Genomic DNA, 144,179 nt, shown 5'->3' with positions numbered 1-144,179 from the left:
GGCTGATGAGCTTTACTACCCAACACGACTGAGATTTTTCAGCTCAACCTTTTTTTAATAGGTTACCTCCCACGTGGAAGCTTTTGACATTTTACCATCCAAACTGTTCTCCTGGAGAAGGGATTAGGACCATAAAGTTTGTAGAGATATAAACCTCACTCAATAACAGTATTTTGGGTAAAATTTTGTTTTTAGATCAATGTTCTATGAGGTTGTGCCAAGGCCTTAGGAGGGAGCTGACCGAATGGGTATCTCTGTGCCGGCACCGCCCACCTTGGTGCTCCTTTGCCTTTGTTCATGAGTAAATGACTTTTCTTTGCTGAGATAAACTTGGGTTTCTTTGTTTTGCAGGTGGAGACTCAGATGACCTGTTTTGTCCACACCTGCTCACTTTGTCTGATGATCCCTGCAAGACGGGCCTGGTTTCTTCAGTGTTTGCAGCTAAAACAATGGCTCACACTCAGGCCTCACCGACTGGTAGCGCCTTTACCTGGTGGATTGGATATGGCTGTGGGGTGACCCAGCCAGTGTGGCTCAGCAGCTGACCCGTGCACCAAGAGGTCCCCAGTTCGGTTCCCGGTCAGGGCACATGCCAGGTTGTGGGCCCAATCCCCAGTGGGGGGCATGCAGGAGGCGGCCAATCGATGTTCGCTCTCATCAATATTTCTGTCTCTCTCTCCCTCTCCCTTCCTCTCTCTCTAAAATAAATCAAGAAAAATTTTTTTTTTTTTTAAATTTGGCTACAGGGTGAGATTTACTTATTCTAATTGCTGATTCTGAATTAGGCACAAATACATTTTAAATGAGAACTGCAATACTATATATCGAGAGAGATCTCTGTGGTAAAGCTATAGCAAGTTTTCAAAATAAAATTTTGTTCATAGTTTTTATCTGAAAAATACTTCACAGTCTAAACAGCTTTTCTGAAGACTTAGAAAACCTCCTGCCCTTTTGGTCCACAAGAGTAAAATCCCCCGTGTGCAGACTGAATTCATTTAGAGGTGGTGAGCCGGGGTGCCCCCGGTGCTATAACTAATGCAACCCGCCGTGGACACTCTCCTATCAACAGTCAGTGAGTCCGGAGATCCCAGTGTCATTGCATCTCATATGAAGGCACAGTGGTGTGAAGTGGTTAAACAGCCACTTCTGAAGAGTTAAGCACTTGCCCAGGTAAGTGAAATGCCTTTGGCTTCTGAGAGCCAGGCTGCAGGCCGCATGCAGTTCAGTGTGCCTTCTGCCCCGCACTGTGCGCAGACTACAACCACATGAGACCATTTTGTGTCTAACGGTGATTTGGGTTCAGATTGTAATCTGTCCATGTGCAGATTGACTTTTCTTTCTACCCTCCAAACACCTAGGAACCGTCCACATCAATGTTCTATGTACTCCCAACCCTCCTTTTCCAACCTGTACCTTCTATTCTAATTTGATTACATGTCCTTGGCCCTATGGCCATTTGTGTTTAATGATAGGTTTTCCACAAACTACATCAGGCTTTTGCAGAACGCAGTAGAGTGCACATGCAAACATGCATGCTCATCCCTGCGCCCGGCTGTGCCGACCAGAGCAGCCGACGAAGCACATAGTGTGTTTTGAGTGGGTTGTCTGGAACTCAACTAACCTGACCTGTTTCTATACCCCCCCTTGTAAGGCAGATAAGAATGCTTTCAGCCCTTTTCAGTAGGTTTGATTATTCTGTCTTTGTTAGATCTCTACTGTTGGGTTGATCATAAGTTGCTGTGTTTATTTTTATAACTTGTTCTGCAAAGGGTGGAGCTCATGGACCATTGCAAGGTCTCGGAGGCTCTGAGTCATATTGCTGAAGGCGGACCTTTTGAGCTAGACTATTTATCTGAGGGTACAAGATGCTGTTAGTTACCACAGGGTGAGCTAAACATCAGTGAAAAACAGTCTGTGTTTACTGAACTACAGAACCAGGAGAAAGACAGGATGGGCACTGCTGGAAAAGTAAGCAGAACTCTTCTGTATCCTCATGATCTTGATCTAATAATGTGGGTTGATTTTTAGAACTTTGAATACCTAAAAGTAATTGACTACTTGGGGTTGTTTCTTGAGGAATTAAATGCCTGGGAAAGAGACACTGGGGAGGGTGTATCAGCCTGCTAATGAAAACAAGATAAAACAGTATATGGAAGGGTTTTTTGGTAAGACATCGATGGAAAATGGAGAAATGGTTTATACTGTTTATATTGTGCTTTACACTGACATTACTAATAACTTAATTTCAGGATAGTTAGGCATTTGCTCTGGGCAGCAAAATGTTTCCATAAAGAGAATTTTCAGTCTCATTTAAATGTGTTGCATTCTGTTCTCGGTCAATGGGAGATCAGGGATGGTTCCCAGCTGTTGGGAGAAGATTTTCCTGCTGTTAACTATGGGAAATGTTAATTCTGGAAAGCAAAGTAGACAACAAGGCATCAGGCTTTGAAGATTTTTCTAAGGATGTAGTTTTCATCAAAATATAAGTTTAAAAACAAGAATACACTGTAGTAAACTATGTTCAGTCTGTAACTTTAGAAACAGCTTTGGCATTTTTTCCATTTGCAAATTGGTCAGTATAGTTCCTTGCTTTGAATGGTAGTCGGTTGTTTAGAGTGTTGGGTGCTTTTGTTTTATTTGTCCATTTTGGATTTTATTTAAACAACTTGGCCTTTAGCCTACTGTGAGGTTTGAAGTCTGGGCAATGTGCGGAGGCCATATGCTGTGAGAACTAGAAATCTTTGTCCCTGGGATTGGACAGAAGTAGAATGAAAGCATTCTAGTTTGAGTCAGGAACCCAGCAAAACTACATTAGTGGGGGAATTAATTTTGCACTATAGAGGCTAGCAACTCTAATGAATTTTATGGTGGGAAGGTAGTTTTAAAATCTGTAACTCCATCCAACCAACAGGTGCTCAGTTCTAGTTATACTGCCTCTATAAAGTAGCTATGTAGCCGTTATTAGAACATTTCCAGTGCTGAGGAACTCAGTAGGCTCAAGGTGGCAGTTTCTAATTATAATTAGTAATACAGTGTGTAATTTAAGATATAGTATAAAAGCTGTGAAATGTTGATAGAGATGGTTATGTACTAGTGTGGTTTGCATAGGGTTATATGCACATCCCCTGTTACCCCAGTGTGTCAGTGCAGCTCATCAGAGCAGGGGCTCCCCGTACATTGAGGATTACTTTTTCCCCTTTTATACTGAATATTTAGTTTGCTAGGGCTGCCATAGCAGAGCACCACAGACCGGGTGGCTTAAACGGCAGAAATTTATTTTCTCAGTTCTGCCTGCTGGAAGTCTGAGATCAAGGTGTCAGCCAGGTTGTTTCCTCTGAGGGCCTCTCCCTTGTCTTGTAAATGACCAGCTTTCTGTATTTACATGGTCTTTTTTCTGCACATGTCTGTGTCCCTATGTAGACACCAGTCAGATTGGATTAAGGCCCACCCTAATAACCTCATTTTAACTTAATTACCTATTAAAAGACTCTTTCCAAGTACAGAGATATTCCAAGGTTCTGGGGGTCAGGACTTCAACCTATGAATGTTGGGCAACACAGTCCAAGCTATAATAATAATCATCCTAGAAAATTAGAATAATAGGGAAACAGGATAAAAAATCAACCATAGTCTTACATCCTAAAGACTACCATTGACTTCATTTTTTAAAAAAGTTGTTTTTATTGATTTTTAGAGTCAGAGGAATGAAGTAAGAGAGAGAGAGAGAGAGAGAGAGAGAGAGAGAGAGAGAAACATCAATGTGAGAAGGAAACATGGATCGGCCTCCTCCTTCAGTCCCCCTGCTGGGGATGGAGCCCGAAACCTGGGCTTGTGCCCTGACCAGGAATCAGATCAGCAACCACTCAGTGCACAGGGCGATGCCAACCCACTGAGCCACTCCGGCCAGGCCAACTTCGTTTTTGTTTGTACGTTCTTCCTCACATTTTCACCCATATTTTAGTTGTACTCACACTATTTGTAAATATTTTATCCTATTTTCCTACTTAAATTTGTAAACATGTTTTGAATTTCTAACTCTAACTTCTAGATTTATCACAATTTATTTAATAAGTTTTTCATTATTGCCTACATATTGGTTTACACATATTGGTTACTTAGTCCTCGTTATAAGTAGTTCTGTAATAATCTCTAATATATATTATATTTTTCTGAGTTTACCATTTAAAAAAATTTTTTTTCCTTTTTCATTTCCAGATAGAGTGGGAGGGAGAGAGAGAGAGTGAGCGTGTGAGAGAGAAGCACTGATAAGAGAGGGACATATCAATTTGCTGCCTCCCGCAGGACTCTGACTAGGGCCGGGGATGAACCACAGCCAAGGCACATGCCCTTGACCAGAATCGAACCCGAGACTCTTTAGTCCATGGGCCGATGCTCTAACCGCTGAGCCAAACCAGCCAGGTCTGAGTTCACCATTTTAAGGTAGATTTTAAAAATGAAATTATAGGGTGAAAGGTCACGGTATTCCTTTTATAAAACTCTAAATAGCTCTTTAATTCGTAAGTGAAACTGATATTGGTAAACTCCAAAAGCTGAACTTTATAGAACAATTAAAGAATGAAGCACTCTGTCAGTGAAATGAGGTGACCATTGTCATTGTCTTGTACTTGGCTGGATGCTTGATATATCAGCAATTCTAATGTTTCTTTCTTTCTTCAACTACAGTCTACCTTCAGCATTATTCCATTGGTTTTGAGTGTACAGAACAGTGGCCAATCACATGCCTTATAACGTGTTCCCCTCCCCCCAACACCGCCAGCCCCCACCTGGCACCGCACAGTCATCCAGCATTACTGACGATATTCCCTATGCTGTACTAGACCGCCCTCTGATTGTTTTGTAAATACCGATCTGCACTTCTTAATCCCTTCACCTCTTTCATCCAGTTTTCCAATACCCCCCCCCCCCCCCGTGCCCCGCTTTGGCATCCACCAGTCTGCTCTCTGTCTAAGGTCAATATACTCTTAAGTAGGGTACAATGTTTTGGTTATGCAAGGTGAATGAGTTCTGGAGATGTAATGTACAGCCTGGTGATGAGAGTTAACAATATTCCATTGAATACTTGAGATTTTCTAAAAGGATAGATTTTAAATCTTCTCAGCACACACATGCACACACACATGCACACCACACACACCCTTGTAACTATGTAGAGATGATGGATGGGTTATTTAGCTTGATTGTGGTAATACATATGACATCAAATTATAGTCCTGAAATAGATTTAATTTTTATATGTAAAAGAAACATCAATAAAGTTGCCCCAAAATAAAATGTGACCATCTATAAGGAAAGTAATTCTTAAGTATCCTGATGTGTGCTATAAATTATTTACCAACGGTCCTGACATACATGAATTGTTCATTTTGCCACCCATTTTAGCATACTGTGTGTTCTCATCAAATAAAAGTTATTATAGACTTAAAATAGAATTATATTTCTTTTTTTTTTTTTAATTCTCACCCGAGGATATTTTTTCATTTATCTTCAGATAGAGTGGGAGGGGGAAGGAGAAGGAGAGAGAAAAACATTGATGTGAGAGAGACATAACCACTGGTTGCCTCCTGAATGACCCTACCAGGGCCGGGAACCGAACCGCAACTGAGGTATGTGTCCTTGACTGGAATTGAACTCACAACTCTTTCGTCTGCAGTCAGACGCTCCAACTACTGAGCCAAACCAGCCAAGGCTCATTATTTTTATTGACAAAAAAAAAACCCAAATACCTTTTTATAACTGAGGAAAGAAAATACTACACAATATATTTATTAACTTGAATTTTCCTCCTTACGTCCTTTGCATGTCTCTCAGTGTGAGTATGGTATGGCAGGAGTAATAGGATTGGAAGTCTCCATGCTTTCCTTAGAAATCTGATTAAGCGCTGTGTGTATCAAAAATGTTTACTTCTGTCATGTTTCGCTTTAAGCATTGAAGACTCAATGACATGCAAAAACTAGGCTAAGGTGCAAAAAAGGAATACAAAGATGCAGAGTCCCAGATTGAGTCATCCAGGAACTCATTCTCTATCTATACTTCATGATGTTTGTGGTTCCCGTCATTTCTACCTTGCTCATTGTCTAACTTCTTCCCCATTGCTACATGATTAAATAGTACTTAAATACTAGCTTAAATTCTTGCAGAAAAATCAGCAGCATTTTCCATTTCATAAATTTGCCCTTGTGGATAAGTGATACAAAGATGACAGTTTGTTCATTTGAAATGTAGTACAAGAATCTAATTGAGGCCTGGCCGGTTTGGCTCAGTGGTCAAAGCATTGGCCTGCAGACCAGAGAGTCCCAGGTTCCGTTCCCACTAAGGGCATGTATCTCGGTTGCAGTTTGTCCCCGCCCTGGTTGGGGTTGTTGGTCATATGGGTGGCAACCAGTCGATGTGTCTCTCTCACATCGATGTTTCTCTCTCTCTTTTCCCCACTTTCTCCCTTCTGCTCTCTCTGAAGATAAATGCAAAAAAAATGTCCTCGGGTGAGGATTAAAAAAAAGAATCTAATTGAGTGAAATATTATGTGACTGCAAGCAAAAAAAAAAAAAGCAAAAGGCTGGAAAGTCTGTAGCTCGGATCTAGTCTAACCCTGCTTCTCATATGACCATGGATCAATCATTTGGGCTACACTTCTCATATATCAAACATGGGTTCACACAACATGATCTCCAAGGATTACAATTCTAGTTTTCAATGAAAATTATCCTGGGCAAATTAGAATGTTATATAAAATCTTCTGTCCATATTTTTATTATTTGGGGCATCTCTATATGTATAGATATAATTATGATCCATTATAATTCTCACTAAATTTTTAGGTTATTAAATGCAAAGCAGCTGTGTTATGGGGGCCGAATGAACCCTTTTCCATTGAGGAAATAGAAGTCGCCCCACCAAAGGCTAAAGAAGTTCGCATCAAGGTAATGAGCCTTAGAGTGCATAAACCTACAATGTTATCACACCTGTTGAGTATATCATTGTCTGAGGTTAGAGTCTTAAATAAGATGTTTCTCAAATGTTGTCTATTAATTCTCTTACTGGTTCTTGTTTATTGTTAAGGATCTTGTCATACTAGATATGAAATTACTGGCAATTATTCATTAAAACAACACTACTAATCTGCTCTATTAAAAATTTTAGTTGTTGAATTTTTATTGACATGATTTTGACTTTAAAAAATGGTTAGTAGTCATGACTAATGACTTATGTTTTTAAAGTGTAATTATTTATTTTATTTTATATTTTATATAATTTTTATTGATTTTTAGATAGAGAGGAAGGGAGAGGGAGAAAGAGATAGAAACATCAATGAGAGAGAAATATTGATCAGCTGCCTCCTGCTTGATCCCTACTGGGGATCGAACCCAAAACCCGGGCATGTGCCCTGATGGGGAATCAAACTGGTGACCTTTTGGTGCATGGGATGACGCTCAGTCCACTAAGCCACACCGGCCAGGCAATTAATGCCTTCTTTAAAATCCCTTGGAAGTCAGATAGTATTGAGATTACTTTTTTCAAAGAATGAGAAACTCATCTGTTCCTGGAGAAATGACAGCTTCTTGTGGTGTTTTCCTCACTCCTTTGGACACAGCCTAACCACTGGTTCAGACACTAGGTTGTTGAGTAGGTGCTGCTGCCAGTCTTTCTGTGACCTTCTCCTGTTACCTGTGCATGTCGTACAGTAAGATTTTCTTCCACACTTATCTTCATGCATGACATTCCTTTTACCTTTTATTCAGAGAGACCTAAGAGAGCCTGGCTCTAAAAATCTACTTTGGTGCTGGCCAGATGGTAACATCTGCATCCTTCACAAGAGCACCAATTTATGATTAACAGACACTGAGATTCAGGGCAGTGCCAGAGGCAGCGATGTTGTAAATCCTTTGATGAGAGGGATCATGTCCCATGGTTGGTGTTAGGCTCAGAATCTTCTATGAGTCAACACTATTGTATTAGGCAACTGCACTGAGTAAGCAATTATAATCTTTTCAAGAGCAAGTTAAATGTCCTCCCAGCTGTGAAGTGACCATTGTGCTGACTGGTGCAACATTCTTGTCTTTGAGCACAGATTTTGGCCACAGGAATCTGTCGCTCAGATGACCATGTGATTAAAGGAGTCATGGTGTCTAAGTTTCCCGTGATTTTGGGACATGAAGCCACTGGGATTGTGGAGAGCACTGGAGAAGGAGTCACCACAGTGAAACCAGGTGTGCAGAGGTCAAGTCACAAGTTTGAGATAAGAAGGATGTGATTATCCTATCAAAGGAAACAGCACAGCTAGGGGTTATTAGAGAGACCCTTCCCACCATTTAGAAGGATAAAAGAATACCAGGAGAATGGATGATGCAGAGTGGCGCTCAATTTGGCAGTCTCGACCTTTAGCAAGCAAATCTTAGGCTGCTTATAAACTTTAGAATACTTTTAAGAAATTCTTGCATGGGACATGGGCTCAATTCACATTTGTTTACTTCATATTTTAATGTTAATGACCAACATCTTATATCATGATGTCTTCCCTCTAGGTGACAAAGTCATCCCTCTCTTTCTGTCTCAGTGTAGAGAATGCAATGCTTGCCTCAACCCAAATGGAAACTTATGCATTAAGACCGAGTAGGTTTTGGTCATTTTTGCTCTTGTACCATTTGAATTGTTCCTGTAGTGATTTTTAATTGAATTAGCTGATGTGTATTTGATGTGTCAAATAGCATTACTGGTCGCGGAGTACTGGATGATGGCACTACCAGATTTTCATGCAAGGGCAAACCAGTCTACAACTTCATGAACACCAGTACGTTTACTGAGTACACAGTGGTGGACGAGTTTTCCGTTGCTAAGATTGATGCCACAGCTCCTGCTGAGAAAGTCTGTTTAATCGGATGTGGGTTTTCCACAGGATATGGGGCTGCTATTAAAACTGGCAAGGTAAGAAGCCAGGTGGGCTAGTTTCTTCCTTTGTTAATTTTTAATGATTTTCTTGGAATCCTAAAGAGTTTTGAAAACATTTCTTATGCAAGCTGTTTCTATACAATGCCAAACCAACTGCAGGAAAAAAAAATGAAAAATTCCGATTAGACATTTTACTTTTAAATAAGTGAAAATAAAATTTCTAGATTTAATTTTGTTTCCAATACTTTTCCTTCAGGTTTCTTTCTAAATTTTAAAATTTAGATTCTAGAACTAGTTTTCTTTTCTTCCACAAATGGGTATCGGCGCTGATTTGCTGGTGTGCCAGGGCTGTCACAGTGAGCTCCACTGACTGGGTGGCCTAAACAGACACGTAGGTCTCACATTCTGGAGACGAGAATCGAGGTGGGGCAGGACTGGGTTTCTCTGAGGGCTGTGAGGGAAGGGTCCGTTCCAGGCAGCTCTCCTTGGCTGCCTTCTCGCTCTGTCCCTTCCTGTCGTCTTCCAGCTCTGCCAGTCTTTGTGTCCAAATTCCCCTTTTTAATAAGGACACCAGTCATTGCATCAGGGCCCACGCCAATCACCGTATTGTAGCTTGGTTACCTCTGCAGAGACCCTCTCTCCAAATAAGGTCACACTCTGAGGTACCAGGGTTAAGACTTCAATGTGTGAGTTTGGAGGGAACACACTTAAATCCATAATAGCTGTGTATATTATGAAAACATGAATTTTTTTTTTTTTTAGAACAAATCCAGTTTATGGGTTTTTTTGGTTTTTTTTTGTATATAAATGAGTTTTTAGGAATGCTTATTTGGAATAAATTTATGTTACTTTTTTTTTTAAATCCTCACCTGAGGATATTTTTCCATTTATCTTCAGATAGAGTGTGGTGGGGGGGCAGGGGAGAGACATTGACTGGCCACCTACTGCAACCGAGGTATGTGTCCTTGACTGGAATCAAGCCCGAGACCCATTGGTCTGCGGGCTGACGCTCTAACCACCAAGCTAAACTGAACAGGGTAAAAATTTATATTATTTTTAATGAGTCCAAGAAGTAAGTAGAATAACATGTAACTTATAATAGGACTGCCATTCCAGAAGCAATCCAAGTCACCCCACACTGTGGTTTCTCATCAACTTCAGTCTTTAGAAAAACTGTATATGTTAGTTGAGTCCAAATTTATAACTCAAATTCCTCCAAATTCTTTTCCATTTGGATGCCTCACAGGTATTTCAGATTGAATAAGTATAAAGCCGAATTCTTAATTTTCTTACTCACTGCCCCTCAAACATATTTTGCCCACTCCAATTTTCTTCATTCCTTATCACCCCCTTAGATGAAATCCAACAGCAAGTCTTGCTAACTTTACGTACAGGGTATATATTAAATGTCTCCATTTTTTTCAATGAATTATCATCATTATATGTTGACTGGACAGATGCTATGACCTCCCGTCTGTTGTCTTTATTACTCTCCCTGACCAACTCTAGGACTTCTCCATTTTTAAGCCAAAGTAATTTTGTAAAACAAATTAGCTACATTACTTTTTTGGCCAAAAATCCTTCAGTAGTTCTCATACTTGGACCAATCTCATCTCACCTACTGTGGTGCAGCTACACTTGCCCCTTTGAGCATCCTGACGCCTGCAGAGCTGCTCCGGCATGAGGGCGGGTACCGTTTTGATGTCTGGGACACTCATCTCCCGAGCCCCCGTGTGGTTGGCTCCTTAGCATCACTCTCAGTATGAAACCACCTGCATGCTCAGAGCAGTTCTTGTTTTTCTGTCTTTTCCATCTGATAGAAACTTCTTCCATTATTCATGGGAATGATTGCTTTATGAATAATAGTGTGTGTCCCAAAAATCAAAGTCTCGTTATGTCTTTAGTTTTACTTATTAGACAATAAACTCCAGGGAGTTAGATTTGTCCCAGACGTTGGTTCCAGACAAGTCTGAGGCCTGTAAATGCATAACATTGGCATGACAATCAGGGCATATTGTGGTTACTACTTGCTGTTAGATTTCTTTGAAAAATCTTGGAGATGGAACATGTTTTCCCAAGGATCTCCTTGAGGTTTTCCTTAAGAATTTTTCTGAATAATTTTCTCAAGATAAAGGTGAAAAGAGAGACATTGGATATAGTTTTCCATTAGCACTTACAACTGTTTTATAGTACTTCACATATTAGTACCACATTATTAATTGGATAATATACAATTAACCAAGACATTGTCTACTTGTAGTTATATTTTTTTTCCTAGAAGCTATATCTTCAGGAAAATCACCTGAAGGAACAAATGTTCTTGCCTTTGCCTATTTGAAAATAGGTCAAACGTACAATACAATATGTGTTGGGAATCTTCCACACCCCTTTTGTTTGATGATTCACTAAAAGAATTTACATAACTCAAAACAGTTATCATACTCACAGCTTTAGGTTATTACAGGATATAGGTTAAAACCAGGAAAGAAAAAGGCACATAGAGCAGAGTCTAGTAAAGACCAGGTGCAAACTTCCAGTTGTCTTCTCTCGGTGCTGTCCCACGGGCAGAGCTGAATTCTCCCAGGAACAGTCTGTGACAACACCAGTTTGTCAGCCAGGGAAGTTCACCCCAGTCCTGGCGTCAGGGTTTCCATCAGGAACGTGGCTCACAGCACGCACATGACTGACAGCCTCTCAGACCTCAGCACCACCAGAGGCCACGCGATGACCCTGAGCCCCAGGCATTCCAGAGCAGGCGTTCACCGTCAGCCAGTGTCAGCACGCACTGTCTGGCATGGCACCGGCTCTCAAGTACAAAGACATTCACATCAAGCGGGATAGTCCAAAGATTTAAAGGTTATTTCCCAGAAGCCGATCAAGGGCCAGTCCTAAAGACCCCCTGGAAGGTGAGACACAGGTTTTTATTAAAGAACATTAAGGGGATCAGAACAGTGAAGAAAAACAATAGCAAAACGTAGAACCTTAGGATGTTTTAAATTAATAAAATATTTTAAAATGAAATATTTAACACTTTCATTTTAAACTGTGGTTTTCCTTCCACAGGAATGATGCAGACCATTTACTATAGATGTTAATCTCCAGTTCCCATTCCTTAGAACAGGAAAGTTGGAAAAGTGACAGAAGTTGTTGATTTTGTTGTTGTTGTTTTTGTTGGGTTTTGGGGCGGGGTGTAATGGAACAATCTAAAGTTACCAAAGATGGGGGCCAGGATCCACCTAAAAGCGCAGAGGTAGGATGACAAGGGGGGTCAAGAAACCAGACCCAGCGGTAAGAGTTTATTGCTCCAGTTCCTTAATGATCAGAAAGATCGTACTTCAGGGCCACCAGAGTCTCAAGCTTACTAGAGATTTGATAAGAAAAGCTGAACAAGTTCCCAGCAAACAAAACTAGAATCAAGCTTCTGTACCTAAACCTAGAACCTGAAATTCAACCATCAACAAAAAATTCCATCTTAAATCTAGACAATTAGGTTAGCAGATGAGCTGGAAGAAAAGACAGAGAATGCCTGGTTTGGTTGCTGGTGTAAAATTGTAAAATGTTGCCCATCAAGGAGTCCATCAATGAAGTTTGCTGAATGGAAGAATGAATGCCTGAATGACATGTGCGGACATGATTGCACTGATTTCAAAGCTCCACATTCAGGAACAAAACTGAGGGATTAGAATTCTATAGCTGAAATTAAAACTTGTGGAGAGTGGGTACAACACCTCTGCAGTTCTCTATAAATCTCTGCCTATAGTTGCAAATATTTAAAAATACATGCACACATATATACACAGAAACTACTTCTTTAGGTAATATCTGCCAAAAATAGAAGGTCTAAAAAAGTGGGGGTGGCATGGAGAGAGAAAGAGGGAGAGAGAAGGGAGGGAGGAGGGAGGGAGGGAGGGAGGGAGGAAGGCAGGAAGGCAGGAAGGCAGGAAGGCAGGAAGGCAGGAAGGCAGGAAGGCAGGAAGGCAGGAAGGCAGGAAGGAAGGAACTATCACAATGAATGCTGTACCCATTATGTGGGTTTCTCTGTGTTTGGGTCTTCCCATGACCTAATGATTAGGGCTCTTCGAGCAGGAAAATTACTTTTGGCTAGAACCTCCTGTAATATAGCATAGTACAGGGTAAAAATGTATAAGTGACTTAACTATATTTCTTTCTTGCAGCTATACACAGATCATCTTTTGATGACTTTTGATGAAAAACAAATTTATTTAAAAATGACTCAGAGTTATGGTTATTAAGTAAGTGCTGGTGAGACCAAAATCTCAGATTTAAGCATACCTTTGTGGAGAAGAGATAATAAAGATCTAGGGCTTATTTAATCCTGCTATGAGGTTATAAGGCGGCAAAAACTCCCATAACAAAGGCCTTTTCTATAATGTACCCTTTTATAAAAGATTTTTATTTATTTGGCAAATACTGTTTTTGTTCCTTTTCTGTTCTCAGACCTTCCCTTGCTGGTCCTCTTTGTGGCATTATCATCAGAATAAGTGATCCGATCCTAACATCCTCTGAATTTTGTGTTTCTCATATTGGAAATACTTTATAGGTTTAACTTTTTTTATCCTACCTCTAACATTTTCAGGAACTTTTCTCTCCACAGGTCACCCCAGGCTCCACTTGTGCTGTCTTTGGCCTGGGAGGAGTTGGCCTTTCGGTCATCATGGGCTGCAAGTCAGCTGGTGCACACAGGATCATTGGAATTGACCTCAACAAAGACAAATTTGCGAAGGCCATGGCTGTAGGAGCCACCGACTGCATCAGCCCCAAGGACTTTACCAAGCCCATCAATGAGGTGCTGTCAGAAATGACAGGCAACACTGTGGGCTACAGTTTCGAAGTTATTGGGCGTCTTGAAACGATGGTAAGAGCCAAGATTATGAAAGCAACGCAATACACAAGTTATTTGATCATGCAAAGTAAAACTAATTTTCCATACCTTTATTAACAAATAACTGTGGAAATACTTGTTAGGTAAAAACTGGTAACTACAAGACAATTTTGCTTAAAAAGTCAAAAGCTTATGAGCAGGTCTTAGTGACCAAAGTTAAATATCACATCACACTACTCTCATGTAACTGGAGTGCAAGATACTCAATTATCTAAATAAATTTTTGTGTTCGCTTTCTCGTTTCTATGTAAATTTACTGGAAAGGTGATCCCATCTGTTATACGTTAGCAAGCTAAACAGCACAAAATGACTCCCTGAGGAGAGATGAGGAGATCCAGAGGGAAAATGGACTAGTCCAAGTTTGGCAGTCTCTTCCCTCAAGTCCACGATGTATCCAACTTCTCACTCTGTACACCTGAGATTCATTTTCTCTTACCTGAGTTCCCTTAGAATGAGAGCCTTCAGCTTTCTCAGACAGGGCTGCATCGTGACAGCCAGCAGCTCCAGCCCTCCAGGTGGAAGCAGGTGCAGAGCTTCTGGGTCAGGAAGCCCCAGCCTGGGCTAGATACGGAGGCTCGGAAATAGGAGACAAAGCCAATCTTGCTCATGGTTGACTAGTAGATTCAATTCACTTTAAAATTGTTGGTAATTTAGGAATAATTAGTCTTTAATTTACTATTGTTATCACGTTCTTTTCCTGGGGTCACTTAGGGTTATTCCAAAGCAACAAATATCATTCCAGGCTGTTTGCTTACAGAGCCAACATGGAATATTGGACATGTTGTTAGGGCCTGTTAATTTCCAGATGATATATTTATGAACATTGATCTCTGAAAAATGCCAACATCTATTGCTGCAATCTAGCATCTATTAAAAAAACTGTTAATGAAACCTGGATGGGTGAATGACCAGAAGATGTGGTTAGTCTCAGAGATGTCACACAAAAAAGTCTTCTTTATCTCACATTTCAGTATTTTATAATTTTCCCACTAAAATTGAAAAATAAGTTAATTGATTTAGTATAGTTCATTGAATTTAGTTTAGTTCAAATGACTTGCCAAGGCTTATCTGAAATGGTGATATTGGTCTGAAAATATCACCGGAATTTCCCCCTGCATTTGATCATGGCTCACTGAAAATGCCATGAACACCGAACACAACAATTTCTGCCTCAAAGGCCACATGTATGAAAAAGTAAATTAAGACTAGAGTTGGGTTGAGAATGTTTAAACACAAACAGAAAACCAAAGGCATGTGAGCCTAATTTAGCATCATGACTTGGAAACTTGAACTAACTGGTAGAACTGAGAGTATGTAGGCCACTTATGAGCCCATAAGATACTATGAGACCTGAGAAACAAATAGCCTTCTTCATTTTAAACCTAGATTGATGCTCTCGCATCCTGCCATTTGAATTATGGGACCAGCGTCGTGGTAGGTGCTCCTCCATCAGCCAAGATGCTCACCTACAACCCTATGCTGCTCTTCACTGGACGCACATGGAAGGGATGCATTTTTGGAGGTAAGGACAGCAGAGCCTCTGGCTTGGAAGGGCTGGCGTGAACTCTGTTGCTCTGATGAGTTAGAGAAGCCTGTTGTCATCATATCTCCCTTTAAGGTTTTTGTTCCAAGGATGGGTATAAAGTGACGTAGCATGAGACTGTGACCACAGTGATACAAAGGTGATTGCCCACTCCTCACCTTGATTTAAGGCAGATGTTGGTGGGCATGTTTTTAATATTAGCATTTACAACTCAAGTTTCTCAAAAGCCTGATTGAGAAACACCAGCAATCTCTCTATGGGAATGATTGTATTGGGCAGAAAGTGCTGATTATATCTATCATTTTCAGTATGTGCAAGAACATGTATGAAAAGTAGAATTTATTCAATTCACAATAACATCAGCAAAAAAAAAAAATCTGGACACAAAATCAAAATAAACAAACAAAAAGTGATTATTGCATTTTATAGAGACAATTGAGACTCACACCAGAATGACTGACACAGACAATGGTCAATTCTCAGTCCCAGTCTTATGTGAACTATTGTCAGGATTTGATACAGCTGATGGCTCCCTTTTTCTAAAACACTCTGTTCACCTGGCTTCTAGGTATTACTTGGTTGTGTGTTATTCTTGTTCTGCTTCTTCTTCTCCTCAATGGTCACTCCTTCCAGGAATCTCTGCTGGATCCTCCAACTTTGATGTGTCCCAGGGCTCAGTCCTCAGACCTTGTCCTTATTTATATGTACCTCCAAGGTAATCTCCTCTGGTCTCATGGCTTTAAGTTTATATCTTCAGACTAGACCTCCACCTGAGCTACAGACTTATATACCCAATTGCCTACCTGACATATCTTACCTGCCTCAAATCTCTACCCTAGCCCCAACCTACTCTTCCCACAGTCTTCCCAACTCAGCCATCTCTGTACATGATGGCTCCATCATTCCTGTTGATCAATCCCCAAACCTTGGATCACACTCTTTCTCTCATGCAACGAATATTTCAGCAAATCCTGTTGGCTCCATCTTCAAAGTATATATGTCTAGGATCTGACTGTTTCTCACCAGCACCATAACTTGTCCAAGCTATAATCATCTCCTTCCTGCATTGCAGTAGCTTCTTAGCGGGTCTGCCTGCTCTTGCCCTTGGCCCTGTCTAGAACATTCCCCACAGAGCAACCAGACTGTGACTGTTAAAATGGAAGTCAGATCAGATCACGCCCCTCTCAAAATCCTCTTACGGCTTTTTTTCTCGCTCAGAATAAAATCCCCAAACATGCAATGGCTAGAAGGACCCATGTGATCTGGCCCCCTGACCCCAGCTGCCACTCTCCTATTCTCACTCTGAGGCAGCCACACTGGCCTCCTTGCTGTTCTCACCAGCCAACACTCCACCTCAACGCCTTGGCATTTACTCTGCTTCTCCCTGAAATGTTCTTTCCCAAGATTCCTGCCTAGCTTATTTCTTTGTGTTTCTGTCTGAACGTCACCTTATCAGGCAGGCCTTCCCTGAGCATTATAAGATAGCATTCCCTCCCATCCCCCACCTGTCTGTTCCCCTGGCACTGCCTATGGCCCTCACCCGATTTTTCTTCTCGGGCTCTCACTGGATGACGTCCTCTGCATTTGTGCATTTATTATAGTCTCTGCAGTAAAATAAGAGGGTTCCCACGCTTCCTGCTAGCAGGGACCTGATATGATTTGTTTTGCTCTTTCCCAGCCTGGTACCTGGTACTAGTGTATACCCAAGAGATATTTACTGAATAAGTGAATTTTACTTCTAAGATTCCGGAATAACCTGTAATCTCCCTACACTGCACAAAAGTCAAAGTGAGGAGGTTCAACTTACATCTCTTATTGTTTGTTCGTCAGTTCAAGTGGTATTTCTTGTAAGGAGCCAGCCCTCAAGCACTGCCTTTGTACCAAGAAGCCTCTCATTTTTGTGGCCCAAATGATGTGGAAAGAGAATAAGCGTTGGCCTCGCACTGGGCGTTGTCTGGGTCACAGGCGACCTTGATAAGAGTTGAACAGCACGGAGCTGAGTGGGCTTAAGAGAGAATGGTGGACAGGGAGTGAAACTGGAGATAATGAATTGGAGAGGAGTTTTTCTGTAAAGAAGCTTTTCTGTAAAAGGAACAGAGACATGAGGCAGCTAGAAGGAGATGTGGGGTCATGAAAGGTTTTGTGTAGGGTTTTTTGGCCTTTGGAAGAATAGCTTATTTGTGTGCAGAAAGAATAGTTCAATATGGGCAAAAGGCAAAAAGGTAGAGGAGACAAGACAAGATGCAAATATAATAAAATATAAAAATTATTTAGTAAAGTCTAAAGAGAAAATATGTGCTTATTTACAGGTTGGAAAAGCAGAGATGAAGTTCCAAAACTAGTGACTGATTTCCTGGCAAAGAAATTTGACCTAGACCAGTTGATAACTCATGTTTTACCTTTTAAAAACATCCAAGAAGGATTTGAACTTCTCTATTCAGGGAAAAGGTAATTGTTTTTTTGTTTTGTTTTTATGGTGATCTTGTCTCCATTCTGCAGGCTACTTTTAAAATTTAATATTTATAAATATACTTATTTCTTTCATATTTTATTTCTGAATTTTTAAACTAGCAAGATTGATATAGCTGAGTACTTTTTCATAGACTTAGTATATTATTGTCCTGTATTAACCAATTTTTAAAAATCCTCTGGGCCTTGGTTTTTCTACACTGGATTGATTTCGTCTTGGCTATTTTTATTCTATCATAGAGATGCTAGCTTCCTCAAGTAATGCCCCAACGTTTTCTTGCTTCACACTTTTCAGTGGGATTTTTCAAATGTGGTTTCTTTGGATACTTGCCAGTCAGAAATGACTATAACAATTATCAGCTGAACAAACTAAGACTGTGAAAAACAAATATCAGGCCAGATCCTGTAGGGGAAGCACCAGGATGGAAACTCAATGTGAAGCTTGTGAATTCACCATGCCCTGAATTCCTCTGACAGAATTGGCAGACTCCAGGCAAACATAGGTGTTCTTTTTAAAATCATTACCCGAGGGTATGTTTTCATAGATTTGGGAGAGAAGGAGAGGGAGAAACATCAATGAAAGATAAACATCAATTCGTTACCTCCCATACCTACTCCAACTTGTATATCAAACCTATAACCTAGGTATGTGCCCTGACTGGGAATTGAACCTGAAACCTTTTGGTCTACAGGACGATGCTCCAATCAACTGAGCCACCTGGTCAGAGCCAAACATGGCCATTCTTGTCACTCTTCTTGTTGCTTCTGAGGGTTGGGCAAAGGTAGAGGTAGAATACAAAAAATTCACGCAAGTGTCAACTATGATGTCTGCTCATGGATGTTTAGAACAGCAATCAGAGAGCCTGTCTACAGATAAAATGTAATTTCACTCACTGGGGCTGTAAATATTTACTGAACACCTACTATGTTCCAAGGATTTGGGTTTCATTAGCAAAAGGAACAAACTGTACATTACCTGAGACCTGGATTCTCACTGTTTTCCCCTGAGTGCTTTTTCAATGTTGTCTCGTGTCTCTACATCTGGTCTAGACTACCAGGTCATTGTATTAGGAACATACATTCAAACTGTTTTTAAAGCAAGAAAACAATGGGTTAAACTGTCAGAATAAACTTCACTCAGTTAAGCAAAACAAACAGCTTAATGTGGCCAGTTTGAAACATAAATACTAAACTTTATGTTGTCCAAAGAAACATAAATTTTGTTCTCAGGAATTTTGCTTCACTATCACCTTAATGCAGTGATTTCCAAATTGACCTTTATAAACCTAAGCTCTTCATTTCCATTTACTTCCTACATGGCTCCACTTGAGTATCCCACTTGCATCAATTTGGCCCCAAATAATTCTTCCACTAATACCTTTTATCTCAGCAAATAGTGTCGTGTGTCTGCTTTTACAGACCAGCAGCCAGAGCATCACGTTTGACTTCTTCACTCTTGCCCACCACATGCAAACTGATGCTGAGCCCCGAGGATGTGACTGCCCAGGTCTCCTCCAGCTCGCTGCCCTCTCAGTGCCCAGAGCATCACCCAGCTCAGTCCAATCATCTCTCCACTGGACACATTAACACAGTAGCATGGAAACAGGTCTCCTGTCTTCTGCATTTACCACAGTGGTCAGCCCTTCACGAAGCTGCTAAAACTGAAGATGCCCAAACTGTCAATGCCTTCGCGTGGTTTTGAAAGCCTTTTTACTCTTCAGTTGCTCATGTATCCAATCATTTCCCAGGCGTCCAGTCTAAGCACCATGGATTAGCTTTCCTGCTCACCCTCCCTAGCCTTTTTCATGCTTTCTCTTCAGCCATAAAGTTCCTTTCCCAGGTCAGCCTGCTGCTGCTGTGTGAAGAGCTCAAGACCCAGCTGACACCCTTATCAGAGATCCTCGGGAAAGAAATTCCACTGGTGTGGACTTCAGGCCCAGAAGGATTTCCAACAACAGAATTTACCTGAAGTTTCCTAGAACAGACAGGGAGAATAATTGCTTAAATTGTTCTTGTTTGGACAGTATGGGCACAAATCACTAAAAATGATCATTTTACATTCCAGCATTCGGACTGTCCTGACGTTGTGAGATGCTCAGGGGCCAGAGGTCTGTGATGCAAGATGGTCCTTTCCACGTGTCCCTCCGCTGAGGTCCTGGGTCTGCTTCATACACACAGGCGCAAGTTGGGGGCTCGGTGAAGATATATCATCTTTATGAAATAAATATGTAGAGTCTGATGAGCACCTGGGAATTAACAGGGGGCTTGGGTCAACAATATTAACACTTTAAATTTACATTTCCAAGGCTGTAATTATATATTTTGAAAAAGTATACTTTGTTATAAATGAACTTGGATTTTGTTTTAAAATCAGTTATCACATGGTATAAATTGATTAGATTAGAAAAGAACGAGGGACGTTCTTTAATGATTAACTTTAAGAATCATCATTATATAACCAGATGAATCTGATATAGCATAACTATTTGCCTGCCTATATTAATATGTCAAAAAACACCTTTTATAATACTACTTAAATATCAAAAAGCAGCTAGAATCAAATTGCAATATATATTTTAATGTTAGTTTCAATAAAGTAGAATTATAAATGTGTTAGTGCCTGTTTACTTAGCAATGACTCCTTTTGACAAAAATGTTTTCAGTTAGGTACAACTGCACTGGCTATTTATCTGTATATAACATTTAAAATTCTTAAAATTTAAGTATTTTAGCCCTGGCCGGTCTGGCTCAGTGGTTGGAGCGTCGGCCTGTGGTCCAGAGAGACCTGGGTTCGGTTCCTGCTAAGGGCACGTACCTCAGTTGCAGTTTGTCCCCGGCCATGGTTGGTCATGCAGGTGGCAGCCACTTGATGTGTCCCTTTAATGTCGCTGTTTCTCTCTCTCTTCCTCTCTCTCCCTCCCACTCTATCTGAACAAAAAATGGGAAAAAAAATTGTCCTCGGGTAGGAATAAAAAAAAAAAATTAAGTATTTTGTTTGAAGAGGACAGTTTCATTTTATAATGAACTCTTATTGGCTATGGATAAACTATAAAAGCACCTGAAAACTTATGAAATACTTTATAATAAAAACAACGTATAGCAGAAATTGGGGATTATGATATAACGACGTAATATAGCTTGGGCAGTCCTGCCTTGGTGGATTGCAAAATGTCCAGGTAACTATGGGCCATTTTGGACAATACATATTGCCCAATGACATGTGGCTTTAAGACGATTAATACAGTTATTTTTCTTTTGCCAGTTTGTTGACCTAGATTTAATCTAGGATTACTTATTTTTTTAAAAAGTTCAAATACCTGAAAAGTATATGGAACTCCTTTGTAAAGAACCTTCACTATCAGCTACGTTTAGCTGTGGCCATCTTCAAAGCACTTATAAGTTGTCACAGTTTATAAATAGATACATATCATGCATATATAAAACTCCACTAAGCATCACTGAGACGCATTTCCCTTCTCCATTAGCAGTGTGCATAGTTCGGACCCTAGGTTCTAATTAATGACAGAAAACTGCACCATGAGAAAACATTATTAACGAGAAAAATATGTAAAGTGAATTAATGTTTTTGGCTCTTATCTTAAATTTCAAAAAGAATATTAAGAAAGATATCTAAAATGCTATCAAATATAGTTATACCAAAAGAAATAAATCCAAGAAGGAATAAATGTTTATGTTCTCAGATCGAGTTTGTGAAATAAACGCAACTTTATGCCTAGAGCTTCCTATAAATCCTGTTTTTATAAATGTTTCACGTTACAGTTTTATATATTGATTGTGAAACTTTGTGGAATCATTTCTCACTTCTGGGCTTGTCATGGCCAAATAGTGACCAGAAAGGACTGCAACCGTCTTGCCAGGGAAACCTGCCTGTGAACAGTTTTCCAAATCATCTGAAAACGCTGGTTCCATGGAGAGATCAAGAAATTGATAACTTTTGTGTATTTTTTACTTCTGGTACATGAAGCCATGAAGCAATGTCAAATTGAGTTCTTGGGTGTTAAATTAAAGGATAAATGAGCAAGAAATAGATAGAGGAATGTTAAATGAACTAACCAGCATCTTGTTTAAAAATAATCTAGAATTTATTGACTTAAATGATGTGTGAAGGGCATTGATTCATTTGGCATTTTTTCCCATTTCCACCGTGAACCAAGCTCTGAGTTAGGTAAGCACGGAGCTCACGGTGGTGGATAAAACCAACACAGTCTCTGTCCTCACAGAGCAGGTAGTGATCTAAGAGACCCGTGTATGAGACAGTAAACAAACAGAAATATAGATCACTTCACTTTGTGATGTGTTAAAGAGGGCGAGGACCGAGATATTGTTAGAAAAAGGAGAAGAAAGGGGAGGAGTTGGTCACTTTCTCTGAGGTGCCTTGGAAGGCCACTCTGAGAAGGTCAGTTCAAGGTCACAGCTGAAGGATGAGCTGGAGCAGACCAGTGAAGACAGGGCCAAAATTCTCCCTGGTGGAGGAACCATGTGCCCAAAGGCCAGTCATTTGGAAAAGCTGGCCACCTCCTACTGGGAACTGTAAGAAGGCCAGCACGTTTGCCTCGAAATGTGAATAAAATTGTTTAGATTCATGAAGGTGAGAAATGCTAATTTCTCATGAACTTCTTTGTATATTTATTTCCCTCAGTAGTCAGCTTCCTCAGACACTTGTCGGTAAAAACATGTTTTAGTTATCACAAGACTGGTATGAAATAATTTTTGCCCAGAGGAAGAAAACCCTGTAGAGCTTGCCCAGGAATGTGCTTCCCCGGGATCTCAGCCCAGTCTGCAGACGTTCCTTCCACCAGCACCCCCTGTCTTCTCTCTCACTCCTCTTTACATCTGAGATATTTATATTCCTCTGTACAAATTACCTAACGGAGGCCTCATAAACCAGTTGATAGTGTTTACCTTCTTTGTGCACAGATATTTGCTCAGCATTTTGTTCCTCATGGACTTGGATTCCTTTCACAAAGGAAAGTGAAAATCACCTTTCCCCCAGGCAAACAGACTTAGGTTACATCGTGCTTTTCACTCTCTGCTGACCTTGCCAGTCACCCCAAGGGCCGCAAAGAAGTGGCTGATGCCTCCTGGAAACGTCAACCCGTTCTCCCTGTGAAGTTTCATATCAGGACTGTGCTCCAGGCTCTTTCTTAAAACAGTGTCACGTACAACATTATGTGTCCAGTGGACACAATGCAGATTTAATGATTGAATCAAGAGGATTGCATATTTCTGGCTTTGTCAGGTGTCCAGCACACAAAATACATCATCATATTAGCCGAAGAATGGATGGAGGCAGCTCGACATGTTCTCGGGAACTTCTCCTTCGGCTAGTCCAACATTTCATTTCAAATTTCATTAATGTTTTTCTACTGTGAATGAACAGGACCTTCACTTAAAATTCCAGTCAACATTTTAATGAAAAATAATGTTTCCTTGAATTTGTAATTGCACATTTGGATAAAACAATGTTTTAACGTTGCCAGGGCTTGATACATTTCAAAGCAAGTTCTGGCAAAGAATCATACGCTTACATAACTATTCGGCATGCCCCATTTTAGTACTATTCATTCAACAAAGCTTTTTGTTAAACAAAGTTTGCTACTAAAATAAAAGAAAAAAGAAAGGGCAAACCATGCCCTGCAAACATCAGTCTCTGCGTGTGGATCACCACTCAGTCCCAGCCTGACAGGTGGCCTGTCCAAAGGGCTGTGGGAAGCTCTCAGCACCTGATGTCTGAGGCCCCCTCTAGCCGTAACTTTCTACGGCTCTAAGTAGAATAGAGGATCTTGAGATGTTCATAAACTTGGTTTCTCTTTACTTTGGGAAAGAAGACTGAGGAGCATCTCCCTAGGAATGAAAAGTGCTCAAGCATTATCATTATTTCTGCCAAATTGGAGCCCCTTGCTAGAGTTGTTATTCTGGCAAATGAGAATCATAGAAATACGCTCTCGCCGGAAGCCACTGAGATCCCGGGAAGCACTTGGCTGAATTCAAGACACACTCTCAAGTCCGTCAGCTTGATCAAGGACCGACTCAGAGAGGGAGGGAGGGCCTGGCCCTGGGACCTGAGCTCTGCACTGTCAGGGGGCCTATGTGCTCCTTGGCTGCTTCTAGGGCCTGGGATGGCAGCATACTCATCTGGTTTTGGTCGGTTCTCCGTAAGAAACTTTAAAAAAGTATCATTTTAAGATCTGTTGTTGTTTTAAAAGCCAATTGTCCCATATTCTGAGGTTTATGTTACTGAAGATATATTAAGTCTCATCTATTCCCTCCCGTTGCTTTATTAAGTAATGAAACCATGGGAAATATCTCATTTTATTTAAATTATTTTCTCTAATTGTAGAATGCATAAAATGGAGAAACTGAGTTGTGTCCCAAAACTGAAGGTTTATTTCAGAGGCTCCGTCAGCTCCTGGTTACCAGACTGATTTTCATAGAGGCAGCCAGGCATGGTCCTTTGACGTCAATGCATTAAGCAATGCTTGTAGAAATAGCAAGAGACCCCAGAAACACCAATCACTGTCTGATGTCTCCCCACCTCACTTAGGAGACCACCAATATGAGGTCTCTCTGCCTATAACCAAAAATATTTTTCTCCTTTCAAAATTTACACAATAGAAATATCCCAGAGTCCATGCCCACTACTTTGCTCTCAGCATAGTTTGGCATTTTGACCAGAACACATAGAGATTAGCTCTCCAACTTTTGGAAATAACCACCTGGGTGCTCCATGGGTAACTCAAACTAACAGGACCAAACGAAACCCTTCATTGCCTGCAAAGTCGGTCTGCCTCCTGGGTTCTTCGTTTTTGTTTGTGGTCCCACCATCGACTCAAACTGGGAAGCTGAGCATCATGCTGGGTTCCTCTGCCTGCACCCTTCTCCACATCTAGTGAATCATCAAGACCTCTTGGTTTTACCTCTTAAACATGGATCGATGAATTCTCTCTCCGTCTTCCCTGCTAGCATGGTCTCCCCTGGTCTGTTCCCTCATCTCCTGCCCAAATTCTGGAAAATCCATCTAGCACACACCCCTGCCTATTGTACAGTGCCTTTGGACTGGCTCGCCCAAATCCTTAAATGCCGCCCACAGGAATGCCCAAACGGAGCACTCTATTCCTGTTATCTGAAATGCAGAAAAGACTTTCGAGAGCAAAGTAGAAAGCAGCACCAACTTCTGGTCCCCGTGCCTCACGTCAGGCCCCAGAGCAGGGGACCTCGGATCCTGGCATGGACAGGATGTGCTGGGTGGACAGGGAACGCCCTGTGCACGGTGGACCAGCTCTGCCTGGGCCCCTGCTCGGGTGGCAGTCAGAGACAGAGGCCACCCCCGGAAAGGATGGACGCATGCCAAGCACAGGTGCAGTCTGGCCAGGGCTCAGGTCATACTGATGTTGTCTCCTCCTTTCCGTCAGAGCAGGAACTCTTTCTTCCTGTCCCCATCCCCTTAAGAAGAAGGGGATTTGTCATTCACTGGCTTATTTCCCCTGAAAAACCAGACAGAGAGTTCAGGATCTAAATACCATGGGCTTTGTTTCATCTTTCATGGGAGACAAGCTTGGATCATGACATTCTTCTATTTAGATTTACTGAGGTTTTAAATTTAAGTTGACTCATTATTCACCAAAAAGATAATCTGTGTGACTAACTTAATTTCTCCAATTCTTTGGAGAATTGCCAGTACATAAGGAGAACTTTCTTATTACCTTCTTCCAAGGTAATTACAACAGAACTTTGGGGAATTCTATGTCCCCTGCTCTTGTCCTATTTCCCTCAGACTCACCTCCTCCACAGTCCCCAGCTGAGGCATCTTGAAGGCTAATGTGATCATGTCATTCCACTTAAAACCACTCGAAGGCACCACTTTGTCTCCAGGGTGTGACCATGAATGAAAGGCCCTCTGTTTCGGGCCAGCTGACCTCCTATCGCGCCTGCGCTCCCCACCATGCTCCGGCAACACTACAATGCTGCGTTCCCCCTGCACCCACCATGCTCGGGCAACAACACAATGCTGCGCTCCCCCTGCACCCACCATGCTCGGGCAACACCACAATGCTGGGTTCCCCCTGCACCCACCATGCTCGGGCAACACCACAATGCTGCGTTCCCCCTGCACCCACCATGCTCGGGCTACACTACAATGCTGCGTTCCCCCTGCACCCACCATGCTCGGGCTACACTACAATGCTGCGTTCCCCCTGCACCCACCATGCTCGGGCTACACTACAATGCTGCGTTCCCCCTGCACCCACCATGCTCGGGCTACACTACAATGCTGCGTTCCCCCTGCACCCACCATGCTCGGGCTACACTACAATGCTGCGTTCCCCCTGCACCCACCATGCTTGGGCTACACTACAATGCTGCGTTCCCCCTGCACCCACCATGCTCAGACAACACTACAATGCTGCGTTCCCCCCGCACCCACCATGCTCGGGTCTCTTTTCCTCTGTGCCGTCTCTCTTGCTATCCTCTTCCTAGAATACTCTCCCATCATGGCCCCTTTTCTTAGCAAATTCCTGCTCACCCATCAGGACTTAGTTTCGTCTTATTTCCCAGAAGATCACTCGTCTGATCTCAGTGCCCGCTCTCTCTCCGTGCCCTGGTTTCCCTCTGTCATCATGAGCAGCCCTTAGACTGTAGTTTTCTGCATCTGTGCTTGTTTCTTCGTGAGTCTGGTCATCTACCTCCACCTGCTGGCAGAGAGGCTACTGAGAGTGGACGTCCATAGTGAGCGTTTCTGAAATAAATGCACTAATGAAGACGGTGCCTTGTCAGGACTTGCAAAGAGACTGCAGGTGGCAGTATCTAGCTAGGCCCAAAATTTATGAGTCAGTTCATAGTTATGGCAGGAGAATCAGAAATCACTGCTCCCAGTGCCTTGGGACACTTTCCCAACTGCCTTGTTTGTTTTCTTTCCCAGTAGAGTTGAGGAAAACGAGCCACAGCTGAAATTTTTTGCTTGAGGGAGGCAGACACCTAACGCTGCAATGCGGGGCCAGCTGTGCAACTCACAGGACTTACAGCACCTCTTCTGTGGGGAAGGACCCAGGGCTGCGTTAGGAGCAAGAGGAAACGTGGAGGAAAAGTTCAGTATGTAAATCAGCTCCCAGCTGGCAAACCACTTCATAGACCCAGAGAGTATAGGAGGGGGTGCTTATAGCCCCACTCTGACTCCAGGTCTTCCTGATTCTGTGTAATCGACACATACTTGTTTTTAATCCCACTGAATTGATCTCATCCTCCATGTTCATTTCAGTTCTCCAATTCCCCCTCACAGGTCCTTGCCTGTAATAGTTCTAAATAAATAAATGTAGGCTGGAAGAGTGGTTTAGTTCAGTGACCCCTAAATGTTTGCGTTGCTGGTTGCTTTAATTTTCATTTTATATTCTTCCCGTGTTCCTTAGGTTGGTGAACTTCTAACCCAGTAACCCAGAACCTGGACTTTTCATCACAGTTCTGCTCACCCCGAGTAGTCACAGCTTCTCAACCCGTCTGGAGAACAACTTGAGGGCAGCACCCAATGAGGCACCCAATGAGGATCTCGGGGATCCTACCCGAGAACAGTAGACTTAAGCAAATTCGAGTCCTTTTTTAGAGGGTGATAAAGGGAGAGAGAGAGAGAAATACCGATGTGAGAGAGACGCATCAATCGGCTTCCTCCTGCACACCCCGTACTGGGGATTGAACCCGAAATCCAGGCTTGTGCCCTGACTGGGAATCGGACTGGGACCTCACAGTCCATGGGATGATGCTCAATCCACTGAGCCACACCGCCTGGGCACAAATAGAGTTTAATTGAAGTAAATTAATTAAAAGCTTTTTAGAGGTGTCAGCAGTTCAGCCACCCCAGTAAGGAGTGAGGAAGTAGCATAGTGGAAACTCTGATTGCCCGTAGGTCTGAAGGTCAAGGGCACGGGAGAGTTATCAGAGTCCAGCAGGATCTAGAGCCAGAGCAGAGGGGCTGCCTGGGGAGCAGCGGCCACAGGCAGAAGAGCAGTGACTGCCGTGTGAGGGAGGGCAGCGAGGAGGACAGGAACCCGCACGCTGACCTCCCTCTCGTGCTGCCCTCTGATCTGCTGCTGACCTCCTTGACTCCACCCAGCCAGAAGCCAGAAGCCAGGAGCCACGTGTTCTGGCTGGGGCTCAGCCCCGCGGGCACAGAGCAGGGCGGAGAATGGATACGAGGGCAGGCGGAGTATCACCAGCACAGGGCAGGGGCCTCACTCCCAGTCTCCTCCCCAGAACCTAGCAGTGCTTTCTGCCTGGGTTTCCATATTTGTAAACAAATGACTCCCTTTGGAGTACAGTTGGCCCTTGAACAACAGGAGACTGAACTGCTCGGGTCCACTTACATGCACATTAGTTTCAATTGATCCAGGCAGCTGAAACCGCCTTCTCCATGGGTCAACTCCACCTTTGTGAATCCCTGTATGTTGAGGGCTGATGTGAATGTTCTACTTGAGCAATGTCACTTCCCCTAACCCTCGAGTTTCTCAAGAGACTTGCATCCCTATGTTCTTCCCAGCACTATTAACAATCGCCAAGACATGGAAACAACCTAAGTGTCCATGGATAGATGAATGGATATGGAAGGGTCAGATTTGTATTTATAGACAAACGAGGCTAATTCAAAAGTGACTGAGAATTTCTGGTAAAGTGTTTCATCAATCAAAGACTTGTTGACTTGGCTATAGGTCTTCTTTTTATTACCTGTGTATTTTTCACCATTTCCCCTTCCATTATTTCTAACACCTCATGAAGTTCAAGTTGTGAGATAATGTGTCTAATAAACATAATTTTAAGGAAATTGTTATTAATCAAAGCTACACATTGTCACCCAGCTTCTGATGGCAGCATAAAATACTATGGTTACAACAAGAAATTTATACAGCCTAACCCAAAGAAAAAGTAATTTGACATGTTAGCCCTCCTCTGCAGTCTTAGCCAGAAAAAACACATGCTTGTTCAATATCCAGGTATGTCTTTGTCCCTGTTACTTGTGTCTCAAAGCTTCAGGACTCTCTAATCAAGAATCAATATAATGAGTCTTGAGATTTGATGACCTGGTGTTCTGTAGTGGAATTAAAGTCAACGTGAAATTTACCACTGACTTTGTGACCACATCTCCTTTGGTATGAATGTACTATGTATTCATATGTGAGCTCATTTTTTCAGATCAATAGGATAATGCACTGCTTCAGAGGAGATCAGTGTCTTGTCCTAGGACAAGAAGATCTGTTTTCTCTGCATAGTAACCTACCCATCTGTGGAAACGCGTGGTCTCTGAACGGGCATCTGGACACACAGCTTCTCAAACCCCCACCATCGGTTGCTGAGCTGGATTCCTCTTCTCATTTCTTGCAGGTTTTTTTTGTTTTGTTTTGTTTTGTTTTCTGAGAGATGGGAATAAAACACCTTGTTCTTTGAAAACAAAGGTTGGAATTTTATGTACTTATGGCAACACTTTGAGTACCTGCTCAGGATAACTCTTTTATGTAAGATACTTTTCAGATTCTGGGAAGACGTGAAAACTGCATTCAGTTATCAGAGTTCTACGGCGTCCCCAGCTCAGTGTTAGGTAACGTACAGAATTTGCAGTCTCTCTCAGATACTGTGTGGCTGCTTTCTCTGTTGAACTTTGCAGCCACAGTCCACTTTTAGGGAGAGTTAAGAACATTAGTATTTTCATCACTAACCATTAACTGTCAGTGGTTAATGTTTATATAATTAACTTAGCTTCCACCTATCCAAAGTTCAGAAATATTGTAGAAATCACCAGGACACATTTTCACAAGTATTCCCAAAGTGAGGCTCAAAGCCTGCAGCCAGAGATCCCTTGAAAGACGGTCCTTCCCCGAGGCTGGTGGGCACTAGGCAGGATGTGGGATTTAAGAAAACCTGTGGTCAGCTTCCTTACAGCCGTGTGGAACAGGGGTCACGTTAAATTTCAGGAGTAGTGAGAGGCGTGTCCAGAGTGGCCGCAGTGGTGTGGACTGACATGCACTGGTCTCAGGAGAGCCAACGGGTCCCTTTGTCTTGGTCACGGTGGGAGAGCAGTACCAGCTCAGTGCACCTGGATGTAGGTGCCTCAGGTCCTTTTAGGCTTCAGCTGCTGACCACTCGGCAGAAAGGGCTGTGGTAGAAATCTCCACGGGGCCTTTTTGTTTTTGTGTGTGGACTTTGTACAACAAAAGAGCTGGCTTCCTTTTCCTGGCTTGGTACATGGGTTTGTCTAAGTAAGGAAAAGTTTCTTGGGGTGGAGGAGGCAAAACCCTTCTGAGAACACGGTAGCAAGCGGGAGACATGCACACTCTGTGAGCGTGAACAACAACTTCTAATGTCATCTTAGCTTTTGGGTGCGATGGCTTGGATGTTCCTGTATGACAATGGGGAGATAGAGGGACCACCACCCGGTGTGTGTGGTGGCGATTATCTCAGTATTTCCTCAACACCAGGTAAATACATCCCTGGGAGGGGACGCAGGAGAAGAGGGGAGAACCTGGTGCTTTCGGTCTCCCGGGAACTCAGTGAGAGTGATTCCCACCATTTTTAGTGCACGAGGCCTAGTGCAATATGCTCACTGCTCCAGCTTATTTTACCTGCTCACTGCCCACCAGATGTCCAGTTGCTCTACTAGTAAGGGCAGGGCAAGTCCTAAAGGGCTCATGAGTCTCTTTATTTATATGCTTGGGACATAGCCCATGGAGTACACATCTCTAAAGATGTGCGAATAAACATTTTGGAGTGTCCCTGCCCAGTCCGTCTGTGAGGTGTTCCTAGTCCCATCCCACACATCTGAAACCACATGGCCTGGAGAATACATCCTGAGGGGAGAGGTTTCTGGTCTGACAGGTCATCTCCTCCCACCCCCACAACTTTTCTCCCTGGAGTAATAAAGTAGAGGGATTTAGAACCTTCTAAATCATAGAAAAATATACCAGGAGACCTCATATTCCCCTGCCCTTGGCTGCCAGGCCCAGTGTCCCCTCACCAGAGGTCCTGGCGTCTCCCTGACAAAGGCCTGGGAAGACCAGCGTGGGGAGCTACCCTGGCGACTCAGTGCAGCTCCTGTTCCACCTGCAGGTTCGAGCCCTCAGGACTGGCCTGTGACCTCCCGGGCCCATTTCAGAGCGATGGTCTGGAGTGTAGTCTCTGTCTGAATTCCCATCAGCTCAGGTTTGAGGCTTCTGTGCATAGAATGGGTAAGAAAGGCAGTAGTCATCCATTGGGGTCTACTCTTTGGAGGGTCCAAAAAGAAAAGAGGAAAGGTCCAAGTGGTCATTTTCCTTAAGGGTGACACTCAGGGTCCTGTCTGTAACCCCATACCCTGTCTCTCTGCCCGGGTGATGGGGGGACACCTACAGTTAGGGAGGACAGTCAGGCCTCAGTGGACTCTGAATCCTCATGGTCAGATCAGGCAGCGGTTCTACCGAAAGGCTGACGAGAACCACAGAGACGTCATGAGGAGCTGTGAGAAGGACGGTAGGATGGAGGTGTTTCCTTCCTTAGCTCTCCACAAGCAGAGCCCTGTGGGCTTCACATCCTCTCCAGTAACACCGTGGCCTCGATTGGATCACCTGCAGCTGAGCCACCAGTGCCGAACTGTCCTCGTAGCCATCGTGTGAGCTCCATCAAAGCCTTCCCGGCGCTGTGAGAGGGAGGATGGAGGACAGCAGTGACCCTGACGGGGATGCCTGCGTGCATGAGACTGTCCTCGCTGTTGGGTCACGCATGAAATTCTCTTTGTGAACCTGAGTTACGTTAAAAGAAAATCTCTTTGTCACTCTTTTCCTCTCATCACTCCCAAGTCACCTTCCACTCCTCCTGTGCCTCCTCTGTGGCAACGTTTACATGCAACACATAGAACTCTTCAATTTCTATATGACAAGGCTAAGGGATTCCCCAGATTTCTTAATCTGAAAATAAATTAAACTCAGCAAAAGTCAAATGCACAGATATTTATTTTACTTTTTTAAACATGTTTTTATTGATTTTTTTAGGGAGCGGAGAAGTGAAAGAGAGATAGAAACATTGATGTGAGAGAGACAGATCCGCCGGCTGCGTCCTGCATGCCCCCTACGGAGGATCAAGCCCACATCCTTGGCATGTGCCCTGACCGGGAATCAGACTGGATCCTCTCGGTCCATGGGACATTGCTCAATCCACTGAACCACCCTGGCCGGGCTTGAATGCACAGATTTTTATGGGAAGGAAAACTGAACTGACATATGAGGCAAGCAGAAGGCAGATACTTAAAAAAAAAAAAAAAAAAACACTCACATGAGAGAATTATAGGCTGTGGGAGCTGGAAATGGCCTTACGTTTCTTCAAATTCAATCTCCTTATTTCATAGGGAAGGAGAGTGGAGAATAAAGATGCACAGCTGGTTGGTTCAAAGATAGGAGCAGAGAGAGCGACCACGAGCTTTCTTCCTGGTGTCGTTTCTTCTGCTCCTCCAGTGGGACGCCTACATCCCAGCAGCAGGGGTGTCTTTCCATCATGAAGCTTTAGCGCGGAAGGAACTGTTTTCTGCTGTCAGCTGTCTTCTCCACCTTCATCCCCGCCTCTTCCTCTGCAGAGTAAAGGCCACAGTTCCATCAGTGAATGACTCCTTCACTCTGACCAGGCCGAGCAGGAGCAAAGACAGCAAAACGTCCCAGTACTGCCTTTGGAGTCCAGCAAAGACTGTCCTATGAGGACTTGAATGAAATATACATTTAGAAATAAACAAAATATTGCTGAATTTTAATTTATTATAGGTTAAAAATTTTTTTTTTACCCTCAAGCACTGTAATGCTTTTGTAGCTATAAGGGAATGAAAATCCTGTTTTTTATTTTTTTCAGTAATTATGTAACCTCACTGAGTCTGAGTTCCCTCACTTATGAAATGTGGTGATACTACCTGTGCGGGCTGTTGAAGGTCATGGCTGCGCCGCAGAGCAGGTTCTGTGTGGCGGAGATGGTCCCAGCCTGTCACAGCTCCGCCTGGGCTTCCTCCCTCTCCGCGGCCCCCCGTCTCCCCTCCGCCTCCTCTCTGCACGGCCACAGCTCCCTGATGCTCACAGCCCCTCCAGCTTCTCTTGGAAGGTTCCCGTGAACATTTGCTTCTCCTTCCTCTGCGTTTCCACAACATTGGGGTCAGGGTTGTCCCAGTCTCCAACGCCCTCATGGGTTTAAGTTTCCTAACTCATCTCGTACACCACACATGCTCTCCATTCTCAACCCAGAAACAGAAAGATCCTGTTAATTTTTTTTTTATCCTCACCCGAGGACATTTTTTCATTTTTTTGTTCAGATAGAGTGAGAGGTAGAGAGAAGAAGAGAGAAAGAGAAACATCGACGTGAAAGGGACACATCGAGTGGCTGCCACCCGCATAACCAACCAGGGCCGGGGACAAACTGCAACCGAGGTACATGCCGTTAGAGGGAACCGAACCCGGGTCTCTCTGGACCACAGGCTGACGCTATAACCTCTGAGCCAAACTGGTCAGGGCTCCTGTTGATTTTTTAGGGAGAGAAGAAGTGAGAGGGAGATAGAAACATCCGTGTGAGCGAGACACATAAATCAGCTGCCTCCTATACGCCCCCTACTGGGGACCGGGTCCAAAACCTGGGCATATGTCAGATCAGGTCATGCCTCTGCTCAGGACCTTCCTGTGGTTTTCAGTCTCAATTCGAATAAAAGCTGAAATCTTCTCAAAATGGCCTCAGCGTTCGAATGATGTCACCACTCATTGCTTCTCTGACCACCCCTGTTCATTCCCGTCTTGTCCACTGTGACTCATTCACACGCGTGTCTCACGGATCCTTGAGCCTTCCAAGTAGACTCTCACCCCTACCGCGCCCTTGGCCTGGAAGGACCTTCCCTCAGACAGCTTGAGTCTGTCTCCCTTTGCCCAGTCTGTGCGAAATGGAATATTCTGAAGGAGGCCTTCCCGAACCACCTTGTTAGAATTGTCTGCACATCTTCTCCCGGGAAATTTTATGTCCCCAGCTTTATTTCATCCTCAGCATGTATCACTAACTTACTGTGGAACTGACTGACGTATTGGTTTCTTCTCTGTGAGCCTTCCCTGCATGTAAGCCACATGGGAGACTATTCCCAGAGCAGTGCCCGGTATGGACTGTGCACGTTATTCGTTCATCCAGAATGAACTTGTGGGAAACAGGGTGGCGTGATTAGAAAACTGGGTTTGGACTTCAAATTCCCATTCTGTCACTAACTGTTTGACTGTTGGAACAGTCAGTGACTTCAACTCTCTCAGCTTCAATTTCCCCCTAGGTGAGAGAGGAATATGATAATGATCTACCAAGATGGTGAAGTTTTGGAACAAAAAGTTTCAAAACTATTTTGCATGAGATAAAATTTTATTCAAACTTAAAAAAACCTATTTATTTAAATAAACAAAAATTAATTTGCAAAATAGACAAACTCATTGGAGGGGAGGAATTTTGAGTTCCATTATTTCTACAAAGTTAAGAATGAGCCCTGGCCGGTTTGGCTCAGCGGTTAGAGCATCGGCCTGCGGTCCAGAGAGACCCAGGTTCGGTTCCCGCCAAGGGCACATACCTCGGTTGCAGTTTGTCCCTGGCCCTGGTCGGTCGTGTGGGTGGCAGCCACTCGATGTGTTCCTTTCACATCAATGTTTCTCTCGCTCTCTCTGTTCCTCTCTCTCCCCCCCACTCTACCTGAACAAAAAATGGAATAATGTCCTCGGGTGAGGATAAAAAAAAAAAAGTTAAGAACGATTTCATGAGATCTACAGACTGATCCCTTCTATTCATCTACCCACCTCCTACACATACACCTTCGGTGTCCATCCACTGTCAATTAGTTCTGCCGCAAGGGAAAGCTGTACATTTGGTTTAGCCAACCCAACGATCAGACAGACGCCATAGCTCGGGTTGCAGGAGTCCCAAGCAGCAATCTGAAATGAGGGTAATCAACATAAGTGCATTCCATACCTAAGTAGCAATTACCATCAGAGGTGGAAGAAATTGTGGAGTTCCTAGATTTATTTTGAACCTCTTCCTGTGCAGATGCGACTTCAACTTCAGCTTCAACACTGCCACCGATGGGATCTCATTAGAGAACCAATGGAGTTTAGTGATAAGAAGCACAGACTGCTATCTGTGTGACCTTTAGGTTAAGTTACTTAACCTCCATATACCTCAACTTCGTTGTTTGTAAAAAGAAAAATAATACCACCTACTTCATAGAGTTATGAGAATTAAGTGATTTATCATTCTTCAAACATTTAGAAAACTATCTGGCAAATAGTAAGTACCATGTGTTTATTAAATAAAACTACCCACTGCTTCAAAAGCAATACACTATGCATTCTTTGCCTGACCGTCTCACTGTCTGTGTAGCTCACTTCTATCAGAACAACGCAAAACAAATATGTTCATATCTGTGTGTGAAGCCTCATTCTTTTAAACAAATCAATTTTCTAAGGATGTATAGTGTATTTCTTCATATCTATTTTGCTTTCTTTTCTGGTTCTCAACCCTGCTGTCTTCCCCTCTTTCCTTCATTTTGCCTTATTTTCCTCTTTCCTCTTATCTATATTACTACCTCTGCTTCCTGCATTCTTTGACCAAGTACATTAGATACACACAGAAATATACTGAATGTCTACATTCCCTCCGCTGAACTGTAAGATTCAAGAGAGTGGTGCGCATTTTAAAAAAAATATGCTTTTATTGATTTTTTAGAGAGAGAGGAAGGGAGAGAGAGAAACATTGATGTGAGAGAAAAGTATCAATCGGCTGCCTCCTGCATGCTCCCTACTGGGGTTTGAGCCCACAATCCAGGCATATACTCTGACCAGGAATCCAACTGGGACCTCTCAGTCCGTGGGATGCTTAATCCATTGAGCCACACCAGCCAGGCAGAATGGTGCCTATTTTATTTACCCTTGTATTCCTAGAATTTAACACACTTGTGCATAAAAGCTCATTTTTCAAATGAATGAATGGTTCTGATATAGGACACATATAAATATCATATGTAAATTAAATAATGTGTAAAATTCAATAGAAACACATATACAAAGAAAGAACTAGGAATAAAGAAAAGGGGATACTGGGATTGTGGCCCTTTGAATGTTTAAACTTTGTGTACTATAATGACATATCTTTAAGTATATGTGGCATTTATTTTTTTAATAAATTTTTTAAAATTGAATTTGTTGTGGTTATACTGGCTAATAAAATTATATAGGTTTCAAGTGTACAATTCTATAATAATCATCTGTATATTGTACTGTGTGTTCACCATCCTAAGTCTAGTCTCCTTCTGTCACCATTTATCTCTCCTTTACCCTCTTCTACCTGCTCCACCCCCTTTTCCCTGTGGTTATCACCATACTTTTGTCTGTGTCTATGAGTTAGTTTTTTCTTAATCCCTTCACCTATTTCACCCAGCCCCCACCAGTATCACTCCCCTCTGACAGCCGCCAGTCTGTCTTCTGTATCAGTGAGTCTGTTTCTATTTTGTTTATCAAAATAAATGTTTTAGAGTGAATTGATGTTCTATTTTTAGATTTGGGGTTCACAAGTCCAAAACTTTTACTTATCTACATGAGGATATTTAAGGTGTTAAACATCTACTCATTGTGCCTCAAGCCTACATACCACGGTATCTACAAGTCCAATGGCCTCAAAGGCAAAGTCAACACCAACAGCCATCATTTCCTTGACCAACTGCTGGACTGGCTTCGTGAGGTTGGAGGGTTGAGATAATCAGTGACCCCTAAGGCTCTTTCCCAGGGAAATGTTTCCTCATTGGTATCAGCTCCAATGATTCTAGAAGCACCAGAGGCTCTGCAGCCCATGGCAACGGCTGAGCCAATCCCTCCAAGTCCAAAGACCACACAGATAGAACCAGGGGTGACCTACACATTCACAAGACATGTTTGTATTATAAATGAAAACTGGACATGTGTAACTAAGAAAACAAACAAATAAACACGACCAGTGAAACTTTTGGAACACCAACTGAAACATTTGAACTGATTTGGCCTAGCTTTAATGTTTTCTAGGCAAAACACTATGACACATACTAACACACAGGTATCTTCCTCACGTTGGCCGAGTTAACAGCAGCCCCATAGCCTGCAGGAAACTCACAGCTCATGAGACAAACTTTATCCAGAGGAGCAGCAGCGTCAATTTTTGCCACTGCGATCTCAGGCACAGCAGTGTATTCAGTGAAGGTGCTGGTGCGGAAAGAGTGATAAATCCTTTTTCCTTTGCAGGTAAATCTCCTGGTCCCATCCAGCATTAATCCAGAAGAAGGTATAACACTAATCCGCAGTGACACAGATGCAGGTACAGGTGCTGGCACGAACACGGGGTGGTAAAGAGAAAAGTGAGCACCTTTAGCTACAGGTCAATGCTTGTACAATATAAACAATTCAGTAAAAGAGTGAGCGGTAAATCTACTAAGTCTTGTCTCTCACAGAAGTTTCCGTTGAGGTGCAAACAGGAACTGCATTCTCTACACTGTGGAACAATGAGTGTGAGGACTTGATCACATTTTTTTCTTTCTCTCTGTAGGAGATGATTAGTTTAAAATATTGTTGGAACAGAAATACAATAGTATGTTTACAAAAATTTCATTGGATGACTTGAAAACTTGTTGTGGACAGAGTACAGCAGCCAGTATAACATTTCCCATGGTTGTTTCACAAGAGAAACCATCTAACCTGGTTTCAGAAATTCCATTATCTTTTTGGGCAAATAATGGAAATTTGAAGATATTCCTTTCTGGATAGAGATACAAGTGGGCTTCCCTCTACTCTGGAAATAGAATAATAAAATCAAGAATGAACCTTAAAGATGTTGCCTAGTTTAATCCTTTTGTTATCCATTTGAGGGATGTAAGTCCCACAGTAGTTGTCACCTGCCTAGATAGCAGCAGAACTCTTCACTGAGTTCCACTGACCCTCATTCATGCTATTCATCTATAGTTCATCAACGACAATGCTACACTATCACATATATGAACTCAAATGCCCCAGATTATTACATCCACTCTCACTAATATGTTTTTATTAGGAGGCCTCTGCATAGTCTCCCCACACAGACCCATAGCACACAGATCTCTGACATGTTTTCTTTAGTGAGGCTAAGTTCCAAGATATGCTAACTTCAGAGAATAAAAGGAATCCCTCTTCCTCCATAGAAGACTTCTTCTGGAGCACTTTCTATAGAGAGTGGCTTTTAAGTTGCAGAGTTGTAGGAAGGATACTGATTACATTTGGATCCAGTCACTAACTAATCTTCCTGGGCCCTAGGGTGACAGACTAGGTAGGGTTTGGTAAGAAAATTAACACAGTCAACACAGACTCACAAATGCCTGACAGAGGTCTACAATGTTGTTCCTACACTGGTCCTCAGAGACTTTTATAATGCAGAAACTACTCCCCTTTGGCTTCTTGTAGGAATATACCCTAAGAAGCCTAAAATGCCAATCAGGAAGAATATATGTACCCCCATGTTCGTAGCAGCACTATTTACAATAGCTAAGATCTGGAAACAGCACAAGTGTCCATCAGTAGACGAATGGATACAAAAGCAGTGGTACATATACACAATGGAGTACTATGCAGCTGTAAGAAATAAAAATCTCTTATCCTTTGAGACTACATGGAGGGACCTGGAAAGTATCATCCTAAGTGAAACAAGCCAAACAGAGAAAGACAAGTATCATATGATCTCACTTATTTGTGGAATATAATGAATATAACAATCTGAAGAACAGGGTAGTCCCAGAGAATTGGAAGTAGGGTACAGACTGATAATCCCCAGAAGAGGGGGTGGGAGGGAGAGGTAAACTACAGAACTTACATGCATGTGTGCATGACCAGTGGACACGGACAACAAAGCTGGGGCGAGGAAGGAGGGGGAGGAGGGTATCATTCGGGGGAAAAAGGAGAAACATCTGTAACAAAAATTAATTAATTAATTAATTAAATTTTTTTAAAAAAAAAAGATCTCTTGTAAGTTTAGATAAGACACATTTACCTTCATGGGCCCAAAGCACTGGATCTCAAATTCAGAAGTTCTGCTCTCATCCTTTCTCTTCAAATGCCCATCATTTTCAAGAAAACTTCCACTGGAATTTTTCTATCTGAAGAGTAGTTAAGAGTATATATCCCTCTTATTTGCATTATGTTCTTGGAGATGTAAAGACCATGACTTTCTACTTTTTTCCTCTTACTATGACTAATGTCAGATGCATGGTAGACATCCATACTTGTTTGCTAAATGAACACCCTGATAACAGTTTTGTGAATGTTCTGACCATGAACTTTCCTAACTCTACTTGTGTGCTTGGCTACAAGCTGTGAGGTATCTTAATCTGTGTGACTGCTTTTATTCACTCTGATTATTTCAGACATGCTGAGATCCCTTTTGATCGGTCTGGGGAAGAGCATATACTTGTTTTCTTTGATTCTTTGAAATATCACTATCATCCTATTAATGAAAGTTCAAATTGTATGTTCTACTTGTTTAGAACATTTACTCATTTGTCAAACCCATTCAATGTATTCTATCCCTGGGACAGGCATGGTACTAAGCATTTGGGGGACACAGACCATATATATATTCCCTGATCTGAAGAGCTTTTTAATTGATTTAGAAGTACACTGGTCCTATATCAACTCTCATTTGGCTATGAATATATACTTGGCCCAGTCACTGCCCCTGGACTGCTAGAGATGACAGCAGAGAAACTGTGTGGCTCTTGGAATGACTAGATATATTTAATATCATGATATATGATTAGTTAGAAGAATTTAGACGTAAAGCAATTTATTTCTTCTGGAAATATATTAATACATCATAAGTTTCTTCTCTGTGTAAGGATAGCTCTTTGGCAGGCAGTTTATGGAAAGGCTTTTGTGGCCCATTACCCACCTGGTGTTACTGAGCTCGCTCCTTTGCCAATACTCTCCACAACACCGGCTCCTTCATGGCCTGGGGCTAAAGGAAAATTCATGGGGTGTAATTTTTTCAGAACATGATCATCAGTACCACAGATCCCTGTAGATTTTAGCTGCATAAAAATAAAGTGACAAAAGATCAATAGGTTTGATTTTTTTCTCTTTCTTTTATCTGAGACTGATTATTAAGGGTTTCTGGGGAAGGGGGGGGGTGTTGCATGAATGATCTCTTTGATATCTATAATAACTCTTAGAGAAACACAGGGAAGATCTTATCACCTCAAACCTAGACATCAGGAAAGGGAATTCAAAGACTTAGAATAACTTGCCCAGAGTCATGTGGTGTGTGTTCAGGTATGGAAATAAACTGAGTTTTTTTTAAAACCTAGTCAGTACACCCCATATCATAAAACAGTTTTGAAATATAAGCACCATCTTTGAAGTGAAAAACTAAAAGCTTTTCCATTAAGATCAGAAACAAGGCAAGGATGTCCACTCTTGCTACTCGTATTCGTTATAGTACTAGAAGTCCTAGCCTGAATAAGCGGTTGGAACATCGGCCTGCGGACCAGAGAGTCCTGCATTTGGTTCCCGCTAGGGGCACGTACCAAAAGAAAAAGAGGCATCCAAATTTGGAACAGAAAAGTAAAATGGTGACTATTTGCAAATGACATGAGTATAAATAGAGAAAACCCTAAAGATTACACCAAATGAGTATCAGAAACAAAAAAATATAGTAACATTGCAAGACACAAAATCAAGGTACAAAAATCCACTGCATTCCTATATATTAACAAAAAAAAAAAAAAATCAGTAAAAGAAATAAAGTAAACAATTTCATTTACAGTTGTAGCCAAAAAGGTAAAATACCTAGGAATAAACTTAACAAAGAAAACGAAGGACCCATACACTGAAAACTATAAGACATTGTTGAAAGAAATCGAGGAAGACACACAAAAAAGGAAAGATATTCTGTGTTCATGGATTGGAAGAATTAACATAGTTAAAATGACCATATTGTCTAAAGCAGTTTACAGACTTAATGCAATCCCCATCAAAGTCCCAGTGAAATTTTTCACAGAAATAGAACAAAAAATTCTTAAATCTGTATGGAATCACAAAAAATCCCCAAAAGCCAAAACAATCCTAAGTAAAAGAGAACAAAGTCAGAGGTATCACATTCACTGACTTCAAATTATACTACAAAGCTACAATAATCAAAACACTATGGCGTTGGGGGAGGAGGGGCACAGACACAGAACAATGGAACAGAATTAAATGCCCATAAATAAACCCACATATATAGACAATTGATATAGACAATTCATTTTTGACAAAGGGGTTGGAAACATACAATGGAGAAAGAAATGCCTCTTCAATAAAGAACACTGGGAAAACTAGAAAGTCACATGTAAAAGAATGAAACTAGACTGCTATCTGATACCATACACAAAAATTAACACAATAGATTAAAGACTTGGATATAAAACCTGAAACAATAAAATACCTAGAGGAAAACATGGATACTACACTTATGGATCTTGGTCTCACAGAGTCTTTTATGAACTTGACCTCCAAAATAAGAACAGTGACACCAAAAGTAAATGAAAGGGACTACATCAAATTTAAAAGCTTCTGCACAACAAAAGAAACCATCAACAAAACAAAAAGGCAACCAACCAAATGGAAGAAGATATTTGCAAACAATACCTCCAATAATAATATCCACAATATATAAACTCATACAACTCAATCACAAAAAAACAACGATCCAGTTAATAAGTGGGTACCGAACCTGAACAGACACTTTTCCCAAGAAGACATACAGATGGCCCACAGATAAATATTGCTATCATCCTATCATTGTGGAAATGCAAATAAAAAACACAATGAGATACCACCTCACACCTGTTAGAGAAGCTACTCTCAATAAGATAAGAAATAAAAGTGTTGGTGTGAATGGAGAGAAAGAGGAACCCTCTTAAATTGTTTGTGGGAATGTAAATAGGTGCAGCCTTTATGGCAAACAGTATGAGTTCCTCAATAAAATAAGAGTAGAGCTACCATATGACCCCAACAATCCCTTTTCTAAGTATCTTCCTGAAAATTTTGGAAAACTTATTTGTAAAAATATATGTGCCCCTATGTTCACTGCAGCTTTATTCACAATAGCAGACATGGAAACAACTTAAGTGTCCCTTGATGGATGACTGGATAAAAAAGACATGTTACTGTATACAACGAAATGCTACTTAAACAAAGATGAAATATTGCCATTTGGGACAACATGGATGGATCTTGAGAGTATCGTGCTAAGTAAAATAAGTCAGATAGAAAAGGACAAGAACCATATGATTTCACTCATATGTGGGATACAAAACAGAGAGCAACAAATGAACAAGCAAAACGAACAAACTCATAGACACAGACACAGTATAGTAGTTACCAGAAAGAAAGGGAGGTGGGGGTGGGGAATAAAGAGAGGAAAGGAGGGTCAAATATATAGTGTGGAAGGAGACCTGACTTTGAGTGGTAAGCACACAATGCAATATACAGATGATATATTATAGAATTGTACAACTGGAACTTATATAATGTTATTAACTAATGTTACCCCAAATTTTAACTGACATGAAGAAGTTTTAAAACTTCTTTGTTAATGGTCTAGGTGTTCTTATCTGTGAATAGAGTCAGCCCAAATACACTGATCATAAAAATGAGACATTTCATGTACTACAGCTTCTATATTACTGCTCCACCTGGAGTATGGCCAGAAAAACATGCCCAAGCATACTGACTAGTTTTCCAGTATCTGTAGTGGGAAAGGCAGCATTTATAGCTGGAACATTGGGAACAACTGTGGTATATGATTGTGACAAATGGGTGAGAAGCAATGCTCACAAGAAATATGCTGTAATTTTGGCTTTCACAGTGCTAAAATAGCTTCAAGAATCAAGGCTAAAAGTATTACCTTAGGCATGCAGTTGGCTAGAATCTCCTTATTAATTTTATTCTACATATTAAAAAATGCAATTATTTGTGGGAAGCTGTCCTTATCATAAACTGCGGGTGGGATAGTCTGTCCTTATGGGTACATCCAGTCCTCAACCTTGATTTTTAAAAATATATTTATTTATCTTTTTTTTTAATCCTCACCCAAGGACATGCTTAGAGAGAGGAAGGGAAAGAGAGAGAGAGAAACATTGATGTGAGAGAAACATCAATGGGTTGCCTTCGTGCCCCAACTGGGGATCAAACCAGCAACCCAGGAATATGCCCTGACTGGGAATTGAACCAGCAAGCTCCGGTGTACAGAATGACAGTCAACCAACTGAGTCACTCTGGCTGGGCCTCAGCCTTGATTTCTTCCAGGGCTCGGAGCGATATTGCTCAGGTCCTTGCTGTTATAACTTTCACCTTGATAAGCTATTCTAGATTTATTATTTAGGGTACAGCCTTTGTAGTTAAGGAGCATATCAATGTAAGAACTGAAAACATTGGCTAATTATCTAGTAAATATTTCAATGATGACAATCTAGTACATAATTAGCATTCAGTCCTCATATGAATGAAATATATGATATAACTTCTCAGTAGTGGTCAATTACTAAACTCCTACCTTTGTGTACATTCTAACTACCTTTCTTCCCCTCCCCTTCTCCCCCGCACAAATCATCTCTCATTTATCATAATAACAGACAGAGTTGATAATTTATTTAGTGTTAGTTATACATCTCTGTTTTGTCTTTCATTGCTCAACTATCTTTTTCTAGTTTCCTCCTTCCCTCCTCTTTTTCCTTCTGGCATCCTTTGAATTCCCTTCCTCCCTTTACTCTGTTACTCTTCTAACCACCCTCCTATACCTTCTCCTTTGATCAGTTCTGGACTAGAAGCACATAGCTTTAAGTGTTTGTTATATTCATTGAATCAAGTGTTAAATTTCCTGGTCTTAAATTAGAAGATAGGTGAATTTAATGTTTAATAAGACTCTAAGCAAAAATACTCTTAATTTTGCTTATTTAGTGATTTCATAAAATTTGAGATATACTGATTAAGAGGTTGATTTGAGAGTGGTAAGGGGTCTTTGACAGGTCAGTTTTCTCCAGTCCCTGGTCTAAGCTCTGTTCAATAATTGTTAGCTCTTCCAAATTACTTTGAAGACCATCATGATGTGCCAGGTGCTCATTCCTAGAAATTGACATTTATACCTGTGCACTTTTTCAGAGAAATTCTGACATTTTCATAATGTGTGAACACAAAACAATAAAGATAAAAATATAAGTCTGTTAGTCACTAAATATTCATTTGTTGATATCAACTTGTATCATAAAAATATGGGGAGATGCATTCTTTGTTCCTTTTCCCCAAAATGAAAAGTACATAAAACTTAAAACACCTTCTAGATCACACTGTGAAGTATATTGGCCAATAATATTATATAATTTAAGTAAAAATTGTAATACTTACAAAATAATTATATTGGGTGAGTGAACTGACAATATTTTACAATTATTAAAAAATCTCAAACATTTATTGACTGCATTCATTTATCTTAATTTTTAAATCTTTGTTTACTAAGTGAACAGACTAAAAATGCAAATTATAGATTTATATAATAAAACAGGATTTCCTTACATTTACCTTCAAAGACAAGGGTTAAAACAATTAAATTTACCTTAGTAGGAACTTCCCAGCTTTTGGTGGCTCAACTTGAACTTCCTCAACTGAAAGAGGAGAATTTGTTTTCCAGGCAGTGGCTGCCTGGCATGTAATTTTCTGTTGACACAAGGACAATAAAATGACATGATTAGCAATAACATTTAACTTTTTTTTAATGCTTACCTGAGAATATTTTTCCTTTTTTTTTTTTTTTCCAGAAAGAGTAGGAGGGAGAAAGGAAGAGAGAGCGAGAGAAACATCGATGCAAGTAAGACACATAGACACATTGCCTCCCACACGACCCCAACCAGGGCCAGGGCCAGGGACTGAACCGCAACCAAGGTACATGCCCTTGACTGGAATCGAACCAGCAACTCCTTGGTCCTTGGGCCAATGCTCCAAACGCTGAGCCAAACCAGCCAGGGCCTAACTTTTATTCTGATCATATAAATGACACTACGTGTTATAATTTATAAAAATGTAAAAAATAAAATAAAGACAGAGGAAAAAGATCATTGCAATTTCAGCGTCAAGCTGTTCAAATTTTGGTATATTTCCTTCTATATGACATTAAGATCATGTCATATAAGCAATTCTTTATTCTGCTTTTTTGCTAATAACAGCATCATGTATTGAACATTTACCATTCACTTGTTCATAAGTATTTTCTCAAGACTTTAAAATGCTTTGAAATCATAATTTTAAGTGGCTCCTTTTATTTCATCATGTGAATGTGTCCTAATTTGCTTAATCAGTAACTACCAAGACATGCAATTATTTACACTGCTTTGAGTTTCATAAAGAATATTGTGAATAACTTAATTTATGATTTTGACTTGCCTGGCTTTCTTAAGTAAGAATTATTTAAGAAAGGGTAGAGACATCATTAGGACTAAATTGATTTCTAAATCTCTTTACAGAAAGGTTGAGCTATATGGCACAGTCCATAGAAGCATAAAATAATATCTATAGCCTTTGTTCCACCCTCATTAGCATTGACAGTAGTCATTATAAATACAATATTGGACAGGCAGAAAGAGCTAGTTATTTCCTTTAATTAGTAGTTTTTTAATGTTAATGACGTTCAATGTTTTTTATGTTTATATTAATTGTACATATTTCTCTCTTTTGTGGAGTATTTGGTCATATAGTTTAGTTAAGGATCTACTGACATCTTGCCATTTTTTAAAAATTATTTGACCTCATGTATGGAGTCACCAGTTATCTGTCAACTTGCCACATGATTTTCCCCTGTTGACTTTTGACCTGTAATTTTGTATGCAGTTATATGCATGCACACACATACACATCTTTAAATTTTGGTTTATAGCCCAGCCAGTGTGGCTCAGTGGTTGAGTGTTGAGCCATGCACCAAGAGGTCACTGGTTTGATTCCCAGTCAGGGCACATGCACAGGTTGTGGGCCAAATTCCCAGTGGGGGGCATGCAAGAAGCGGCCAGTCAATGTTCTCTCTCATCGATGTTTCTATCTCTCTGTCTCCCTCTCCCTTTGTAAAAAATCAATAAAGAAAAAAAATTAAATTTTGATTTATAAAAAGATCTTTATCTTTGTTGTTTATTCCATTTCTATATTTTGAAAATTCTCTCCACATAGAGCCCAAATAAATATTTCTTATCCTCTTTCTAGATTTTTATAGTTTGATTTTAAAATATTTCTTTTAAATTCAACTAAAAATTATTTTGTGGTGTGAAGTTATGGAGTTTAAATGAATTGTCCTTGCGTGAACTCTTGATTATTTCTTTTGTTTCTGCTTAAATTAGCAAATTTACTATATATGTTTATATTTACAAGTTTATTTTTGGAAGCTGCTTCTATTCTGTTTATCTTTCTCTCTATTCTTGTACCAGGACCTCAATGACTTGAATACTGAAAATTTTGATACAACTTAGTACCATGTACTAGTGCCCTTCATAATTTTATGTATGCTCTATTTGCAACTTTACTGCACTAAGAATTGTAAGATATACTGAACTGAGTAAATCTGTCCTTCAAGAATTTAGATACTAAAGAAGAGATAATAAATGCCTTATAATACAAAAAAAGGGACAAATGCCACAAGAAAATATTTCTTTCTGGGGATAGAATAATTCTGCTTTCACCTATCAAACTCAAATGAGAATATGTACTTTATGAAAAAATTTTCTTAATTTCAAATATGATACATACTCAAGGCAGAACAATTAGAAAACTCACTTCCAGTCAAGATAGCAGAGTAGATAAGTGCTGTGCTCACTTCTTCCCAAGACCACAACTCAATTATAGAACAACCACTCCTGAGAACCACTAGAAGATTAGTTGAACAGAACTCCTGTAACTAAGGATATAAAGAAGAAACCATGTTGAGATGAATTGGAAGGGCAGAAATGTAAATGGGGCTGGTCCCAACACACGTATGGTGGTTTGGAATAGTGGATATTTGACTGCAGAGGACCCCCCCCCCCCCACACACACACACACACAAACGAGAAGTGTAGACCCTGTGAAAAAAGATACCTGCAAGAAGGGCTAACTGGGCTCAAATTTTTAAAAATACAAACAAAATAAAACAGAACTATCAGCTATTTCTACACAAGGGCCCCTCAAGCAAACTGCACTTCAGAGAGAAGCCCGCACCGAACTGCCTGCTGCACTGTCTGCCATTGCAGCCAGCCCTTATAAGGAGCTCCTGGAGTCCTATTTCAACCAGTAGGACTGAGGCTTCCCCATCCGATCAGAGCTGCGCAGCTATGTCCCCATCAGCTTCTTCACCGACCAATTAGAGCAGCTCCATTCTGACCAATCAGGATAGTGTTTTTTGGACCAATCAAACTTTGAGGATTGGCAGTCCTCATTTGCATAAAGATGAACGAATCAGGAACCAGGGCTGGGGACTTTTGTCTACATAACTCAGTTCCCTTCCAGCTCTGGGAATAGGCTTTCCCTTTCTACTGGAGAATATTTCCACTGGAACAGTCCAGCACAGGGAGACCGGTGCAGAGCAGAACAGGACTGTTTAGCAAAAGAGGGGCCTTGCCCCACGGCTGTCTCATCCAGGGCCTCCTAACAACCATGCTGTTTTCACAGCTGTGCTGTATCACAGTTGAGCTATTTGCACTGAATAAAGTTTTCTTCTTCACCACATCACAAACTGGGGATTCCCACTGGTGTTGAATTGATTCCAACAACCGTCGGCTGACAGAAGCAAAAGGTCCCAGTTCCATACCAGGCTCCCTAGCTCAGAGCACCAGTGACAGGAAGAGGAGTCCCCACCATATCTGGCTGTGACAGTCAGTGGGGATTCTATCTGGGTGAGACCCACAGGACTCCAGCACAGACTCACTCTCTGTGGAGTATTTGCCCTAAGCTCCAGCGAAGAGACAGTAGCTCAGAAAATGCCAGGGACATATGAGGAGGAACTGAATTGTCTGGCTCAGGGTGAGAACTGGAGGGGCAGCCCTCTCTGGGACAGAAGTGCTGACAGGTGCTTTTGTTCCTTTGTTGAACTTTCCTCACACACAGCCACAGGTGCTGTGTGATTCCCTGAGACCCTGCCCCACCCAACTTGTGCATCCAGCCCAAACTTTTTTCAGCAAATATTCTAAATAAGTGGACAGCTCAGCCCATGCTGCAGACTTTCCCAAAATGTCACAAAGATTCACAAACCCCAAGCAAGCAGTAGCCGGCCTTGGTGAGCCCTGTACTTCTTGCTAAGTGACCCAAGCCTGGCACTAGTGGCAGCCAACCTTGGTTCACAGCATAGCCACTCCCAGGTACTCCCAGGTCCAGCACAGGCAATGACCAATGCAGATCACTTTGTAGCTCCAGACATAGGTAGCATCTGATCTTGGACTGTACTGGAGCCCCTCCCAAGAGGGTGACCACTGGCCTCTGACTACCTTGGAGGATCAGCTGTGCAGGGGCCACCACACAGAGCAAGACTTACTTCAGCAGGGCTCTGGTACCCACTAAGTGCACTCACTGAGTGTGTCACTTTTGGAGGTGGTTGCGTGGTGGTGTTTCAATATAATCTGAAGCTGTCTACTGGGTGTGCTGGCTCTGGGGCAAGGTAAGTCGCTGCCTGTGTTCTATCTGGGACCACCTGGCATAAGCTACAAAGTGATCTGCAGATGGCTGCTCCTTGTGCTGGACTTGGAGGTGCCCAGGCAAAGCCAAGTTGTGAACCAAGGCTGGTTGCTTCTAGTGCCAGGCCTGGGGGCACTTAATGAGAACTATGGGGTTTGCTGAGACCAGATGCTGCTTGTCTGAGAGATTTCAGGGAACTCTGAAGAGGATCCAAGACAGGCCAATCCTATGGTAACGCCTTTGGAAACAGCTTGGATGGGCCCAAAAGTTGAGTAGGGCAAGGCCTTGGAATCACCAGGGCAGGGCAAACAGTATGAGCCAGGTTGCTGGAGTCCCATGGGGGAAGGGCTCACCAAAGGAACAAAGGCTTTCGACAGTGTCTATCTGAGAGAAAGTTGCCTCTCCAGCTCTTGTTTTGAGGCCAAACAGCTCAGTTCTGCCCTGTATGTCTCTGGTGCCTTTCAAGTTGCCTCCCCTCTGAGTCTAGAGGGAGGAAGTCCAAGTAAGTCTATGTGCGAGCCCTCTAAGAGGAGCTGCCTGGGACTCTAGAAGCCTCAGCCTCCCTCAGGCTCAGTTCCCACTGGTTTTTACAGCCAGAAGTTATGGAAACTTCTTTTCCTGGCACTGGAACCCTGAGATGGACCCCTGGTGTGGGACAGGGACCCCTCATTCCTCTGGGAGGACCTTCACAGCCAAGTTGTCCTCCTGATTTTTATCCGCCACACGTGGGTGTGGGACCAGCCCGTCCGCCGCCACCCCTCCTACCAGTCTGGATGTGGCTGCTGCTTTAATTCCATAGTTGTACGACTTCCATTCAGCTTGATTTCAGGTGGTTTTGAATGATGGTTGTTCTGTAGTTTAGTTGTAACTTTGATGTGGTTGTGGGAGGACACGATACCGTGTTTACCTACGCTGCCATCTTGACCGGAAGTCTGTTTGTTATTTTTTTTTTACTTCTGTGTAGTATTCCATTCTATGAATATACAACTTTTTTATTATCCTAATTTTGGATATTTGCGTCCTTTGCCACTTTTGTTATTATAATTAAAGCTGCTATGAACATTCTTGTACATGTCTTTTGATGGACATTGCATTCTTTTTTTAAAAAAATATTTTCATTGGTTTTTAGAGAGAGGGAAATAAATATCAGTATGAGAGTGGAACATTGATTGGCTGCCAACTGCATGCCACCTACCTGGATCGAGCTCGAAACCTGGGTATGCGCTCTGACTGGGAATTGGACCAGTAACCTTTTGGTGCACAGGACAGTGCCCAACCAACTGTGTCACGCCAGCCAAGGCTGCATTCTTTACTCTGAGCAAGTTTTTAGGGGTGTAATTTCCGAGTCATAAAGTATCTATAGATATAGATATAATATGTATCTATATGTATTAAATTTAACCTTAAGATTATTCAGAAATTCATGTGAAAATGCAAATGACCTAGAATAGTCAACGCAATCTTGAATAAAAATAAAATTGTAGGACTTAACGTCTAGATATCAGAACTTATTCAAAGTTGGAGCAATTAAATCAGTTTGGCAGTGGAGTAAGAAATAAACAAGCCAATGAAACATGATCAAAAGTCCAAACATAAATCCACACGCATACAGCCATTTGATTTATAATAAACGCATCACTGGAATTCAGTGGGAAAAGGGGAGACTTTTCAGTAAATGATGGAGCAATAGTTTCAGGTGTACAACATAGTGATTAGACATTTGTATGACTTATGAAGTGATCACCCTGATAAGTCCAGTACTCATTTGACACCATACATAGTTATTACAATATTATTGACTATATTCACTATACTACACTTTTCATCCCTGTGACCATTCTTTATAAGTGTCAATTTTTACTTAACTCTTTTATTTAAAACAAAATAATATTTTAATTTTATCTAATTCACTTTCAGTGAATAGTCCAGCAACATCTTCCTCCCAGTGTAATGTCCCCTCTCTATAAGGCTGTTCCTGGGAGCCAGAAAGTTCAGGTTAATACATGAGTTAAATTAGAGAGTAATTGCTTGCAGTTCTAATAGACAATAATGTTTTGCTTCCCTCTTAATGTGCTAATAGTTGTGTCTAAAAAATATGCCATTCTTCGAAAGGTACCATTTCTAATTTTGAAAAATTATCTGAAACCTTTGGAAACTAATCACATAAAACTACAAAATAGTACATGTCTTGAAATCTGTATAGAAAACATAAATGACATCTAATTTCAAACTCTCATTTATTAGTTCTTCATCCTTATCTTTGCTTCTGGAGGCATTTCCTCTGGTTCACTTCTTCATCCTCATTAAAAGCTGCTGCCACTAGAAGGGGTTTTTGTAGCAAGAGCAAAAGAGTTTAAGTTTTTCTTTTAATTGAATTTATTGAGGTGACACTGGTTAAGAAAATTATACAGTTTCCAGGTGCACAATTCCACAATACATCACCTGTACACTATATTGTGCGTTCACCACCCTAAGTCAAGTCTCCTTCCATCACAATTTACCCCCCACCAAGCAATCACAACACTGCTGTCTGTGTCCATGAGTTTTTTTCTCTTTCTTTAGGTTTACTTGATCCAAATTTGATGGCTATGACTGAGGTTTTCTTTGTTGTCTGACTACCTATGGAAAATCCAAACTTGGATATCTTTATAGGCTCTGTTGGGAGGTCTACAGCTTCTTCTTCAGCTGATTGCTTCTTAGTGGTGCAACTGGAACTTTTCCTTGCATTACTGGAAGACATTGTCTTAGTTTTCACAGGTGTTTCTGCTGCTTCTTCAGGTCCTTGGGCAGCTCCAACTCACTGTGGCTCCTCAGGCTTCTCTCCTGCCTTCCCATCCTCCCTGCAGTCACCCCACTCCTCCCTTTAAGGTGAGGTCTGTGCAGGGCCACACTTCACAGGACAACGTGGGCAATGAAGAGATCAGGTTAATAACTGGATTCGGGGGAAATAGTAGAGTGGTTGAGAGCAGAGGCCCTAGCATCAGACTGCCTACTGGTTTGCTTCTTGATTCAACACTTACTGTGTGACCTTTCATAAGGTCCCCGACCTCTCTGTGCCATGGTTTCCTTATCTACAAAAAGGAGGATAATAAGATTACCTTATGTTTGGTATTGGATAAAATAACATATACCCATGGCACATAGTTAAGCACCTTATTAATGTTAACTGTTATTACTATTGCTAAGAGGTTTCTCTCGATATTGCCAACACTGTGGGTTCTGAGGTGCAGGAATCAGCTGTGACTTTTTTTTTCTTTATTGACTTTAGAGAGAGAGGAAAGGAGATGGAGAAAGAGATGAAAACATCGATGAGAGAGAACATTGTTTGGCTGTCTCCTGCATGTACCCCATTGGGGGTTGGGCCCACAACTCTGGGCATGTGCCCTGACCAGGAATCGAACTGGCGACCTCTTGGTGCACGGGTTGATGTTCAGCCACTGAGCCACACCGGCTGGGCTCAGCTGTGGCTTTTTAAGTAAAGAAAACAGACCTAACAGGGACATTAGGCTGGGAAGGCAGGAAGGGGGTGTTAGTGGGAAGGAGGGGGTCAATGGGGAAAAAGGGGAACATCTATAATACAGTGAAACCTCGGTTCTCGAACGCCTCGGATTTCGACCAAATCGGTATTCGACCAGGAGATTCGAGAAACTTTTGTCTCGGAATCCGAACAAATATTTGGAACTCGAACTTCCGAGATGAGCCGAGTTGAGCCGAATGGCGTTCATTCGGCCCAGCGCGCCTTGCTTGCGTCATCAGTGTGAGTGCAGAGAGAGAGTCACGCTTTGTGGAGAGAGTCACGCTTTACACTGAATTTAACCCTTAGACATACTGTACACTTTTATTTCTTGTTGAGACTTATGTTTTTCTACATATTATATACAAATTAGGCCAGTAAATAGGCATTTTCTGGGGCTTGGAACGAATTAATCCAGTTTCCATTATTTCCTATTGGGTTTCATTGCTTCGGTTCTCGAATAATTTGGTTCTCGACCGTCCTCCTGGAACGAATTATGTTCGAGAACCGAGGTATCACTGTACTTTCAACAATTAAAAAATAAAAGAAAACAAACCTAAAGGACTCATGGGAGTTAAACCCTGTGACGGAAGTTGTGCGTATGTATTAAACACGTCCTTTCCAGGTAATGGTTGTGACTTTTACTTGAATGCTGAGGCTAATTTATGTGAGCTAGTCCCTCTTGCATATTCTCAGCCTATTTTACATCTACTCTGAAGGTTAGAGTCTGTGCTTCAGCCAAGGACGTATTGCAGCTTAATACTGCCCCCTAGAGAACTGGGAAAGTCACTAGCAGGAGATAAGTGTACACAGCCAAGAAGTGTTAATCACATCCTGGCAGGATGCGAATGAATACAGTCAAAACTCGGTTCTCGAACATCTTCCATCTTGGACAATTCGGTTCTTGATCAAGTTGTTCACGGAAAAATGTTTCAGTTGTTGAACAAAACTTGGATTCTCAACCCAACAACTCTTTCATGCTGAAACCTGTATGATCAGTCACACATCTCTCAGGTGACAAAGGGTAGAATGTGTGAGTATGAGTCAGTTTACCACTAAACCTCGTGTTATTAACGTCTCAGGAAATTGTGTTCTGACCATTTTTGTGTGTGTGTTTTTCTGCTTGTGTGGGTCTAAAATGGATAAATTCAATTTACATTCTTTCTTCTGGGGAGAAATGATTAAGATTTTGAACAAATCGCTTCTCCAGCAGCCTTTGAGATTAATTAAGTTGGAGAATCAAGGTTCCGCTGTATCTTCAGGTGACTCTGGAGCCATTGAATTTCTTGGCCTTGTTTTCTCATCAGAAAAATGGAAACAGTGATGACTGCCTCATAGGATCCTGGTGAGAATCAAATATGATAATAACACATGAAATTGTATAATTTTAGATATATCTGCTTTATTGTAGTAATAATAGCAGGAGTAATTATTATTCTCTTCAACAATTCTCTTTGAGAGACCAGCTTGGGTTCGAACAGCGATTTTCAACCTTTTTCAACCTCATGGAACACATAAACTAATTATTAAAATTCTAAGGCACACCAAAAAATATATTTTTTGCCAATCTGACAAAAAAAAATAATTTTGGTATAATTTTGATTTATTCACACTGGACAGCTATTGTGTTGGCTGTTGTCATTTTTGTTTTTTAATTTGACAATCTAAGAGAAAAGAGGTCAGTGCCCCTGACTAAATAGTCAGGTATTACATGATTTAAAAATTCTTGTGGCACACCAGTTGAAAAATCACTGGGTTAGAAGACTGTTAAAAGTAGCCAGCAGGCTCTGACCACAGTTCTTAGTCCTGCATTCTGCCGGGGGTGGGAGGGAGGGGATTTCAGGAGCTCAGTAAACCAATACCTGGCTCCAGCCTAGATGCCAAACTTGTAACCTTGGACTAGGAGTGGATCCTCTGAGACCTGGTAGAACTAGAACTTCTCCCCTCTCATCTGAAAAGCAGATGACAAGTGCTCATGGTAAAGGCGCAACACAACCTAGGACCTTAGAGTTTTCCTCCAAACTCTTCCTTGCTTCTCTCTCCCTAGGTCCCTTACTCCAGGGGCATTCTCATTGCGTTTTGGCTGGTGAGGATTGCTTTTTAAATTTTTTAAAATAGCCACCTGAGAATGCTGCCTTCCGGTATCTGGGGCTGCGTGTTCTATAAAAGCTGAATGAAGTGCTCTGTCTTTCACACTGAGGGACTGCCAACTGCCTGCTTACCTTCCCCAGTGACCTGCATTCCCCAGCACCCACATCATGATCAAGAAGACCCTCATCCTCTCTACTTGGTTTTTCCTGGCTGGGACTTTCTCCTCAATACTCCCATGTAAGTGGACCATTGGTAGCTACCAGTCAACACATTTCCATAGAGATTGACATAAACTCCAGCACTCTCATCCTATTTATTTTTCTGTTCAAGTATTTTTTTAAATTCTAATTTTAATTTTTATCTTTATTATTGAGACTATTACAGATGTCCCCCTTTTTCCCTCCTTGTCCCCCAACACCTAGTTCCCATCTCCCTAGGCCTTTACCACCCTATTGTCTGTGTCCATGGGCAATGCATATATGCATATAAGTTCTTTGGTTAATCTTCTCCTCCTCTTTATAATGAAGTCAGATGTCAACCAGTCACAGCAAAGGTCCTCGTGACTCTTGTGTCTCTGCTCCATGCAACACCAATCAGCACTGACTGAGCACTTCCCTGTTCCAGGCACTCGGCTGGGTACAGTGGGGTGGCAATGATGAGTAAGGAATGACCTCTGCTCTGGGCCAAGAGGCAGTATAGGGAAGCACCTATGACATGGCCTTGGATTCAGGCAGACCCTACCCTTACTAGCTGTGTAAACACAGACTTATTATCTAACTGTTATTGGCCTTAGTTTTCTTATCTGAAAATTAAGAACAAATAATAGTATCACCTCAAAGGGTTGCATGGTGAATATATGAGATAATCCTCTTAAAGCACTTATCAGGGAGTCTAACAGATAGGACAACCCTCAATAAATATTAGCTACAATAATCCTTCATAAAGGCAAGCTCACGGTCTGTGGGAGAAAAGACAGAGTCTCGTCAGCCTGTCTGGAAGTGTCGTATCACAGATGTAAGTTAGTATTTTGAGAGCAGAGAAGAAGATGACCCTCTGAATGAAGGACTCAGGGAGCTTCATAGATGAGCAGGCACTTGAGGTAGACTTTAAGTAATCTTGGAGAATAGAGAAAAATCCTCAGAGTCATTTCTATTGTCTTTTGTTTGGTGTAACTTATATGTGTATGGTTTCCAGAAAACAGAGGAGTTTGACTTTTCTTTTTTCCACATTTGGAGGCCTCCTAAAGTCCATTGTACAGTTAGCTATTTAATTATATGTAGTCTATCAAAGTGGATAAGGAAACATAAAGGATGTTTCTCTAGAATTGCAAGGGAACAGTTCCATGACTAGTGCATGACTTGTGTCAGTAAGCTTTAATTATGTCCTTGTTGAGAAACAGCTGAGGCTGAGACGCATTCACCTACCAGAGAGGCAAGGGAGGGCCCGCAATTTCAAGTTGCTTCCAGTTTGGAAAGTACTGAAGAAAAGAGGAAAGTCCCACATCTTGTGTCTTGCATTCAAGGCTCTGCATTTTCTGACACTAACCTTCTTATTCTCCTTAATTCTCCATATTCTCCAATAAAGGACCTATGTTCTTTAAAATCTTGTGTCCGCCTTTACCCCTAAACAGAAATCCTTTTCTCCTTTAGCCCTTGCTCATCATGTTCCTTCTCCCCTTTCTGTCCTCTTGGCCCATTCAAATCCTGCCCAGACCTTGAGATCCAGGTCAGTGTCCCCCAACCCCTATGGAGATGTCAGCTTCATCTCACAGTCTTTCTTTCAGCACCAGCATTGTTTGTGTGGCGTTAGGGACCCATTCTCTTTGCTTGCTCTCTTTATTTAGTGTAGAGGTCAATCTCTCAAAGCCTACTGGAAATTCCTGGTCATGGGCCTTCTTAAATTTCATTAATGTGCTCAACTGCATTTAGTACCATGTATGCAGTAGGTATTTAATAGATAGTCATTGGATTCCTGTGTTCATTTCCCTTAGGGCAGGCACATGCTGACCACGAGGAGTCCCCTACTGAGCACAATTCAGCACCTCCTCTTTCAGAGTTTGTGTATTAGCAGTGGGGTCAGCAATGGTCAGGTCGACAAGAAGGAGAAAGTCTCACATGAGGCAGGAAGTGGTCAGCGCCCTAGATTTCCAAAGCAGAATTCAAAGAAGGGAGACTCTACCCTGTCTTTTCATTTGTGCATTTTCAGCACCTAACTCAATGCCTGGCACACACTGAGTGCTCAGATATCTGTCAACTAAACTGAAGGAGTGACTTCTATTTATAGAGTGGAGAAAGCTTTGAAAGAAAGATATTTTATTAAGACATTCTGGAAAAATTAGTTGGAAGTAAGAGGTGTAGATGGAATGAACAGCATGGGCAAAGAACCTTGAACAAATACTTTTCTCTCTATGTCCTCTTTTACACTTTGTCCTGTTTACTCATATCCCATATCTGATGGCCTAGAATTTGAGAGGATTAGAGCCATTACTACCTTGTGTCTTTAAGGCCACAATGAATTTGGAACCCTGATACCCCGTCATGACCTTCCATCACTGCATGAGCACATGGCTCCATGAACTACCAACAACACATCGGGACAAACACCTTGCCCTGCCTTCTAGAAGAGTAGGTTGGTGGGTGGGAAGAGTGAAGGTCACATGATTGAATATAATTCCAATATCAAGAGGGCCATAACAGGCCTGGAACCTCATCTGGACTGCCTAGAGATAAGCCTATCCATCTCTAAAGGGTCATAGGTATCTTGCCTCTCCACTTCTCTTTATCTCTTATCTTTCTCTCTGTAACTCAGCTTAACTTTATATAACATTTCAATCCAAGCATGAACCATCTTCTAAGTTCAGATTCTGTGTAGAGAGGATATAATTGGTTCAGCTTGGGTCAGCATGCCCCCTGTGGAAGGCAGAATAATGGCCTCCAAAGATATCAACTCTTAATCTCTGAACCTATGAATATGTTGCCTTATATGGCAAAAGGAATAGTGCAGATATGATTCATATAAAGATCTTGAGATGAGAAGATTATCCTGGATGATCCAGATGAACCCAATCCAATTACATATGCTCTTAAAATAGGAGAACCATTTCAGGCTGTGGTCAGAGAGCAATGTGACTACCCACAGCCCTTAGATGTCCATATTACAACAGGGGGTGCGTTCGTTTTCTGTTGCTGTTGTAACAAGTCACTGCAGACTCACTTGGAAGATCCACAGGAAGACAGGACTGCACCTAATACATTTATACAGCTAGAGATGAGCAGTGCTGGCCTTGACTGCAAAGCTCAGGAGGAGAACCAGTGTCTCTGTGAGACCCAACATCTTTTTCCTAGAGGCCTCATAGTCATCACTGTCCAAACCCCTCATTTGTGGGGGGAGAAGGGGGTAAATTACTTCCCAAAATAGTGAGATTAATATTATTTTTAAATATCTAGAAAGAAAAATAAATAGAATCTTTATATCTGTGCATAAATAGTCTGAGAACTTAAAAATATATTGAGGTATGAGGTGCAAAATGAAGGACAGGGAGGGAATTCAGTACCAGTACATAGAACTCTGGGGCAAGATTTTAAATTCCTAGAGCAATTTTGAAAAAGACCCACACTGATTACTATTAATTACTCTACAATTAGCATTTCATTTTTATTTTAACACTAAAGCCAAATTGTCGAGGCAGTTGAAATGCTTGCCAGTGTTGCTGGGGCTGTGGAGGGGGACCTTGCCAAGAGCGGCACTGTGAGAAGGTTTTGTTTGCGTGTCCGGGAGGGTCTTAGGAAACAACCTAAGAGGAGCCAAACTCCAAATCCACAATGAAGTGTACCGCAGTCTTCTCTGAGAGAACCAAACTGCAAGCATTCCGAGTGCCCCACCAGTGTTTCAGGTGACTTACTTTAAATCATTTTGTTGATGTACTTGGCTGAGATGATGTAGAAACACCAAAAGTTCACAATACTTTAAAATAATACAAGGTGATACAAATTCCATGTTGCAACAAAATAAAAATGTCTTACAACTAAAAGTAGTATTTTAATGATACAGGGAGATGTCTCCTCAAAATTTAAAAATATTGATACTTCCCACGAAAAACACAAGCAATCGTGATCACTGTCTACTGTTTATGGAGTGGTTAATTGCCTAGGTACTTTGTCAATCCTATTGCTTAATAATTTATAATTACTTGAAATTGATGGTTTCTGGTTCTGAATTCTTTTTCTATTATTATTAATTTATTTTTGTTACAGATGTTTCTCCTTTTATCCCCATTGACACCCTTTTCCCCATCCCCCCACCACATCCCCAGCTTTGTTGTCCATGTCCATCAGTTATGCGTACATGTATATAAGTTCTGTGGTTTATTTCTTCCCTCTCGTACCTACTCCAGTTCTGAGGGTTGTAAGTCTGTACCCTATTTCCACATTTCTGGGTCTACCCTGTTCCTCAGACTGTTATGTTCATTATATTCCACAAATAAGTGAGATCATGTGGTATTTGACTTTCGCTGCTTGGCTTGTTTCGCTTAGAATACTACTCTCCAGGCCCTTCCATGTCATCTCAAAGGAAAAGAGATCTTTCTTTCTTGCAGCTGCATAGTACTCCATTGTGTATATGTACCACTGCTTGTTTATCCATTCATCTACTGATGGACACTTGGGCTGTTTCCAGTTCTTAGCTATTGTAAATAGTGCTGCTATAAACATGAGGGTACGTATATTCTTTCTGATTGGTGTTTCAGGCTTCTTAGCGTATATTCCTAGAAGTGGGATCACTGGGTCAAATGGCAATTGAATTTTTAATTTTTTGAGGTAATACCATACTGTTTTCCATAGTTGCTGCACCAGTCTGCATTCCCACCAGCAGTGTACTAGAGTCCCCTTTTCTCCACACCCTCACCAACACTTGTTTCATGATTTGTTGATGGTGGCCATTCTGACAGGTGTGAGGTGATACCTCATTGTTGTTTTAATTTGCATCTCTCTGATGATTAGTGATGTTGAGCATTTCTTCATATGTCTCTTAGCCATTTGTATGTCCTGTTTGGAGAGGTGTCTATTTAGTTCCTCTGCCCATTTTTTAACCGGGTTCTTTGTCTTCCATTTGTTGAGTTGTATGAGCACTCCATATATATTGAAAATTAACCCATTATCTGATATATCATTGACAATGATGCTGTCCCATACATGGGTTGCCTTTCCATTTTGATGATTGTATCTTTTGCTGTGCAGAAGCTTTTGAATTTGATGTAGTCCCATGTGTTCATTTTCTTCTTTATTTCTGTTGCCTTAGTGATGTATCAATGAAAATTCTGCTGCGTATGATGTCTGATATCTTGTTGCCTACAGTTTCTTCTAGGATTCTTATAGATTCATGGGTCACATTTAAGTCTTTTATCCATTTTGAGTTTATTCTTGTGTATGGTATAAGTTGATGGTCTAGTTTCATTTTTTTGCATGTAGTTGTCCAATTTTCCCACCACCATTTATTAAAGAGGCGGTCCTTACTCCACTGTATGCTCTTGCCACCTTTGTCAAATATTAATTGAGCATATTGCCTTGGGTCCATTTCTGGGTTCTCTGTTCTGTTCCACTGGTGTATATGCCTGTTCTTGTGCCAGTACCAGGCTGTTTTGATTACAGTGGCTTTGTAGTATAACCTGAAATCTGGTAATGTAATCCCTCCAACGTTGTACTTCTTTTTCAAGATTTCTGTGGCTATTCAAGGTCTTTTTTGGTTCCATATGACCTTTTGAAGTATTTGTTCTAGTTCTGTGAAGTATGTCGTTGGTATTTTTATGGAGATTGCATTGAATCTATAGATTGCTTTGGGTAGTATGGACATTTTAATGATGTTAATTCTTCCAATCCACGAACAAGGTATGTGCTTCCACTTTTTTATATCTTCCTCTATTTTTTTTTTCAATAATCTGTAGTTTTATGCAAATAGGTTCTTTATTTTTTTTTTGTTAAGTTTTTTTCCTAGGTATCTTAATTTTTTTGCCACAATGGTAAATGGGATTGTTTTCTTAGTTTCTCTTTCTGTGAGTTCATCATTGGTGTATAAGAATGCCATTAATTTCTTAACGTTAAGTTTGTATCCTGCTACTTTGCCAAATTCATTTATTAAATCTAGTAAATTTTTATGGAGTCTTTGGGGTTTTCTACATATAGTATCATGTCATCTGCGAATAATGACAGTTTCACTTCCTTCTTTCCTATATGGATCCCTTTTATTTTTTCTTCCTGTCTGATTGCTGTGGCTAAAACTTCCAGTACTATGTTAAATAAGAGTGGTGAAAGTGGGCATCCTTTTCTTATTTCTGTTCTTAATGAAAATGCTTTTAGTTTTTGCCCATTGAGTATGATGTTGGCTGTAGGTCTTTCATATATGGCCTTTATTATGTTGAGATATGATCCCTTTATTCCCACATTGCTGAGCGTTTTTATCGGAAATGAATGCAGGATTTTGTCGAAGGCTTTTTCAGCATCTATTGATATGATCAAGTGGTTTTTATTCTTCATTTTATTTATGTGGTGTATCACGTTTATTGATTTGCAAATATTGTACCAGCCTTGCATCCCTGGGATGAATCCTACTTGGTCATGGTGAAAAATTTTTTTGATGTACTGCTGGATTCGATGTGTAGTATTTTGTTCAGAATTATGGTGTCTGTGTTCATCAGGGATATTGGCCTGTAGTTTTCTTTCTTTGTAGTGTCTCTTTCTGATTTTGGAAATAGAATTATGCTGGCCTCAGAAAATGAGTTTGGAAGTCTTCCTTCTTGAATTTTTTGAAATAGCTTGAGGTGAATGGGTATTAGATTGTCTTTGAATGTTTGGTAAAACTCCCCTGTGATGCCGTCCAGGCCTGGGATTTTGTTTGCTGGAAGAGTCTTGATTACATCTTCAATTTCTTTTGTTGTTATTGGTGGTCTGCTCAAGTTTTCTATCTCCACCCAGTCCAGTTACTTCTCTAGTTTTGGGAGATATATGTTTCTAGAAATTTGTCCATTTCACATAGATCGTCGAATTTGTTGGGGTATAATTGTTCATTGTATTTGTTAACAATCCTTTGTATTTCTGTAATGTCAGTTGTTACTTCTCCTCTTTTATTTCTAATTTTGTGTATTTAGGTTCTCTCTCTTTGTTTCTTGGTGAGTCTATCTAAGGGTCTATCAATCTTATTTATCTTTTTGAAGAACCAGCTCTTTGTTTCATTGATCCTTTGAATTGTTTCTTTGGTCTCTGTATTGTTTATTTCTGCTCTGATCTTTACTATTTTCTTCCTTTTACTTGCTCTGAGGTTTTCTTTTTGTTTGCTCTCTAATTCTTTAAGTTGTGAGGTCAAATAATCTATTAGAAATTTTTGTTTCTTGAGGTAGGCCTGTAGTGCTATGAACTTCTCTCTTAGAACTGCTTTTGCTGCATCACATAGAATTTGTATTGGTGTGTGTTCATTTTCATTTTCATTGGTTTCCAGGTAGTTTTTTTTATCTTTTTCTTGATCTCGTTGGTAACTCTTCATTGTTTAATAATATGCTATTTAGCCTTTATGTATTCAAATGTCTTTGCATATTCTAGTTTCATGCCATTGTGATCTAAGAAGATGCTTGATATAATTTCAATCTTCTTGAATTTGTAGAGACTTACTTTGTGTCCAAACATGTGGTCCTTCTTTGAGAATGTCCCATGTGCACTTGAGAAGAATATGAATTCTGTAGTATTGGTGTGGAATTCTCTGTAGATATCTATTAAATCCATTTGGTCTAGTGCTTCATTTATAGTCCTTGTTAATTTTTTGTCTAGAGGATGTATCCAGTGATGTCAGCAGGGTATTGAAGTCCCCTGTTATAATTGTATTACTATCGATTTCTCCTTTGAAGTCCTCCAGAAGATTTATACTATATTTTGGTGCTCCTATATTGGATGCATATATTTTTATCAAGGTTATATCTTCCTGATGGATAGAGCCTTTGAATATTATGTAGTGACCGTCTTTGTTTCTAGTTATGGCCTTTATTTTGAAATCTATTTTATCAGATATGAGTATTGCTACCCCAGCTCTTTTTTCCTTTTTGTTTGCTTGGAAAAATTTTTTCCATCTTTTCACTTTTAACATATGTGAGTCTTTTGTTGTGAGGTGGGTCTTTTGTAAACAACATATATGTGAGTCATGCTTTCTTATTACTCTATGTCTTTTTATCAGAGCATTCAATCCATTTACATTTAAGGTGATTATTGATATGTACTTATTTATTGCCATTTTTGTTTCATGTGGTTATATTTTCTTCCTATTTCTTCTACTAATTATAGCAGTCCTTTTAACATTTTTTGCAGTGCTGGTTTGGTGGTAATGTATTCCCTTAGCCTTTTTTTGTCTGGGAAACTCTTTATTTGAACTTCTATTTTGGGTGATAGCCTTGCTGGGTAGAGTAGTCTTGGATTCAGATTCTTGTTTTTCATGATCGTAATTACTTCATGCCATTCCCTTCTGGCCTATAGTGTTTCTGTTGAGAAGTCAGCTGAGAGTCTTATGAGTTCCTTTGTAGGTAACCTGTTGCTTATCTCATGCTGCCTTTAGGATTCTCTCTTTGTCTTTAATTTTTGTCATTTTAATTACTATCTTTCTTGGTGTGGGCCTGTTTCAGTTCATCTTACTTGGGGCTCTCTGTGCTTCTTGAACTTGAATGCCTTCTTCCTTCACCAAATTAGGGAAGTTTTCTGTCACTATTTCTTCAAATATATTCTCTATCCCTTGCTCATTTTCTTCTTCTTCAGGGACTTCTATGATCTGAAAATTATTATACTTTCAGTTTTCCTGCAGTTCTCTTGAACTGTCTTCCTGTTTTTTAATTGTTTTTTCCTTTTGGTTTTCTGATTGATTGATTTTTTTCTACCGTCTTCTAATTCACTGATACGGTCCTCACCTTCCTCTAGTCTGCTGTTTAGTCCTTCCAATGTGTTCTTTATTTCTGCTATGTCATTCTTCATTTCTTCTTGGTGGTTTTTTCATTTCCAATTGGTTGATTTTCAGTGTTTCTATGTCTTTACTCATGGTGTTGATGTCCTTACTTATGCCGTCTAGCTTCCTCAAGATCATAGCTCTGAATTCTACCACTGATAACTTGTTTCACTGCATTTCATTTATCTCATCTTCAGTAGAGTTCTCTTGTTCTTTCATTTGGGATTTGTTTCTTTGTTTCACCATTTTGGTATCTCAGTGGGTTTTGGAGCCTGCCAAATTTTCCCTGTGGGTGTTGGTGTTCTGCTGTTTGTGGCTCCCTCTCCTGGGTTTGGATGAGCGAGGGAGGACCCACGTTAAACACCACTGTCGAGTCTTACTTTTCTGGTTAGAGTTGCTAGCCCAGGAATGGTACAGTTATCCTCTAGCTTTTTGCCTGGAGGCTATCAGTAGCGGTTACTTGAAGAGCAGTGGTTTCTCAGTTGCCTGAAAAACTCCCTCTGGTGTTCCATATAATAGGATTTCCCAAGGGAGGAGCCGCTTCCTCTCCCCAGAGCCCTGGAAGGAGTAAGATGGCCACCATCTGGCATGGCCGCAACACAGCAAAAGCTCTGAGTGCCCTCCAGATCCCAAGTGTCCCCACACAGTTCCAGTCCTGTCCACCCTCCCTCTTCTGGAGCCCAGGGTGAGTGGCTGTAACTATTTTAGTGCTCTGTCCCAGCCCTCTGTGCTGTGGAGTGGGCCTGGGATTTTAACCGAAGCGACTTTAACTCACAGCTAAAACCTCTGCTGTCCTTGGGCTTCCAATGCCCCTCTCATGCCTCCGCAATCCTACCAGGATCGATTCAGTGTCCCTGGTTATATGGTCTTCACAAGCTGCTTTTCTGTTGCTTTTTTCTGACGATTTGTCTTTATTTTAGTAATTTCAGTTTGGTCCTGGGAAATGGTCTGTGTAGCTTCCATTCACTCTGCTGCCATTTTGGAATCTCCCTGGTTCTGAATTCTATTGACATGTTATAGTAGACAAAATTCATAGATAACTTCTAAGATTCCCCCCTCCCACCCCCCCCACCCCCAATGTACACACCTCATATGATCCCCTACACTTCGGTGTGGATGGAAAATTTGAATATGATGGGCTATTCACATCCTTAATTAGATTATGTTAGGTTATGTCATACAGCAGATGGTGATGGGTTAGTGATTCCATGACTTTGTTACATTATATAAGACTGGAGGAAGATTGGAAGTCCGAAGGTTGAAAGTGTGAGAGGCTATGGAGTGAGCCACACTGAGATTATTCCCAGCCTACAGGCAGCATGAGAACAGAAGCCTTGGTCCTCCAGCCACAGGGAACTGAACTTACCCAACAACAACGTGACCTTAGAAGAGGGCCCCAAGGTCCAGAAATGATGCCCAGCTGACACCTTGATTTCAGCCTTGAGAGGCCCTGGGCAGAGAAACCAGTTTAACCCTGCCCAGACTTTTGACCCACAGAAACAGAGAGATAATTAATGGATGTTCTTTCAAGCTACTAATTTTGTGGTAACTAATTATTGGGCAACAGAGAATTAATACACATGTGAAGAAATGTTTCATGTAATTATTAGGCACCTACAGCTGTGTTCATTTTTCAAGTACATTTTCACACATTTAGAGTAAAATTGTATGTATAATCAAGGAAGATGTTTACAAGGCGATCACTAGCAGTTAGTCCTGGGAAATCCCTTCTTTCTCTCCAGGGTAAGACTATTGCCTTCCTAGATCCCATATCTTTCTCTTGAATTAATTTATTATTTTGGGGGAACTTCAACAGGTAGCTTTCTAAGAAAAGGTGCACTCAGGGATAAATGTCTTGAAATCTTTTATGTTTCTGTTAGATTTTCATTCCTGCTATAATAATTTGTTTTATTGATTTTTTTTTTAGGTGGGGGTGTGAAACAGAAATATTGCTTTGTATTCCACTTATTTATGCATTCATTGGTTGTTTCTTGTATGTTGCCTGACTGGGCATCAAACCCGCAACCTTGGCATATTAGGACAATGCTCCAGCCACCTGAGCTACCTGGCCAGGGCCCTGCTATGGTAATTTTTAATTTTCAAGAACTCTTTTTAAATTGCAACTTATTTTTTGCATGCAGTGTCTTGTCTCTTTCAGGATATTAACATTCTTTTGAAGATTTTTAAACTTTTTTCTTTTCATGGATAGTTTCTTCTAATAGTTTTCTTTTGCTTCATTTTCTCTCATATTATAAAGCTAGAATCATCTCAGATGTCCGGTGGCTCTTGGTTGTGTGCTTCTGTTGGGAAACTGAACACACGGATGGCATTTGTTGACTGTGGGATTTGCTATAGGATTATTTGGTGGGTGTTATTGTTAGGGAATCTGCGATGTCAGAATGTATAGGTCTTTTCTCTTTGGTCAGAATTTTCAGAGAGAGAAGGATTTTCCAGCCCTTAGTGTGGAAGGTACATGCCCAGCTTCCACTCTTCTGGAGTCCAAGAGGCAACTGAAGGGCCAAACATTTGCCCCTTGAGAGAAAAAGGCAGAATCCTTTAAAGGCCTTTGAAAGCTTTCTTATATTTAACCTTATATATTTGCCTTCGATAATGTCAGGTTCCTAAATGAACCAGTAAGAAAAACACCTCTATCACTCTACAAGTAATGTGCAAAGTGGACAGGGAGTTTTGAAATCTTCTGAAGGTTTTAGAGACATTTTAGAATCGTTTATATCATTTGACAGTTATTTTGCCAGGAGGTTTTTTCTCAAATGAAAACAAAAATCACAGACACTTCAAATTATTTCACAATTACTTATGAATGTTGGCAGTTGACATCTTTATTTCATTTCTTTACAGTTTCTTTATAGGTAATAAAGTTATAAATCTCATTGCAACAAGTGCAACCAAACAATGGTGCATAAAAAGTCAGCTTCAGGTCTCTTTCTTCTGTCCCAGGTTTCTGAAGTAAACAGCCTGTTCTGTACATTTCAACACTTTTCTCCAAGCTCATTTAAACTTATATACTAATTTGGAATATTTTTTGCTGTGTTTTGTTTTTCACAAATATCAAATTATAAATACACATTATTCTGTATTTTACTTTTTACTTGTAATGATGCATCATATTCATCTCTTGTAAGTGATATAATTTGTTTTTTTAAATACTAATTTAGCCCTGGCTGGTTTGGCTCAGTGGTTAGAGCGTCGGCCTGGGGTCCAGAGAGACCCGGGTTTAGTTCCCACTAAGGGCGCGTACCTTTTAGACAGAGTGGGAGGGAAAGGAGGTGGAGAGAAACATCAATGTGAGAGAGACACATCCTTTGGTTGCCTCCCACACAACCTGAACCAGGGTCAGGGACTGAACTGCAACCAAGGAGTGTGCCCTTGACCGGAATTGAACCCAAGATTGTTTGGTCTGGGGGTCAACACTCTGTTGAGCCAAACCAGCCAGGACAGATACTGGAATTTTTTTCTTTATTGATTTTGAGAGAGTGAGGGGAAAGGAGAGTGAGAGAGAAATAGAAACATCAATGAGAGAAAACATCGTTTGGCCGCTTCCTGCATACCCTCCATTGGGGATCAAGCCCACAACCTGGGCGTGTGCCCTGACCAGGAATCGAACTGGTGACCTCCCGGTGCATGGGTCGATGCTCAACCACTGAGCCACACTGGCCAGGCAAACACTTATATTTGATTTCCAAATGTGGTATTGCTGGTAGAAAGGACATATGTGCTTTTGAATTTTAATAAATATTGCCAATTGCTTTTCAAAAACCTGTAACAATTCACGTTTTACCAGCAGTACAAGCTAATAAGTTAGCAGTAAAATAAAATTTTAAAAATTTTTATAGTTTGCTGACCACTATCAAAATTCAGCACTATTTCATATGCTTTTGGCCATTTTTATTTCTTCTATTACAATTTTTTATTATTGACCATTTTCCTATTGAACTATTGGTCTTTTTTTATTAATTAAAAAAAAACTTGGATATTCGAAAAATTAATATTTTTTTCAATCTTGTGTTATAAGTATTTTTGCTTGTATATTATTTTCTTTTTGACTTGATTTTTTAATACAAGATTTAAATTTTTCTCCGAGCTAAGAATTAGATTTTAAATCCTTTCATAAACTTATTAAAGTGAACCCCCCACTTTATTTGAATTTGTATCTCATGGAAAGTCAAAGGAGAAAGCAGTATCTCCTTACACACCATGTGCATCTTATTCTCCGTCCTCTTTGCCCCGTTCCTCTGTCCATCCTATTTAATCGTATTCTCAGCACCCATGACCTCTGCCCAAGTCAGCTTTCTTTCTGTGGAAATACTTGATTACAGACCTAGCCCATAACTCTGTCCTCGAATACATTTTTATATATAAATATAATCACTTGACCTATCTAGTCAATTTGCCCAATATTCATGAAAATCTGGAAGAGAGACATGGTAATGGAATTGTAGTTGATCACATTCTTTAATAATTGTAAGTACTTGAAATTGAGGGTTTTCAGTTCTGAATTCTAGTGGCATGTTGTGGTAGGCAGAATTCTCAGAGGACTCCTAAGATTCCCACCCCCTGGTGTGCACCTAGTATGATCTCGTACACTGAAGTGGCGATGGAACCTCTGAATATGATGGGCTGTTCGTGTCCTTGATTAGGTTATGTTAAGTTATATCATACGGCAAACAGCGATGGGTTAGTAATTCCATGACTATGTTACATTATATGAGACTGGAGGGGGATTGCAAGTCAGAAGACTGAGCCACACCAAGATTATTCCCTGCCTACAGCCAGCACGAGAACAGGAGCCTTAGTCCTCCAGCCACAGGGAACTGAACTTGCCCAACGACAATGTGACCTTAGAAGAGGGCCCCAAGGTCCCAGAGAGGATGCCCGGCTGACACCTTGACTTCAGCCTTGAGAGGCCCTGAGCAGAGAAACCAGTTTCTCCCTGCCCAGACTTTTGATCTACAAAAACTGAGAGATGTTCTTTTTTGTGGTAATCAGTTGTTGGGCAATAGAAAATGAATACACATATGAAGAAATTTTTCATGTAATTATTTGGCATCTACAGCTGTGTGCATTTTTTCAAGCACGTTTTCAGACATTTAGAGTAAGCTTTCATGGGAGATGTTCAGAAGGCGATCACTAGCAGTTGGTGAAAACAGACTTCGGGGGAGAGGGTGCTCTGGGAACTGCGGCATGACGTGAAGGAGGCATGCGAGCACAGACAGCAAAGTCTTTTGTGTGAGATTCTGATCATAGGAAGGCACACGGGAAACCGACAGTGGAATACTCATTGCTAACTAATTTTTTAAAATGGAAAATTTCGTTTAAAATACAAAAGATTATTAATATAAGAATACAAACAAGCACAATGAAGAAAGTCCTATATACTGGCTTAATGTTAAAATCATTTATTTCTACTTCTGATATACCCGTAAAGGAGTTTCAAGTAGAGTAGTTAATCAACAATATTTATAGTTCTGAAAATGTAACAAGGAGACCTAAGCACTTCATTAGCAGTGGGGCCAGAGGTCCCTTTCTTCCAAAGGTTACTACTGGTTGGCCCACAACAGCCGTTCCTCTCCTTCCCCTGCGTGTGGAGAAGATTGGGCAAGCAGAAGGGGAAAATATCAAAGTCATGAGTTTTTGTCCCAGTCAGGAACACTAGTTTTTTTCTCTCTTCCTGTTTCTTTCCCAGCCTGTGGGAAAAGCTGCAAGACATCTGCTCTCCCAGAGAGTTACAGAGATTTATACTTTTGTAAGTAATGCATATTATATATTCATGATAGCTAGGTTCCAAGGTGTTATAAACCCTCACATTGTGAAATATCATTATACAAACTTCTCTCCTCTCCAACTGCAGGGAAATAGCTGAATGTATTGAGTGACATTTTTCAGGCTCTTAATGATTTGCTTCTCATTCAATGTTTAATTTTGGCACTGCCCAGAACACTCTCTTTCATGAGTCATTTTTTTCCTTTTCTTGTCTACCAATTTCCAGATTGCCTAGATGGTAGAGCAGTTCACAACAAAAAATGAGATCACGTTCAATGCTATCATTCCTTCTTTGGGTAATATGAATTTTCAGTGTATAAACTATCATTTAATTAGAGCTCTTCAGTTTTTCTTCACTTATCAAAGTGGGCAGAAATGTATTTCCTTTGACAACTGTTTTGGAGAAAACAAAAGTTTTTGGTTGTTTCACAGAATTATTGTATCTCTAATGATGTTGGGGAACCAGGGAACCGAATGGTAATGTAGACCCCAGGCCGGCGGCCAGGCTCTTTCGTGGGCTTGAAGTTTAGCCTCATTGTCACTGGACATGACGAAATTGGCTTACTCCCCACGAATGTGCTGATAGCAAATGTCTAAATTGGCAAAAGATTAAGTTGCAAATCAACATTTACTGGTCCCCTGCTCTGTGGGCTGCAGTGTGTCAGGTGCTGGGGGAATGAAATAGACACAGAACAAGTCTTAGCACCGTAAGGCACAGGCCTTGACAGTTATCTAGTAGTAAGAGATTCAAGTAAAAGTTGAACATAATTTCATACAATATTAAACATAAGAAACATTATAGTAAAGGTTAACGTAATCGTTAACCTACGAGTAAAGATTATAAGGAAGGCAACACGTGAACATTTGACCTAGAAGCTGTAGAACTCTCCTCTGTTTAGGAGTCAGAGGAGGAGACATCTTCCGCTGCCGTGTCTTTCCACGTCCACGTTCTTACCGTGGGGTGGCTGTTGTCACAGTAAAGGAGCTTTGGTGCCTCTCACAGAAATGTCTTATAGCGCATTTTGTTTTGTGTTTTTTTTCCTCTTTGTTTTTCTCATCAAAGGTTATGCACAATGAGAACAACGGCAGCTGTTAATCAATAGTTACGAGGTGCAGGCGGAGTGCCACGCAGTGGGTGCTGGATGGCTTCGTGTTTGGCAGGTGTCCATGAGGGAGGGGCTAGGTAGTGGGGCTCAAGTTCAGATTTTGGTGTGGGGATTAGGAAGTCTAAGGCAAACCTAAGGAGTATATTAATTAGATGTGAATTCAAGAGCAAATAACTGAAAACCTAACTCAGACTGGACTGAACTCCTAGGAGTTCTTTCCTTCCTAGAGAATCAGAATTTGGAGGTGGGCGTTTTCCTGCGTGCCTTCCGCAGCATCACTGTTCCTGAAATCACATTAGCCTTTCCCATATTGTTATCACTGGTTCCAGGGTGGCTGCCCCAGATCCAGGTTGTATAATGATGTTTAAGGCAGGTAAAGGGGGTGGGGGTGGGGTGAATGGGGGAAAAGGAAAGAGGAATAGTGCTAAAAATATAGTGCTAATCACACTTGTTTTCTTCATCAAATAATAATGGGCAGCTTGAGCCAAGAAGGCTCTATCAGAATTTTGCGAAATCTCTGTTGGCAAGAAGTATGTTTTTTATATATAGCTTTCCAAAGCCCTATGCTGAAAGATAGCAAGGTAGAAGTGGTTTGAGAATAGGAACAGGTTTAGACCATGAATATGATTTGTCATATGACAAAGAACATCCAGGGGTGGGAATATGTGTTTTATATGAACAGTCTTATTTAATTACCACAACAATGCTATAGATAGGTGCTTTTATTATCCCATTACACAGATGAGAAAACTGAGGTAAGCTAATTTGTACTAGTTGCTAGGATTCAAACTAAATAGTTACTGGAATCCAAACTACTCACTGAAATTCAGACTTTTTAATTTTACTGTATAGTGAATGCTCTTATTCATCTACACTGTTACTAAAGTCTAAAAATCAGATGTCACAGGCTGCTATTGCAATGCTAAAAGAGAATTCCTGACATACTTTGAGCAATGGTAACACGACTGGAATAAATATATCAAATTCTCAAGATAAAATGAAGGTGATAATAGTCCATTGAATCTGCACATTTTACTTTTTAAACTCCATCTTATTTTTTCATATAGCCTCTCCTGCCCTTGGGAGAGAATCCGTGCAGACTTGCAGCACACTCAGGGCAGCAGCTCAAGGAAGATCTGGCACGAGCGTCAGAACTGACCACTGGAGCCTGGGATCCACAATCCTGGCAAAGCACACCGCACGAGTCTTTCCCTTTGGACACTGGGTGGGTGGCACTCCCTGCCCATAGTCTTGAAAGGCTTATAACATGAGCTGGATAACAAAGAGTAAAGGTGAGTCACCTATGAGGTGGGAACAAGTGAGTTTTTTAGATTTTTAGAGTGAGGTACACACACATGATCTGGCTCAGCTGTATTCCAGTGGTTTGAGTTATTGTTTTCACTATGGGTTACATTTCCGTCTTTGAATCATGGTCATTTCCTGATGAATTTCATGTAAATGCTTACAGTGTGGAGAAAGGCTATCTATGGTTCTGGGATTTACATATTTCCTGAGGGACCTCATAAAAAGCGCATCACTAGATGTCGGGGCTAGTGTGGGTGCAGTGTTGCTCAGAGCACGCGGCCGTGTGCCTGTAAACCCCCTCTCTCAGTGTGTTTATGTACATACCAGAGTAAAGCAGAGCCCTTCCTTGGGAGTCATTCTGGTTTATGTGAAACACTTCACTCCCTTTTGTACAAATCTGTAATATTCAGGAGTTCATAAGGATTGATGCTAGCCGACAAATGAAAATTGCGAGTCTTCCCTTAGGGTCTCCACGAGTCTTCCTGTGGGGGGGTGGTCAGTGGGTTACACCGCCGTGCTACAACTGGGCTTCCCAATGGACAGGTAAGCTTTTCCCCCACATCTAAAACCTACATCCAGACCCCCAGCATTCCCCTGCCCACCTGTTCATCTGTTCATCTACCTTTCTGGACTCATGTTTGAAATGGGTACCACCCTTAGCAAGGCTTACAGTGAGGGTGCTGTGCCTGGGGCAGCAGGAAGCATTTCCCCATTGATGCCAAAAGAATCCAAATCTTGTGCTTTTACGCTAAGAGGCATTATTTTCCTTATGTATAAATTGCAACACACTATTAAACATCCAGAAGGTAGAATGGGTTGATGATGAATATGCTAATCAATTGTCTTAGTTACTAATTTTTAATCAAGATGTGTTAGTATCTTATGGTCCAAAACACCAACTTACAGTTATTCACATTCAGCGAGCCCATGAAAGTGCAGGGTGAATTTACTAAGATGGCCACTATCGGTAATGTCCAGTCCACACATCATATTTTGAAAGTTTCCTTCTAGATTGTTTATGTGGAATTTGGAAACCATTTTCCATATGCATAAATTATGGGGAAGATCAACCCCATATAAATTAGTTTCTCATTATCCTTCCTCATTTTCTCAAAAACCACTATGTTCCTACATCCTGGTTTCTCCCTCTCTTTTGTTCTGTATCTATCTCCTGTGGCACTTCAATCTATTCTTCCTCTTTTTAAAATTTTTCATTGGTTTCTTCTCTACTGTCCACTGGCATGTTTATTTACTCCCCAGAAAGAATTTCCTCTCAGCCCTGTTGCTTCTGCTATTTTCGTCTATTTGTCCAATTTTTTAAAGTTTTCCACACTCGCCTCTTTTCCTTACCACTCAGCTCTCGCGCTTCTTTGTTGATGTCATTTGTTTCTCCCCCGCTCTCCCTGTTTAGTAGAATTGTCGCTTCCAGAGGTAAAGGGGACTCTCCTCAATTCTCTGGACTTCCTGACCCAGAGTCACTCCCTTCCTGCCACCTCCGGCAGCTCCTTCTCTCCCCTGTTCACAGAACCTTCTGTCACCCCAAAGATGGAAACATATCTCCATACTAGTCCTCTCTGAAGTCATTTTTATTTTCATAATTTTTACTTTATCTCTGCCTGAAATAATCACCTCATCTCCCGTATCATCCCAGACCTCAAGGCTCGTGTCTGCTAACTGGATCTCTTTAGAATGCCTTCTGCCACCTCAAAAATCCATGTTTCTAAGACATCCCATTTCTTTTCTTTAAAAAATATATATATATATTTCTTTTTGATGCTTATTATATGTAAACGAGATTATTCCTTTTCACCTCTCCCCTGATCTCCAAACCTATGGTCATCTTTGGTTTTTCTCTCTCACAACAGACTCAGTCTCTATGGGCCTTCCTTTATGGTATTTCTCACATCTATCGCTCATGATCTCTTTCTCATCTATCTCACTCATGTCCCATGAAATTTTCTTCTAGTTGGTGCCCTTGTCACGCCTCAATCTCTCTCGCCTACTACTGTTGTATTAATTTTCCAGATCGGCACATTTGCTAAAACTTCACTGGCCCTTTTCTTTAGGAAATGAGCCCAAGCCCATCACGAAGGGTCTCTCCACAGTCTGACATCTCCCTGCCTGTTCAATCGTATCTCCCAGTTCTCGACCAACGGATTCACAGAGAGTAGTGCACACACTTCTACCTGTGGCCCTGAGTTGATATGTTCTCCCAGACTGAAATGTTCCTTCAATTTCTTCTGATTTCTTCTCCTAATGTCCTATACTGTCTGCCTGGGCAATGTTATCTATGCCCAGGGATTCGGCAAACACCCCGCAGCCAAGCAGATTAATCTGATATAAGCTATCTTCCTCATTATCTCAAAAGCTTCTGTGTTTATATATTTTGGCCAAGTAGAATCACTGACGCCAACTCCACAATCTGTCTGCCCTCAATGTGATCCACACCAGCAGAGTCGATCCTCCATGTCCTGCCTCTACTGACAAAATGCAGTTCTCCAGTGTGGTCTCTCATTAGTGTATTTCATTAGCATACCTTAATTACACTTTTTTTTTTTTTCATTAAAAAAATTGTTTTCTTCATTGATTTTAGAGAGAGAGGAAGGGAGAGAGAGAGAGAGAGAGATAGAAACATCAATGAGAGAGAACATTGATTGGCTGCCTCCAACATGCCCCCAACTGGGGATCTGGCCCACAACCTGGGCATGTGCCCTGACCTAGAATCGAACCAGCGACCTCTTGATGCATGGGCCAACGCTTAACCACTGAACCACACTGGCTGGGCAACGTAATCACACTTCTGTATCTTGTAAGGTTTTGGGGAGAATTCAATGCTAGGAAAGAGGACTTACACTGTGGGGAATTATCAAAAGGGAATAAACCCCCAAGTTATATATTTAGCTCAGAATTTAATTCTTAGCTGCAGACTTTGTATAAACAACTCCAATTGAACATCTTAGAAGTACTTCAAACTTGTCAAGTCCAGTGCCAAATTTAACCATCTTCAACACAAATACCTGATGCTACTCTTAGCTCCCAAGTTGATGAAAAGGCCTACCGTCCGCACTCAGTTGTCAGAATAGACACTGCAATTAGCCTCATTTCTCTCTTTCTCTATCTTGTGGCCCACATTTCCTTAGTCCTGGTATCAAGTCACCTACACTTCCTAAGAATATCTCATTCTGATGAACTCCTTCCCCTTAGACACTGCTCTAAAATGGGCTCAATTCTCTCTTGTCTGTACATAACTGAACCCCCCTCGCTCTGTTCCCCTCCTCACCTCTAATGCTCCCTCCCAAGGCTGCAAGAATGAGCTTCTAATATGTTAATCTGGTCACTTTACCAATCTGCCCAGAAAATTTTAATGAAGCTCCCATTGCACAGAGCTCTTTTGAGGAATTCAAGAATCACAGTTACCTGGCCCAGACATTTCCCATCGTGAAGTTTTTAGGTCAGCAATACTAAATGCATATAATTTCCTAAACACATTCTGCTCTTTCATGCTGAGCTCTCTGTTTGCAAAGCTGTCCCCCAATTTTCCTTCTTCCAAGCTCTGTCTTCATCCTTTAAATTTAGTTGTAAATATTTCCTCATAGGTAACAATCAGTGCAATGACAGAATGCAGAATTCAAATTAAACATTGACAATTTTCCTGTTAGGTGTTAGTTTTGGATATAATTGTTATCCTCTCCCATTCTTTTTTCACTTCTTTATTTTTCTTCATAATTGTTGTAGAGATGGAGAAAAAGAGCCCAGAGAGCCTCAAGTCTCGCTCACACCAAAAAGTCAACCAGCATGTTCTTCAACATTCTGTCTGAATGTCCCTGAAGGAGGGGAAGGAAGCAAATGAAAAATATAGGGTCACTAACAGCTGTAAATCTTTTCTGCTATTCATCACAGTTTGAAAATTTTGGAAATATAAAATAAATGCTTTAGTATTTCCTTCCATTAATAACATTTACTTCACTCCAGCTTTCTTTCACTTATGATTTAATGAGGCTTGAATTCAAGTTCAAAAGAAGCAGTTATCCAGTTATTTTCCAATCTCTGTCTCCCACGCACTCTTGTAACCAGAACCAAGTTTCTGTTGCCTGCTACCATGAAAGTCAAACATGTGAGACAGACATGCTTGTGAAAAAGGAAAGGTTTATTCAATTCCTGGACACCTGAGAAGATGGGAAACTCTTGTCACAAAGCTCATCTCTACATTTCAGTGAGACAGAGGTTTTTATAAGGAGGGAGAGCGGAAGTAAAACAAAGAGATCAAGGGGAAGGAGTTGAAAAGTTCTCTACCTGCAGACCAGCACAGTCCATACCAATAAGGATCTTAAAACTGGTCAAGTGATGGTCAGGTTGCCTCATCCTGGTCTTTGTCATCCTGGTTTAATGGTTGAAGGTCAGCAAATCTCCCAGAACTGGGATAACTGAAAGTCAGAGTCTGTATCTTTTGAAGTTAGTTCTTAGGATTTTTACATAAACATGCTGTTTACCTATAAGCTACATACCAGTCAGAGACAGCATGTACAGAAACAATGTCAAAAGAATGGTTAGATGGGTTACAATTCCTCACTGTTACACTCTGAAATATGAAATTAACTGAGGAATATTATTTAAATTTAGTGTGAACTAAAATTCTTTTTGTTTCAAAACTATAGTGATGACCCACCCTTAAGGCAATTAGATAGCTCCAAAATCACTGATTGTTTGTGAGTGAGTGGTAGTGTATAAACAGCATATGTAGATAAGTATTATTTGGCAATCTCGCTGAACTTGCTTTCTCATAATAAACCTATTGACTTCTTTGTTGACACACCAGATACTTCGAAGAGCAAGCCTGGACAAGGAAAGCAGATGCTTTCTCTCTTAAGTTATCTTTTCTCCTGGGTTAACTTTGTTTGTGAATAATTAAGCAACTTCTGTGTTCTCTTGGGGGCTGTGCAGATGGGATCTGAATGAAAGCCACTAACTGAGTCCACACATCTGACCATTTTTCTCGTGAGAATAGTGTTTGGCCTCCACTATAGCGCTCTAATTCTACTTTTATTCTTGCCCCACTAATACTGGTTTCTCTTCTTATGCAATGGCCCATTTCATGAAAATTGCTAAGTATTTGAAAGACATAGAATTTAATGTATGTCAGTAAAATTCTTCCTTAAGAATTTTCAAAGAATAAGTATTGAAGTTATTTGTTCAATAATCATTTGCTAACAGAATTAAGTAGTCGGGTATCTGAGAATGTAATTTGCTAAATATAGTCTTGCTCTCTCTTTAACCTCTGATTAATTTTTGAGTGATTCTGTCAAAATGACTTTCTCATCTTAGAGCAGCTTGTGTGATCTGTAAAGTGACAACGGGTTAATGCAGCATTCAATTATATTAATGCTTTTTGTTTATTTAGTATTTCTGGAGGAGCTAAGTCATTGTATTAGAGTTGTCAGTTAAACCATCAACATAAAATTTTTGTTCTTTAGTCCGGCTGGTGTGGCTCAGTGGTTGAGTATCAACCCATGCACCAAGAGGTGGTCAGTTTGATTCCTGGCCAGGGCACATGCCCAGGTCGTGGGCCTGATCCCCAGTGGGGGGCATGCAGGAGGCAATGAATCCATGTTCTCTCTCATCGATGTTTCTCTCTCTCTCTCTCCTTCACACTTCCTCTCTCTCTAAAATCAATAACGGCAACAAAAAAATAATATATAAAATTTTTTTAAGTTTTATTCTTTAAACTGAAAATTTTCTTCATTTTGACTAAGCTTTTTGCAGCTGGCTAAAAGTGAGTGCAAGCCACGTACATTCACAGTTCCATTTTTAAAAAGAAGACCAACTAGCAAATATGGATATTCTTGATTCTAGAGTCAGAATTTTCATTGCTAGAGGCCACCAAGATACCTTGACCATGTGCCATTACAGGCCTATCAGGATACCAACCACTCTGTGGTTCCATTTTTATATGTTGAGTTCAGTTGTCTACTTCCTCACCAGTGCTGATATATACAGAGAGCCGGTGTTGGGTGCAGAAAGCACCCACTCTCAACCTGCCCCCACACACCCCATGGAGAAGGACTGTGCCACTTTGTGAGAGTACTGACATGCCCTACATCCTGCTCTCCACTTGCTCCCCACAACCTGGGAGAAGGAGAGAGGAAGCTGGATGCAGGCCTTCGCGCAACCAGGAGAACTTTATGCTCACTATTGTGGCATGGATATCTAGTACCATCTTCTTTTTCTCTGGGTCCCACATCATCAGCACCAATATAAGGACATTGGAGCACCCAGCAGCATGGACCCATAGTGTCCCGTTATGTTCTTATAGGAACATTCTGAAGCTGCCTGGACCCTCAATATCTCCTTCTTCCTACAAAACAATGATACTATTCCCTACATTTTCACGGCACTTCATAGTTGACAAATCCCTCTCACTAGCATCATCTCATCTAATCTTTCTGAAGCTGTAATGGGTTGGTAGAATAATTTTCTAAAACAAAGAATGAAATGGACTCAGACAGGTTGAGTAACTTACAGGAGGTCACACAAAAGTGGGAGATCTCTTGCTCTAAGTCTAGAGTCCTTTCCACAAAACCAAACAAATTATAGACATGGAAACAAATACACTTCTGGAGATAGTTAAAAATCCTCAAAGGAATAAACTTTTTATTACACCTTGCAAATTGCACATTACATAATGCAAATCTCTCCGATTGTGGGAAAGCATTAACAACAGTACCATAGGCTTTCACATATTTAAAGAAATTAAACTAATTCCAAGGTTATAGACTTGATTTAAGGCATGGTAGTTAATAGAAAAATTCTAGGTTGAAAATAATTACTGCAAAGTGTACATCTGTATATGTATATCTACTTAGAAAACGTATTGCTTTAGACGCTTGTGCCATTTCTGTTACCAGTTTATGTGTGGTGTCCACATCTGCTTCATCTCTACACTTTAAGGTACCATATTACTTTTTAATTGCTTATGATAATTTTCCATTAATTGTAATAATTAAGGTGGTTTAACCAATAAAACACTTCATGAGTAAAAAATCCAGATTTTTTAAAATTATGTTTCCAGAAATGGTTCAGTTTTCACATTTAATATCTGAACCTCACATTTATCACAGGCAGCATAACATTGTTTTTATTTAAAAGAACAATTGTATATTCAGTGCAAAGGGTATAAAAGCAATAAATACACTTCCCTGCATCATATAAAAATGTGTGCTGCGTGACATTTCCCTAAGAAGTTTCCTGCATTTAGACATTCTGGACCTTCTTCCCTTAAACGTCTGAGTGTGTCCTTTTGCAGGCATGAGTTTCACCTTCAGGCTTTGGTACTTTTCATAAAAAGGGGAATACAGACTGTGGAAGTAGAGGCAGAATTGGAGACTTCAAGCACAAGAGCCCATCATGTGTATGCTGGGGGCAAGTAAAATGAGGACCTCTCCCACGGGGCTTCAGTGACTAAGGGAGGCAAAGATCCAAAAAGTGTAAGTCAAAAGAAATACTTTTCCTTGATGGGAAAGATGAAACAATTCAACACAAGCAGAATGGTTAAGAATAAATGTTTATTGGACTCAATTACTCTGCTAAACAGAATGTTCATCTAACTGTCACTTGGATTTTGAACATTTGCTTGGAAAATGATTTCACAACAATTTTTGTTTCTTGTTTTCACATGGAAACCTCCCAGGTGTAATGTATTGACAGCATCTCTGAAGAACAGAATATCAATGCCTTTGGCTGATAAGACCAATGATGAAGGAGCCAGAAGACTGCTACAAGGGAAGGCACTTGCATGGTCTCAGAATGTCAGGACGGTACGGATACTGAAACAGAAAAGATATTGATTGTTTTAATGTTTATGTAATTGTTTTAATGTTTATGGACTCTTCCCATGTGACAGTCCAAGGAGCATCTGATGCGTCTCAGTGAACAGCTGTCTGTGTTTCCTGCCACTCCATTCCCATCCCTAGGCACTCAAGTCAAGTCAAAGAGCAGTTCACCTTTTCCAGGTTCAGTCTTGTGTTTTCTCCAACCTTAAACTTAAACATAACATCCTGAACGTGACTATCATTTAGGCTTTATTACGTACTAGAATCCTCGAAAAACCTTTTCGAGAGCCTATATGCCTGACATAATAATGAATTCAAAACAACAATAGGCAACAAGTTCTTGCTATTTGTCACATACTCCGTAGATGTTTTTTTGTGCATTTTTATCATTTAAACTCACCTTGACAATGCTTTGAGGCAGGTTTCAATGTTATTTCCATTTTAGAAATAAAATATGCTGAGGCTTAGAGAGATTTGTAACTTGCTCTAAGTCACACATCTAGTGTGAAGTTCTGGGATTTAAACCCAAGTACAAAATTGCACAAATTACAAGATGACAGGTAACTTGCCTGAAGGAAGCAATGATGTAATAATTAAGACCATGTTGAAGGTTTCATAGAGCTCTGACAAAGCAGTGTGCTTAAGTAGTCTTGGAAAGTAGATAAAATTGATTTGTGTTTAGAGATGTTCCATTCTTGAGAAGATCAGAAATGTAACATTTACATTGGAACTCATGTTCTTTCTCAAAACCATCTTCTGATGGATAAATATTTTTAGAAAAAGAAGATCTTCATGTCTTTAAATATCATATATATATATATATATATATATATATATATATATGTGTGTGTGTGTGGAAAAATATGTAGATAACTTAGAAGCTAAAGGATAGTGTAAAGAAAGTAAAAATAACCTGTTATCTCACAGCCTAGAGATGATCAGTGTTAATATTTTCTTGAATTTTGACCAACTTTTTTCTAGACACATGCACATTTTTTTTTTCTTTTAAATCCTCACCTGAAGATATTTTTCCATTTATCTTCAGGTAGAGTGGGAGGGAAGGAGGGAGAAAGAGGGAGAGAGAGAAATATTGATGTGAGAGAGACACATCAACTGGTTGCCTTCTGCACTACCCCAACCAGGGCCAGGGACGAAACGCAACTGGTGTACGTGCCCTTGAACAGAATCAAACCCGCAACTCATTGGTCCACAGGCTGATGCCCTAACTACTGAGCAAAACCAGCCAGGGCCACATGCATGTTTTTTATTGTGCTTGTTGAGAACTTGGGATCATACTGTATATGTAAGTTTATATTTATATTCTATAACTTAAAATCATATCATGAGAACGTCCCAATTTAATGAAATCATTTCTTTTTTTTTTTTATCCTCACCTGAGGACATTTTTGCATTTATCTTCAGATAGAACATGAGGGAAAGAGGAAGAAAGACAGAGAGAGAAACATTGATGTGAGAGACACATCGACTGGTTGCCACCCACTGGACCCCAACTGGCGCCAGCAACTGAGGTATGTGATCTTAGTAGGAACCAAACCCAGGTCTCTCTGGTGCACAGGCCAACACACTAACTGCTGAGCCAAGCTGGCCAGTGCAAAATCATTTCTTTTGAATGGCTTAGTACATGACTAGAATTTGAAGCCATCCCCTTAACGTTGAACTTTTAGGATATTTCCAATTTTTGATATTATAGATAATAGATGAATATGCTTAAATAGATGTGTTTGCATATTTAATTATTTCTATAGAATAGATTCCCAGAAATAAAATTTCTGGGACAAAGAATTTAAGTATTATTATTTTTGTTTTTCTGATACAAATTACCAAATTGCTTTCCAAAAAGGACATAATCTGGTACTGTGTGCTGCTAGTTTCTTTTCTTCTTCAATAATATTTATCAGAATAAGTGTCCAGCATAATATGTTATGTGTGGGGGTACTTAAGAAATAATCAAACTTTCAACTTATAGTTGAAAACCTCATGAGAAAAAGTATGAGATAGAAAAAGCATGGGCTATGGAACTAGAAGATGGAAGTTAGAGATAACTGCCTATTACTAGTTGTGCCTCATCTATAAATGCAAATGACATATTCTTTTTAGGTGGTTGAAAAAGTTAAATGTTAGGGGTAGGAAATATAATTGGCTTATTTTGCTAAGCTTTGAAAAAAATGTAAGACTTAAACATTTAAAATAGCATTCCCCTTTACAACCATTTTTATTTGAGAAAAATTATTTGTAAACAAAAAAAAGTGAAATAATAATAGTCGGTGTTTTAAAAGAAATAATAGTGATATCTCTATAGAAAACAACCCCAATGTAGCTCCATCACTCCATTTACAGCTATTAATTGTCAACATTTTTAGGTGGCCAGGCAGAGGCTGCAGTGACTCCATGTTATGATTATGACTGTGTTACTCTGATTATTTTTCTTAGCAAGGGTGAGTATACTCTTGTAAATAAAAACGAGTGCCTTTGATTATTTAGATTCACTGTAACCAACATACGTAATTTCATTTCAGCAGAACAGGAAATGCAAAACAACTCTTCCTAGCTTCTCACAATATGATCTTAAATGTTCTACATTCAAAGACTGAACTAGTAATGGAAAACCAAGGCACTCCAATGTTTTTCTCATACTTTCACTTTTTTCTCTGTTAACCAAATCCCCACTATAAAAGAAAACTTAAAATCTACCTCTTTCCAGAGCGAAGCAGGTCAAATCCTTCATTTATTTTTTCAAAAGGTAAAACATGGGTTATTAATGGATCCAATGGAAATTTCTTAGCCATAAAATCGGCCACAAGTTTGGGGACAGAATCTTTACTCTTAAAGCCTGAAAAGAAAATGACATCATTGTTAGCCAGGGGTAAAATGATTGGAGAGGAAACTTTCTGAATAGAATTATAATGAAAGTTCTACTACTATTTACTACCACTCAGACTACTATTACTGAGGTTAATAAGAGACAGAGTGCTTCAATATCCTCTTGCAGTTGTTAAACTTTTTCTTTTACTTAAAAAAATGTGCCTAGATAAACAAGGTCCTTAGTTATTTGCTCTCTCACAGAGAAATTATAGTATGAATGGTTGTCCCTGAAGTCAAGGAGCAAAGTGTGTAACTGTCTAAATTTGGGTAACAAGAGCAGACGTGAATTATTGCTATGAATTTTCTGGTCACATGTATAAAAAGAAGTGGTGCTAAAAAACCCTCGTTTATGGAGACACCAGGTAAATTTACCTTGGGAACTTGTACAGTAGTTCTACATCTAGTTGATTTGGAGCCTACAGATACAAAGAACTTTTAATTTAGTTTAACCATGATGCTTTTTAAAACCTGGCATTGGCACTTGATAAAGGGAAGAAATCCTGAAGTTAATAAGAATTCAGCCCTCAAGCCTAAATACATACCACCAAACACTGCTCCTTTCCAGGTACGTCCACTCAATAGCAACATAGGGTTCATGGAGAGATTTTGGGAATCAGGGGGTACTCCTACAATGACGCTTATGCCATATGAGTCTTGACAGCATGCCAAGGCAGCCACCTGGAATAAAATTAATATTTTGCATCATTAAAGTGGGCTCTCTGATAGTCCTTACTCATAATACACAGTAATATTGATTTAGCTAGATTGTGAACATGTAATATTGATTTAGCTAGATTGTGAACATGTGGAGGAAAGAGATTATGTTTTTGGCTTCTTCATTCCCCGTTACGCCTAGGATAGTGCTGTGGCTTTGGGAAATGCCCAGAAAATACTTTTTGAATGAGACATGGGTGAATGAATTTTGTGTACACTTAATTCTTCCTTATAAAGTAATGAAGAAGCAAACATCATTACAAACATATCTATTTAAAGTCTGATTCCTCAAATATAAGTAATGTTTTGTCATTACATGACTCTCGGATAATCAATGAGTTGGCTAATTCATTTTTTATTTGGTTATTAACAAGGTATTTTGAACTTAATACTTTAAACCCGGTGTTTTGATGGTGCACAAGATGTATGGTCAATTATATCATCACAATTTGTCTCTTTCCACTTGATATGGTCTCCTTTTTTAATAGTTCCCTATACTGTTCATTTATAATATGGACCTTTGTTCTGATTTCTGCATTTTTTTTCCAGCTTTGCTGAGGTATAATTAGCAAATAAAATTGTATAAATTTAGGTTATACAATGTGATTTTTTTAGGATGTACAATGTGATGATTTAATATTCATATGCAATATAAAATGATTACCACAGTCAAGTTGACACATCCATTGCCTCACATGGTTACCATTTTCTTTTTTTTAATGAAAACACTTAATATCTATTCCTTTAGCAAACATGAAGTGTAGAATACAATATTATTGACTATAATCACTATGCTGTACATTATATCCTTAGAATTTGCTCATCTTTTAACTGAAAGTTTGTACCCTTTTACCAACATCTCCCCATTTCCTCAGCCATGACACCACCATTGTCCTCAGTGGTTCTAAGACTTCAACTTTATTGGATTTCACATATAAGGGAGATCATAAAGTATTTGTCTGTCTATGTCTGGCTTGTTTTACTTAGCATGATGTCCCCAGATTTGTATATGTTGTTGCAAGTGGATAATTTCCTTTTATATGGCTGATTAATATTTCACCATATACACATCACCATTTCTTTATTCATTCATCAGTTGATAGAACTTGGGTTGTTTTCATATCTTGGCAATTGTGAATACTGCTGCAGTAAACATAGGGGTGCTGATATCTATTCAAGGTAGTGATTTCATTTCCTTTAGATATATATCTAGCAGTGGATTGCTAGATAATAAGGTAGTTCAATTTTTTATTTTTTAAGGACCCTAAATACTGCTTTTCATAATGGTTGAACCAATTTACATCCTCACCAACAGTGCACAAGAGTTGCCTTGTCTCCACATCCTTGCCAACATCATTTCTTGATCTTTGGATAACAGCCATTCTAACAGAAGTGATGAGGTGTTATCTCATTATAGTTTTTAATTTTTTTTTCTTTATTGATATAAGAAAGAGAGGGAGAGAGAGAGATAGAAACATCGATGAGAGAGAACATTGATTGGCCACCTTCTGCATGCTCCCCATTGGGGATTTGGCCCACCAACCTGGGCATGTGCCCTGACTGAGAATTGAACCAGTGACCTCTTGGTGCATGGACCGACACTCAACCACTGAGCCACACCGGCCGGGCTAAAATGAACATGTTTTAAATGTGCCTTTACCTCCCAAAAATGTATATTGATTTCACTTTAAACTATACCCATTATTCTGGAACTTCAAAAGAAAGCCTTCTTCCTCCAGTCAGGGTTTTAAATATGTCTGTAGTAGAAAATGTTTTCAGGATCTCTCAGTAATATATAATGACTAGTCCTTTTGTGGCAGGATAGTAAGAAGCTAGAGAAATTCCTTGACAAGTGGAATAAGGGAAACTGAGACAATATAATTAATTAAACAAGGTTAAACAATCTGAGCAATTTACAGCTAATGAATCACAAGGTTTTATCTTCTCCAACTAAGGACACTAAGGAGCAAATGGTTTACACATTCCAGACCATCCTGGGACAGAATGGCCTCAGTCCCGGTTCCTCTTCAATGATGCTCCTGATAATGTTCTTTCAAAATGAAACTAACCATAAAATAACCCCTGACCCCTCTATACCCACATTTTGTTGAATCAACAACTTCTCTAGCATTCCCTTGGCCAAAGAAAGAAAAAAGCCTCAAGGCAAAGGAGCCAGGGCTCTTTCTTGCTAGAGCATGTCCACGCCTTGTATCTTTACTGTTCTAAGGGAGCCCATGAGACTTGCAAGCAGGGGAGCAGTGGGCAGTGGGAGCTCATCCCAGGGTTAACCCCTGAACTTGTCTCCAGGGCCCCATTTTTCTCTAACTTTCTCCTGTTGCTTCTTCTACCTTAAGCCCTTTGTTTGTTTCACTGTCCTCAGCTTTAACAAACAAACTCTCAAAATCACCTGGACTCCTGCTGTGAAATCTTTCCTACGCAAAGTCAAGAATTTACACACTACTGGTGGGCCCTAGGCAGAACCACTCCAGGCCCAGACCCCTGGATTATGATGTTTGGAAAACCACATACCTTTGCAACATGTGGCTATCAGACATTTGCTATCTTCAAATAAAGTAACAATCCAATTCCACATGAGAAACTAAAAGAAATATAGCTAGAGATGTCTTCCCCATGGTAATTGATAATGTTAGCAATTATTTGAAAGTGATATATATATTGTATAGATGATATAAGCACTGCATTACTGGAAACAATATTTCCTATCAGTAACACCAGCTAATTTTTTTAAGAACTTACCATTTGACAAGTAGTACTGTGTTAAGTAGTTTACATGTGTTATCTCATGTAATCCATAGCAAGAGATATATACTTCTTACATGTTTTTGGTGGAAAAATCTGTTGACTTTTTAAAAGTATTCAGTCTAACACATAGATTTGGGTGCTTAATATGTGTGCCAGGCACTGTGCTATATGCTGTGGTAAAATGGAACATGTTTTCGTTAATAAAATGATACTTGCCTTAAATTGATCATTATTTCTTTTATCTAGTTAGTTAGTTAATTAGTTATTTTGTTAATCCTCACCCAAGGATATTTTTCTATTGATTTTTAGATAGAGTGGAAGGGAGGGAGGGAGGAAGGAAGGGAAAGAGAGAGAGAGAAACATTGATGTGAGAAAGAAACATCGATTGGTTGCCTCCCTCATGGTCCCAACAGGGGCTAGGGATCTGCAACCCAAGTACATGCCCCTGACTGGAATCGAACCCATGACCCTTTGGTACACGGGTTGATGCTCTAACTGCTGAGCCAAACCAGTTAGGGCAAATAGTTCATTATTTCTTTTGACCAAATTATGATGTAGGAAAAAAACAGAATTCGTTAAAACATTAACATTATTAAGCCATTTTGTTAAAAAACGTGAGGGAAATACTGAAAAATAAAACTTGCAAATATAAGAACAGAATTTGTATTATTTATATTTACTTGATTTTGAATACTTTCACTAAAAATTAGCAAAGTAAATTTTAAATGGCTCAATATTCTAAAGGGGAAATGCTACTTGAGCTATGTTTGATTAGCTGATGAAATGAAACGTTTCTTATAATAATAAATAATCCAGGTATCAAATAGGAGATGAAAAATCACCATTCAGAGTTTGAAAAATATTCTGTATATATATAATATTTATATTCCACTGCCTAAACACCTACTCCAGAATGCAGAAACACATATTTCAAGGCATTTCATGGTACTTACCATAGTGTCAAGCCTACCAATGACTTCAAATGAAAAATCCACACCTCCACCGCTCATTTCCTTCAGCACCTCATGGATGGGTTTCTTGAAGTCCTGTGGGCTGATGCACTCAGTGGCACCCAATTCCTTTGCCTTCTCAAATTTGTCTTTGTTGATATCCACCCCGATGATCCTGGCTGCTCCGGCCGCTTTACAGCCCATGACAACAGACAGGCCGACCCCTCCGAGGCCAAACACTGCACAGGTGGAGCCTGGCGTCACCTGTGTTTTAGCAAATGCAAAAGTGGATTAAGTAATGATAGCTGGAAAGTGCCTAAGCTATGTACAGTGCCATGCTTTATCTGTTATTAGGACTATTCCGACTCTTATGTCCAACCTGCTGTCAAAACTTGTTTTGGCTTCAGCTGATTCATGTTTAAATTGAGGGATTTGAACTAGACAAATGGTTTCAAAATTTACTAGACATTAGACTCACCTGGGAGCTTTAAAACCTCTTAATGCAAAACACAAAAACAAACAAACAAACAAAAAAAACCTCTCAGTGCTCAGGTCACAGCCCATAACCAGTTACATCAGAATCTCTGCAGGTGGGACCCAGTTCCTAGGTGACTCCTGTGAGAAGCCCAGACTGGGAGCCAGTGGCCTGGATGATCTCTGAGCTTGAAATGCCAAGGACTCCCATCTTGAAGAAGCTAATGGCTGAAATCCATTGACAGGCTTCAGTAATACGCAAAAGCAATTTTGGGGAAACGAAATAAGTGGGAAAAGGTTATTCCAGCAGACAAAAAACAACATAATCAAACCCCCATAGATTAACTCCTTGTTTTATTAACTGTCAGTAGTCATGACCGGTATAATTAGAGCAGAAATTAGCTGTGAGGCAGAGAAAGGTTATTTTCAGCTTAAAGCCAAACCCAACAACAGGAGAAATTTAACTGGAAACTTTAAAATAATCCAACTTGAGAGCAACGTGATGTTAGTGGGTCTTTATCCTTGCTGTTTAAAATACAACAATGAACAATCATGCAATAAAAAGTTGGCCTATATTTTAATAATGCATGAAATTCATTATCATGAGTGCTCTCAGCTTCTGCTCTGTGTGTAGCTCAGTTCGACCATCTGCTCAAACAGATGATGCACTTGCACAAGGGACTTAGTGTTAGTCTCACAGAAATTTGAAAAACACATGCTTTCAGTTGTTGAAATTCTCTAGGGACTGCTTAATATACCTGGTCAGCACTAGGAGTCAGCCTTTAGTGTGGGTAAAATATTCCTTCTGTCCCAAGTATCAGTCATTCTCTGGGGTACAATATCACTTTTTACTTTACTCAAAAAAAATGTGAGGTTTGTAATTGTGATTTTAAAATGCAGATAATGATATATTATGGTTTACGATTTATTAACTGTCAGTAGTCATGACTGGTATAATTAGAGCAGAAATTAGCTGTGAGGCAGAGAAAGGTTATTTAGGAGTTTTGAGAAAGACATGCTAGCCGCAGCCATAAGATTTTTAGGCAAATAGCATTATCTACACGGGCCTACTAAATTTTCAACCTTTTGGGAAGAGAGGCCTTTAAAGAATTTCTCCTTCAAATCTACTACCTCTGAGGGTGTGTTTGTGTGTTCACGGCAGGGGAGGAGATGCAGCAGTAAGAGCCCCTAATGATTGGGATAAATGCGTACTACATCACTGACACTCCCTTGCCTTCCTCAGAGGGTTCCACAGAGCAGATAGGATGGCGAAGATTGGGCTGGAGGTGTATCAGGTAAGGCTTTGGAATCTACTGATCCTAATTCTGGGAGTAGAGGACCCATGGACTAGCGGCTCCTCAAAGGCAACTCTCTCGTCTCATTTACTTTTGCTGCCTCAGGACCTAGCAGAACTGACTGTGCCTGGTGCGTGTTTGCACTGACTCACCATAGAAGGAATGACTAAATGAGGTCCTAGCTTTAAAATTTAGTAATCATATATATATATATATATATATATATAGAGAGAGAGAGAGAGAGAGAGAGAGAGAGAGAGAGAGAGAGAAATAATGATTGAAAATGGCGTCTTCACTTTTTTCTTCACTAATTACCAACAACTTTTTCACTTGTTATGAACAGATAAATTTTCTAGGTTATGCTCTTAATTTTTCCTTAGGGCATTTTTCTACTCAGAATCCACACCCTAAATACTATGGAGTATATCAGCGTTATTGTGGTATCGGGGTGGGGGGTGGAGAACGATAGCTACCAGTAAATCGATGAAGAATCATCTCTGATTCTTGTAAGAAATTGCTTTCCTTTTGATTTCTGCCAGTCTGAGTGCAACTGGTTTTATTATCCATTGTCATTCTTACCTTGGCAACTTTGACTGCAGATCCATAACCAGTAGTGAATCCACAGCCAATGAGACAGACTTTCTCTAGTGGTGAGGCTGCATCAATTTTGGCCACTGCGATCTCATCCACTACTGTGTACTGAGAGAAGGTACTGGTGCCAAGGAAGTGGTTGATGGGCTTCCCTCTGCAGGTGAACCTGGTGGTACCATCCTGCATGGTCCCCCGAGGCATGCTCAGACTAGCCAGTGCAACACACAAACACACAAGGGCTTGAGACAGGAGCATAACTGATATGCAAATTCAATGGCTGTGTAAGGAGAGTAATGGAAACTTACTCATTTTTCAAGCAGAAGTTGCCTTCTGGGTGTTTACAAACACTGCATTTTCCACATTGGGGAGTAAAGAGTGGGATGACTTTATCACCTGGAGAGGAAAAAACAAATTCTTACTAAATTTCTACTGAGGAATTAATAGAACAAGAACTTAAAGCTTTCGGGTATGTATTAGAGGCAGTTGTCTTTGAATAGTCTCTAAGAAATAGGATCCAGTCACCACGATGTCATTGGTCATTGCCTGGCAGGATTGTGATTGGTTTGGGTTTGTATGTGCCTAAAGATTGACAAGGAAGAAATGTAAATGTGGGAAACAACATGGATTTTAAAATATTTTCATTGCATTAATGGTTATCTTTTTTCTGTGCCCTTTCTCTTGGTGGTTTTATATGTATCTCATTTAATCCTTAATAAGTAAACTTTAAATATTTTCACTACAAGTATACATAGTTTCACTAGATGTTGGGGAGAGCCAGTCTTTTGTGATAGATTGGGATACAGTAAAAATGAGAATTTTAACAACCATTTCTTGGCTTTCCAAAGTGAATGCTTATTTTTACTGTAAAATGAGTGCCTACTTTTAAAATTTTAGGTTTTGTTGTGTTTTTTTTTTTTAAATAACAAAAAATGAGACAAAAATAATTCTTTTTCCTGCTATGATAGAGAGAGCTGGGTTGAAAAGTAAAGGTGTCATTTATTATTAATTTATTTCTAAGTAAAGGAAATACTAAGAGCTGAAATTCAAACCAGGCGAATAAATACAAAATGTTCATGCCATCATTTCCATATAAAGTTTATCTATTAAATATTATGGCTCAACCATTTTAATGGGTTTTGTAGCTAGGTAGAATAGATGATTAAAAATAAAAATTATGTTTAATTCTAAAACAAATCACTTTCACCAGTAGGTTTGACCTCCTCCATTACCAAATAATTATCCTATGAACAGAAAATATTAAAATAAATGGCCTGGTTTGAGTTTCAGCTCTTAGTATTTCCTTCACTTAGAAATAAATTAATAATAAATGACACCTTTACTTTTCACCCCAGCTCTCTCCACCATAGCAAGCAGGAAGAGATCTCTGTTCAAGTCCTAGCTCTGCCGCAACCGTCGGCAAGGTCTTTCATCTCTCGTTGCTTTAATTTCATCATCCAGGCTGGGTGACTTTGAGTCCTGAACAGAAGTACACTCTGCAGGTGTGAATTCTGTACCTGGCTTTACTGTAGTCACCCCTTCTCCAATGCTCTCCACAATGCCGGCAGCCTCATGGCCTATGATCACAGGAAGAGGTGAGACTATGGCTCCACTAACAACATGGTCATCTGACCGACAGACTCCTGTGGCCACCATCTACAGATTAAAGGGAAGATAATTAGGTTCAGAAAAAATTATGGGAGGGAGAGGCCGCTGCCTCTCCCCAGAACTCTGGGAAGGAGTAAGATGACCATGGTTCTGTGTGGCCGCAACTCAGCGAAAGCTCTGAGCGCCCTCCAAATCTCGAGTGTCCCCACACAGTTCCAGTCCAGTCTGCCCTCCCTCTGCCAGAGCCCAAGAGGGGGCAAGCTGAGAAATGCCAACAGAGTCTTGGAGGCATTAAGTCCTGGATCTTCTGGTTACTAAGATGAGGTCCACAGAAGTGAACTTGTTTATCTGAGTCCACAGACAATGGAAGAATCAGGACTCCTGATTCCCAGTCCCAGCTCCTTTTATCAACTAGCCTTGCCTCTTTCCAGGGCTTTGATATGGTGTTCCATTTTATCACTGTATCACCATTTGTTTATTACCTGTTGATGAAGATTTGATTTGTTTCCAGTTTGAGGTTATGAAAGTTTCTATAGGTCTTTGTGTGACTCATGCTTTCATTTCTCTTATAACTACCAAGGAGTGAAATAATATATGTTTAACTTTTTAAGAAATTGCCAAACTATTCCCAAGTGGCTGTACCATTTTACATTCCCATCATCACCATATGAAAGCTCCCAGTTTCTCAGAATTCTCACCAACACTTGGTATAGCCAGATATTTTCATTTTAGTCTTTTTTTTTTTTAAGATTTATAATTTATAATTATTTTTGTCATATATGCTTTGAATCAACATATATATTTTCCCATTGTATTAGCTAAAAGATCCATCACCAATCATTAAAAAAATAGTTCTCTCCCCTGCTACACTGCAGCAACTCATGGTATCTGGTTTAAGGATTCTATTAGAAATATAGTAGTATCTCACTGGGGTTTTAATTTGTAATTTTCTTATAACTAATGATGCTGACCATTTTTTCATGTGCTTATTTGCCATCTATATATCTTCTTTGGTGTAGGATCTGTTCAAATTTTACCAATTAAAAAAACCTTGATAATTTCTTTTCTTCTTATTAACCTTTGACAATTCTTTATACAATCTAGATACAAATTGTTTATCAAATACATGATTTCAAATATTTTCTTTTAATCTATCTCTTATTTTTATTTTCTTAAGAGTGTCTATCAAAAAGTTCAAAGTTTTAAATTTAAAAAAAAAGAAAAAATTATGGCCCTCAGATAGACTTAACATGCCCAATTTCCTGATGTTGGACTTTCAAAGAGTGTTCAAGGGTTTTGCTTATCTCTACTCTTCCCAAATACAAAAGATTTTGTTTGTCCTCAACATTATTCTGTCTAAAACCCTCTTATACTTTCCTTTCCTGTCTTAAGCAATTTAGAATAACCTGTTAAATAATTGTCTCTCAAATATTTGTCTTATATAACAGACAAAAAAGAATGCATCCTTTTTTATAGAAGTAGAAACTACAGATTAACACCAAGAAAATTAAGCCAGTTAAATTCCATCATGTAGTGCTAATTGATTTTGCAGTCTTAATATATATACTTCTTTGCACTTTTTTCCCGCATAAGTACTTCAATTCTTTTTTTTCTTATTTTATTAGTGTGAAAGAATTTTTATCTAAAGTGGAATCGGAGGATATAAAATGAAAAATCTCATGCATGTGCCATCAGGAAAACCAAACACAAGGACTGAGAAACTGATTTCTTGTAAATGCCTAATTTGCAGAAAGCTGATAATATTGCAATTTTCCTAAATGATAAAAAGTTGGGACTTTGGGTCAAGATGGCAGCATAGGTAAATGTGGCATCATGTCCTCCCACAACCACATCAAAGTTACAACTAAACTATAGAACAAACCATCATTCAAAACTGCCTGGAATCAAGCAGAATGGAAGTCCTACAACTACGGAATTAAAGCAGCAGCACATCGAAACTGGTAGGAGGGGCAGAGGCGGATGGGCTGGTCTCACACCCACGTGTGGCGGATAAAAATCAGGAGGACACCTCGGCTGGGAAGGTCCTCCCTGAGGACTGAGGAGTCCCTGTCCCACACCAGGTGCCCCACTCAGGGTTCCAGTGCCAGGAAGAGAAGTCCCCATAACTTCTGGCTGGAAAAACCAGTGGAACTGAGGCTCAGGGAGGCTGAGGAGGCTGGAGCCCGGACACAGACTTATCGGACTCACTTCCTCTAAGCTTGGAGGGGAGGCAGCTCGAGGGGCACCAGAGACATACAGGGAAGAACTGAGCTGTTTCGCACTGGAACGAGGGCTGGAGAGGGAGCTTTCTCCAGGACAGACGTGCTGTCAGAGGCCTTTGTTCCTTTGGTGAGCCCTTCCCTGGGGCAGAAGACAGCTGCCATGTCCAGCAACCTGGCTCACACTGGTTGCCCCACCCTGGTGATTCCCTGAGGCCCTGCCCCACCCAACTTCAGGCCCACCCAAGTTGTTGCCAGTTGTTTAACCATAGGATTGGCCTGTCTTGGATCCTGCTTCAGGTTTTCCTAAATTCTTTCAAACAAGCAGCATCTAGTCTCAGCTAGCCCCATACCTCTCATTAAGTAATACACAGAAACAAACACAGGGAGGCAGCCAAAATGAGGAGACAAAGAAACAGGTCCCAAATGAAAGAACAGAACAAAACCCCAGGAAAAGAACTAAGTAAAATGGAGATAAGCAACCTAACAGATGCTGAGTTCAAAATACTGCTTATAAGGATGCTCAATGAACTTAGTGAGAACCTCAGCGAACTTAGTGAGGACCTCAAGAGCATAAAAAAGGACCAGTCAGAAATGAAGGATGCACAGTCAGAAATGAAGAAGGCTCTAACTGAAATAAAGAATAATTTACACAGATTCAATAGAGTGGGTAAAGCCAAGCAGCAAACCATCGATTTGGAATCTAATGAAGCAAAAAACACCCATCAGAAGAGCAAAAAGAAAAAAGAATCCAAAAAAATTAGGAGAGTGTAAGGAGCTTCCGGGACAACTTCAAGCGTACCAACATTCGCATCTTGGGGGTGCCAGAAAAAGAAGAGAGAGAATGAGAAATCAAAAACCTATTTGAAACAACAATGGCAGAAAAATTCCCCCAACTTGGTGAAGGAAACAGACATACACGTTCAGGAAGCACAGAGAGTCCAAAACAAGATAAACCCCAAGAGGCCCACACCAAGACACATCATCAACAAAATGCAAAAGGTTCAAGACAAAGAGAGAATCATAAAAGCAGCAAGAGAAAAGCAGTTAGTTACTACAAGGGAGTTCCCATTAGACCGTCAGCTGATTTCTCAAAAGAAACTTTGCAGGCCAGAAGGGAGTGGCAAAAAATATTCAGAGTGATGAAAAGCAAGAACCTACAACCAAGATTACTCTATCCTGCAAAGCTGTCATTTAGAATCGATGGCCATATAGTTTTTCAGACAAGGAAAAGCTAAAGGAGTTCATCACCACCAAACCATTATTATATGAAATGTTGAAGAGTCTTCTTGAAGAAAAAGATAAGAAATATGAATAAACAAAATGACAACGAATACATAGCTATCAACAATTGAATCTATAAACAAAATGAACAAGCAGAACAGAAACATTCTCATAGATACAGAGAACATTTGTTTGTTTGCCAGATGGAAGCAGGGATGGAGGAATGGGTGAAAAAGGTGAAGGGATTAAGAAGTACAAATTGGTTGCTAGACTGACAAACCTCAAAGGGAAGGGGGATTGGGGATGGGAAGAAATAAACCGAAGAACTTATATGCATATATGCATAACCAATGGACACAGACAACAGTGTGGGAAAAGGCGGAAGGGGATGGAAGTGGGGAGGAGGGGGTCAATGGGGGAAAAATGAGGAACATCTGTAATACATTCAACAATAAAGATTAAAAAAGAAACAAAAAGTTGGTCAGGAGTTGCCTCATATCAACCTTGGGAAATTTTGAACTAAAATGACTCAGGTGGGATTCATCTCACAAAATACACTGAATTGAGCTTTGTTTGTATGATTGGAGTGGTTTTGTCTCCATGGGGAATTTTCAAAGCTTGTCTACATTTGCTTTTATTTTACAGTTAAAAAAATTTTAATGAGATAAATACAAAAGAATACATGGCTCTAAAATTGTCATCATATTAAGCAAAATCCAAGGCCCAAACTATTTAAACGAGACCCCAAAAAAAGTATTGTACAATAATAAAAGATGCCATCATAGAAAATACATACATTTTAACAGACTATAACTGACCTCTCCCCTCGTTAAATTGTCTTCCGGAAGTACAGCCTACCCCAGTCCCTCAAGTCACACATTCCAAATGGCAACTACTCTGTTATTCTTGAATAAATTAATCCTTTTGACCATTTTGAGCTTGACCCAATTTACCTATTTGTTTAGGTCACCATTAGGATTATACTGTGTATATTGTCTGTTCTCTTTCTAAAAACTTAGCAATTTGTATTTATATCTTTCTTTGACAAGAAATGCAATTCCACTGTTTGTATTACCATATCAAAAGCGTTTCTGGCCCTGGTCGGGTGGCTCAGTTGGTACATTGTCCTGTACATCAAAGGTTTCAGGTTCAATTCCAGTCAGGGCACATACCTAGGTTATGGGTTTGATCCCCTTTTAAGGCATGAATTGGAGGCAACTGAACCATGTTTCTCTCTCACATTGATGTTTCTCTCTCTCTCTCTGTAAAATCGATTTTAAAAATCCCACACATATCCTTGGTTGAGAATTTTTTTAAAAGTGCTTCTTAATGTATTTTTTATTTCCATTTGTACTATTCTCTGAATTTTTTTTTATCCTCACCCAAGGACATTTTTTTTGCATTTATCTTCAGATAGAGTGGGAGGGAGAAAGGGAGGAAGAGAGAGGGAGAAACATCAACATGAGAGAGACACATCAACTGGCTGCCACCCACATGACCCCAACCGCGGCCGGGGACAAACTGCAACGGAGGTACATGCCCTTAGCGGGAACCAAACCCGGGACTCTCTGGTCCGCGGGCTGATGCTCTAACCGCTGAGCCAGACTGGCCAGGGCTAGTTCTGAATTTTTTTAAACCTAAAATTCAACAGAAGTGAAAAAAATGTTTTACCTTTATACGAACTTCGTGAGCCTTAGGGGGTGCTACCTCCACCTCCTCAATGGAAAAGGGTTTCTTTAACTCCCATAGCACAGCTGCTTTGCATTTTATGACCTGGAAATAGAACAGAAAGATGATTCCAGCGTTTCCCCTCTCCCGAGGTCAGGGATTGTGACTCTCATCTTTTTAAGTGCACCATCCAGCCCCATGTCGGGAACCTAAGAAATGTTATGCAGAAATGGACAACTCCTGATTTGCAAAGAGAATAAAAATACCTTTTAGAAATGTGCAAAGCAATAACATAAGGAAAGAAAAACAAAGTTAACGATAATGAGGCATTGAGGTACAATGGAATATGTTCTTTTAGGCCATCTTTAGGTTGTTTCTTTTTCTAAGGGTTCTTTATTCCTGATATTTCCTAATGCTGTGAAATTGTTTACCCACAACTGTTGGCTTGTACATGAAGTTTAAATTATAAGTATCTCACTGATAGAGTCACTGTCTGTTCACATAAAACCTATTACTCTCTTGCTCAGTTCTCCACTTACGCCCCAGATCATCTGACTTGGTGATTCCAGTACATACTTGCCTCCCTGCATAGATGACTTCTCTTTCTCTTTGCCTGTCCTCCTCCGATTTCTCTCCCCACTACTTCTGTGTGCTACCTGTTTGCATCATGCATTTGAAAGTGAGCTTTGGCAGCTCAGTTTGCTTATCTAATTTATGTGTAGCTTTTCTTTCCAGATTAGATATGAGCCATAAATTGCAGAGGTTACAGCTGTACACATACACACAAACACACATGCTCTTACCCACATACACACACACATATATATTTTTAAATGGGATAACTCTGTGTTTGACTTTTTAATCTAACATAGCTTACCCATTGATGTTCTTCAAAATTAAAGTTGAACACATATTTTTAGTACTTGAGAATGTAATATAAAATCTGTCTTCATTGTTACAAAACTTATACATTTGAGAGCTTTTCTCCAGACAATTCTGTAACAATTGTAATTATGAATTTACAATTCATAATTGTAAATATAATTTTTAAAAGTCAATTGAAATTTGTTCTTTTACAAATTAATTTTTATTATTTATATGTCAAATTTTCCCATTTTGCCACATGTTTGTCATGGTCAATATCACAATAAATTTAAGAGTACTTAGAAATAATACTCTAATAGTACATACAGGTCCTCATTATCAGGTGTTTTTATAATGGGCAGGCACACTGTGGCCAGTGCTGAATGAGTCACATGCTTGATCTTTCAACCCCACAGGGCAGTATTATTGTTATTGGTTTATTTTATAGATGACAAAGTTGAGGCTCAATCGACTCAGTAACTGACTAATTTTTGCAAAATCACAAAGTTGGCTGTCCAGAGAATTAAGATCAATCCAACTTTATCTTTTTACCATCCCATGGTAGTAAAAGATTAACCAGAGTTTAAATAGCAACAACAACAATAGCAGTGACTAACATTTACTAAATTACTTCTATGTACCAGGCACTGTCTCACAACTATTTTATGAAGTAGGTATTATTTGATTGCCATTTTGTATTTGAGGAAAATATAATGCAGGAAGAATAAACATAGATGAAGTGTTACCACAAAGCTGAAAGCTCATGATATTGCACCGGAGGGGGAAGAATTGATTGCTTATTATTTATTGTTTTCATGAATACATTTGGTTTACCCGTTTGCTCTCTGAACTCATTATTTCTTTCAAGCTGAGTTTTGACAAACTTATTTTTCATTTTTACTAACTTTTCTTCATTTGTAATGTAATTTGCCTTTGTAAATTCTTAGGAGTAGTAAATGAAAATAGTTGAAATGAAGAAACTGACAACTGGCTCCCTTGAGATTTCCAACCAATCTTATTAGTATATAGGCCTGTTGTGTAACACAGTGTGTATAGAAATCTCACAGACTTTAAATTGAGTTATCATAGCAAAATATTACAGCGCGTGGTCCACTCCTAACATAACAAATGTTCTGGATACTTTTGGAACTGATCAGTTAAACACTGTGAATTGATTATATTGACTGATCCCATGCATTTCTCTGAATCTGTAAGCACATTGAACAGGTAAAAACATCTATGGAAGACTCAGAATCCAATATCCCTGTTCCTACTACTAATAAGTGATTCAAACTATATCAGTATTAATTTTTGATAAAGTCATGTTGACTTTTATATGGAGAAAATATTTTTCTGTAAGACTTCTATGTAAATTTCCTGGATTGAGCCATAATAGGACCCTTTAAAATCAGAATTTGCATGTTGATGTTGGCTTGCTTAACCTTGATGAGTCTAATGCTTTAAGATCAATAAAGCATGTCATACCTAACTTTCCTCCTTTGTTCATAAAAAAAAAAAAAAGTGGTTACAAAGAATAACATTTAAACTATGGCTTCTTAACATAAAGATAAATTCTTGATTTAAAATATTTCTAACTTTAGATTTTCAAATTACTCATGATTGGCTATAACTACTGAACATTTATTTAATATAGGAAATAAAGTCTTTAATGGGTACAGAAACTATACATTCTTTTAAAGATATTTAGTTATAGCCTATTTTTATTCTGGTTCAATATACACTGCATAATAAAGTATATATTTTATGTTATATTTTAGTATATATTATTTCCAATTTGGATATAAACTTTAAGTTATTCATTAAATACTATATCTCTTTGCGTATTATATAATGAGAATATATTTTCAAAAGTCAATGCCCTGGCCAGTTTGGTTCAGCAGTTAGAGCAATGGCCTTCAGCCCAAAGAGTCACAGATTCGATTCTGGTCAAGGGCACGTACCTAGGTTGTGGTTCAATCCCCAGCCCTAGTTGGGGTTGTGTGGGAGGCAGCCAATCAGTGTGTCTCTCTGACATTGATGTCTATTTCTCCTCCCCCCTCACCCCACCCCACTCTGTCTGAAAATCAGTAGAAAAAATCCTTAGGTGAGGATTAAAAAGAAAATGTAAACAAAAAATTTGCTTACTTTTCCTGCGGTGCTCATGTTTCTGTTCTCTCTGCAGGCCAGGAGACGGATGGATTCCTGCAGACTCTTTCCTGCTCGAGTGCATAAAGCATTTGTGCTGCACAAATGTTATATTGGCTTAAGTAGAGCTAGTTCCACACATGTGATCTGGTATCTTCAAGCTACACCTATTAGCTTATTTTCAAACCATATCAAATCAGAAAGAAAAGAGCACTGACCAGCCCCCAAACCTGAACTTTGTAATACACCAATCACAGATAACAGCTTGATTTCCTTGGTTAAATATTTCTCTACACATAAAGTTTAATCTCTCTCTCTTTTTCCTGGATTCCACATTTATTCTCTCTCAGTCCCCCATTTCCATCTGTGTGCACTAAGCTCCAACTTCTAACATACATGTTGCAGTTAGAAAGAAGGAAGAGTAAGGCAGCAGCACAAACGGCATAGGACAGAGAGAACTACGAGCCAGAGGACTGCATTTGCTCCAGCACTGTCCTCCTCTTCACAGCAAGGAAGTCAGATACCAATCAGTCATAGCAAAGGTGCTCATGACCCTGGCGTTTCTGCTCTACTCAATACCTAGCAGCATTGACTGAGCACCTTCCTGTTCCTGGCATTCAGTTGGGTACAGCGGGGTGGCAATGAGAGATAACAGATAGCCTCTATGCCTGCCAACAGGCAATATGGGGCAGCACTTATGACATAGCTTTGGCAGACCCTAACCTTACTAGCTATGTGAATTTGCCTCTAGTTTCTTTATTTGTAAAATAATAGAATAGTAGTACCACCTCAAAGGTGGTACTGTTGAACAAATGAGACAAGCTCTTTAAAGCACTTAACAGGAAACCTGGCAGATAAGACAATCTTCAATAAATACTAGCCAACGTGATTATCCAAAAAGGAAAGCTCACAATCTACCACAAAAAAGACACAGGCAAACAAGTCAGACCATCAGGATGTAGTATTTCAAACAAAGGCATCAGATTGAAGGACTCAGAGAAGGCTTTGTAAAGAGAAGATATTTAAGTTAAAAACTAAACAATGATCTCTTTAGTAGAGTTAAGAAAAAACAACATTGTGCATTTCCATTATCCTTTAGTCAATGCCATGAATAAGAGAAAGAAAGTGTGAGTTTGATTTTTAATAAATCTCAAGTCTTATAGCAACACTTGGGGAGAATAGTGCATTCAACTACTTAATTAGATATAGTCTGTCAACGTGTATACATTAACACAAAGGGTATATTTCTCTAGAATCGTTAAGGGAATGGCACTGTTGTCTGCTTCCAACTTTTACTTATGTAGGTGTAGAGGGTCATACTGGGCTATACCACATTCACTCAGGAGAGAAGATACTATTTGTAGAGAATGGTCACCACCTATTCTCCCTACCCGCCCATCTTCACTTGTGAAGAGCAGTGTGAAGAAAGGGAGTCTGACCACTTCTCAGAGATTCTAGGTGGCATCAAGGAGCCCATATGTCTCAATCAATATGAAAGACACATTGGATTTGAATGATGGAGGAATAAGGTATTAGGAATAAATTGAATTCAATTATCTTAGTCCATTTGGGCTACTGTAACAAAAATATCAGTTTAAACAGCAAACTGGTTTAAACAACTAACATTTATTTCCCATAGTTCTGTAGGTTGGGTACGGCGGATTTAATGTCTGGTGAGATCCAATTCCTGGTGTATGGACAACCATCTACTCTCTGTGATCTCACATGGTAGAGGGGCAGGGGCGTTCTCTGGAGTCTCTTTTTATAAAAGCATCAATCCAATATATGAGGGCTCTACTCTGTGACCTAATCATCTTCCAAAAGGCCCCACCCACACATACCATCACATTGGGGATTAGGTTTCAACATATGAATTTGAGGGGAGCACAAACACTCAATCTGTATCAGTTGTCCAACCTAGTTGTTCAGCCATGAAACAATCAATGAAAACCAGAGAGTTAAGGGCATGCAGCTATAGAGAGCTCCATAATCTCTGATGGTGTCACAAAGTTGTAAGTGACAGTGGCAGAATCCTAAGCCACATCTGTCCAATCAGAAACCCACATTCTTTCCACTGCTGTGTAAAAATAGAGCAGGGCATAAGAGAGTTGGATTAAGACATTGTGCTATCTACCCACAAAATTAACCCCCACATTTTTATAAGGCCTAAGAAAGAACACTGCAACTAGCAAGGAACTCAGAAATTATCCAGTTTAAATTCTTTGTTTTATAGGCCAAATGACATGGCAAAGCAATGTGGCTAATAAAACTTTAAAAAATACGTGGTGCGCCCTGGCCGGTTTGGCTCAGCGGTTGGAGAGTCGGCCTGTGGTCCAGAGAGACCCGGGTTCGGTTCCCGCTAAGGGCACGTACCGCGGTTGCAGTTTGTCCCCGGCCCTGGTTGGTCGTCCGGGTGGCAGCCACTCGATGTGTCCCTTCACATCGATGTTTCTCTCTCTCTTCCTCTCCCTCCCACTCTATCTGAACAAAAAAGGAAAAATGTCCTCGGGTGAGGATAAAAAAAAAAAAGAAATACGTGGTGACTTCCGGTCAAGATGGCGGTGTAGGTAAACATGATATCACGTCATCTCACAACCACATCAAAATTACAACTAAACTACAACACAACCATCATTCAGAACCGCCTGACATCGAGCTGAATGGAAGTCCTACACTACGGAATTACAGCAGCAGCCACATCGAGACTGGTAGGAGGGGCGGAGGCAAAGGGGCTGGTCCCACACCCACGTGTGGCAGATAAAAATCAGGAGGACACCTTGGCTGGGAAGGTCCTCCCTGAGGAGTGAGGGGTCCCCGTCCCACACTAGGCACCCAGCTCAGGGTTCCAGTGCCAGGAAGAGGAGTCTCCATAACTTCTGGCTGGAAAAACCAGCGGGAACTGAGGCTGAGGGAGCCCCAGGCAGCTCCTCTTAAAGGGCCCGCACATGAACTTAGACTTGCTCCCTCTAAGCTCAGAGGGGAGGCAGCTTGAGGGGCTCCAGAGACACACAGGAGAGAACTGAGCTGTTTGGCCTTGGGAAGCTTGAAATTCTCACCTGTATTTTTATTTATATTTGCATGGTGTCGGTTATATTTTTTGCTGTTATGGCATTATAAGCGACTCCTTTTATGAGGTGTCCCACTTTTCTTTTTGTCCTATGATGAAGTTGAATTAGGGATGAAGGGATGGATTAAGGTATTGGCTGGGGTAACATATCCTATTGCCCATAAGCCATCCTGTTTTTCTGGGTTTAGGCAATGAATAGCAATTCCTCTTCTGGGCTGAAATGTCTAGTGCCCCTAAAACCGTCATTCCCGCTGGTAGGCAAAGCAGTCCAGTCATATTTGGGTCTAGGGAGGTGTTTGGTGTTCCCACAGTAAGGCTCGAATGATTAAACCATGATCGAGGGAGGAGAGGGCTAGTGCCACCACAGAACTGCACCCTGGATAGTGACTGATTTTTTTGTATGATTTTTTTTATGGTTGTTTTTTTTTTTGGTATTGCATCATAATATGAGCTTGCATATATAAATTTGCATTGTAGAGGTTAGGCATATTATGAATAGTTAGTTACAGACGCCCCTTCTAAGGTTACAGTGAGAGATAGTATATGTGATGTCTATTTTCATGATCTGTATTCACACTGAGAATCCAGATCCAGGGAGTTTTCATTTTTCTGCTCCGCAGGAGGTTTCTGTCCTCCCTGAGATTGCCTTAGGACACCTGCGTCTATTGATTGACAGGTGTGCCGCACCAGTCAAACCCCCCACCTAGCGCTTTTCCCAGAGCAGGCAACACCCAGCTGGCGCAGCTGAGCACTTGGTGCCAGAAGTGAGAGCCCCTTGGGGGCCCGTCCCCCTCCCCCACCTCACTGGGTCATTGATAAAACTGGTAAGAGTAGTGGTATTTCAGCGGTGGCCCACAAGGGGAGAAGGGGCGCCTGGAGCTTTTGTTAGGAGAGAAAGCAGATTCTTGGACGAGACAAAGTGAAGAATGAGAGTGGTTGGTGGGGACAGAAGTAAAGGTTAAAGTAGCATGGAGTTTAGAAAGAATGTCCCACCCTAACAAGGGAGTGTGGCAGGCTGATAATGTAAGAAAAGAGTGGAGAAAGATGTAAGGACCTAAAGAACAAGTGAGGATCTGGGTTGCCCTGGGTTGTAATGTTTGGCCGTCAATTCCCACAACTGAAACCCCAGAGTGTGGAAGAGGTCCCCTGAACTCGAGGAGGGCAGAGTAGGTTGCCCCGGAATTAATTAAAAATGAAATTGTCGCCCTGGCCGGTTTGGCTGAGCAGTTGGAGGGTCGGCCTGCGGTACAGAGACACCCAGGTTCGGTTCCCGCTAAGGGCACGTACCTCGGTTGCAGTTTGTCCCCGGCCCTGGTTGGTCGTGCGGGTGGCAGCCACTCGATGTGTCCCTTCACATCGATGTTTCTCTCTCTCTCTCTTCCTCTCTCTCCCTCCCGCTCTATCTGAACAAAAAAATGGAAAAATGTCCTCGGTTGAGGATTAAAAAAAATAAATTAAAAAAATAAAAATGAAATTGTCCTACCTGTTACCATCAGAGCTACCCAAGGTTCAGAGTTCGAGATGGCTGTCAGGGTGTCCGTTCCTGGGCATCTTCAGTCTTCAGACCCAAGGCCAATCAGATCAAGGCCTGGATTGCTCCATCCGCCAGCCCGAGGAAGGGATGAGAACCGACTCTGCGCAGTCTGTCCGCAGTCCGACTTCCAGTGGGGTCCTCCACATTGAGGACATGGCTTAGGCGGTGGGCTGGAGTTGGGGCATTGTCTCACCCAATGGCCAGTCTGACTGCATTTAAAGCAGGGACCTGGGGGTTTGCTTTGCTGATCCTGGTGGGGGTCCTTTTTCTGTCCCCTGAAGGGGGTTTGCTGACCCCTTTGACTAGTGGGGCTCTGATGGCAGAGGCGAGCATTTGGAACTCTGCTCTTCTTTGCTGTTTAGCTTCTTCATAGTGATTACTGAACACCTTCAAGGCTAGGTTTAGAAGTTTCTGTTGAGGGGTTTGAGGGCCATTTTTAAGTTTGTGTTTAGGGCCGACTGAGTGAAATATCAGGTTTAAAATGACAGTCCCTTCTGGGCTAGTGGGATCTAAGTTACTATATCTTCTCATAGCTTGTGTAAGGTGGGATAGAAAGGTTTTAGGGTTTTCATTCTTTTTCTGGATTATTTCAGAAGAAAGGATCCTAGTTTTTTATTTATTTGGGACAAATCTGAGAGAGAGAAGGTGACATAAACTCTGACGGTCCCTTCAGTTCCCACTGCTTCCCTCAGGGGGGCGTTCTAAAACTGGGGCTGAGGTAGGGGACTGATAGGGACCAGAGATGGTTCCCGATCGCATGTGTGAGAGGACTGGAGCCAGAGTAGGAGGTTCAGGGTGGGGTGGGGGTCCACAGAAGGGGCTGGAGGAGGCTGAGGGAGGAGGTGGTGGGGCCAGATCGCGGGGGCAAAGGAGGAAACAGGACAAGTTAGCACGCTGTCTTCAGAGGGAGGTTTGGGAGGGTTTGAGTGCAGCAGGAAGATTTGGGAGGGGGAGCAAGAGTCACGTAAAGAGGGGTGTGATGTGAGTGCAGAGGGGCCTGGATGTAAGGCCATTTTCCTTGCCTTCGACAGAAATTGTCTAGATCAGTGAGAAAGTTGCTCAGGCCATTGTGACCCATTGTATTGAGACCACGCAGTGTTGCAGTAAAAAATGAGTCACTTGGGACGTAGGTCCTGAGCGAGCCCTAGGGTCTGTAGATTTTTAGGAGACATCCTAGGGGTGTTGAGCATTTTCCATGTTGTGGTGTGAGATGCGGTGGCCTAGCGGTCCAACGGATACACTAGAGGAAGAAGAAGGCATCCCCGCTTCTCCCCTAGAGTAGAGAGACGTGCAACTCACCTGTATCAGGCGTCCCTAGACATACGGTGAGCTGAGGGAACCTGGTTCGGAGGAGCATCTCCCAACCAGCGCTGGATTTTCAGATGGACGATCACACAGGAGTGACCGAGAGACCTGGCTTTCATGCCCCGGGCGGGGGATAACGGGACAGCCCAGAGAATCAGACCGGTAGGCAAATAAACACTCACCAGTGAATTAATGGCCAGAGTTGATGCTGGATCGGCGGAAAAGGTGTGAGGTCCAGTATCTGGCTGAGAACGTGATCCACCCCAGTCCAATAGGAGGCCAGAGGACTCCAGGGCCCCACGGTTGTCCCCTATGTGGGATCCTCACAGACCTCCCGGGTTTCAGCACCAAATAAAAGATCTGAGCCAGTGGGAGATCACATCCACGACGCAAGGCCAGTGTAGAGCAAAATGGCTTTATTGCAGGCGCCTGGGTGCAGGCAGGCTGACTCCTTAAAAGAGTCCAGCCTCAAAATCTCTTTGTTTTCTGGTTTTTATAGGCCCAAACTACAGAAACTAAAAAAAACTACATTCAAAACTAAAAAAAACCCACATTCTCTTGGCACCCTGTAGTTGGTGTCAGGGCTGATACAAGTTGCCTCAGAGGTAAGGAGTCTGCTCCAGCAGAGGTCTGGGCCATCATTAATCTCCTTCTTTTTTATGGTCCCTCCAAGTTTCCCAAGGCCATCATTACCCCCTTATCTTTATGGTTCCTCTGGGTGTCAGCCCCAGGTTTTTTAGGAAACTGTTCAGGTGTTTATGTGCAGGAATAATTGGTCAGAATAGAGTTTAATTTTGTTAAAACATCATTAACCCTTTCACAACCCAAATGTAAATTGACAGAAGAACAGATAAACAAGATGTGGTGTATTTATACAATGGAATACAATGTGCCCTTAAAAAAAGATGGAGGTTCTATCAAATATAACAACATAGATGAATTTTGAGGATACTATGCTGAATGAAATAAGCCAGTCACATGACGACAAATGTTTGATTCTACTTATATGAGGTATCTAAAATAGTCAAATTCATAACAGCAGAAAGTAGAATGGTGGTTACCAACAAGGGAAAAGAAGTTGTTATTTAATGGATATAGGGTATCAGATTATCAAGATGAAAAATTTCTGGAGAACTGTTTGCAGCAATGTAAATATACTTAACACTGCTGAACTGTGCATTTAAAAATGGTCAAGACGGTAAATTTTATGATATGTGTTTTTTTACCACATTAAAAAAAAAGATACAAATCAAACTTTTAAATGTCTTGAATGAGAAACACACTGGATAGAATTAACAACAGATTAGATGTTACAGAAGATTTTTCCAGGCTAAGGGCACAGTAGAGGAAAGAGTCTGCCGGGAAGGCTTCGGGGTCAGTGAGGGAATCATGTGATGGGGCACAGTGAACAAGACTAGAGTGAAGAGGGGCGGTCGGAGAAGCAATGGGTGCCAAAGTCATGGGAATGTTGAGGCCATTTTGAGAAGATTCTAACTTTTGTTCTAATTGAGACAAAAAACCACAGGAAGGTTCTGAGCAGAGACATGCCCTGATCTGACATACTTTATTATTTTCTTTTATTTTAAAATTAAACTTATTGGGGGACATTGGTGAATAAGATTGTGTAACTTTCAAAGGTACAATTCTATGATACATGTTGCATTGTGTGCCCATCATCCAGAGTCAAATCTTCTTCCATCATCATATATTTGACCTTTGTACCCTTTACTATAACCCACCTCTAGCCCCTTCCGTCTGATGACCACCACACTGTTGTCTGTGTCTATGGGTTTTTGTTTGTTTTTCTTGTTTGTTCATTTGTTGCTTTCAGTTTTATATCTCACCTATGAGTGAAATCACACAGTTCTTAACTTTTTCCATCTGACATTTTGCTTAGCATGATATTTGCAAGACCCATCAAACTAAAAAGTTTCTGCACAGCAAAACAAATCACCAACAAAACAAAAAGGCAACCAACAGAATGGGAGAAGATATTTGCAAACAACAGCTCAGACAAGGGGTTAATATCCAATATATGGAAGGAACTTACACAACTCAGCACCAAACAAACAATCCTATCTAAAATTGGCCAGAGTACTTGAGCAGATAGTTCTTCCAAGAAGACATACCAATGATATCACAGATTTTGACAGGATCCTTCTGTCTTTGGGTTGAGAATGGAGAGCATGTGTGGTGTACGAGATGAGTTAGGAAACTTAAAACCATGAGGGCGTTGGAGACTGGGACAACCCTGACCCCATTGTTGTGGAAACGCAGAGGAAGGAGAAGCAAATGTTCACTGGAACCTTCCAAGAGAAGCTGGAGGGGCTGTGAGCATCAGGGAGCTCCGGCAGTGCCCAGAGGAGGCGGAGGGGAGACGGGGAGGGGGGGGGGGGCGGGGCGGCATGGACATGACCTTCAACAGCCCGCACAGGTAGTATCGCCACATTTCATAAGTGAGGGAATTCAGACTCAGTGAGGTTACATAGTTACTGAAAAATAAAAAACAGGGGGACCTTTTTATTTCCCTTATAGCTAGAAAAGCATTACAGTGCTTGAGGGTAAAAAATGAACAAATATTTAAACTTACAATAAATTGCAATTAAGTAATATCCTGCTATTTCTAAATGTATATTCCATTTGAGACAACAGGAGGCCTCACAGGACACAGCCTTTGCTGGACCCCAAAGGCAATGCTGGGATGTGTTGCTGTCTTTGCAACTTCTCGGCCTGGTCAGAGTGAAGAAGCCATCAATGGAGGAAGAGGCTGGGATGAAGGTGGGAAAGACAGTTTACTATCTGAAGAAGGGCGGGTCCATGGGCTAAAGATCAGACCCGTTTTCTGGGGCCTGTGCGGCAGGGCCAGGGCAAAGCTAAAAGTGAGAAAGAGGCAGTTCAGCCTGGCTGATGAACAACTTCCCTAGGCTGCCTCCGAGCACTGAAACACACCGATGGGCAGACTTGGACTGCAGATTGTGTAACTCCAGCAGAGGTTATACAGCCCTTCAGCAAATCACAGTCCAGAGAGAAGGTCAACACCAGATGGGACGGGTGATCTCAGGAGGTGACTTCTACAGCTGTTCTGGCTCTTGGTGGACACACATAATTCCCTGACCTTTTCTCTGCAGCAAAGAACAGTTTCTTCTGTGCTAAATTGTGGGAGACTTTTTGCATGGCATCCATTTTGCTAAAATCTGCTCTGCCATCTCCTGCCCCAAGGCAGGATATCTCTGCATTCTGCATTCCTTTAAGTAACCATTTACTCAACCAGCCAGTCTTTGCTGACCTTTTGTTCCTTCTGTGGTATTTCCTGGAATTGCTTTGGGCAAGCATGGTGCTTGACAAAAGTTGCTCCCTGTTTTTCCTGCCCTATATATTGTGTGAATTTCCCCTGAATAAACAAGACTTGATCAGAACCCTGTCTTGTCTCCATTTCTCGTGTCTCTTGTCCCTCCTCATCCTCACTCCCCCTCTAGAGTCCTCGTTGCTCGACCTGCGGGACGGGTCACTAAATAAAGCTTCATGATGGAAAGACACCCCTGCTGCTGGGATGTAGGCGTCCCACTGGAGGAGCAGAAGAAACGACACCAGGAAGAAAGCTCGTGGTCGCTCTCTCTGCTCCTATCTTTGAACCAACCAGCTGTGCATCTTTATTCTCCACTCTCCTCGCCCATGAAATAAGGAGATTGAATTTGAAGAAACGTAAGGCCATTTCCAGCTCCCACAGCCTATAATTCTCTCATGTGAGTGTGGTTTTTTTAAGTATCTGCCTTTTGCTCACTGCATATTACCACGTCAATTTTCCTTCTCAAGAACATCTATGCATCCCAGTTTTTCTGGGTTTGATTTATTATTATTATTATTATTATTTTTGGATAATCCCTCAGCCTTCTTTTGTAAAAATTGAAGAGCTCTATGCTTTGCATGTAAAAGATGCCACAGAGGAGGCTCAGGAGGAGCGGAATGTACCTTGGGAGTATCAGAGGACATAGATATGAGAGAATAAGAGTGACAAAAATATTTTATTTTAACGTAAGTTCACAGAGAGAGGTTTATGTGTAAAGCAATAGTGAGAACCGACTCGGTGCAAACAAGCATTCACGTCAGGGCATCTTTTTTTCCTCTCTCACGGCACCTGGGAAGGCTTTGATTGAGCTCACAGGATGTATCTGAGAACAATTTCAGCACCGGTGGCTCAACCTAAAGTTGAGCCTGTGATCCAGTTCAGGCCACAATTTCATTAAATTGTGAAAGCCCACGGGGCTCTGTGGATGAAGAGGCAAAGAAGGAAGCACCCTCTGTGGTAGGCATCTAGACAGACATGAGCAGAATAAGGATGACAGGCCAGGTACAGAAGGTCACCAGGGTGGAAGGCCATGGGTACTGAGCAATGTAAATGGGCCAGACTGGGAAAACAAGAATCTCACCCCCAGGGTAACCTTTTCTCCCCTAGCATATTGCCGGGGAGACCCCATGACTTTTCATATCATTGGTCATGCGGTTTGTATCCACCCCTGAACTCTCCTTCCCTGGTGTGTTACTAGTCATGCAGTAGACCCTTCGGAGGAGGAAAGGGACCAAAGAGTGGCCTCATGTGACTCCCATGTGGGCCCTTGCATGACCACACCCTTAAGCACTAATCCCTAGGGATAACATCTAGGCCTCAGCTGCATTTCAGCTCCAATCCCAGAAAAGCAGCAAAACCAGACAAGTGATGCCATGGCTGCCGCAGGACCCGCTGCCTGGACTAATGAACCCCCAGCCTGGTAGAGACCATGACCCTGAAAGAACACACTTGGAAAGCTGATAAATATTCTGTTGATATCCTACCCTGGGACTTCCTCTAAGATGCCCACCCTTAAAAGTCTTTAGGATGAAGGACTCAGTGCACTCTCCCTTTGGGAAGTACATTCATGCCTTTCCCCGCCCCTTCCTCTCCCCACTCTGGGTGCATTACATTTACCCTCTCTCTCCTAAGCTCCAAGTGCCCTACTTTTCCTCTGTAACTTGATTCCTGAGCTCATTTTATTTAACACTCACTTGTACCTCTGTGACTTTCTGAATAAACTTTCTCTGAGATTTTGAGTCTTGACTCTGAATTCTTTCCTAGCCAGAACACAAGTGCCGAGGCTGTTGAACCAAGGTTTGGTCTGTCCCCACCGGTCTAACACCTCCATCCCACCGTCCTTCTCACAGCTCCTCATGGTGTCTCTGTGGTTCTCGTCAGCCTTTCGGTAGAACCGCTGCCTGATCTGACCATGAGGATTCAGAGTCCACTGAGGCCTGACTGTCCGCCCTAACTGTATGTGTCCCCCCATCACCGGGGCAGAGAGACAGGGTATGGGGTTATGCCCACTTCACAGACAGGACCCCGAGTGTCACCCTTGAGGAAAATGACCACTTGGACCTTTCCTCTTTTCTTTTTGGACCCTCCAAAGAGTAGACCCCAATGGATGACTACTGCCTTTCTTACCCACCCTTCTCACCCATTCTGTGCACAGAAGCCTCAAACCTGAGCTGATGGGAATTCAGACAGAGAGACTACACTCCAGACCATCGCTCTGAAATGGCCCGGGAGGTCACAGGCCAGTCCTGAGGGCTCGAACCTGCAGGTGGAACAGGAGCTGCACCGAGTCGCCAGGGCAGCTCCCCACGCTGGTCTTCCCAGGCCTTTGTCAGGGAGACGCTAGGACCTCCGGTGAGGGGACACTGGGCCTGGCAGCCAAGGGCAGGGGAATATGAGGTCTCCTGGTATATTTTTCTATGATTTAGAAGGTTCTAAATCCCTCTACTTTATTACTCCAGGGAGAAAAGTTGTGGGGGTGGGAGGAGATGACCTGTCAGACCAGAAACCTCTCCCCTCAGGATGTATTCTCCAGACCGTGTTGTTTCAGATGTGTGGGATGGGACTAGGAATACCTCACAGACGGGCTGGGCAGGGACACTTCGAAATGTTTATTCGCACATCTTTAGAGATGTGTACTCCATGGGCTATGTCCCAAGCATATAAATAAAGAGAGTCATGAGCCCTTTAGGACTTGCCCTGCCCTTACTAGTAGAGCAACTGGACATCTGGTAGGCAGTGAGCAGGTAAAATAAGCTGGAGCAGTGAGCATATTGCACTAGGCCTCGTGCACTAAAAATGGTAGGAATTACTCTCACTGAGTTCCCGGGAGACCGAAGGCACCAGGTTCTCCCCTCTTCTCCTGCGTCCCCTCCCAGGGATGTATTTACCTGTGTTGAGGAAATACTGAGACAATCGCCACCACACACACCGGATGGTGGTCCCTCTATCTCCCCATTGTCATACAGGAACATCCAAGTCATCGCACCCAAAAGCTAAGATGACATTAGAAGTTGTTGTTCACACTCACAGAATGTGCATGTCTCCCACTTGCTACCGTGTTCGCAGAAGGGTTTTGCCTCCTCCACCCCAAGAAACTTTGCCTTACTTAGACAAACCCATGTACCAAGCCAGGAAAAGGAAGCCAGCTCTTTTGTTGTACAAAGTCCACACACAAAAACAAAAAGGCCCCGTGGAGATTTCTACCACAGCCCTTTCTGCCGAGTGGTCAGCAGCTGAAGCCTAAAAGGACCTGAGGCACCTACATCCAGGTGCACTGAGCTGGTACTGCTCTCCCACCGTGACCAAGACAAAGGGACCTGTTGGCTCTCCTGAGACCAGTGCATGTCAGTCAACACCACTGCGGCCACTCTGGACACGCCTCTCACTACTTCTGAAATTTAACGTGACCCCTGTTCCACACGGCTGTAAGGAAGCTGACCACAGGTTTTCTTAAATCCCACATCCTGCCTAGTGCCCACCAGCCTCGGGGAAGGACCGTCTTTCAAGGGATCTCTGGCTGCAGGCTTGGAGCCTCACTTTGGGAATACTTGTGAAAATGTGTCCTGGTGATTTCTACAATATTTCTGAACTTTGGATAGATGGAAGCTAAGTTAATTATATAAACATTAACCACTGACAGTTAATGGTTAGTGATGAAAATACTAATGTTCTTAACTCTCCCTAAAAGTGGACTGTGGCTGCAAAGTTCAACAGAGAACGCAGCCACACAGTATCTGAGAGAGACTGCAAATTCTGTACGTTACCTAACACTGAGCTGGGGACGCCGTAGAACTCTGACAACTGAATGTAGTCTTCACGTCTTCCCAGAATCTGAAAAGTATCTTACATAAAAGAGTTATCCTGAGCAGGTACTCAAAGTGTTGCCATAAGTACATAAAATTCCAACCTTTGTTTTCAAAGAACAAGGTGTTTTATTCCCATCTCTCAGAAAAAAAAAAATAACAAAAAAAACTGCAAGAAATGAGAAGAGGAATCCAGCTCAGCAACCGATGGTGGGGGTTTGAGGAGCTGTGTGTCCAGATGCCCGTTCAGAGACCACGCGTTTCCACAGATGGACGGGTTACTACACAGAGAAAACGGATCTTCTTGTCCCAGGACAAGACACTAATCTCCTCTGAAGCAGTGCATTATCCTATTGATCTGAAAAAATGAGCTCGCATATGAATACATAGTACATTCACACCAAAGGAGATGTGGTCACAAAGTCAGTGGTAAATTTCACGTTGACTTTAATTCCGCTACAGAACACCAGGTCATCAAATCTCAAGACTTATTATATTGACTCTTGATCTTAGAGAGTCCCGAAGCTTTGAGACACAAGTAACAGGGACAAAGACATACCTGGATATTGAACAAGCATGTGTTTTTTCTGGATAAGACTGCAGAGGAGGGCTAAAGTGTCAAATAACTTTTTCTTTGGGTTAGGCTGTATAAATTTCTTGTTGTAACCATAGTATTTTATGCTGCCATCAGAAGCTGGGTAACAATGTGTAGCTTTGACTAATAACAATTTCCTTAAAATTATGTTTATTAGACACATTGTCTCACAACTTGAACTTTATGAGGTGTTATAAATAATGGAAGGGGAAATGGTGAAAAATACACAGGTAATAAAAAGAAGACCTATAGCCAAATCAACAAGTCTTTGATTGATGAAACACTTTACCAGAAATTCTCAGTCACTTTTGAATTAGCCTTGTCTCTAAATACAAATATGACCCTTCCTTATCCATTCATCTATCCATGGACACTTAGGTTGCTTCCATGTCTTGGCGGTTGTTAATAGTGCTGGGAAGCACATAGGGATGCAAGTCTCTTGAGCAACTCGAGGGTTAGGGGAAGTGACATTCCTCACAGTACAACATTCACATCAGCCCTCAACATACAGGGATTCACAAAGGTGGAGTTGACCCATGAAGAAGGCGGTTTCAGCTGCCTGGATCAATTGAAACTAATGTGCATGTAAGTGGACCCGAGCAGTTCAGTCTCCTGTTGTTCAAGGGCCAACTGTACTCCGAAGGGAGTCATTTGTTTACAAATATGGAAACCCAGGCAGAAAGCACTGCTAGGTTCTGGGGAGAAGACTGGGAGTGAGGCCCCTGTCCTGTGCTGGTGATACTCCGCCTGCTCTCGCATCCATTCTCTGCCCTGCTCTGTGCACGGGGCTGAGCCCCAGCCAGAACACTTGGCTCCCTGGCTTCTGGCTTCTGGCTTCTGGCTTCTGGCTGGGTGGAGTCAAGGAGGTCAGCAGCAGATCAGAGGGCAGCAGGAGAGAGAGGTCAGCGTGCGGGTTCCTGTCCTCCTCGCTGCCCTCCCTCACACGGCAGTCACTGCTCTTCTGCCTGTGGCCGCTGCTCCCCAGGTAGCCCCTCTGCTCTGGCTCTAGATCCTGCTGGACTCTGATAACTCTCCCGTGCCCTTGACCTTCAGACCTACGGGCAATCAGAGTTTCCACTATGCTACTTCCTCACTCCTTATTGGGGTGACTACCTGCTGACACCTCTAAAAAGCTCTTAATTATCTTTCTTCAATTAAACTCTAATTTGCTTCAGTCTACTGTTCTCGGCTAGGATCCTGCCTCATTGGGTGCTGCCCTCAAGTTTTTCTCCAGATGGGTCCAGAAACTGTGACTACTCGGGGTGAGCAGAACTGTGATGAAAAGTCCAGGTTCTGGGTTACTGGGTTAGAAGTTCACCAACCTAAAGAACACGGGAAGAATATAAAATGAAAATTAAAGCAACCAGCAACGCAAACATTTAGGGGTCACTGAACTAAACCACTCTTCCAGCCTACATTTATTTATTTAGAACTATTACAGGCAAGGACCTGTGAGGGGGAATTGGAGAACTTAAATGAACATGGAGGATGAGATCAGTTCAGTGGGATTAAAAACAAGTATGTGTCGATTACACAGAATCAGGAAGACCTGGAGTCAGAGTGGGGCTATAAGCACCCCCTTGCATACTCCCTCTGTCTATGAAGTGGTTTGCCAGCTGGGAGCTGATTTACATACTGAACTTTTCCTCCACGTTTCCTCTTGCTCCTAACGCAGCCCTGGGTCCTTCCCCACAGAAGAGGTGCTGTACGTCCTGTGAGTTGCACAGCTGGGCCCGCATTGCAGCGTTAGGTGTCTGCCTCCCTCAAGCAAAAAATTTCAGCTGTGGCTCGTTTTCCTCAACTCTACTGGGAAAGAAAACAAACAAGGCAGCTGGGAAAGAGTCCCAAGGCACTGAGAGCAGTGATTTCTGATTCTCCTGCCTTAACTATGAACTGACTCATAACTTTTGGGCCTAGCTAGATACTGCCACCTGCAGTCTCTTTGCAGGTCCTGACAAGGCACCGTCTTCATTAGTGCATTTATTTCAGAAACGCTCACTGTTGGACGTCCACTCTCAGTAGCCTCTCTGACAGCAGGTGGAGGTAGATGACCAGACTCGCGAAGAAACAAGCACAGATGCAGAAAACTACAGTCTAAGGGCTGCTCACGATGACAGGGGGAAACCAGGGCACGGAGAGAGAGCGGGCACTGAGATCAGACGAGTGATCTTCTGGGAAATAAGACGAAACTAAGTCCTGATGGGTGAGCAGGAATTTGCTAAGAGAAGGGGCCATGATGGGAGAGTATTCTAGGAAGAGGATAGCAAGAGAGACGGCACAGAGGAAAAGAGACCCGAGCATGGTGGGTGCGGGGGGAACGCAGCATTGTAGTCTTGCCCGAGCATGGTGGGTGCAGGGGGAACCCACCATTGTAGTGTTGCCCGAGCATGGTGGGTGCAGGGGGAACGCAGCATTGTAGTGTAGCCCGAGCATGGTGGGTGCAGGGGGAACGCAGCATTGTAGTGTAGCCCGAGCATGGTGGGTGCAGGGGGAGCGCAGCATTGTGGTGTTGCCCGAGCATGGTGGGTGCAGGGGGAGCGCAGCATTGTGTTGTTGCCCGAGCATGGTGGGTGCAGGGGGAGCACAGCATTGTGGTGTTGCCCGAGCATGGTGGGTGCAGGGGGAACGCAGCATTGTAGTGTTGCCCGAGCATGGTGGGGAGCGCAGGCGCGATAGGAGGTCAGCTGGCCCGAAACAGAGGGCCTTTCATTCATGGTCACACCCTGGAGACAAAGTGGTGCCTTCGAGTGGTTTTAAGTGGAATGACATGAGCACATTTGCCTTCAAGATGCCTCAGCTGGGGACTGTGGAGGAGGTGAGTCTGAGGGAAATAGGACAAGAGCAGGGGACATGGAATTCCCCAAAGTTTTGTTGTAATTACCTTGGAAGAAGGTAATAAGAAAGTTCTCCTTATGTACTGGCAATTCTCCAAAGAATTGGAGAAATTATGTTAGTCACACAGATTATCTTTTTGGTGAATAATGAGTCAACTTAAATTTAAAACCGCAGTAAATCTAAATAGAAGAATGTCATGATTCAAGCTTGTCTCCCATGAAAGATGAAACAAAGCCCATGGTATTTAGATCCTGAACTCTCTGTCTGGTTTTTCAGGGGAAATAAGCCAGTGAATGACAAATCCCCTTCTTCTTAAGGGGACGGGGACAGGAAGAAAGAGTTCCTGCTCTGACAGAATGGAGGAGACCACATCAGTATGACCTGAGCCCTGGCCAGACTGCACCTGTGCTTGGCATGCATCCATCCTTCCCGGGGGTGGCCTCTGTCTCTGACGGCCATACGAGCAGGGGCCCAGGCAGAGCTGGTCCACCGTGCACAGGGCGTTCCCTGTCAACCCAGCACATCGTGTCCATGCCAGGATCCAAGGTCCCCTGCTCTGGGGCCTGAGGTGAGACACGGGGACCAGAAGTTGGTGCTGCTTTCTACTTTGCTCTTGAAAGTCTTTTCTGCATTTCAGATAATAGGAATAGAGTGCTCCATTTGGGCATTCCTGTGGGCGGGATTTAAGGATTTGGGCGAGCCAGTCCAAAGGCACTGTACAATAGGCAGGGGCGTGTGCTAGATGGGTTTTCCAGAATTTGGGCAGGAGATGAGGGAACAGACCAGGGGAGACCATGCTAGCAGGGAAGACGGAGAGAGAATTCATCGATCCATGTTTAAGAGGTAAAACCAAGAGGTCTTGATGATTCACTAGATGTGGAGACGGGTGCAGGCAGAGGAACCCAGCATGATGCTCAGCTTTCCAGTTTGAGTGGATGGTGGGACCACAAACAAAAACGAAGAACCCAGGAGGCAGACCGACTTGCAGGCAATGAAGGGTTTCGTTTGGTCCTGTTAGTTTGAGTTACCCATGGAGCACCCAGGTGGTTATTTCCAATAGTTGGAGAGCTAATCTCTATGTGTTCTGGTCAAAATGCCAAACTATGCTGAGAGCAAAGTAGTGGGCATGGACTCTGGGATATTTCTATTGTGTAAATTTTGAAAAGAGAAAAATATTTTTTATTATACGCAGAGAGACCTCATATTGGTGGTCTCCTAAGTGAGGTGGGGAGACATCAGACAGTGACTGGTGTTTCTGGGGTCTCTTGCTATTTCTACAAGCATTGCTTAATGCATTGACGTCAAAGGACCATGCCAGCTGCCTCTGTGAAAATCAGTCTGGTAACCAGGAGCTGATGGAGCCTCTGAAATAGACCTTCAGTTTTGGGACACAACTCAATTTCTCCATTAGAGAAAATTAGAGAAAATAATTTAAATAAAATGAGATATTTCCCATGGTTTCATTACTTAATAAAGCAACTGGAGGGAATAGATGAGACTTAATATATCTTCAGTAACATAAACCTCAGAATATGGGACAATTGGGTTTTAAAACAACAACAGATCCTATAATAATACTTTTTTAAAGTTTCTTACGGAGAACAGACCAAAACCAGATGAGTATGCTGCCATCCCAGGCCCTAGAAGCAGCCAAGGAGCACATAGGCCTCCCGACAGTGCAGAGCTCAGGTCCCAGGGCCAGGCCCTCCCTCCCTTTCTGAGTCGGTCCTTGATCAAGCTGACGGACTTGAGAGTGTGTCTTGAATTCAGCCAAGTGCTTCCTGGGATCTCAGTGGCTTCCGGCGAGAGCGTATTTCTATGATTCTCATTTGCCAGAATAACAACTCTAGCATGGGTCTCCAATTTGGCAGAAATAATAGTAATGCTTGAGCACTTTTCATTCCTAGGGAGATGCTCCTCAGTCTTCTTTCCCAAAGTAAAGAGAAACCAAGTTTATGAACATCTCAAGATCCTCTATTCTACTTAGAGCCGTAGAAAGTTACGGCTAGAGGGGGCCTCAGACAACAGGTGCTGAGAGCTTCCCACAGCCCAACCTGTTAGGCTGAAACTGAGTGGTGATCCACACGCAGAGACTGACGTTTGCACGGCATGGCTTGCTTGCTTTCTTTTTTCTTTTTTTAGTAGCAAACTTTGTTTAACAAAAAGCTTTGTTGAATGAATAGTACTAATATGGGGCATGCCGAATAGTTATGTAAGCATATGATTCTTTGCCAGAACTTGCTTTGAAATGTATCAAGCCCTGGCAACGTTAAAACAAACATTGTTTTATCCAAATGTGCTATTACAAATTCAAGGAAACATTATTTTTCATTAAAATGTTGACTGGAATTTTAAGTGAAGGTCCTGTTCATTCACAGTAGAAAAACACTAATGAAATTTGAAATGAAATGTTGGACTAGCCGAAGGAGAAGTTCCCGAGAACATGTCGAGCTGCCTCCATCTATTCTTCGGCTAATATGATGATGTATTTTGTGTCCTGGACACCTGACAAAGCCAGAAATATGCAATCCTCTTGATTCAATCATTAAATCTGCATTGTGTCCACTGGACACATAATGTTGTACGTGACACTGTTTTAAGAAAGAGCCTGGAGCACAGTCCTGATATGAAACTTCTCAGGGAGAACAGGTTGAAGTTTCCGGGAGGCATCAGTCACTTCTTTGCGGCCCTTGGGGTGACTGGCAAGGTCAGCAGAGAGTGAAAAGCACAATGTAACCTAAGTCTGGTTGCCTGGGGGAAAGGGGATTTTCACTTTCCTTTGTGAAAGGAATCCAAGTCCATGAGGAACAAAATGCTGAGCAAATATCTGCACAAAGAAGGTAAACACTATCAACTGGTTTATGAGGCCTCCGTTAGGTAATTTGTACAGAGGAATATAAATATCTCAGATGTAAAGAGGAGTGAGAGAGAAGACAGGGGATGCTGGTGGAAGGAATGTCTGCAGACTGGGCTGAGATCCCGGGGAAGCACATTCCTGGGCAAGCTCTACAGGGTTTTCTTCCTCTGGGCAAAAATTATTTCATACCAGTCTTGTGATAACTAAAACATGTTTTTACCGACAAGTGTCTGAGGAAGCTGACTATTGAGGGAAATAAATATACAAAGAAGTCCATGAGAAATTAGCATTTTTCACCTTCATGAATCTAAACAATTTTATTCACATTTCGAGGCAAACGTGCTGGCTTCTTACAGTTCCCAGTAGGAGGTGGCCAGCTTTTCCAAATGACTGGCCTTTGGGCACATGGTTCCTCCACCGGGGAGAATTTTGGCCCTGTCTTCACTGGTCTGCTCCAGCTCATCCTTCAGCTGTGAGCTTGAACTGACCTTCTCAGAGTGGCCTTCCAAGGCACCTCAGAGAAAGTGACAAACTCCTCCCCTTTCTTCTCCTTTTTCTAACAATATCTCGGTCCTCGCCCTCTTTAACACATCACAAAGTGAAGTGATCTATATTTCTGTTTGTTTACTGTCTCATACACGGGTCTCTTAGATCACTACCTGCTCTGTGAGGACAGAGACTGTGTTGGTTTTATCCACCACCATGAGCTCCGTGCTTACCTAACTCAGAGCTTGGTTCACGGTGGAAATGGGAAAAAATGCCAAATGAATGAATGTCCTTCACACATCATTTAAGTCAATAAATTCTAGATTATTTTTAAACAAGATGCTGGATAGTTCATTTATCATTCCCCTATCTATTTCATGCTCATTTATGCTTTGATTTTACACCCAGGAACTCAATTTGACATTGCTTCATGGACCAGAAGTAAAAAATACACAAAAGTTATCCATTTCCTGATCTCTCCATGGAACCAGCCTTTTCAGATGATTTGGAAAACTGTTCACAGGCAGGTTTCCCTGGCAAGGCGGTTGCAGTCCTTTCTGGTCACTATTTGGCCATGACAAGCCCAGAAGTGAGAAATGATTCCACAAAGTTTCACAATCAATATATAAAACTGTAACGTGAAACATTTATAAAAACAGGATTTATAGGAAGCTCTAGGCATAAAGTTGCATTTATTTCACAAATTGCGATCTGAGAACATAAACATTTATTCCTTCTTGGATTTATTTCTTTTGGTATAACTATATTTGATAGCATTTTAGATATCTTTACTTAATAAGTTTTTTGAAATTTAAGATAAGAGCCAAAAACATTAATTCAATTTACATATTTTTCTCGTTAATAATGTTTTCTCATGGTGCAGTTTTCTGTCATTAATTAGAACCTAGGGTCCAAACTATGCACACTGCTAATGGAGAAGGGAAATGCGTCTCAGTGATGCTTAGTGGAGTTTTATATATGCATGATATGTATCTATTTATAAACTGTGACAACTTATAAGTGCTTTGAAGATGGCCACAGCTAAATGTAGCTGATAGTGAAGGTTCTTTGCAAAGGAGTTCCATATACTTTTCAGGTATTTGAGCTTTTTTAAAAAAATAAATAAACCTAGATTAAACTTAGGTCAACAAATTGGCAAAAGAAAATAACTTTTATTTATTGTCTTAAAGCCACATGTCATTGGGCAATATGTATTGTCCAAAATGGCTCATAATTACCTGGACATTTTTGCAATCCACCAAGGCAGGACTGCCCAAGCTATATTATGTCATTATAGCATAATCCCCAATTTCTGCTATACCTACCTTACTTGTTTTCATTATACAGTGATACCTCGGTTCTCGAACATAATTCGTTCCAGGAGGACGGTCGAGAACCGAATTGTTCGAGAACCGAATTGTTCGAGAACCGAAGCAATGAAACCAATAGGAAAGCGTGACTCCACAAAGCGTGACTCTCTCTCTGCACTCACACTGATGACGCAAGCAAGGCGCGCTGGGCCGAATGAACGCCATTCGGCTCAACTCGGCTCATCTCGGAAGTTCGAGTTCCAAATATTTGTTCGGATTCCGAGACAAAAGTTTCTCGAATCCTGATTTGGTCGAAAACCAAGGCGTTCGAGAACCGAGGTATCACTGTAAAGTACTTCATAAGTTTTCAGGTGTTTTAAAGTTTATCCATAGCCAATAAGAGTTCAGTAAATAAAGAAACTGTCCTCTTCAAACAAAATATATAACCACAAAATATTTTGTAAAATATTTACTTTTTTTTTTTTATCCTCACCTAAGGACATTTTTTTTTTTTTTTCATTTTTTGTTCAGATAGAGTAGGAGGGAGAGAGAGAGAGAAACATCGATGTGAAAGGGACACATCAAGTGGCTGTCACCCGCATGACCAACCAGAGCCGGGGACAAACCGCAACTGAGGTACATGCCCTTAGCGGGAACCGAACCCAGGTCTCTCTGGACCGCCCATGCTCCAACCACTGAGCCAAACCGGCCAGGGCTTAAATACTTAAATTTCAAGAATTTTAAATGCTATATACAGATAAATAGCCAATGCAGTTGTACCAAACTGAAAACATTTTTGTCAAAAGTGGTCATTACTAAGTAAACAGGCACGGACACATTTATAATTCTACTTTATTGAACCTAACATTAAAATATATATTACAATTTGATTCTAGCTGCATTTTGATATTTAAGTAGTATTATAAGAGGTGTTTTTTGAAATATTAATGTAGGCAGGCAAATAGTTATGCTATATCAGATTCATCTAGTTATTTAATGACGATTCTTAAAGTTCATCATTAAAGAACTTCTGATTCCAAAATGGCGGAGGAGTGAATGGAAGCTATGCAGACTATCTCCCAAAACCAAGCTGGAATTACAACTAAAATAAAGACAAATCATCAGGAAAATGCAACAGAAAAGCAGCATGCAAGGATCATATAAACAGGGACACTGACTTGATCCTGGTAGGATTGCGGAGGCATAAGAGGAGTCTGGGAGCCCATAGACAGCAGCGGCCTTAGCTGTGAGCAGTTCCCTCTGGTTAAACACCCAAGCGGCTCCACAGCGCAGAGCCATGACAAATGCTAAAATAGCCACAGCCACTCACCTTGGGCTCCAGCTGAGGGAGGGTGGACTGGACTGGAACTGTGTGGGGACACTCGAGATTTGGAGGGGCTCAGAGTTTTTGCTGAGTTGCAGCCACGCAGGACAGTGGCCATCATACTCCTGCCCAGGGCCCTGGGGAGGGGCCGCTGCCCCTCAGAGATTCAACCCCACCTGGTGGCCATTGAAATGCTGATTGAGGCCCATTAACAACCAACAGCTGCCTCACTCTCAGGAAATCCTCTTACACTGAGCACCTGAGGGAGTTTTTCAGGCAACTCAGAAACCAAGGGTCTGCAGGTGACCTATACTAATAGCCTCTAGGCAAAAAAAAGCTAGAGGATAACTACCATTCCCTGGGCATGCAACACTAACCAGAAAAGCTAAGACGTGACGGTGGTATTTAAAGTGGGTCCTCCCTGGCACATCCAAACCCAGGAGAGGGAGCCACAAACAGCAGAACACCAACACCCACTGGGAAAATTTGGCAGACTCCAAAGCCCACTGTGATAGCCAAAATGGTGAAAAACAGAAACAAAAGCCAAATGAAAGAACAAGAGACATCTATGGAAGATGAGATAAATGAGGCGCAGTTAAGCAAGTTAACAGAACTAGAATTTAGAGCCATGATGTTGTGAAGCGCAACAGCATGTGTAAGGACATGAGCACCATGAGTAAAGACATAGAAATGTTGAAAATAAACCAGTTGGAAATGAAAAACCAACAGGAAGAAATGAAGAATGACATATCAGAAATGAAAAACACATTGAAAGGTCTAAAAAGAAGAGTAGGGGAAGCTGAGGACAGGATCAGTGAATTAGAAGACAGGCTATAAGAAATCAACCAATCAGAAAACAAAAAGGAAAAAACGATTAAAAAACAGGAAGACAGCTTAAGAGAACTGTGGGACAACTGGAAACGGAATAATATTCGCATCATAGGAGTCCCTGAAGAAGAAGAAAGTAAGCGAGGGTTAGAGAATATATTCAAAGAAATAGTGACAGAAAACTTCCAAAATTTGATGAAGGAAGAAGGCATTCAAGTTCAAGAAGCACAGAGAGCCCCAAGTAAGAAGAACCCAAACAGGCCCACACCAAGACACATAGTAATCGAACTGCCAAAAATTAAAGACAAAGAGAGAATCCTAAAAGCAGCAAGAGATAAGCAACAGCTTACCTACAAAGGAAACCCCATAAGGCTCTCAGCTGACTTCTCACAAGAAACACTACAGGCTAGAAGGGAATGGCATGAAGTAATCAAGGTCATGAAAAACAAGGATCTGAATCCAAGACTACTCTACCCAGCAAGGCTAACATTCAAAATAGAAGGTCAAATAAAGAGCTTCCCAGACAAAAAAAGGCTAAGGGAATACATTAGCACCAAAGCAGCACTGCAAGAAATGTTAAAAGGACTGCTGTAATTACCAGGAGTAATGGGAAGAAAAATAGAACCACACTAAACAAAAATGGCAATAAATAAGTACATATCAATAATCACCTTAAATGTAAATGGACCGAATGCTCCCATAAAAAGACACAGAGTAGCTGATTGAATAAGAAAGCATGACTCATCTATATGTTGTTTACAAGAGACCCACCTCACAACAAAAGACTCACATAGATTGAAAGTGAAGGGATGGAAAAAAATCTTTCAAGCAAACGGAAAAGAAAAAAAAGCTGGGGTAGCAATACTTATATCTGATAAAATAGATTTCAGAATGAAGTCCATAATTAGAGACAAAGAAGGCCACTACGTAATATTGAAAGGATCTATCCAACAGGAAGATATAACCTTGATAAACATGTATGCACCCAATATAGGAGCACTAAAATATATTTAAAAACTTCTGGAGGACTTCAAAGTAGAAATCAATAGCAATACAATCATAGCAGGGGACTTCAACACCCCGCTCACATCACTGGATAGATCCTCTAGACAAAAAATTAGCAAGGAAACAGAGACTCTAAATGAAGCACTAGACCAAATGGATTTAATAGATATCTACCAAGAACTACACCCCAAAACTACAGAATTCACATTCTTCTCAAGTGCACATGGGACATTCTCAACGATAGACCACATATTAGGGCACAAACTAAGTCTCTACAAGTTCAAGAAGATTGAAATCATATCAAGCATCTTCTCAGATCACAATGGCATGAAACTAGAAATCAATTCCAAGAAGAACATACAAAGACACTTGAACACATGGAAGCTAAATAGCATGATATTAAACAATGAATGGGTTCCCGAGGAGACCAAGGAAGAAATTAAAAACTTCCTGGAAACCAATGAATACAAACACACAACAACACAAAATCTATAGGATGCAGCGAAATCAGTTCTGAGAGGGAAGTTCATAGCACTACAGGTCTACCTAAAAAAAGAAGAAAAATCTCTCATAGACTATCTAACCTCACAACTTAAAGAACTAGAGAGCAAACAAAATGAAAACCCCAGAGCAAGTAGAAGGAAGGAAATAGTAAGGATCAGAGCAGAAATAAATGACATAGAGACCAAAAAAAACAATTCAAAGGATCAATAAAACAAAGAGCTGGTTTTTCGAAAAGATAAACAAAATTGATGGACCCTTAGCTAGACTCACCAAGAAACAAAGAGAGAGAACCCAAATACACAAAATCAGAAATGAAAGAGGAGAGATAACAACTGACACCACAGAAATACAAAAGATCATTAACAACTACTATGAACAATTATATGGCAACAAATTCGACAATCTAAGCAAAATTGACAAATTTCTAGAAACACATAGTCTCCCAAAACTGGATCAGGAAGAGATAGAAAACTTGAACAGACCAATAATAACTAAGGAAATTGAAGATGTAATCAAGACTCTCCCAGCAAACAAAAGCCCAGGCCCGGGTGGCTTCATGGGGATGTTTTACCAAACATTCAAAGAATTAAAACCCATTCTCCTCAAACTATTTCAAAAAATTCAAGAAGGAAGACTTCCAAACTCATTTTATGAAGCCAGCATCATTCTAATTCCAAAACCAGAAAAATACACTACAGAGAAAGAAAACTACAGGCCAATATCCCTGATGAACAAAGATGCCAAAATCCTGAACAAAATACTAGCAAATCGGATCCAGCAATACACCAAAAAAATTATCCACCATGACCAATTGGGATTCATCCCAGGGATGCAAGGCTGGTACAATATTCGCAAATCCATAAATGTGATACACCACATAAATAAAATGAAGAATAAAAACCACATGATAATATCAATAGATGCTGAAAAAGCCTTCGACAAAATCCAGCATCCATTTCTGATAAAAACGCTCAGCAGTGTGGGAATAGAGGGATCATATCTAGAAATAATAAAGGCTATATATGAAAGACCTACAGCCAACATCATATTCAATGGGCAAAAACTAAAACATGTCCCTTAAGAAGAGGAACAAGGCAAGGATGCCCACTTTTGCCACTCCTATTTAACGTAGTACTGGAAGTCTTAGCCACAGCAATCAGACAGCAAGAAAAAATAAAAGGGATCCAAATTGGAAAGGAGGAAGTGAAATTGTCATTATTTGCAGATGACATGATACTGTACATAGAAAACCCCAAAGACTCCACCAAAAGTTTACTAGACTTAATAAATGAATTTGGCAAAGTATCAGGATACAAAATTAACGTCAAGAAATCGATGGCATTCTTATACACCAATGATGAACTCACAGAAAAAGAAACTAAGAAAACAATCCCATTTACCATTGTGGCAAAAAAATTAAGATACCTAGGAATAAACTTAACCAAAGAAATAAAGGACCTATTCGCAGAAAACTACAGGTCATTGAAAAAAGAAATAGAGGAAGATATAAAAAAGTGGAAGAACATACCCTGTTCATGGATTGGGAGAATTAACATCATTAAAATGTCCATATTACCCAAAGCAATATATAGATTCAATGCAATCCCCATCAAAATACCAACGGCATGCTCCACAGAATTAGAACAATTATTTCAAAAGTTCATATGGAACCAGAAAAGGCCTCGAATAGCCACAGCAATCTTGAAAAGGAAGAACAAAGTTGGAGGGATCACAATACCAGATTTCAGGTTATACTACAAAGCCACTATAATCAAAACAGCCTGGTACTGGCACAAGAACAGGCATATAGACCAGTGGAACAGAACAGAGAACCCAGAAATGGACCCAAGGCAATATGCTCAATTAATATTTGACAAAGGTGGCAAAAGCATACAGTGGAGTAAGGACAGCCTCTTTAATAAATGGTGCTGGGAAAATTGGACAGCTACTTGCAAAAAAATGAAACTAGGCCATCAACTTACACCCTACACTAGAATAAACTCAAAATGGATAAAAGACTTAAATGTAACTCATGAATCCATAAAAATCCTAGAAAAGACTGTAGGCAACAAAATTTCAGATATCATACGTAGCAAAATTTTTACTGACACATCACCTAAGGCAATAGAAACAAAGGAGAAAATGAACACATGGGACTACATCAAACTCAAAAGCTTCTGCACAGTGAAAGATACAATCATCAAAACGGAAAGGCTACCCACTGTATGGGAGAGCATAATTGCCAATGATATATCAGATAAGGGGTTAATTTCCAATACATATAGAGTGCTCATACAACTCCACAAGAGGAAGACAAATAACCCATTTAAAAATGGGCAGAGGAACTAAATAGACACCTCTCCAAACAGGACATACAAATGGCTAAGAAACATATGAAGAAATGCTCATCATCACTAATCATCAGAGAGATGCAAATTAAAACAACAATGAGGTATCACCTCACACCTGTCAGAATGGCTGCCATCAACAAATCATCAAACAACAAGTGTTGGTGAGGGTGTGGAGAAAACGGAACTCTAGTACACTGCTGGTGGGAATGCAGACTGGTGCAGCCCCTATGGCAAACAATATGGTCTCACCTCAAAAAATTAAAAATTGAACTTCCATTTGACCCAGTGATCCCACTTCTAGGAATATACCTTAAGAAGCCTAAAACACCAATCAGAAAGAATATATGTACCTCCATGTTCATAGCAGCACTATTTACAATAGCTAAGATCTGGAAACAGCCCAAGTGTCTATCAGTAGATGAATGGATAAAAAAGCTGTGGTACATATACACAATGGAGTACTACGCAGCTGTGAGAAAGAAAGATCTCTTATCCTTTGAGACTACATGGAGGGACCTTGAAAGTATCATCCTAAGAGAAACAAGCCAAACAGAGAAAGACAAGTTTCATATGATCTCACTTATTTGTGGTATATAATGAACATAACAGTCTGAGGAATGGGGTAGTCCCAGAGACGCGGAAGCGGGGTACAGACTGACAATCCCCTAAAGAGGGGGGTGGTGAGGGAGAGATAAACCACAGAACTTATATGCATGTATGCATGAACAGTGGACGTGGACAACAATCTGGGGTAAGGGCAGGGAGGGGAAAGGGGGGAATCAGTGGGGCAAAAAGGAGGAACATCTGTAACAAAAATTAATTAATAAAAAAATAAATAAATTTTTTTTTAAAAAAAGCCCAATGAAAGAACAAGAGACCTCCACCGAAGATGAGATAAATGTGGAGCAGTTAAGCAAGGTAACAGAGCTAGAATTCAGAGCCGTGATCTTGAGGAAGCTCAACAGCATGAGTAAGGACATCAACACCATGAGTAAAGACATAGAAATGTTGAAAATCGACCACTTGGAAATTAAAAACCACCAAGAAGAAATCAAGAATGACATATCAGAAATAAAGAACACATTGGAGGGTCTAAACAGCAGAATAGAAGAAGCTGAGGACCGGATCAGTGAATTAGAAGACAGGGTAGAAAAAATCAACCAATCAGAAAACCAAAAGGGAAAAAACAATTAAAAAACAGGAAGACAGCTTAAGAGAACTGTGGAACATCTGGAAACGTAATAATATTTGCATCATAGGAGTCCCTGAAGATGAAGAAAATGAGCAAGGGTTAGAGAGTATATTCAAAGAAATAGTGACAAACACTTCCCTAACTTGGTGAAGGAAGAAGGCATTCAAGTTCATGAATCACAGAGAGCCCCAAGTAAGAAGAACCCAAACAAGCCCACACCAAGACACATAGTAATTAAAATGCTAAAAATTAAAGACAAAGAGAGAATCATATAAGCAGCAAGAATAAGCAACTGGTTACCTACAAAGGAACCCCATAAGGCTATCAGCTGACTTCTCAAAAGAAACACTACAGGCCGAAGGGAGTGGCATGAAGTAATTACAGTCATGAAAAACAAGAATCTGAATCCAAGACTACTCTATCCAGCAAGGCTATCATTCAAAATAGAAGGTCAAATAAAGAGCTTCCCAGACAAAAAAAAAAAAAAAAGGCTAAGAGAATACATTAGCACCAAACCAGCACTGCAAGAAATGTTAAAAGGACTGCTGTAATTAGTAGAAGAAATAGGAAGAAAAATATAACCACACTAAACAAAAATGGCAATAAATATGTACATATCAATAATCACCTTAAATGTAAATGGACTGAATGCTCTGATGAAAAGACACAGAGTAGCTGACTGAATTAAAAAGCATGACTCACATATATGTTGTTTGCCAGAGACCCACCTCACAACAAAAGACTCACATAGGTTGAAAGTGAAGGGATGAAAAAAAATCTTCCAAGCAAATGGAAAGGAAAAAAAAGCTGGGGTAGCAATACTCATATCTGATAAAGTTTATTTCAAAATGAAGGCCATAACTACAGACAAAGAAGGCCTCTATATAATATTGAAAGGATCTATCCAACAGGAAGATATAACCTTAATAAACATATATGCACCCGATATAGGAGCACCAACATATATTAAAAATCTTTTGACAGATTTCAAAGGAGAAAGCAACAGCAATACAATCGTAGCAGGGGACATCAACACTCCGCTGACACCACTGGATAGATTCTCTAGACAAAAAATTAGCAAGGAAACAGAGACTCTAAATGAACCACTAGACCAAGTGGATTTAATAGATATCTACAGAGAACTACACGCCAAAACTACAGAATTCACATTCTTCTCAAGTGCACATGGGACATTCTCAAAGATAGACCACATGTTAGGGCACAAACTAAGTCTCTACAAGTTCAAGAAGATTGAAATCATATCAAGCATCTTCTCAGATCACAATGGCATGAAACTAGAAATCAATTGCAAGAAGAACATACAAAGACATTTGAACACATGGAAGCTAAATAGCATGTTATTAAACAATGAATGGGTTCCCGAGGAGACCAAGGAAGAAATTAAAAACTTCCTGGAAACCAATGAATACAAACACACAACAACACAAAATCTATGGGATGCAGCGAAATCAGTTCTGAGAGGGAAGTTCATAGCACTACAGGCCTACCTCAAGAAACAAGAAAAATTTCTAGTAGACTATCTAACCTCACAACTTATAGAACTAGAAAGCAAACAAGAAGAAAACCCCAGAGCAAGTAGAAGAAAGGAAATAGTAAAGATCAGAGTAGAAATAAATGGCATAGAGACCAAAAAAACAATTCAAAGGATCAATAAAACAAAGAGCTGGTTTTTCGAAAAGATAAACAAAATTGATGGACCCTTAGCTAGACTCACCAAGAAACAAAGAGAGAGAACCCAAATACACAAAATCAGAAATGAAAGAGGAGAAGTAACAACTAACACCACAGAAATATAAAGGATTGGTAAATACCATGAACAATTATATGGCAACAAATTTGACAATCTAAGCAAAATTGACAAATTTCTAGAAACACATAGTCTCCCAAAACTGGACCAGAAAGAGATAGAAAACTTGAACAGACCAATAATAACTAAGGAAATTGAGGATGTAATCAAGACTCTCCCAGCAAACAAAAGCCCAGGCCCGGGTGGCTTCATGGGGATGTTTTACCAAACATTCAAAGAATTAAAACCCATTCTCCTCAAACTATTTCAAAAAATTCAAGAAGGAAGACTTCCAAACTCATTTTATGAAGCCAGCATCATTCTAATTCCAAAACCAGAAAAATACACTACAGAGAAAGAAAACTACAGGCCAATATCCCTGATGAACAAAGATGCCAAAATCCTGAACAAAATACTAGCAAATCGGATCCAGCAATACATCAAAAAAAGTATTCACCATGATCAAGTGGGATTTATACCAGGCATGCAAGGCTGGTACAATATTTGCATATCAATAAATGTGATACATTCTAATTTGCCGAGGATAATTTTAATTGAAAATAGAATTGTAATCCTTGGAGATCATGTTGTGTGCACCCACGTTTGATATATGATTGATCCATGGTCACATGAGAAGCAGGGCTAGACTAGATCCAAGCTACAGCCTTTCCAGCCTTTTGCTTTTTTTTTTCTCTTGTAGTCACATAATATTTCACTCAATTAGATTCTTTTTTTTTTTTAATCCTCACCCGAGGACAATTTTTTTGCATTTATCTTCAGAGAGAGCAGGAGGGAGAGAATGGGAAAAAGAGAGAGAAACATCGATGTGAGAGAGACACATCGACTGGTTGCCACCCACATGACCAACAACCCCAACCAGGGTGGGGACAAACTGCAACCAAGATACATGCCCTTAGCGGGAAGGGAACCTGGGACTCTCTGGTCTGCAAGCCAATGCTTTGACCACTGAGCCAAACCGGCCAGGGCTCAATTAGATTCTTGTACTACATTTCAAATGAACAAACTGTCATCTTTGTATCACTTATCCACAAGGGTAAATTTATGCAATAGAAAATGCTGCTGATTTTTCTGCAAGAATTTAAGCTAGTATTTAAGTGCTATATAATTATGTAGCAATAGGGAAGAAGTTAGACAATGAGCAAGGAAGAGATGACGGGAACCACAAACATCATGAAGTATAGATATAGAATGAGTTCCTGGATGACTCAATCTGGGAATTTGCATCTCTGTATTCCTTTTTTGCACCTTAGCCCAGTTTTTGCATGTCATTGGGTCCTCAATGCTTAAAGCAAAATATGACAAAAGTAAACATTTTGATGTACACAGTGCTTAATCAGATTTCTAAGGAAAGCATGGAGACATCCAATCCTATTACTCCTGCCCTCCCACATACCATACTCACACTCAGAGACATGCAAAGGACGTAAGGAGGAAAATTCAAGTTAATAAATATATTGTGTAGTAGTTGCTCTCCTCAGTTATAAAAAGGTGTTGGGTTTTATTTTTGTTTTTGTTTTTGTTTTTTGTCAATAAAAATAATGAGCCCTGGCTGGTTTGGCTCAGCAGTTGGAGTGTCCTACTGCAGACCAAAGAGTTGAGGGTTCAATTCTGGTCAAGGGCACATACTTCGGTTGCGGTTCGGTCCCCGGCCCTGGTAGGGTCATTCGGAGGCAACCAGTTGATATGTCTCTTTCACATCAATGTTTCTCTCTCTCTCTCCTTCCTCCTCCCACTCTATCCGAAGATAAATGGAAAAATACTTCAGGTGAGGATTAAAAAGAAAAATGAAATATAATTCTATTTTAAGTATATAATAACTTTTATTTAATGAGAACACACGGTATGCTAGAAGGGGTGGCAAAATGAGCAATTCATGTATGTCAGCACTGTTGGTAAATAATTTGTAGCACACATGAAGATACTTGAGAATGTTTTTCCTTATAGACGGTCATATTTTATTTTTGGGCAACTTTATTGAGATATCTTTGACATATAAAAATCAAATCTATTTCAAGACTATAATTTGATGTTATATGTATTACCACAAACAAGCTAAATAACCCATCCATCATCTCTACAGAGTTACAAGGGTGTGTGTGGTATGCATGTGGGTGTGCATGTGTGTTGAGAAGATTTAAATCTATCCTTTTAGAAAATCTCAAGTGTTCAATGAAATATTGTTAACTCTCATCACCAGGCTGTACATTACATCTCCAGAACTCATTCATCTTGCATAACCAAAACTTTGTACCCTACATAAGAGTATATTGACCTTAGACAGAGAGCAGACTGGTGGATGCCAAAGCGGGGCGCGGGGGTGTTGGGAAACTGGATGAAAGAGGTGAAGGGATTAAGAAGTACAGATCGGTAGTTACAAAACAGTCAGAGGGCGGTCTAGTACGGCATAGGGAATATCGTCAGTAATGCTGGATGACTGTGCAGTGCCAGGTGGGGGCTGGCGGTGCCGGGGGGAGGGGAACACGTTATAAGGCATGTGATTGGCCACTGTGCTGTACACTCAAAACCAATGGAATAATGCTGAAGGTAGACTGTAGTTGAAGAAAAAAAGAAACATTAGAATTGCTGATATATCAAGCATCCAGCCAAGTACAAGACAATGACAATGGTCACCTCATTTCACTGACAGAGTGCTTCACTCTTTAATTGCTCTATAAAGTTCAGCTTTTGGAGTTTATCAATATCAGTTTCACTTATGAATTAAAGAGCTATTTAGAGTTTTATAAAAGGAGTACCGTGACCTTTCACCCTATAATTTCATTTTTAAAATCTACCTTAAAAACAGTGAACTCAGCCCTGGCTGTTTGGCTCAGCGGTTAGAGCGTTGGACCATGGACCGAGGGGTTTGATTCTGGTCAAGGGCATGTGCCTTGGCTGTGGTTCATCCCTGCGGGAGGCAGCAAATTGATATGTCCCTCTCTTATCAGTGCTTCTCTCTCACACGCTCACTCTCTCTCTCTCCCTCCCACTCTATCTGGAAATAGAAAAAAAAAATCTTAAATGGTAAACTCAGAAAAAAGTAATATATATTAGAGGTTATTATAGTACTACTTATAAAGAGGAATATGTAACCAATATGTGTAAACCAACATGCAGGCAATACTGAAAAACTTGTTGAATAAATTGTGATAAATCTAGAAATTAGAGTTAGAAATTCACAACATGTTTCCAAATTTAAGTAGGAAAAATAGGATAAAATATTTATAAATAGTGTGAGTACAACTAAAATATGGGTGAAAATGTGAGGAAGAACGTACAAACAAAAACGAAGCTGGCCTGGCCGGAGTGGCTCAGTGGGTTGGCATCGCCCTGTGCACTGAGTGGTTGCTAATCTGATTCCTGGTCAGGGCACAAGCCCAGGTTTCGGGCTCCATCCCCAGTAGGGGGCCTGAAGGAGGAGGCCGATCCATGTTTCCTTCTCACATTGATGTTTCTCTCTCTCTTTCTTCATTCCCTGTCTCTAAAAATCAATAAAAACACCTTTTTTAAAAAATGAAGTCAATGGTAGTCTTTAGGATGTAAGACTATGGTTGATTTTTTATCCTGTTTCCCTATTATTCTAATTTTCCAGGATGATTATTATTATAGATTGGACTGTGTTGCCCAACATTCATAGGTTGAAATCCTGACCCCCAGAATCTTGGAATATCTCTGTACTTGGAAAGAGTCTTTTAATAGGTAATTAAGTTAAAATGAGGTTATTAGGGTGGGCCTTAACCCAATCTGACTGGTGTCTACATAGGGACACAGACGTGCAGAAAGAAGACCATGTAAATACAGAAAGCTGGTCATTTACAGGACAAGGGAGAGGCCCTCAGAGGAAACAACCTGGCTGACACCTTGATCTCAGACTTCCAGCAGGCAGAACTGAGAAAATAAATTTCTGCTGTTTAAGCCACCCGGTCTGTGGTGCTCTGCTATGGCAGCCCTAGCAAACTAAATATTCAGTATAAAAGGGGAAAAAGTAATCCTCAATGTACGGGGAGCCCCTGCTCTGATGAGCTGCACTGAGACACTGGGGTAACAGGGGATGTGCATATAACCCTATGCAAACCACACTAGTACATAACCATATCTATCAACATTTCACAGCTTGTATGCTGTATCTTAAATTATACACTGTATTACTAATTATAATTAGAAACTGCCACCTTGAGCCTACTGAGTTCCTCAGCACTGGAAATGTTCTAACAACGGCTACATAGCTACTTTATAGAGGCAGTATAACTAGAACTGAGCACCTGTTGGTTGGATGGAGTTACAGATTTTAAAACTACCTTCCCACCATAAAATTCATTAGAGTTGCTAGCCTCTATAGTGCAAAATTAATTCCCCCACTAAGGTAGTTTTGCTGGGTTCCTGACTCAAACTAGAATGCTTTCATTCTACTTCTGTCCAATCCCAGGGACAAAGATTTCTAGTTCTCACAGCATATGGCCTCCGCACATTGCCCAGACTATAAACCTCACAGTAGGCTAAAGGCCAAGTTGTTTAAATAAAATCCAAAATGGATAAATAAAACAAAAGCACCCAACACTCTAAACAACCATCTACCATTCAAAGCAAGGAACTATACTGACCAATTTGCAAATGGAAAAAAAATGCCAAAGCTCTTTCTAAAGTTACAGACTGAACATACTTTACTACAGTGTATTCTTGTTTTTAAACTTATATTTTGATGAAAACTACATCCTTAGAAAAATCTTCAAAGCCTGATAACTTGTTGTCTACTTTGCTTTCCAGAATTAACATTTCCCATAGGTAACAGCAGGAAAATCTTTTCCCAACAGCTGGGAACCATCCCTGGTCTCCCATTGACCCAGAACGGAATGCAACACATTTAAATGAGACTGAAAATTCTCTTTATGGAAACATTTTGCTGCCCAGAGCAAATGCCTAACTATCCTGAAATTAAGTTATTAGTAATGTCAGTGTAAAGCACAATATAAACAGTATAAACCTTTTCTCCATTTCCCATCGATGTCTTACCAAAAAACCCTTCCATATACTGTTTTATCTTGTTTTCATTAGCAGGCTGATACACCCTCCCCAGTGTCTCTTTCCCAGGCATTTAATTCCTCAAGAAACATCCCCAAGTAGTCAATTACTTTTAGGTATTCAAAGTTCTAAAAATCAACCCACATTATTAGATCAAGATCATGAGGATACAGAAGAGTTCTGCTTACTTTTCCAGCAGTGCCCATCCTGTCTTTTCCTGGTTCTGTAGTTCAGTAAACAGAGACTGTTTTTCACTGATGTTTAGCTCACCCTGTGGTAACTAACAGTATCTTGTATCCTCAGATAAATAGTCTAGCTCAAAAGGTCCGCCTTCAGCAATATGACTCAGAGCCTCCGAGACCTTGCAATGGTCCATGAGCTCCACCCTTTGCAAAACAAGTCATAAAAATAAACACAGCAACTTATGATCAACCCAACAGTAGAGATCTAACAAAGACAGAATAATCAAACCTACTGAAAAGGGCTGAAAGCATTCTTATCTGCCTTACAATGGGGGGTATAGAAACAGGTCAGGTTAGTTGAGTTCCAGACAACCCACTGAAAACACACTATGTGCTTCGTCGGCTGCTCTGGTCGGCACAGCCGGGCGCAGGGATGAGCATGCATGTTTGCATGTGCACTCTACTGCGTTCTGCAAAAGCCTGATGTAGTTTGTGGAAAACCTATCATTAAACACAAATGGCCATAGGGCCAAGGACATGTAATCAAATTAGAATAGAAGGTACAGGTTGGAAAAGGAGGGTTGGGAGTACATAGAACATTGATGTGGACGGTTCCTAGGTGTTTGGAGGGTAGAAAGAAAAGTCAATCTTGTTGCCCCTGCACATGGACAGATTACAGTCTGAACCCAAATCACCGTTAGACACAAAAGGGTCTCATGTGTTTGTAGTCTGCGCACAGTGCAGGGCAGACGGCACACTGAACTGCATGCGGCCTGCAGCCTGGCTCTCAGAGGCCAAAGGCCTTTCACTTACCTGGGCAAGTGCTTAACTCTTCAGAAGTGGCTGTTTAACCACTTCACACCACTGTGCCTTCATATGAGATGCAATGACACTGGGATCTCCGGACTCACTGACTGTTGATAGGAGAGTGTCCACGGCGGATTGCATTAGTTATAACACCGGGGGCACCCCGGCTCACCACCTCCAAGTGAATTCAGTCTGCACACGGGGGATTTTACTCTTGTGGACCAAAAGGGCAGGAGGTTTTCTAAGTCTTCAGAAAAAGCTGTTCAGACTGTGAAGTATTTTTCAGATAAAAACTATGAACAAAATTTTATTTTGTAAAACTGATATGGCTTTACCACAGAGATCTCTCCTGGTGTATAGTAAGTATTGCAGTTCTCATTTAAAATGTATTTGTGCCCAATTCAGAATCAGCAACTAGAATAAGTAAATCTCACCCTGTAGTCAAATTTTAAAAATAATAATTTCTTGATTGATTTTAGAGAGAAGGAAGGGAGAGGGAGAGAGAGACAGAAATATTGATGAGACCAAACATCGATTGGCCGCCTCCTGCATGCCCCCCACTGGGGATTGGGCCCACAACCTGGCATGTGCCCTGACCGGGAACCGAACTGGTGACCTCTTGGTGCATGGGTCAGCTGCTGAGCCACACTGGCTGGGTCACCCCACAGCCATATTCAATCCACCAGGTAAAGGCGCCACCAGTCGGTGAGGCCTGAGTGTGAGCCATTGTTTTAGCTGCAAACACTGAAGAAACCAGGCCCGTCTTGCAGGGATCATCAGACAAAGTGAGCAGGTGTGGACAAAACAGGTCATCTGAGTCTCCACCTGCAAAACAAAGAAACCCAACTTTATCTCAGCAGAGAAAAGTCATTTACTTATGAACAAAGGCAAAGGAGCACCAAGGTGGGGGGTGCCGGCACAGAGATACCCATTCGGTCAGCTCCCGCCTAAGGCCTTGGCACAACCTCATAGGACATTGATCTAAAAACAAAATTTTACCCAAAATACTGTTATTGAGTGAGGTTTATATCTCTACAACCTTTATGGTCCTAATCCCTTCTCCAGGAGAACAGTTTGGATGGTAAAATGTCAAAAGCTTCCACGTGGGAGGTAACTTATTACAAAAAACGTTGAGCTGAAAAATCTCAGTCATGTTGGGTGGTAAAGCTCATCAGCCCTAATTTTAGGTTTGGAGAAGTCGCCAGCTGTGACCTTTCCTCGGAGCTTCTGTGAAATCCTGGGGCCACGTCTCTCAGGCTCCTGAGTCTCCTAACTGCTGTGGGCCTGGAGCCGCTCCAGAGGTTTCCACGAGCCTCCAAAGAAACTGCGAACCTCAAAGGACCCGTGGACTCTACTGCTCAGGACAGAAGACACCAGGCAGGGCCCTGAGCAGGTGCTGCAGGAGCAGGGCTTCGGAGCTGGGTGCCCCTGGTGCAGGACCAGGAGCCTTGCTGGAATACGCTGGCCTCAGCCGCCACACTCGTAAACTGGGAATGACAATCCACACGCGGCTCATCCGTCCCGGGCTCAGTGGTGAGGATCATAAACCACTGCCTGGACTGCCTGGACCAGGTCAGCAGTAAATAGGATTTTATTAACTTGGTTCCCATTGGTCACCAAAGGTTTGGATTTTTAAAACATTTCAAATGTAACCCCTTGGAACAACATGACCTGGCGTCCAGGCTCAGAAAGAATGTCTTGCAGAAACCAACTGTGCGTCCCAGAAGCTCCAGAATTTCCAGAGAGCTCGGGGCTAAGAATCTCCTGCACCTGGAGGTGCCACCAAACCTACAGGTGGCGTCAAGGGGGCAGAACTGCTCCTCATGTGTTCTGCGCAGGACTGAGAGGGTTCCCGGGATGCAGGACAGTCGGTGCTAAACCCAAGAGGGTCCGGGGCAAATGGGATTGTCACCCTCGGAACACTCTGTGTCACTTCAAGTCTGTGAGTGTGTGTGGTCCATGGGGTCATGTCTGCTCCCAGTGTCAGCCCTCCTCTCTCACAGGCCTGGTCCTTCACCCTCCAGTGACAGCCTTCTGGCAGGGACACCAAGCAGGACTCAGATCACTCCAGTCTCAGGATGACAGCAGGGAAGAGAACCGGTCACTGCAGTCAGAAGAACCAGGTGAAGTATCAGCTCCAGCTGTGACAGGGCAGTGCTTGTGGCAACACCCTGAATGCCCTGACCTTCGGGAGGAGAGGGGATCACACCGACTTCGAGGCTGGCCGAGGGCCCCAGTGAGGTGATGGTGCGGAAGTGCTCATCAGCTGTCAAACACTCAGAACACGAAAATTACAAGAAGCCATATCTCCAAGACTGAGTGAGGAAGGGAAGGGCCTTTGTGTGCACAGGGAAAAGGACCTTAGCTTATTGCTGAATCATTCTCAACCACAGAAGTAGTTATGCAATTATAATACTGAACAGTACACACCTGCTAGTCATCCGGAATCGCCAGAACGCTACCAACCTTCGCTCTGCCTTAGCCAACGCCACACACTCAGGGTGAGGCTTATCCTGGCCATTGTTACTGAAGTTTTGTCTCCAACACTGCGGCCCAGGTGGCTGCAAGCTGGAACCCATGCTTTGATGCCGGAGCTCCACCCGGCCCTGTGAGGACGGCCTTGCTGGAGAGCAGGGTGCGGCTTTCGGCAGCTCTGCCCTGGCAGGGGACAGGGGCTGATCCCTCCCAGGCACGCTGCCACCCTGCCAGCTCCCAGCACCGCCGTGTGAGGCGTGCTGGGCAGTGTTCACAAAGTCTTCTTCTTCACACACACCTGCCCTCGAAAAGACTCCGACGCAGATTTTCCTAAGGCAAGGGCTCCACCTCGACTCCGCATGGACTCTCCGTTGCACTCAGCTCACCAGCTGCGTGTGCTGGCTGATGAGAATTTCCGTTCGGGGAGCTCGGCAATTGTGGGAAAATATAAATCCCTGTTCTTTTGTTCCCCTCCTGACCTCCCTTGGAAAAAAAAAACAAAACAAAACAGCTCACAGAGATATCAGTTTTGACACGTATCTGGCTGAGGACAAGAGGAACATAAATCAAGGCACCAGAGCCCGGCCATCCCTCACGACAGAGAGGAGCCGAGGGGCTGTGTCCGCAGAGGCGTTCAGGCCACAGACCGTCACAGCGCCTGGAAGGCAGAGGCCTCGGGAAGGAGGCGACGGGGCTCTGGAAGGCCTTGCGAGCCTGAGTCGAGTTCAGTGATTTGTTCTCTCTTGGCATCTATTTCCAGAGCTCCCCTCAGGGCTCGTCTCAGGAAACACGGAGGAGGATCCGGGTGTCAGCTCCCGAGGTGGCTGCAGACCCTTCTCCACGGCAGATCCACGGCGTGGTCAGCGGGAACGTGAGAGGCCCCGCCGGCTGCAGCAGTGCGAGGGCTCAGGGCAGGCCTGGAGTAGGCTCGTCGGCCCCCACGCCGCTCAGCTCCCAGGGTCTTGCTTTAACCTGTTGCACGGGCAAGCCTTCGGAAAGAAGTTTTCCTGGGCCTGTGTGGGCGTGGGAAAGAACTGCCTTGTGTTTCCTACAGCACAGAGGCCAGAACATGAGCGAAACGCTTAGGACTATTTGCTCTCAGTATAAGGAATATTTTCCAATATTAAATGGGTTAACTTAGTGAAGCCTTTGAGCTGCTCATCATTAAAAGGGCAGAACCAGCCCAGCCGGTGTGGCTCAGTGGACAGAGCATTGTCCCATGGACTGAAAGGTCCCCGTTTGACTCCGGGTCAGGGCACATACCTGGTTTGTGGGCTCAACCCCTGGAAGGGGGCATGCAGGAGGCAATCAGTCGATATATCTCTCTCTCCCTTCCTTTCTCTCTAAAAAAATCAATAAAAATATATAAAATAAAGTAAAAGAACCACCTGCAAGTAATAATACAGAGCAAATTTCTGCACTGTTGGCAGGTTAAACTAGCCTTAGTATCATCTAAAACAGGAACATAAGAACTGATCGTGAGAAACTCAATGAGCAGCAAAGACACACACCTGGGCCTGAGCCCACAGAGGTCTCTGTGAATCCTGCCTTCGCTCAGTGCACTGCTGTTTCTGCTGCTAGAAATGGGAAGCCCCGTTTGGATCAACCTATCTCAGCAGGTAAACTGCAGAGTCCCTGGGGTCTACATCTTCTAAAACAATCATAGGACGTTAACCTTGAAATGTAGGCTTGTTTGCAAGGAGGGGCGAAGAAAGTGAAAAAGAGGAGAATGAGGCACAAACTTAAATTGTATAAAAACCACAGCAATCTTCAACTTCTCAACTGTTTCTTCCATCGTCCTGAGCCAGTGAGAGGTCTCCAGGCTCAGTGGGAACACGGCTCTCACGGTTACTCAGCTATTTCTGGGTTACTGCTAACCTCTTTGTGTTATATCAGCCCAGATGTTTAAGAGAGATCCAGGGTAATGTTGACTCCCATCTACATGGGATTTTGTAACATAATGAGGTTATCTTGGTTTTAGAAATGTCTCCATTTTGCAAGTTCAAGAACTTTATTTTATGAGGATGCCTAACTTTGAGTAGATCCTGAAGGCTGAGTCATATGAATCACAGTCATGAAAAATTGATAAATTAGAGACTGCTGTAGACCAATGAGACAGACCAGACTCAGACTCCGAACTGGGTTTATTTTTTTTTTTTATCCTCACCCGAGGACATTTTTCCTTTTTTTTTTTTTTGTTCAGGTAGAGTGGGGCGGGGGAAACAGAGAGGGAGAGAGAAACATCGATGTGAAAGGGACACATCGAGTGGCTGCCACCCGCACAACCGACCAGGGCCCAGACAAACTGCAACCGAGGTACATGCCCTTAGCGGGAACCGAACCCGGGTCTCTCAGGACCACAGGCCAACGCTCTAACCACTGAGCCAAACCGGCCAGGGCCCGAACTGGGTTTAAATTAAGAGAGCTTTATTAGCTGCACGGCGACCGTCCCATCCTACACAGAGGAGAGAGCAGCCCCAAGCTCAGGGGGAGGGCTGCTTATATAGTTGTCTTAGCTCTAGTTAAGAAATTGGGAGATTCCGCCCTGGCCGGTTTGGCTCAGCAGTTAGAGCGTCTGCCTGCGGTCCTGAGAGACCCGGGTTCGGTTCCCACTAAGGGCATGTACCTCGGTTGCAGTTTGTCCCCGGCCCTGGTTGGTCGTGTGGGTGGCAGCCACTCGATGTGTCCCTTTCACATTGATGTTTCCCTCTCTCTCTCTTCCTCTCTCTCCCTCCCACTCTGTGCAAAAAATGGAAAAATGTCCTCGGGTGAGGATAAAAAAAAAAAAAAGAAATTGGGAGATTCCAAAATGGCAGTGGGGTAAATGGAAGCTACACAGACCAGCTCCCAGGACCAAACTGGAATCACAACTAAAATAAAGACAAATCATAGGAAAAAGCAACAGAAAAAGCACCTTGCAATAATCATATAAACAGGGACACTGACTTGATCCTGGTAGGATTGCGGAGGTAAGAGAGGGGGGCTGGGAGCCCACAGACAGCAGCGGCCTTAGCTGTGAGCAGTGCCCTCAGGTTAAACTCCAAAGCGGTTCCACAGCCCAGAGCAGGGACAGATGCCAAAATAGCCACAGCCACTCACATTGGGCGCTAGGAGAGGAAGGGTGGACTGGACCGGAACTGTGTGGAGACACTCAGGATTTGGAGGGTGCTCAGAGCTTTTGCTGAGTTGTAGCCACACAGGACAGTGGCCATATTACTCCTTCCCAGGGCTCTGGAGAGAGGCAGCGACCCCTCCCTCAGAGATTCAACCCAACTCAGGTGGGCCATTGAAATGCAAATTGAGGCTCATTAACAACCAGCATGTGCCCCACCCTTGGGAAATCTTATGCTGAACACTTGAGAAAGTTTTTTATTCAACTGAGAACCCAAGGCTCTTCAAGTAACCACTACTGATAGCCTCCAGGCAAAAAGCTAGAGGATAACTGTACCATTCCTGGTCTAGCAACTCTAGCCAGGAAAGTAAGACTTGACAGTGGTGTTTAACATGGGCCCTCCCTCGCTCATCCAAACCCAAGAGAGGGAGCCACAAACAGCAGAACACCAACATCCACAGGGAAAATTTGGCCGGCTCCAAAGCCCACTGTGATAGCCAAAATGGTGAAACACAGAAACAAAAGCCAAATGAAGGAGCAAGAGACCTCTACAGAAGATGAGATAAATGTGGAGCAGTTAAGCAAGTTAACGGCGCTAGAATTCAGAACCATGATCTTGAGGAAGCTCAACAGCATGAGTAAGGACATCAATAACATGAGTAAAGACATAGAAACACTGAAAATCAACCAATTGGAAATTAAAAACCACCAAGAAGAAATAAAGACTGACATATCAGAAATAAAGAACACATTGAAAGGTCTAAACAGCAGGCTAGAGGAAGCTGAGGACCACATCAGTGAATTAGAAAACAGGGTTGAAAAAAATCAACCAATCAGAAAACCAAAAGGAAAAAAAAAAAACAATTAAAAGACAGCAAGACAGATTAAGAGAACTGTGAGACAACTGGAAACGTAATAACATTCGCATCACATGAGTCCCCGAAGAGAAAAAAATGGGCAAGGGTTGGAGAATATATTTGAAGAAATAGTGACAGAAAACTTTCCTAACTTGGTGAAGGAAGAAGGCATTCAAGTTCAAGAAATACAGAGAGCCCCAAGTAAGAAGAACTCAAACAGGCCCATGCCAAGACACATAGTAATTAAAATGCCAAAAATTAAAGACAAAGAGAGAATCTTAGAGGCAGCAAGAGATGAGCAACAGGTTACATACAAGGGAACCCCCATAAGGCTTTCGGGTGACTTCTCAACAGAAATACTACAAGCCAGAAAGGTATGGCACGAAATAATCAAGGTCATGAAAAACAAGGATCTTAATCCAAGACTACTCTACCCAGAAAGGCTATCATTCAAAAAAAAAGCTCAAATAAAGAGATTCCCAGACAAAAAAATTTTAAAAAGGCTAAGGGAATACATTAGCACCAAACCAGCACTGCAAGAAATGTTAAAAAAAAAAAAAAAAAAAAAAAACTGCTGTAATTAGTAGAAGAAATATAAAGAAAAATAGAACTACACTAAACAAAAATGGCAATAAATAAGTACATATCAATGATCACCTTAAATGTAAATGAATTAAATGCTCCGATAAAAAGACACAGGGTAGATGATTGGATAAGAAAGTATGACTCACATATATGTTGTTTACAAGAGACCCACCTCACAACAAAAGACTCACATAGGTTGAAAGTGAAGGGATAGAAAAAATCTTCCAAGCGAATCGAGGGGAAAAAAAAGGATGGGGTAGCAATACTCATATCTATAAAATAGATTTCAAAATGAAGGCCATAACTGGAGACAAAGAAGGCCACTACATAATACTGAAAGCATCTATCCAACAGGAAGATATGACCTTAATAAACATATATGCACCCAATATAGGAGCACCAACATATATTAAAAATCTTCTGGAGGACTTCAGAGGAGAAATCAACAGCAAAACAATCATAGCATGGGACTTCAACACTCCACTGACATCATTGGATAGATCCTCTGGACAAAAAATTAACAAGGAAACACAGACCCTAAATGAAGCACTAGATCAAATGAATTTAACAGGTATCTATAGAGAATTACACGCCAAAACTACCGAATTCACATTCTTCTCAAGTGCACATGGGACATTCTCAAAGATAGACTACATGATAAGACACAAACTAAATCTCCACAAGTTCAAGAAGATTGAAATCATATCAAGCATCTTCTCAGATCACAATGGCATGCAACTAGAAATCAATTACAACAAGAACATGCAAAGACATTTGAAAAAATGGAGGCTAAATAGCATGTTATTAAACAATGAATGGGTTACCGAGGAGACCAAGGAAGAAATTAAAAACTTCCTGGAAACCAATAACTACAAACACACAACAACACAAAATCTATGGGATGCAGCGAAAGCAGTTCTGAGAGGGAAGTTCATAGCACTACAGGCCTACCTCAAGAAACAAGGAAAGTTTCTAGTAGACTATCTAACCTCACAACTTAAAGAACTAGAAAGCAAACAGAAAGAAAACCCCAGAGCAAGTAGAAGGAAGGAAATAGTAAAGATCAGAGTAGAAATAAATGGCATAGAGACCAAAAAAAACAATTCAAAGGATCAATGAAACAAAGAGCTGGTTTTTCGAAAAGATAAACAAGATTGATGGACCCTTAGCTAGACTCACCAAAAAACAAGGAATCCAAATACACAAAGTAAGAAATGAAAGAGGAGAAGAAACAACTGACACCATAGAAATACAAAAGATTGTTAACAACTACTATGAACAATTAAATGGCAACAAATTTGACAATCTAAGCAAAATGGACAAATTTCTAGAAACACATAGTCTCCCAAAACTGGACCAGAAAGAGATAGAAAACTTGAACACACCTATAACAACTAAGGAAATTGAAGATGTAATCAAGACTCTCCCAGCAAACAAAAGCCCAGGCCCGGATGGCTTCACGGGGGAGTTTTACCGAACATTCAAAGAAGAACTAACACCCATTCTTCTCAAACTATTTCAAAAAGTTCAAGAAGAAGGAAGGATTCCAAACTCGTTTTATGAGGCCAGCATAATTCTAATTCCAAAACCAGAAAAAGACACTACAGAGGAAGAAAACTACAGGCCAATATCCCTGATGAACATAGACGCCAAAATCCTGAACAAAATACTAGGAAATCGAATCCAGCAATACATCAAAAAAAATTACTCATCATGACCAAGAGGGATTTATCCCAGGGATGCAAGACTGGTATAATATTTGCAAATCAATAAATGTGATACACCATATAAATAAAATGAAGAAAAGAAAAAAAAAGAAAACCGGAAAGTAGACAGAAGTTACCGATATCAGGAATGAAACAGGGACTAGCACAGCTGCACTGCAGACATTCAAAGAATAACAAGGAAGTACTATTAACCACTTGACACACCAATATTTGACAACAGAGATGAAATGGACTAATTCCTCAAAACTCACAAACTACCAAAACTTACCAAATATGAACTCAATCATTTATATAGCCCTATAAATATTCAGGTAATTGAATTCATTATTTAAAACACCCTTCCCCAATCTGTAGATCCAGATGGTTTTACCAGAGAATTCTACCAAAATTTAAAGCATTAACACCAATTCCATACAATCTCTTCCAGAAAACAAAAGAGAAGGGACCCGTTTTATGAAACTAGTATGAGTATGACAGCAAAAGCAAAGACAAAAAGCTAACACAATAAGTCTCATGAAGATAGACACAGAAATTGTTAACAAAACATCAGCAAAACAAATCCAGAAAAATGTAAATGGAATTAAACACCAAGTGAGATTTGTTCCAAGTATATAAGGCTGGTTCAACACTTGGAAATTCATCAGTATGCTCTACCCTATCAACACACTATGAAAAATCAGTGATCCAGAAAGAGCATTTATTATTCTCTTCCCTTCCAGCTAAAA

At 41.2% G+C, this 144,179-nt stretch overlaps 3 protein-coding genes across 3 annotated transcripts; 1 reads left to right on the top strand and 2 right to left on the bottom strand.

Moving 5' to 3' along the window:
• The first annotated feature begins 1,885 nt into the window (after nt 1–1,885).
• On the top strand, nt 1,886–20,439 carry LOC118638633 (all-trans-retinol dehydrogenase [NAD(+)] ADH7). Its single transcript, XM_036274704.1, has 9 exons — nt 1,886–1,968; nt 6,837–6,938; nt 8,087–8,225; nt 8,541–8,628; nt 8,724–8,940; nt 13,520–13,780; nt 15,194–15,329; nt 17,660–17,798; nt 19,885–20,439. Exons 1-9 carry the CDS (start codon nt 1,951–1,953, stop codon nt 19,907–19,909), a joined length of 1,125 nt encoding a protein of 374 aa, XP_036130597.1. The 5' UTR covers nt 1,886–1,950; the 3' UTR covers nt 19,910–20,439.
• A 14,197-nt stretch (nt 20,440–34,636) lies between these two features.
• On the bottom strand, nt 34,637–43,427 carry LOC118629986 (alcohol dehydrogenase 6-like). Its single transcript, XM_036261722.1, is given in 7 exon segments — nt 34,637–34,768; nt 36,480–36,574; nt 36,577–36,739; nt 36,931–37,150; nt 37,294–37,389; nt 39,767–39,909; nt 43,416–43,427. Coding segments are annotated over 7 exon segments (861 nt in total).
• A 35,426-nt stretch (nt 43,428–78,853) lies between these two features.
• Nucleotides 78,854–133,969, bottom strand: LOC118626106 (alcohol dehydrogenase E chain). The gene is made up of 9 exons (XM_036255441.1): nt 133,898–133,969; nt 95,518–95,619; nt 90,313–90,451; nt 89,104–89,191; nt 88,787–89,006; nt 86,442–86,702; nt 82,554–82,689; nt 81,841–81,979; nt 78,854–79,122 (listed from the first exon to the last, which is right to left on the bottom strand). The coding sequence occupies exons 1-9, from the start codon at nt 133,913–133,915 to the stop codon at nt 79,098–79,100; spliced, it is 1,128 nt and encodes a 375-aa protein (XP_036111334.1). The 5' UTR covers nt 133,916–133,969; the 3' UTR covers nt 78,854–79,097.
• Between the last annotated feature and the right edge of the window lie 10,210 nt (nt 133,970–144,179).

This window comes from Molossus molossus, unplaced genomic scaffold (genome assembly GCF_014108415.1).
Source record: "Molossus molossus isolate mMolMol1 unplaced genomic scaffold, mMolMol1.p scaffold_m16_p_1, whole genome shotgun sequence".
Classification (NCBI taxonomy): Eukaryota; Metazoa; Chordata; class Mammalia; order Chiroptera; family Molossidae; genus Molossus; species Molossus molossus.
Note: the sequence above shows the minus strand (reverse complement) of the source record. Positions and strands in the feature narration are given on the sequence as shown.

Excerpts from the sequence above, each read along its gene's own strand:
- LOC118638633 (XM_036274704.1), top strand. Across the intron at positions 8,629-8,723 it reads AACTTATGCATTAAGACCGA|CATTACTGGTCGCGGAGTAC; the intron begins GTAGGTTTTGGT and ends TGTGTCAAATAG. Across the intron at positions 8,941-13,519 it reads CTGCTATTAAAACTGGCAAG|GTCACCCCAGGCTCCACTTG; the intron begins GTAAGAAGCCAG and ends TTCTCTCCACAG.
- LOC118626106 (XM_036255441.1), bottom strand. Across the intron at positions 90,452-95,517 it reads CTCACGAAGTTCGTATAAAG|ATGGTGGCCACAGGAGTCTG; the intron begins GTAAAACATTTT and ends TTTAATCTGTAG. Across the intron at positions 89,192-90,312 it reads GGTGACTACAGTAAAGCCAG|GTGATAAAGTCATCCCACTC; the intron begins GTACAGAATTCA and ends TTTCCTCTCCAG.